Genomic DNA, 144,179 nt, shown 5'->3' with positions numbered 1-144,179 from the left:
TAGATTTTCCATACCAGCAATCATTAATAAAAAAAAAACTGACACCAAATATAAAAAGCACACACTTACGCGCTGTTACGCCATCATTAATGCCTGAATCACAGAGGAATATCCACAAGATAGATGAAAAACATTGGCAAATTGGAGCTCTGACAGGGACATGACATATTTTGACTGATTCGGGTGGAACGGAAACTGAAACGGATTCGGGTGCAGTATATGGATCGCAAGTGGCACAATTTACAGTTTGTGATCTCGGTTCTGTTCTGTTGATATGTCATCCAAATATTCACAGCTTGTATCATATGGAAATATGACCGGTTTGTGCTGCGTTTTTGTGGAGATCCCAATGTAGCTGGATTATTATCACGATATATGGTTTATAATCATGATTATTTTGGTCATAATTGTAATCACAATTATGATGTGAGAATATCAAAGTTTTTGAACTAATATATATATATATATATATAAAGTTTTTCCCCTTGTAAATAAGGTAGTACACCTATACATTTCAAAGATTATTAAATTTTACAATTCTTAATACTGAAGCAGAATTGGGCAAAATGACAAAAGGTTCTCACAATTATGCAAAGGAAATAAATACAATGGAGTACAATATATACTAATAAAATGCTCTGCTTTTAGCATCTTTGCTGTAAGAAATAAACTTGATTTGTTTCTTATTAAAGCTGCAAAAATCCTTATAAAAAGTCCTGATCATACTTCCAGATCTGTTCATACTTTCACTTTCACATGCCGTTACATTCTAAACCCTTTATGTTCAGTTATTTCTTCATAACAAATAGGGGTTAATGTGAGTGATCACTAAGTGCCACGTTTTGACACATGTATTTGACAATTTAGGCGCTCACCTTAAGATGACAACATGGTGTGTGTGAGGCTGTGCATCCTTTTACTAAATGTCATGTTAAACTGAGTTTTGCGGTGAAAACGAATGCGTACTGCTGGAAAGGGGGCGGGATATAACGCAATAATCATTTTATCTCGATTAATGTTTTTTCATCGTCGTTGGAAGCCAAAATCGAAGTCGAAACCAAATTGCGATTAATTGCACAGGCTTAGCTGCCTTTAAGGGCCATTGGTTTTTTGCCCAGCAGGTCTCCACACAGGACACGTGACTGAAAACTATCAATTAATGCCATCCCATCACACTCAATTTTTATTGTCATGTGATTTGTGAAATTAAAATCACATTTTTGATGCGCATGCTGAAGTTTATTCAGTAAATGTATTCATCGTAGTTTATCCAAATATTCTCTTATTGGTCAAAAAGGTTATCCTACTAATAACTTATACGCATATGTTTTTTTTGTGTGTGTGTGTGCGCATTTATAAAATTTGTGAGCATCTTGGCATTTCCATTTAGCATTTTTTATGCGTGTATTCAAAATACACATAAAAATAGGTGGATGGAAATTGATTAGTTTGTTTTGTGTTTAAGCACAATGACAATGGAAGAGTTGTTGAAGTCGCTGCAGAAGAAATGTCGTGTGGAGTGTGAAGAAGCGCACAGGCAGCTGGTCTGTGCTCTTAACGGTCTGGCTGGAATCCACATCATTAGAAGTAATCCATTTCTGAACATCTACAGTGTTTATTTGCATCTCCCTTTGCTGCTGTGGACATTAATGAACTGTTTTCTGTTCTCACCCAGGTGAGTTTGTAGATGCAGCAGAGATGTACAGGGAAGTGTTGCGATCATCTGAAGAACACAAAGCAAGACTGAAAACTGATTCCCTTCAGGTAAATAATACCAATTCATTTTTATACCAATTGATAATTCATTTTAATACCAATTAATTTTTTTTGAGGCATGCATGCGAAACCATTGTTTTTTTTTCCTGACACTGATTGAGTTAGTGAGGAATTGGGAGGCTACACAGCATACACATTTATGGGAAATGATTCACATTTCGGGCATCACGGTGGCTCAGTGGTTAGTACTCACATTAAGAAGGTCACTGGTTCGAGTCCCAGTTGGATCAGTTGGCATTTCTGTGTGGAGTTTGCATTTTCTCCCCGAAATGGTGTGGGTTTCTTCCGGGTGCTCCGGTTTCCCTCGCAGTCCAAGCATGCGCTACAGGTGAATCGAATAAAATAAACCGGCAGTAGTGTATGTGTGCATGTGAGTGCGTATGGGTGTTTCCCAGTACTGGGTTGCGGCTGGAAGGGCATCCACTGTGTAAAACATATGCTGGTTGAGTTGGTGGTTCATCCCGCCGTGGCTACCGCTGATGAATAAAGGGACTAAGCCGAAGGAAAATTATAGGATGAATAATTCAAATTTCAAATTACTCTTTCATTTAAGGCTATTTAGGTTATTTAAGAGCATATTTAGGCTAAAACATAGCATACACATTTATGTGTTTATTCTATTATACAGCATCTATTTGCATCCATAGATTTCAATTACAAAACTTCTAAATCAGAAAACGCTTCTTCAAGACTGCGGCAAACATCAGATTTTTCCGTTTTTTGGGATCTAATTTGTAACTTTTTTTCAGAACAGTTTGTTCGAATAGGAAGTGCCTAATTTCTATAATCTTTTGTTCCTAAAAATGTGTTTTTTAATAAGATTATCTAATAATAAAATTGGATATGCCTTTAACTTTAAGATGTCCTAAAAATAAACAAATAAAAATAAATGTATAATTATTTAGTCAAATTTTCAAGTTCATATATAATTTTTATATTATTTTACTTTATTCATTCATTCATTCATTCATTCATTTTCTTTTCGGCTTAGTCCCTTTATTAATCTGGGGTCGCCACAGTGGAATGAACCGCCAACTTATCCAGCACGCTTTTACGCAGCAGATGCCTTTCCAGCCGCAACCCATCTCTGGGAAACATCCACACACCCATTATTCACTCTCATACACTCAGGACAATTTAGCCCACCTATAGCTCATGTCTTTGGACTGTGGGGGAAACCGGAGCACCCAGAGGAAACCTATGCAAACGCAGGGAGAACATGCAAACTCCACACAGAAACGCCAACTGACCCAGCCGAGGCTCGAACCAGCAACCTTCTTGCTGTGAGGCGACAGCACTACCTACTGTGCCACTGCGTCGCCCCATTTCACTTTAATATATATTTTAAAAAATTATTTTAGTTTCAATTAAAATATTTCTGTTAATATGGAACAAAATTGTTTTACATCCTGAGAAAATATATTGTCTATACAGCGCTTTTATTTTGTTGCACTTTTTTTTATTGTGCACAGAGACTTCATGCAACCCACAATCTAATGGAACTTCTAAGTGCAAACCACCCTGGGATTCCTCCAACCCTGAGAGATGACAGTCTCAAAGAAGAGGTTAATCAATCACTTGCAGGTTTAAATATGTTATTTGTGATACATTTGCTCAGTTTTCTCATCATTCATCCCAGGCAGAGCAGCTGAAGCAGCATTACATGGCTAAAGTGAACTCTGAGGTTTCTGAAGCACATCAAAATCTGCAGCCTGTTCTTCAGCACATTAAAGAACAAAGACGCAAGGTAGATGATCAGTTATTACATTTTTAGCTGTGTGGTTTTTATTATGTAAAATAATTAGGGAATATATCTGCAGCTAAATATCCAACACGATCTTACGGCAATTTATAACTTTTTGATTTAGTTGCTAATTTTTATGAAATCGTACGATCTCATTCGTTCAGTTTAGTACGATTTGCTCATCACCCAATGATGTTTGGGTTTAGGGGTGGGGTTTAGTGCCACACCTCCTTTTTAAAAATGTACATTTTCGTACGACAGAACTTGTATCAATTTGTACAAATTAGCCACTAAACTGAAAAAATGTAAAATATTTACATTTCCTCGTGAGATCAGGCAGAAATATCAGATAAATCCTATTGTTAATGTTTTCATTATTGGCCCATTAAAAAAATGAGGCTGATTAATGTATTTTTAATTTATGTCGATTAATTATTTATGTATTATTTATGCTGGTTGATTCACTTAACATGCTTGCTGCACGCCACTTTCTTTTATTATTTTACTCTTATTTGGATTTTGGGTACTTTTCAGTGACTTTATTTGCTTTATTTATTCTCTTTTTGTCAGACAAAAGATTTTATTTATATAAAATAGGAAGTACAAAAAAAACAGAAGAAAAAAAATTATATAAATGTGGCAACACCAATGTTCCAAAATGTGTTGAATTTATAAATTAAACGTTTATCACAAAGTATATCATAATATGTGATAGCCTTTTAATGAATACATTTGATGAAATTTGCCTTTATATTTGTATTCTTGTACTTCTTTTTTTTTGGCTGAGCATAGATTTTCAATTTATGTGCATGCTTTTGTGCATGTTTTTATAGGAGAGATTTGGTCATAGAAAAGAATAGTTGATTAGTAAAGTTCAGAGATTAGTTCAGACTTTTCTGAAGTTAAGATTTTCAATTGTTCACTATCTGTTTGGCTGTTGTTGTAATCATGCAGAAAAAATTTGAGAAAAAATGTATATTTATTGGATAATACATTGGATATCAGTAGGCTCACACAGAATCTACAGATCGTGCAGATTTCCACAGATTTTTAGCCCATCATTGAGCATTTATTTACTGTAAATGTGTGTAAATTTATGTTTATTCACTTTAAGTTTAAATTAATTTCAGTCATATTGTTGACAAATATGAAAATGTTCATTTTATTTATTTACAATACAGTTTGTAAAGTAATATTATCTTTTAGTAGATATATTTACATTTATTCATTTAGCAGACGCTTTTATCCAAAGCGACTTACAAATGAGGACAAGGAAGCAATTTACACAACTATAAGAGCAGCAGTGAACAAGTGCTATAGACAAGTTTCAGGCGTGTAAAGTCTAAGAAGCAAAACATTAGTAATGTAAGGTTTTTTTTTTTTTGAGAGAGAGAGTAAAGTTAGTGGCATAGCCAGAGAGGCAGTTACAGATTAGGAAGGAAAGTGGAGACTAAACAGTTGAGTTTTTAGTCGTTTCTTGAAGACAGCAAGTGACTCTGCTGTTCTGATGTAGTTAGGGAGTTCATTCCACCAACTGGGCAGATTGAATGCGAGAGTTCGGGAAAGTGATTTCTTCCCTCTTAGGGATGGAACCATGAGGCGACGTTCATTCACAGAACGCAAGTTTCTGGAGGGCACATATATCTGCAGAAGTGAGAGCAGATAAGAAGGAGCAAAGCCAGAGGTCGCTTTGTAAGCAAACATCAGAGCTTTGAATTTGATGCGGGCAGCAACTGGCAGCCAGTGCAAACGGGTGAGTAGCGGAGTGACATGTGCTCTTTTGGGTTCATCAAAGACCACTCGTGCTGCTGCGTTCTGAAACAGCTGAAGAGGTTTGATAGAATTAGCTGGAAGCCCGGCTAGTAGAGAGTTGCAATAGTCCAGTTTGGAGAGAACAAGAGCTTGAACAATGAGTTGAGCTGTATGTTCAGATAGGAAGGGTCGGACCTTTCTGATGTTGTAGAGTGCGAATCTGCAAGATCGAGCAGTTCTAGAATTGTGGTCAGAGAAGTTTAGTTGGTCATCAATCGTTACTCCAAGGCTTTTTACCATTTTGGATGCAGTAATGGTTGCCCCATCCATCTGGATTGAAAAGTTATGGTGTAGAGTCGGGTTGGCAGAAACTTCAAGCATTTCCGTTTTCGCGAGGTTAAGCTGAAGATGATCATATATATGACTTACTTTGTTTACCAAATAAGTGGATCTAATTGGATTTGCATTGTAAACATTAAAGTAAATTAAAGGTATTATTTTTTATTTCATATATTAAGTTTTTAGTTATTATACTGCCAAAATCATTCCACATAAATCCAAAGATTTTTTACAAAATTCTGTGCAGAAATAACAAAAAATATCCGCTGATTCTGTCTGACCATATATATATATCGGTCTGGTTATTGGTAGGGCCAGACGAAATCTGCGGACATTTTTTGCAATTTCTGCGCAGAATTTTGTTAGAAATCTGCAGATTTTTGCGGAATGATTTTGGGAGTATCATAACTAAAACCTTAATATACTAAAATGTAATACCTTTTTAACGTGTATTTAATGTTTACCATGCAAATCCAATTAAATCCACTTTATTTGGTAAACAAATCAGTTTTTTTTATATAATATCTCTACTAAAAGACAGAAAATATTACTGCACAAACTGTATTGTAAATAAATTAATTGAACATTTTCATATTAGTCAATATTATTACTGAAATAATAAAAAAACTGAATAAATATAAATTTACACACATTTACACAAGTAAATAAACAATCAATGATGGGCTAAAAATCTGCGAAATTCTGCGTGCGTAGATTTTGTGAGGGCCTAGTTATCAATATTGGTCAAAAATTCCATATCGATGCATCCCCAAGTATAATAACTGCAAACTGTATCCTAGGTGAACCTTCGCTCCCCGTGGTGGCTAGATGTCATCCAGCAGGCCATTCAGTACTCCATGGATGACGAGCTTGTCAGTCGCATTCAAAATGAGCTCACATGCAGTTATAAACAACAAGCCAACAAGCTGTCATTGGCAGACAAGTAATCCAGCATCCCATAAATACATCACCCTTTCATACTAAAGAAATCCCATGTGACAGAACGTCTCATTCGTAGGTTTCGAGACGCTCGGGGTCTTCAGTTTCTGCTCAGCACTCAAATGGACGATTTGGTGAAATCACAGAAAACAGTTCAGGATGCTGTGAAGAAGCTGGAAGGGCCGCCATCTCAGCAGGTCATCGAGGAGGCAACACTTTGCCACCTGCGGCCTGTTCGCCTGCCACTGAACAAGTAAAAGCTTTTAAATATTTATAGGTGAAATGCATCATTTCTAACAGTGTGACCAAACTAATAAGCAATAACAAGTATCAAACATATACTTCTTAAAAGTGGCCATGTATTATTATTGTTATTTTAAGGGGACAAATTATAAGATGTCTCTAGAGTGTGTATGTGAAGTTTCAGCACAAAATACCACTCAGATAATGTTTTATAACTCTTTTAAACTGACCCTTTTAGGCTTTCAAATTGTACTGTTTTGGTGACTGTCACATTAAATTCAAATGAGATAGTGCTCTTTTCAAAAGAGGGCGGAGCTACTAATGCCTGTGCAGCATAGTGGCGGATTCAATACAGGACTAATGTTTTCTCTGACAAACTGAAAATGTCAACAGAAGTGTCTGATGCAGGGGTGTCCAAACTACAGCCCGAGGGCCATCTGCGGCCCGCAATCAATTTTGTGGCGGCCCGCGAGGCTTTTTATAAATATAAATAGAATCTGGCCTGCTATTCAAAAATTAACGCAATTCAATAAATAACCACCGGGTGTCGCTATCGGTTCCTGTTATGAAACTAAACGAAACGACCAAACTGAAGGAAACATAATTGATAACCACGTTTTGGCGAGCCATGGCGCAACCAAGAAAAAGGAAAATCAGTAAAGTGCAGGAAATTTCAGTCACGTTGGAGCAAAGAATATTTCTTCACAGGTCAGTGGGAAATGTGTCTGTTTAATTTGTCAGGAATCAGTTGCAGTAATGAAGGAATATAATATTAAAAGACATTATGAAACAAAACATCAGGCCTTCAGCTCTTACACTGGTGCTGAACGAGATAAAAAAGTAAAACAATTAGCAGCTGCCCTATCAGCTCAACAACAGCAGTTTTTTTTCGTGCTAATAAAGTGCAAGAAAACTCTATGCTGGCTAGTTATGAGGTAGCTCAGCTTATCGCACAGCACAGGAAACCCTTTACTGAAGGAGAATTTATAAAGGAGTGTCTGATGAGTGTTGCAACTGTATTTGCCCAGAGGAGATTCAAGATTTTAAAAACGGAAGTCTTTCTATATATATATATATATATATATATATATATATATATATATATATATATAAATGCGTGTCTGGTTTTTTTTGCATCTGGCCCAAAAAGTTTGGACACCCCTGGTCTGATGGTACGTTCACACCAGACGTGGATGAAGCGTCAAGCATGAGTGATTTACATGTTAAGTCAATGCAAAGACGTAATTAAAGATCCTGTGGCACTATTTGCACAAATGAGGTGCCCCAAATGACGGGATTTGAGAGAACTGAGCGCTTCGGCAGTTTGACGCACTTAACACGTGATTCACACAAATTGCTCGAGTTGAAAAATCTGAACACTGGCAGGCGTTCGTGCTGCTTTAACCAATCAGGAGCTTGCTGGAGTAGGGGCGTGATTGTTGATGTCCCTAAGGGAAATCCTCCTGCCGACATGGGACAATAGCTCATCAAACTGGGACCGGCTCAGTTGGAAGCACCGCCGAATGAGCTTATGGAGGAGTTTATGAACTTACCAAGCTGGGTGCACCTCTGAAGGACCCAGACATGGTGCCGAATGTATCAGCCTTTCTAAGCTACTCTCTCGATAAAACCCATGTTAGCCATTAGCAATGAAATGTCCTTTTTACATTTTAGAATGGGGTTATATTCACAGACTGTCACCACACAACTGTGTTTAAACCCCTTATAAAAATGATTTTTGCTTAATAGGTCCCCTTTGAGGGTGCCATATAGTGCATTGGTTCAATTAGTTAAATTGTTCACTGTTATCTACATAGTAGGTATGTAGCTTTGGTAAGCTCAAAAAGAAATGGTAATTCTTCAGAAATTGTGTTATATGCTTATTTCTTACTTAATAATAGCAATCAGAAGGTCTTTATTGACCATATTTGGAATGGTCGTGAATATTAATGAGCTCAGCTCTGACGCAGCTTTCAGTGCTTTTTCTCTCTCTTTCTTTCAACACACACACACACACACACACACACACACACACACACACACACACACACACACACACACAACATGATGTACTCTGAAATATACATGGGCAAAATAATCATACTTCATTTGTCAAAAAAAATTTGAACAAACAGAGTAGATGCCCTGTTAAATATTTTTTCCTTAAGTGCTGGAGAGGTTTATTTTAGCATGGAGGGAGTGGGCTATCTAATTTAAACCGCCAGACAGAGAAACTGAAGATTTAAACTAGAATTAAACTCGACTAAAGAGACTGATAGAGATGTGATGTGGTGTATTTTGAAGCAATAATGTTCATAATTTTTTCACCAATGCTTTTGAAAAAAATCTTCATTTTATTTTTTAATACTTTTTTTTTTTACTGTCTAATGTATTCACATTAAATAATAATAATACATGGCTCTTTTGCAAAGCGTATGTTTGGTAACTGTTATAATTGCTTTTTGGTTTGGACTTTCCTGTGTTTAATAAATTGCACAGTAAATGACTATTTTAATTATGTATTTTTTACTACTTCGCTATTGCAACAGTTCATTTTGATTATAAAATGTTGTTTTTTTTTTATATTGTTCCACAGCTGTGTGTTTTGCAAAGCAGATGAACTTTTCACAGACTACGAGTCAAAGCTTTTCTCACACACGTAAGTTATAAAACACATTAGATTGTTACAAATTAAAGCCCTTTTACCATTTTGTTCCCACTATAATCTTTTATACTTTGACCTTTTGTAGATCACATAAGGTTTAACAGAACTGTCTAATTTTATCAATGCATTTTTGAGTATGGTAGAATCCAACGATGAAATTTAATTTAAATAACATATTTTATAGAAGTTGATAAAGTAATTAGGCAGAGATATTGCTTCAAAATAAATACAGTTGAAATTAAAATGAATAGCCTTCCTGTGACATTTTTATTATTTAAAAAATGTAAATATATTTAAAATATAAATATTTTTATCAAGTGCTGTTAAATGAAGAGATTCCATTAACATATTGTTAAACATGAGAGATTAAAGAATTAATTTCTTTTGTCTTTGCATTGATAACAGTAACAAACAGTAGACATAACATTTTACTAATTATTTTGCAAGGTACTAGTATTTAAAGGCTTAACTAGGTTAATTAAGTTAAGTGGGCAAGTCAGGTTAATTAGGTAAATCATTGGACAACAGTTGTTTGTTCTGTAGCCAATAAAAAAGGGGGGCTAATATTAACTTAAATGTTGTTTAAAACATTTAAAAACTGCTTTTATTCCAGCCAAACTAAAAGAAAGACTTTCTCAAAAAGAAATAAAATAATATTAAATTACAAGTTCCTTCCACCAATATACACTACCTGACTAAAGTCTTGTCGTTGATCACAGTCGTAAGAGCAACAAATAATAACTTGACTTCTAGTTGATCATTTGGAAAAGTGGCAGAAGGTAGAATTTTTTTTTTTTATGATAAATCATCTGTTGAACTGCATCCCAATCATCACAAATACTGCAGAAGACCTACTGGAACCCACATGAACCCAAGAATCTCACATAATCTGTCAAGTTTGGTGAAGAAAAATCATGGTTTGGGGTTACATTCAGTATGGGGGCGTGCGAGAGATCTGCAGAGTGGATGGCAACATCAACAGCCTGAGGTATCAAGACATTTGTGCTGCCCATTACATTACAAACCACAGGAGAGGGCAAATTCTTCAGCAGGATAGCGCTCCTCATACTTCAGCCTCCACATCAAAGTTCCTGAAAGCAAAAAAGGTCAAGGTGCTCCAGCATTGGCCAGCCCAGTCACCAGACATGAACATTATTGAGCATGTATGGGGTAAGATGAAAGAGGAGGCATAGAAGATGAATCCAGAGAATCCTGATGATCATACACTATTCATTCTTTTTCCACTCCAGCATGACTTTATATTCTATACTGTACATTATTTCTGTTAAGTGACAAGACTTTTGTCTAAGCAAAGTCAGACGTTACTGTCCTAATTAAATAATTAAAATTCTATGATTATATATTTTTTGTAAAATAAGCGTAATCTAGAGCAGTGTTTCCCAACCCTGTTCCTGAAGGCACACCAACAGTCCACATTTTCAACCTCTCCCTAATCAAACACACCTGAATCAACTCATCAGAACATTAGAAGAGGCTACAAAACCTGAAGTTAATGGGTCAGATAAGAGAAACACTGAAAATATGTACTGTTAGTGTGCCTCCAGGAACAGGGTTGGGAAACGCTGATCTAGAGGCCTTTGCCTTTCTCATAAGCCACTTCTGATACCAATTGATCAACTAGAAGTCAAGTTAATATTTGCTGTTTCTAAAACTTGGATAGTCTTTTGTCACAATATTTTTTATTAACAGAACAAAAATTTCATAAGAGGGTTAATGATTTTGCCTTTAACAGGATGATTTTTTTCTTTAATGTGTTCTGGGCAGAGTAAAAGGGCAGACGGCCATCTTTGAGGAGATGATTGAAGACGAGGAAGGGCTGGTAGACGACAGGCTTCCCACCACCAGCAGAGGATTATGGGCCGCCAGTGAGACCGAACGAGCCCTTAAAGCCATCCTGTCCTTTGCTAAAGTCCGCCGCTTGGAGTCTGGCCTCATCGAGGAGGGAAACTCCTTTATGGAGCTGTTCGAGTCCTGGAAGAAAGAATACAAGGTTTGTCATTATGGTTTGCATGATGGATGATGGACTGGTTTGAACATCCTCATAGAGATGTTTGTTCTCTTTCAGCTTCTGCATGAGTACTGGATGTCTCTGCGGGACCATGTATCTGCTATAGATGAGCTGGGAATGGCCACCGAGAGGCTTCGTGTGCGCTTACCTGATGAGCCCAAACCCAAAGTCCTGCATATAATTGAGCCTCACGAGGTGATCAAGGATACAATGTGTTCAGTCTGTCATGCTATTAGTTATTTTTAGATTAAGAGAAGTATGTTGTTTTTCTCTTTCTTACATGTGAATAGGTGGAGCAGAACAGGATAAAGCTGCTCAATGACAGGGCAGTGGCCAAATCACAGCTGCAAAAAAAGCTTGGGCAGTTTCTCTATCTCACAAACCTGGAGAAGGTAAAACCTTATGGGCTCTATTTTAACAATCTAGGCGCAAAGTCTAAAGGGCATGGCATAAAAGCATTAAGAGCATGTCCGAATCCACTTTTGCTATTTTAATGACAGAAAAATACGCTTTGCGCAGCGGTGCATGGTCTAACAAGGTTGAGCTTATTCTCTTAATGAGTTATAGGTGTGTTTTGAGCATAAAGTGCATTAAAACAATCAGAGACTTATCTTCCATTCCCTTAAAGAGGCAGTGGCGTCACTTCATTGAGCATTTGCTATTTACATGGTGGACTTTGTAAGTGGAAAAACTGGACGCTTCACTAGCGAGAAAACAGTTAAACAGACCATCTGCAGCGCGAGGATAAAGAATGAGCCTCCTCCATTCAGCATCTTTACTTTCGCTTTACTTTACTTTTACTCTGTACTCCTTTACGAAGATAAAGAAACAGTGTTGTACGCACTCCACTGAAGACATCCATTAGCCTACATATTTAATTTCACTTATTAAGCGCAAAGATTTGTTTCAAAACTATTTCTAAATTAAATTTTAATTTCCAGCAAATGAATAAATGAACAATAATAATGAAGTGTGGTAAAAAAAAAACATACTTATCCAAACACACGTTCTATTCTTATGCCCCATATGGTGATACATTTGTCTCCAAAACCCAACAGGTGGACAAAATCTAAACTTGTTTTTATTAAAACAAATATACCTATACATATAATAAATAATACTGCTCATAACAATAACATTATAATAAAAATGCTAATTGTCATGAATAAACTAAAAAAAGCCCGGACATGAAGAAGGCATGGAGGTTTTTATACTTATATTTATGTAGAAAATCATAATTTTTGTAACATTTTAATCCTTTATTATTTTCATATGTAAAAATATTTGTGTATTGCTGTACATCCTGTGTGTATTAAGCAATGTGTAAGCGTTTGGACCTGCATAGGCACATAACTAACGTGCTCTGTTCTGGAATTTAGACCAGCTTTCACTTGGTCAATGGCGCCGTCTATTTCAGTTTCTCAAAATAGCAACGCACCAACAATGCGCCTTAATACACCTCCTTTATAGACCAGCAAACCCATGAGTCAACAAAGTGACACGAATGGATTTGCTATTTAAAGGACGTGGTGCAAAACGGAAAAATTAGGGTTGCGCTGGACTGAAAATAGCAACAAATCACGCCATACACGTCTTGCATCTTATTGCGCCGGGTGTATGATAGGGCCGTATATATATTTTTCAACTTTTTAGTAGCAGTTTACCCAGAGTCCAGTTTTCACACACTTTCTGATGTCTGAAAATAGACTGTTTAATATTACTAAGTGTTTAAGATGCTATAAACAAAACACTCGCAAAGAAAAGATTAAAATATACATTTTAAATGCATTATCACTATAAAAATAATTTTAAGAAAATGGATTTTATATGTATTATAATCAAAATCTACAGATGGAAATTGCTAAAAATAAGCACTAACTGTAATGCATATAAAATCCATTTTCTCACAATTATTTTGTTCAAATCCGGTTCAGAAGCACTGACTTACACCTAGCTTTTTTTCTTGCTTACTCTCATTTACATTTTGAAGGTTTTTAGACCGTTCTTGTATAATTTGACTGATTTATTTAACATTTTATTACAGTTTATTTTGTTGTGTCTACAGACTTCAATCACCATACATTCATTTATAGGTTGTTTTCTCAAAATTACTTTCCTTCTCCTTCACTGTCTGAAATAATCACATTTGCAGTACTTGCATAGTTCAGACCTTCTTGTTTTTTTTGCTCATCTATATTCAGAAATTCGTGCATATATTATTAGTCTGATTTATATAGCATTTAATACACAAGAAAATCATATTTTTCTGGCATGTTCTGTTGACACGATTTCCTGGACTGATAAAAATAGATATTAAAATCAGAGAGGATTTTACATTTAATAATGAATTTGTATTGAATCCTAAAGGGTTCACATATTGATAAATAACTTTACGACAGCTGTTTTAACATTGAGATATGATTAAACTGCCTCTTGTTACAGTTATTAAAATAGTTTGATAATAAGTAGGAAATGTTCATGGGCCAATGGCATCACCACATTGAAATGGTCTATAGATTTTGTGTCGTAAATATTAAAGAAATCCGCTGACGTGCCGCTATTACAGGCACACACACAGCATGATGTACGCTGAACACGGACAAATATAAACCCATCAGAGTAACGTTAACCTATTTTGCTCACCAGATCTGATGTGGATAAAGGTTAAAATATAATTAAACTTGACAAAAGAGACAGATAGAGATGTATTTTGAAGCTACAGTCAAGGAAAACACAGCCAGGAATTATTATGAACCTCTGCATAAACTTGACAGTAGAGCTGAGTGATTTGACTCGATTCAGCACACGTGTTTGTTGAAACATACTCATCAAATTTCAAAGTAAACACAATAAATTAACAAAAGATGTAACTAAGCACACCTTATGCCTCTTCAGAGTGCAGATGAATAAATGCGTAATCTGTAAATCTTGCATTTTGCGTCCTGAGGTAAGTTTGAAACATGTCTCGTGCTGTGGTTGCCTAGTAACGCACAGTAACCGATTTGGGGCTCACGTTTTGGGGCTCTGCAACTCCCACATACACAATAAGTGAAATATACGCTTAAAATAACTAAGGGAGAAAAATTATCGCTGTTGTATCACTAGAAAACGTTTGACTCATCAAACGCAGCCTGAGGCGTGCATATTAATGATTTCAGAGCTTTTTTTTATGATCTCGGAGCAGGATAAAAGTCGGTATGCTCTTGATGACGTAGCTGCTCATCAGGTCCGGATGAATGACCTAAAGTAGGCGCTCATGCAAATGTGGTGGGCATGGCTCGTGAGTCTCGTCACAGCTTGTTTTGTCCTCTGATTGGCCCATTGTCCACCCCGGTTTTACACTCATGGAATTTACACATTTACACTTGGTATACCTTTAAACATCACATTTAAAATGTCAATTTGGGGGAACTTTATCTGTGATATTTATAATTTTAAAATGTGCGTGCGTGCGTACGTGCGTGCATGTATATATTATTATCTGTATAGCATTTTATTCACAAGAAGGAATGATAAAAAACCAAAGGGTATTTTAAAAAAATGATTGAAACTAAAAAAAGTGTTTTGATCCTGGCCTGATCCAATGATCAAATGTTCAGACTTATCTTCTGGATGTACTTAAAATATTGGAATTAAAAAAATTTGTTGTATATTTTAACATCACATTTAAAAGGTCAATTCAGGTCAGCTTTATCTTGTAAAGGTCTAGTGATATGTTTGATTCGAAAGTTTGTGTGTATAATATTATGCAATAGTAAACCAATCTCTGTTGTGACTTTGTGCATATGAAGTAACAGCATTTTAGCTATTTTACTTTTAAGGTGATGTTTACTTTGTTTCAGTCTCAGGATAAGTCCACTGGTGGTCTGAATCCAGAACCATGTCCAATCTGTGCTCGTCCGCTGGGTCAGGAGGTAAAATAGAAACAAAATGAATTTGCCAAGTGTATACATGTGTATATACCTACTCCTAAACATATGCATGTGTTTGTATTCCTAGTGGGCCGTACTGACCTGTGGACACTGTTTCTGTAACGAGTGCATCGCCATCATTGTGGAGCAATACAGCATCGGCAATCGACGGAGAGCTATAAAGTGTGCCATATGCCGACAAACCACTTCACACGCAGAGATCTCGTATGTGTTCACCACTCAAAACACCCACCAGGGGCAGGACATCCCTGTGAAGGTCAGAAGCAGTTCCTGCTCATTTAGAGGCTCTTTACGAAATATTTTCAGCCAAAAAAACGGGACACTTGTTATGTGTTTTGCCTGTTGTTTTACATCACAACTGCATTTTTGTGATGGAAATGCATTAATCTGAAAATGATCTTTCAATCTTTCTAAGGGTGCTTTCACACCTAGATGTTTGTTTCATAAACTAGTGGGTTTGCCCCGGTTATCTCGGGTCATTTGGGTACATGTGAATACCACATTTGCACTCTGATCCACACCAAAACTACTGGTCCGAGATCGCCTGAATGAGGTGGTCTCGGCTCGGTTGAAACGAACTCTAGAGCGGTTTGATTGTAGTGAGAAAGCAATACAATGCAACAAACTAACAAACCATCCTATATCACAGTGTATCATGGATATGTAATATATATATATATATATCAGATATGCATAAATGTGGTTATAAGAAGAGAGAATGAAGAGCAGAGTTATCATTCTTACTGGTAAAAATGTGTTTTATGTCGAATATGAAAGTGAAAGCATGCTCTGAACTATTAGAAATATATAATATCATTAACTTTTTGGCTACTTCAATTTCTGATACAGAATCGATATATATTTCACAACCCTTGACAATTGAAATGAGGCTATGTATGAGAACGTCTTACCACTCTGATTTATATTTGATGATGACTATGTCTATTCAAAATGAATGTGCACCTTTTCGTTATTTCTCATCCTCATAAATTAAAATAACAACATATCACAGCTGAGTGGAGTCCCTGAAAATAAACCAAACGCTGACCAATGTGAGGGGAGTTTACTTGCACGTGTCTTGTTTTAACTATTTGGCTCGTTAAGAAAGTTTGCTGTGTCAAAGCGAACCGCACCAAGAGCAAAAAGCAACACTGTAACCATTTTAATCCCCGTTTCAGAATAAAACAGTCTATCTATAGGCGTGAAAGCGCACTAAGTGGACGTTTTTGAAAACGCCACCATTGTTTTGTTCATGTAAACACCAGAAAACGAAAGCCTTTGAAAAGGATGACGTTATGTATGTGTTTAGAAAGTTGTAAATTAAAAGCTAGCACAAACAAACACACAACAATGGTGGAGTAGGTGGTAGTGTTGCTGTTGCAAGTGTTTGTATATTGGATTTGCTTTTTGCAGTAACAGTTGCAGGCAATTCAAAATAACTTCTTTGTTTTGAGAGACAATAACTTCAATAAGACAATCACTAACAACTATACCGTGAAAAGCGATTAGTTGAGTTTACTTTAGATAAATGACTAGACCCCGTTTTTATAAAGCGATTAGTTGACTTTACTTTAAAAAGTGAGTAACCCAGATGCTTTTAAAGCGATAAGTTGACTTTACTTTAAAAAGTGAGTAAACCCGGTGCTTTTAAAGCACCGAGTTGACTTCACTTAAAGTAACCCAGATACTTTTAAAGCGATTAGTTGACTTTACTTTAAAAAGTGAGTAAACCTGGTGCTTTTAAAGCAATTAGTTGACTTCACTTAAAGTGAGTAAACCTGTTGCTTTTAAAGCGATTAGTTGACTTTACTTTAAAAAAAGTGAGTAAACCTGTTGCTTTTAAAGTGACTAGTTGACTTTACTTTAAAAAAGTGAGTTAACCTGTTGCTTTTAAAGTGACTAGTTGACTTTACTTTAAAAAAGTGAGTTAACCTGTTGCTTTTAAAGTGACTAGTTGACTTTACTTTAAAAAAGTCAGTTAACCTGTTGCTTTTAATGTGATAAGTTGACTTTACTTAAAATAAGTGAGTAAATCTGTTGCTTTTAAAGTGATTAGTTGACTTTACTTTAAAAAGTGAGTTACCCCATTGCTTTTAAAGCGATTAGTTGACTACACTTAAAGTTAGTAAACCTGTTGCTTTTAAAGTGATTAGTTGATTTTACTTTAAAAAAGTGAGTAAACCTGTTGCTTTTAAAGTGATTAGTTGACTTTACTTTAAAAAAGTGAGTAAACCTGTTGCTTTTAAAGTGATTAGTTGACTTTACTTTAAAAAAGTGAGTAAACCTGTTGCTTTTAAAGTGACTAGTTGACTTTACTTTAAAAAGTGAGTTACCCCATTGCTTTTAAAGCGATTAGTTGACTACACTTAAAGTTAGTAAACCTGTTGCTTTTAAAGCGATTAGTTGACTTTACTTTAAAAAAGTGAGTAAACCTATTGCTTTTAAAGTGATTAGTTGACTTTACTTTAAAAAAGTCAGTTAACCTGTTGCTTTTAATGTGATAAGTTGACTTTACTTAAAATAAGTGAGTAAATCTGTTGCTTTTAAAGTGATTAGTTGACTTTACTTTAAAAAAGTGAGTAAACCTGATGCTTTTAAAGTGATTAGTTGACTTTACTTATAAAAAGTGAGTAAACCTGTTGCTTTTAAAGTGATTAGTTGACTTTACTTTAAAAAAGTCAGTTAACCTGTTGCTTTTAATGTGATAAGTTGACTTTACTTAAAATAAGTGAGTAAACCTGTTGCTTTTAAAGTGATTAGTTGACTTTACTTTAAAAAAGTGAGTAAACCTGTTGCTTTTAAAGTGACTAGTTGACTTTACTTTAAAAAGTGAGTAAACCTGTTGCTTTTAAAGTGACTAGTTGACTTTACTTTAAAAAGTGAGTTACCCCATTGCTTTTAAAGCGATTAGTTGACTACACTTAAAGTTAGTAAACCTGTTGCTTTTAAAGCAATTAGTTGACTTAACTTAAAGTGAGTAAACCTGTTGCTTTTAATGTGATAAGTTGACTTTACTTAAAATAAGTGAGTAAACCCATTGCCTTAAATTGATTAAGTAAATTAACTGTGCATAATTATTAAAATTAAGTTAATTCAACTTAAACTTTCCAAATTAAAACATGATTAATCACTTTTTTAAGTTAAGTCAGCATGTTGCTTTTAACCAATTGCTTTTTACAGTGGACATCACACACAACATGAAAAGTAATAGCCCAAAAAAATAATAAGCTTCTTAATACACACTGTAATATATATTTTTCAGTGGAAGTAGATAAATCACTGATGTGACATTTTGTCAGATATGATTTTATATGGCATCTCTATAATCTCTTTGCCCTGTAGGGTAGCCACTCCACGAAGGTTGAGGCTGTGGTTCGAGTCCTAAAAAAAGTCCAGATGACCGACCCAGGAGCCAAGTCTCTTGTGTTCTCCACGGTAACGCTCCCATTAAATGAGTTACTACATCAACCGGCAGACTACAGCTCTTGACCTCTGACCTCACATTTACACCTTTTCTCTCAGTGGCAGGGCGTCCTGGACATCATTGCCAAAGCCCTATTCGACAACAACATGGAGTTTGCACAGATCAACGGAATTCACAAGTTTCAGGTTTGTGTAGATTATGATAGGAACAAAATTAACATTGATATTTTAAGATTTATTTGTCCACTTTGCTTTCTGTAATTATTGAATTGTCTCATTTCTGAAGTTTAAAGATAAAAATAGGTCAGCAGGAATTTTATTTTTTATAATATTTATCATAAAAATTTAATCTAATTTATGTATTGACTTGTTTGTGGTTTTTAATTGTATATTTATTAATTAAATATTTTTGCTATGAAAATGGCCATTGTTGCTGACATGGCATTAAATAAAAATAAATGATAGAATGATAAAAAGAGCCATTTTTTAGAGCTATGTAATCATTAATTTAGCATCAAAAACACAATAATTTATGTGTATATACTATGTACTTATCATTTTACATAAACTGGGTAATAACTAGGAACTATTGCTAAACTCACCCCTAAAGCGTGTATTAACCTAGTAAACCCCAGTATAGTTTTAGGCTAGTACACTGTAAAATAAAGTGTAATAAATATTTAATCTAATATTAATTCAAATTTTCAAGCAAAACCCTGTTATTTGTTTTTGTTTGTTTTTAAATAAACACAAAATGGTTTCATGTATGTATAATTTTTTTGGTCACACTTTATTTTAAGGTACAGTTCTTACTGTTAAACTGCTTAGAACTATGTCTTTTGCCCCAATAAACTCCTAATTTGCTGCTCATTAAAAGTAATTAAGGTTATTAATAGTTATTTGTGTTTATGTATTGGGTAGGATTTGGGATGTAGAATAGGATCATGCAGAATATGTACTTTTTATAAGTACAAATAAATAGATAATGTTTTAATATTATGCAGGTAATTAGCTACTAGTTAATAGTGAGAATTGGTTCCTAACTAAAGTGTTACCAATTTTTGTTTTTAATAATTATTTTAAATGGAGAAACACAAAACTGGAACTTGATCATTTTTTTGAAGGTGTTTATTTGGAATAAAACAATTCAATTCAATTCACCTTTATTTGTATAGCGCTTTTACAATGTAAATTGTGTCAAAGCAGCTTCACATAAAGGGTCACAGTAAATAGGAACAGTGTAGTTCAGTTTGTAGTGTTTAAGTTCAGTTCAGTTTAGCTCAGTTCAGTGTGGTTTAATAAACACTACTGAGAGTCCAAATACTGAAGAGCAAATCCAACGATGCGCAGCTCTACAGATCCCGAACCATGCAAGCTAGAGGCGACAGCAGAGAGGGAAAAAAACTTTACTAAAAGGCGAAAGTGAAGAAAAAAAACCTTGAGAGAAACCAGGCTCAGTTGGGCACGACCATTTTAATTTCTCCGCTGGCCAAACGTCTTGTGCAGAGCTGCAGTCTCAGTGGCGGAGGCTGGAAGCTGGCCTCAGCGAAGACTCGTCTGTCTCTGGAGCGTCACAGGAATCAGTCTCATGTTCTCCACTCCTCCATGACCATCACAGTAGCTGCTCAGGATTCGGCCAGGTCCAGGATATAAAAAACCTTGGGATCATCTCGTCGTTGGTCTTGGATCGAATCAGTGACTCTGCATAGTCTGAGGGCCTCGGGAAGAGTATCCCCAGGTGGAAATGGAGAATAAAGTAAATAATAAGCGTAGCTGATGTTCACAGTGTATATCAACAAGATGCAGAACCTGTGTGGAAGCCCCCTAAGTGATGCACTGAGTGTATGCTTTAATAAACAGATAGGTCTTTAATCTAGTTTTGAATTGGGAGAGTGTGTTTGAGCCTCGGACGTTATCAGGAAGGCTATTCCAGAGTTTAGGAGCTATAAATGAGAAGGCTCGACCTCCTTTACTCGACTTTGCTATTCTAGCTACTACCAGAAGCCCTAAGTTTTGAGATCTTAAAGAGCGAGTTGGATTGTAGCGAGACAGAAGATTGGTTAGATAAACAGGAGCTAGATTATTTAAAGCTTTATATGTAAGAAGCAATATTTTAAATTCAATACGAAACTTAACAGGCAGCCAGTGTAAGGATAACAATACATTGACAAAAATCTACCCTCTCTGTTATTATATTTAACCGACTGAGCATAGTTATTATTATTAGAAAATCTAATTTTTAAATCATCTCGACTCATAAAACATAAAACTTTTTTTTTTTAGGAGAACCTGAGTGCTTTCAAATATGAGGAGAAGATCAACATCTTGCTGCTGCCGCTGCACACAGGCTCCAATGGACTGAACATCATCGAGGCGACACATGTGCTATTGGTGGAGCCCATCCTAAACCCCGCCCATGAGCTGCAGGCCATAGGAAGAGTGCATCGGATTGGCCAGACCAAGTAGGAAACAACCCAATCAGATTCGCAATCATATGATCGCTTAAATTCATATTGATGAGTTTGAAGCTGGCTAGCAGCATTTCTCTAGCATTAGTAAAATGGCAATGTTTTTGCATATAAAAAAATATAGGGCCATATTCACAAACGGAGCTTAGCTTAAACCAGTACTAGGCCTTCTATGAATTTGTTTAATTAAGCAGCTTTTATAAAAATGACTTAGAAAAACACGTTTCTGGTGTATGTTTCAAAACTATTCAATGGGGTATTTTGACCGTTCAAGCAAGCAATTTAGCCTTAAAGGGACAGTTCACCCAAAACTGAAAATGATGTCATCATTTACTCTTTACTTTAGGTTTCAAACCTTTATGAGTTTCTTTCATCTGTTGAACACAAAATAAGTTATTTTGAAGAATGTTGGAAACCGGTAACCATTGACTTCAATAGATTTCCTTTTGCTGAAGTCAGTGGTTACAGCAGGGGTCTCATACTGCCCCCTTCTCCTCCCTCCTGCCCGAAACTGATGTGAAACTAATTTCGGCCGGCCCAAAACATATTTTTAAATCACTATCATTGTTGTGCCCTCGCATATAGCCACTTGTGGTTTTGACCCCCACCTGCTGGACATTTAAAGTACTGTACTATAAGTTCGAGTTACTTTCAGTTTCTCTCAGCGAGAGGTCGAGAGTAACGCACATGCAGATTATTTCTGGGGCTGGTTTAAACGTTGAAATATATGTACGCAAGTGCTCTATTTTTACTAAAGCTGTATTTTTGTACATATTCAAGGTTCGTTTGATTATTATCAGTTTTATACATACCTGCCAACACTCCCGTTTTTCCTGTGAGTCTCCCGTATTTCAGACCCATCTTCCATTTTGTTCTGTTCTTAGTAGTACTGACCAGGGACCATGCTCTTCAGTACCCCCCACATACATTCAAGCCCCTTCCCCACTCTTCAATTCGCGAACATGCATCCACCCAACGCCGCCCCCAACCCCCCAACCCCAGGTATGGTTTTATACCACCTGCATTGTGTTGTACAAACACATCTTCAAGGCTTCAAAGTCCCTGGTGGTGTAACTATGATTATTTTACGAAGATTCGATTCAAATGGTCTCATTTAATAGATTTTTCCTCAGATTCATATTAAGATTTGGATAATGCTGGCTGAATTGAACATGTTAAAGTAAAAGGGAATATATACATATATATTTTCTCCCCTCTTTGTTGTTGTTTTACAAAAAAAGAAAGATATTGAGAAGAACAATTGCCAGTAAAGTCACTAAAGTTAACCAATCTGCTTTCTCCTCTTCTTGCTGTTACACTTTTGGTTAAGCAACAATTAATTGGAACAGAATATTAATAGTACTTATTTTTTATGCCTATTATTAAATTGTAGTATTTTCATAGCAATTTAAACTACCCCTTCTATATGTACAAGAAACAAAAAGAAGGAGCTTTGACTGCATGTACTCTGTGGAAAAATTTGTAAGTGCATCAGTTACATCAGGTTTCCAATTTTTTTGTTGTGCTTGAATGTTAAAGCGGCCCTCCTATGAATTGTCAGTCACTGATATGGCCCCCGCCAATTTGATATTGAGACCCCTGAGTTACAGGTTTTCAGCTTTCTTCAAAATATCTTATTTTGTGTTGGCACAAAAGAAAGAAATTCATAAAGGTTTGGAACCACTTGAGGGTGAATAAACGGTGAATAAATGATCATTTTTTGTGTAAACTATCTCTTTAAGCCTCGTCTCTGAAACTGGGCGATAATGTTTAATGTTGTTAGTAGACTAAATGGTTCTTATCCATTTTGCAGACCCACATTTGTTCATCGGTTTCTGATTAAGTCCACCATCGAGGAACGGATGCAAGCCATGCTGAAAACAGTAGAAAAGAGGTGAGCCCCTGATAAATGAGGAGGGTATTTTAAATGGTCAATGATATCAAAATCAAGGTCAGCATGAAATCATAAGTATTGCACTGTTTATTTTAAATGATTTATTTGTGCACATTATTATTTTTAAAGATTTTTTTATCATTTTATTATTATTTTTTTAAGTTAATATTTAACCAAAATAACTGAATCCCACCTCTTCAACGACATATCATTCTGATTGGTGTTTACTGGTATGGGGGCGGGGTCAACCTAGGGCTGGGCGATCTGGCCTAAATTCAAAATCTCGATTAATTGGACATTTAACTTGATTATGATTAATGAATGATTATTTAATTTGTTTATTTTATTTTTTTACCCTCACAGTTCACTGACTTTGTACAGTAAATATGCTCACATATTACAAGTGAGAGATTTTTGAATGAAGGGTACATTACTTGATTTTAAAATAATTGAAGGAAACACACTAAGCATGGGCAGGTTTATGATTCTGATGGTATGATAACCTTGGATAAAAATATTACGGTTTCACGGTGGTGTGATCACTGCTCTAAAATAATTCTTTTTATGCCTAAAACAAACACACTATCTTTATCTATGATTATTTATTGAACATCAACATTGAACAACTGAAATTAAAACACACATTGCCTGAAAAAAATAATTTCTAATATTAAAAATTAAATAATACAAAAATAAAAAAATTCTAATAAAAAAGTGAAAATAAATAACTTGCACTTTTTGGACACAAAATGAATTATTTTCAATGTTTTCAAACTTAGAAAGTAAACAGTATCTCTTCTAATAAAAATAACACTTGTATATCCTGTAAATAATATTTTAAACAGTGCATTTCTTGAATCCTCTGTAAACACATATTTTAATGTAACTAATAATTTTATTGTAATAGAAAATATGCCGTCTCAAGGCATATCTGGCGCAGCTTCCAATCATCACCAATATAATGTAAACGTGCGACGCGTAGTTACATTTTTTGAGAGGTTTGAAAGGCTTCCCAGCAGCATACCGTGTGTTCGACGCAGAAGTAAAAATCAGCCTTAACAGAGCGGGGTCAGGTGACTCCACATACAGTAGGGAAAGTAATTGAAAAAATGGACCTGGAAAAGTCTTACTTTTCGATTAATCGCCTAGCCCTAGGTCAGCCTGTCAATCACATTTGATTTGACCATAGACAAACAATAAGCAATGAATAATGAACTATGAATAAATTTTTTTAATGAGCTATTTCACTTTGATATGCATATATCACAATAGGAAGTAAAAGATAATGTTTTGCAGGCTTTAAATGATTACTTTTCATCCATGTATATTCTTATACTAGTATAGTCCTAAAAGTTTACCTTAATTTTCCCCCCATTGTCTAGTTCAAACCTAAATTTGTCTTGAGCTTAGAAAGAAACCTTTGTTTGTCATGAAAACTGAGATCTTTAAATCTACACTAGACAAAAGCCGATATTCAATAATTCTATACATATATAATGAACATGCACAATATTGATATTGTGGATGCTTCAAAATACTGTGAATAATTGTTTATTTAAATGTTTTTTAGGAATATTCATATTGCAGTAGTAGTGCTTGAAAATTTATAGGCAATATATTTTCACGCATAAACATTTTCAAGTTGTCACCGTCAGTAGCCTAGTGGTACTGTGCACTCACATATAGCACCAACGTGCTCACGGCGACCAGAGTTCGATTCCCGGCTCGAGGTCCTTTGCCGATCTTTCCCCTCTCTCTGGCCCCAATGCTTTCCTGTCTGAATTCTCTACTGTTCTGTCATAATAAAGGTGAAAAACCCCTAAAAAAATAATTGTATATATAAAAAAAAAACATTTTCAAGTTAATCTGGCTGATTTATACAGTATGTTATATCTGCCCTTTTGTTCATGAAGTTTGTAAAGTTAGGGCTCCATTTTTTTTAACGTCATAAAAATTATTTAAAGTCAATGTAATGACAACTACAGTAGAAAAACATTTATTACTGTTAGGTAATGTTAGTTTTTGAGTTGATCCCTAATAACGCATTTAAAAAGGTGTAATCATTTCATTAAATGGATTTAATAACTAATACAATTTTAAAATGTAATTACCTTTAACATAACTATAATATAGCTTTTTCTAGTTGTTGATTGTAATGCATTCACTAATGTTTACCAACAAGACTTTATTGTAAAGCCTACTTTAGGGATAAAGTACATCCTGGTGGTTGTTATCACAAAATAAAGTCAGACAGGTTTATCAGCAGCCCGAAGTCTGAAGGGCTTTATTCTGTGAAAACAACCATCCAGGATGTACTTTATCCCACTTTTTACATGCCACAAAACAAAAAAATTTGACACAAAACATTATTCTGAGCCATAATTCTTTAAATAAACCCAAAGCTGCCAGAAACGAAAACGGCCAATGGAGTATAAACTAACTTGCACATTATTCAGTCACATGATGGCACCAAATAAAAGCTGTCAGAAACTAAACTGGCTGGATAAAGCATATAGTAACCTACGCAATATTCATTCAGAAGACAACTCCAAACAGTCAAAAATGTAATTTATATACATATGAACATAAATGTAGGTATATGTATTTGAACATATTCACTGAAGGCGATTCAAAGTGCCCAGATGAGACTGTGTTATTTAGCGGTTGTTATCTCAGAATAACATACTTTGGAATGTCACAACTGAACAATCAGAATCGAATATTCCTGACAGCCATGTAATAGCATCCTTTATCATCCATTACACCTTTTTTTCCCAGTTTAGGTCAATACCGTATATCGTGATTAAAGCTTCAGCCATTAATTGCAACAATAATTTTTAAGACCAACAGAAACCTAAATTACTCTAAAGTATAAGTAGTTAAGTCTTTGGTTTTATTTATTTTTTGTTTGTTTTTTGCTTGATTTACTGAACATGACCTTGACTAATCTGTCTCAAACCACCATCTTTTTCAGTCATGGTTCCACGTCTATGAAGCATTCGGAGGCCTCTGTGTTTACAGTGGCAGACTTGGCGGATCTGTTCACCGAGGACAGCGAGACTCTTGAGTAAACGCGTCTCCAGACCTGCCAGCCCAAAGGCCAGTAATGCGAACACCACACTAACACCAGCCAGGAGATCCTGTATGTTTGCTTTGCACATTCCCCTTTCTATATGGTCTGTCCAATAGTCTAATTTATCTATTCGGCTCGGTGTGTAAAAGAAAAAGAAAATGAATTGACGTACTGTATATTAGCAGTCCTGTATCTCTGTTTATAGTGTCATTTTTTTATTAATGCCTTGCTGTGCATAAAGGATTTTATTATGGTTTTAATAAATTGTATTGAAATTAGAAAACCTTTCTAATGTTATCCATTCTGTGCAGTGGATGGTTTTTAACATTAGCACACATGTATTTGTGACTCTGATGAAGCAAGTGTTTTATAACCCACAGTAATCACTGTCAATCTGTACTGTAAAGCTGATAAAAACACAGTATGTGGTAATTATTGGAATTATGTTGTTGCTCTGTTTTATTTTTAATCTAAATGTAACCCTGGTCGACAAAACCACTCGTAAGTGTCATGGGTATATTTGTAGCAATAGGCAAAAATACAGGGGTTGGACAATGAAACTGAAATTCAATTCAATTCATTTCACCTTTATTTCTATAGCACTTTTACAATGTAGATTGTGTCAAATCAGCTTCACATACAACATTATAGTAAATTGAAACAGTGTCATTTCAGTTTGCAGTGTTTACATTCAGTTCAGTTTAGCTCAGTTCAGTGTGGTTTAATAATCACTACTGAGAGTCCAAACACTGAAGAGTAATCCATTGATGCGCAGCTCTACAGGACCCGAACCATGCAAGCCAGTGGCGACAGCAGCGAGGAAAAAACTTTACCAATTGGTGAAAGTGAAGAATAAAAAAAACCTTGAGAGAGCCAGACTCAGTTGGGCACGACCATTTCTCCTTTGGCCAAACGTCTTGTGCAGAGCTGCAGTCTAGGTGCCGGAGGCATGAGACACTGGCCAAATTATTGTTGGAGGTTTCATGGCAAAATTCGAGCAGTCTGGTGGACAATCTTCATTGATTACACATTCCACCATTTAGAGCAAAGAGTGTGAAGGTTGATTAGCAGAGTTATAACACAGTTTTGCTTAAAATATTGCAATGCACACAACAATATGCGTGACATATCAGGGTTCAAAAGAGGATGCATTTTTGGTGCACTTCTCACTGGCGCATCTGTCACCAAGACAGCAAGTCTTTAGGATGTATCAAGAACATGCACTCCCGATTTTTCCTAGGAGTCTATTTTAGACCCATCTCACGCCACCCTCCCATTTTGTTATTTCTCTGGAAAAACTCCTGTAATTTCACCCTCCATCCACCCCTAGCCCGAAACCCGCTCCATAGTTACTAACACTGCAGCATAGTAACTAGCCCACTTCTCAACAGTGTTATTCAGACATCACCCCCCCCCACCCCCCATACACCAGGTCTCCAGGTCTTTCGGAGACAAATGTTGGCATGTATGTGTAATGTCAACAAACCACCAAGAAGGATGAGCCACATCTAGCAGGAGTAACAGTGGGCGCAAGAGGTAGCTGTCTGAAAGGGATGTCCAGTTGCTAACCTAGATTGTATCCAAAAAACATGAAACCACAGCAGCCCAATTCACTGCAGAATTAAATGTGCACCTCAACTCTCTTGTTTCCACAGGGTAAACATAGCCAGGTTGCTGTATCTAAACCTTTGGTCACTTATGCCAATGCCAAACGTCAGTTTCAATGGTGCCAGCAACGAAAATCTTAGGCTGTGGACACTGTGAAATATGTATTGTTCTCTGATGAGTCTACCTTGACTGTCTTTCCTACATCTGGGAGACTTAGGAGATGCCCTGAAGAAGTGTACCACCCAGACTGTTGCATGCCCAGAGTCAAGCATGCGAATGAATCAGTGATGGTTTGGACTGCAATATCATGGCATTCCCATGTCTAACACTTGTGCTAGTTGTGCAATACCTGTGGGCGTGACATTGCCAAGGACTACCGAACCATTCTGGAGGACTATGTGCACCGAATAGTTAAAACATTGCATCCTGAAGATGGTGCTGTGTATCGGGTCGATAATGCTCCACAACACACAGCAAGACGTGATGAACATAAAAGTGAAGTTGAACAACTCTCATGGCCTGCCCAGTCACCAGAATTAAATATTATTGAGCCACTGTTTGTGATTTGGAGGACAGAGTCAGGAACCATTTTGCCCACCAGCGTCACATAGTGACCTGGACACTGTACACACGTTTTATACAAGAAGAACAGCTCAGAATCCCTCTGGCCACTGTGCAGGACTTATATCTGTCATTCCTAGGAGGACTTGATGCTGTACTGGCTGCAAAAGGAGGCCCTACACCATACTAATGAAGTATTGTGGTCTAAAACCAGGCATTTGTCCAACCCCTGTACATTTTATGGGTCAAAATCAAATCAGAGTTTTCTTTAATGCCAATAATCATTAGAATATTAAGTAAAGATCATGTTTTGTGAAGATATTTTGTACGTTTCCTACTGTAATTACATTAAAACTTTACATTAAAACATTTTTAATTAGTAATGTGCATTGCTAAGCACTTCATTTGTTCATATTTGAAGGTGATTTTCGCAATATTTAGATTCTTTACACCCTCAGATTCCAGTTGTATCTCAGTCAAATGTTATCCAATCCTAATAAACCATACATTAATGGCAAGCTTATTAGATATCAGATAATGTATAAATCTCAATTTCATAAAACAGACATTAAGGGCTTGGTTTTGTGGTCCAGGGTCACAAATCCATTATTTTTAATGATATTTAGGAAGGCATTGATTGTTGAATGCAGAGTGTCTTCTGTTTAGACATGTTGTCTCTGGGATGTCATAGCAAAGCATTTCGAGCATTTATCTGGTGCTATTTGCAAAACAAAGGACACGTGATTTCAGTGTCCGTTAAACTCGTCCAATAAAGAGCACTTGTAAAAAAGCAAAAACAGAAAGGAAATTAAAGAGACTTTCTTTGGCCAAGAATTACAACATACAAGGACACTCAGAGGAACTGAACTCGTGTTCAGCTGTACTAAAAACGTCATGATACCTTTCACATCAATTTGGGATAACATAAATAGTCTCAATTGAAAGAAAAAAATATCTGAATAAACTTTCTGTTTACAAAAACTTTTCATTGTATTTTCCATTGATTACTGTAATGTTGCAATGTCAAAATGCTGGTAAAAGAGAGAGTTCATCATAAAATGAAGATGGTTTATTAATCCTCCGCTTGTTCCAAACCAGTTGACCACCTGTTGAACACAAAAGAAGATATTTTGAAGTTTGTTGGAAACCTGTAACCATTAGCTTTGTTTCAATCCAAAGATGTGATTTAGACTTGTGCAAAACTGGAAAATAGCGTAAAACTTTTATGAATATAGCAGTTTCCATCCAATGACTCAATGAGAACAAAATCATCACTTCTTTTTTTCATAATTCTAAACAAAATGAATTGTACAGTAGTAGGAGAAGCTACCGTGAGCCTTTTTCCTAATAAAATAAATTAGTTCAGAAGTTGAAATGCAATGAACAAATCAACATTTCAGATGATGTATTCGATATGCATACTGGAATTTGTTTGGTAAATGTGTTTCTATCAATATTCCAAAATGTGCATAAAAATAGGTGCATGGAAAGTTTTTGTTTTTCCTATTATGTATGTCATTGGTTAGTGTTTATCAACATTCTTCAAAATATCTACTTTATGTTGAGCACTCAAACTGGTTTGGAACAAGTCAAGGGTAAACAAGGAGGGCAGAATATAAATTTTTAGAGTGAACATATCCTTTAAATGCTTCTCTGACTAATAATTTCATTATTTAACTATCCAAGCATTAATTTCAATGGGAACCCACTGCAAAAAATCCAACTACACTACCTGACAAAAGCCTTGTCGCCTATCCAAGTTTTAAGAACAACAAATAATAACTTGACTTCTAGTTGATCATTTGGTATCAGAAGTGGCTTATATGAAAGGTAAAGGCCGCTAGATTACGCTTATTTTACCAAAATAAAATATGATCATGCCTTGATTTTTAATGATTTCATTAGGACAGTAAGGTCTGACTAGGCTTAGAAAAAGTCTTGTCACTTAACAAAATAATGTCCAGTATAGAAGATAAAGTCATGCTGCAGTGGAAAAAAAAAAGAATATTGTGTCTGACTCCATCATGAGCTTGGAGGACTGCATCCATACATCTCTGCAATGACTCAAATCATTTATTAATAAAGTTATCTGGAATGGCAAAGAAAGCGTTTTTGCTGGATTCCCAGAGTTCATCAAGATTCTTTGGATTTATCTTCAATGCTGTTCATGTCTGGTGACTGGACTGGCCAATCCTGGAGCACCTTGACCTTCTTTGCTTTCAGGAACTTTGATGTGGAGGCTGAAGTATGAGAAGGAGCGCTATCCTGCTGGAGAATTTGCCCTCTCCTGTGGTTTGTAATGTAATGGGCAGCACAAATGTCTTGATACCTCAGGCTGTTGATGTTGCCATCCACTCTGCAGTTCTCTTAATGCCCCCATACTGAATGTAATCCCAAACCATGCTTTTTCCTTCACCAAACTTGACTGATTTTTGTGAGAATCTTGGGTCCATGTGGGTTCCAATAGGTCTTCTGCAGTATTTGTGATGATTGGGATGCAGTTCAACAGATGATTCATGGGAAAAATCAACCTTCTGCCACTTTTCCAAATGATCAACTAGAAGTTAAGTTATTATTTATTGCTTTTACGACTAGGATCAACGACAAGACTTTTTTCAGGTAGTGTAGTTTGAACAATGTGCAAAAAAATAGGTGGATGGAAACATTGCTATTGACTTCCGTAGTATTGTTTTTCCTACTATGTATTCCAACAGTTTTCCAACATTCTTATAAATATCTTCTTCCATGTTCAACTCAAGCCGTTTTTGGAACATGTCAACGGTGAGTAAATGATGGCAGAATATTCAGTTTTGCATGAACATTCCCTTTAAATGCTTATCTGACTAATAATTTCATTGAAATTATTCATTTATTCAAGCATTGATTTCAATGGGAGCCCACTGTAAAACATTCAGGGTTCCACACAATTTATTTAAGTTAACTCAATTGTTTTATGTTCAATCCACTTAAATTTGTTAAGTTGTCCCCCCAAAAATCAAAAGTAGTTTGAACAAATGGCAAAAATCATCAGTGCATCTGAGTGCACACAGACAACTTTCCCTGTCCAAACAGTCCTAAAGGCATCAACTCCTTGGCGAAGGTGTCAGTGAACTGCCCTTGACTCAGTGTGACGGGATTTCTTTTCAAGCAAGTCGTCGGGGTTCCCGAAACTGTAAAGCGCTCGCCATGCCCTTTAAAAACCTACACAGACAAAAGAGTGAGATAAAACAAGACACCACCCCTGTACCTCCATTCCCTTTGCATGACAAACAAACTCCTTGTCGACCAACGCACTGAGACATACAGTGCGGTGTCTGCTAAGTGGGTTGTCAATTTTTTTTTTTTCACTCAGTTTAGCTTTTGCCTGAAATCTAGTTGGTCGGTGTTACCTTGGACTCCCCCCAGCTTGTCCTATTCATGTGTGGAATCTCATTGTTGGCGTGGACATCATTCAAGCTGGTGCTCCAAAGCAACTGGAGGTTCCCACTTCATTAGAGCTGTGTTTCGGAGGGCTGGAGAGAGCGCAAGCACTACGTCTGGCTCTGACAGCTAGTCGAGGTGATAAGCGAGAAGATTTGGTGGAAAGGGCCGAAGACGGGGACTACATTTCAGAAAGCAATCAGTTTCAAGGATGACACCTGTTACTCTGGCGCTGACGTGGGTTTTGTTCTCGATGTGGACGGAAAGCTTTGCTGTGCAGATCGGAGAAGAAGGTAAGTTGATTTCAAATCTGTAGAGATAAATATTTAAATGCCACATTACATTTTTAGGTGCACATTATTCAGAATTTGGAATGTTCATGTTGGAAATATGGAATAAATCAAGAGCTTATAGCATCTGCCATTGCATTGTGCAGTTAATCTAGTGAAAGTTTTATTTTGAATGTTATTTTTATTTCGGGACACAGAATTTTGAGCCAATTCTGAAATGTTTGTAATTAAAGGGATAGTTCACCCAAAAATAAATATTTACTCACTATTTACCCTCAAGTAGTTTCTGAGTTTCTTTCCTCTGTTGAACACACAATAATATATTTTACTGAAAGCTGGAAACCAGTAACCATTGACTTCCGTAGAAAGAAAGACAAATACTATGGAAGTCAATGGTTACAGGTTTCGCGCTTTCTTCAAAATATCTGTTTTGTGTGTTTAAAAGCAGAATGAAAATCATTAAGGTTTGAAACACGTAGAGTGAGTAAATGATGACAGAATTTTCAGTTTACAATGTATTCTTTAATAAATATAGATTTTAAATGAATAAATATTGCAGTAATTTATCATTAAAAATTGTGTATTTTTATAACAGTCATATTTAAACTTGTTTTCTGTCTCTTTTCATCTAGAACTCAACGAGACCGTCATTTGCACCAATGATCAGATTCGAGTTATCATCCCAAGTGTGTTTTTCCTCAACAAGGAACCACCTGTTTATGTACGTACATCCCATTTATTTGACACATAATTCAATCGGTTGCTGTAAATCAGAGCTTAAACTCATAATAATCCACCATCCTCTACTCAGGTTTGGGATTTGCACTTGAATGATCCTGAATGTCGAGGTGTTGAGGTGGAGAATGACTACGTCTTCAGCATCAAGACCAACCTCACGGACTGCGGCACCATTATGGTAATCAACAGTAGGGTTGCCAAGGCATTTTGCATAATCATAAAACCACTTCAGACAATCACAAGGACTGGGGAAACGTCCTCAGCCAATTACAAATTGGTGTCAGAACATTAAAGACTCTTAAAAAGGTTGTAAACACTTGTTGCATTGAGCCAAACTACAAAGCGGGCCTCTTTTTGCGGTTAGACTTAAAAATACAAACGATAAATTTTCGTATTTTACAATCCCTTCTTAGGTTGAAAGGTGACCACGCGCTTCGATAATAGCGTAAGCCATAGCATGAGTAAGTCTTTAGCGTGATTATAATAATGTGTGTTAAAAATTAGGCAACAATTCTTTAGTTTTTATTTATTTTTTTAGAAATGCTAGTATTTATTTCATTATTTTCTCAATATTTAAATGCGCAGTGTTGTTCCTTTCCCTCCAAATTGTCTGGCTAGTCCTTTCAGCACTCGGAGGGGAGGGCAAACGACCATGCAGCTCTAAATTATCCTGATTTATATGGAAATGATTACTGTGTTTTCAAGCGTGGTGAATAGGCCGGCTATAATTCAGTGTCGTATTTTATAGTCCTTCTTTTATTCTGCCCTACAGCCAGCCTCAAACAGCGCTACCAACAAACCCAGAGGACAAGCTTCACTCTGGCATGGCATAAATCTGTACTTGAGACCACGAGTATCGTTGAGAGCCTCTCTCACGATTCACCAGAGTATTTCTTGTAAAGCCAGTAAAAGGTTAACGCAACTTTGAGAGGGGGCAACTTTCCTCCTTTTCCCTTTTTAGTGTTTTTACAAGCTTTTTTTTCATAATTGCTTGTCAAAAGTAGGATGTCTTTTGGATTTGAAAAAGAAAGCATGTTGAAATCAACTGCTTTGGAGAATTAGGTCTGGATTTCTGCTTCTTGTGCATCCAGGATTGATTTAAACTGAAAAATGTCAAACACTAATAACACTAATGTTTGGTGCCAGACACCATTGAGAAGGTGATTGTTCACAGAATCAGGAGGTGTGGTTGTAATGGCAAGGCTGTAAAGTTTGTTTCACCGGATGTGGTTGGGGGGCAGTTTGACTTTCAATAGCACTTTGTTTCCCCATGTCGGCTTTAAACATTTTACGTTTATTGGCCTGTGAAGGTCACTCAGATCATGTGATTCAATTTAAGAGTTGTTATGAAACTTGAAGGAAGACCTATCCAAATGCAACGTTACCTGAAAATATATATATTTTAATGTTTGTTTGCTTGTCTGTATGTTTGATACAGTTTGAAGGTTATTTAATGTCTGAATGTTATTTAAGTTTTGTAAGTTTACGTTTAAGTCGTGATTTTGGCCAAGTGGTGACCCATACTCGGAATTAAACCTTATATAGTTTGAACAGTTGTATAGTTTGAAGAAAGTTTAATTCATGGATGCATATTCAGATGGATAGATAGCTAGATAAATCCTTTGATAGACGTTCATTCTTTTCATATAGAGATGGATGAATTCAGAGATGGATATATATATATATATAGATATATATTAATGGACATGTGGGTAGATATTTGATAGATGGGTATTTAAATGGATAGATGAAAGTTTAAATAGATTTTTGGATGAATCAATGGATAGATATTTTAATGAATTGATTTGTGTTTGGGTGGATGGATTGATGGATAGAAGCATGGGTGGATGGATGAATGGATGGATGGAAGTTTGATGGGTGTTTGGGTAGATATTTGGATAGATGGATGGATGGATATGTGGATATATAAATGATAGATAGATTTGGATCAGTTGATGGATGTTTGGATAGATATTTGAATAGATGAATGGTTGGACAAAAGGATGGATGGAAGTTTGGATGGATATTTGGATGCATGCATGGATAGAGGGATAGATGTTTAAATGGACTGATAGGTGTTTGGATGGATGAATGGATAGATATTTGGATAAATAAATGATAGATAGATTTGAATCAATTGATGGATGTTTGGATAAATTGGATGAATTTTGTATGGATGAATGGATGTACTAAAAGGATGGATGGAAGTTTGAATGGATATTTGGATGGATTGATGGATGGAAGCATGGGTGGATGGATGAATGGATGGAAGTTTGAATAGATATTTGGGTGAATGAATGATGCATAGATAGATTTGAATGGACTGATGTGTATTTGGGTAGATATTTGGATAGATGGATGGATGGATATGTGGATATATAAATGATAGATAGATTTGAATCAATTGATGGATGTTTGGATAGATATTTGTATAAATGAATGGTTGGACAAAAGGATGGATGGAAGTTTGGATGGATATTTGGATGCATGAATGGATAGAGGGATAGATGTTTAAATGGACTGATAGGTGTTTGGATGGATGAATGGATAGATATTTGGATAAATAAATGATAGATAGATTTGAATCAATTGATGGATGTTTGGATAGATTGGATGAATTTTGTATGGATGAATGGATGTACTAAAAGGATGGATGGAAGTTTGAATGGATATTTGGATGTATGAATATATAGAGGATAGATGTTTCAATTGACTGATTTGTGTTTAGAATTTATGTATAGATGGACTAATGGACGTTTTTACATATGTTTTTATGAATGATAGATGGATTGATGGGTGTTTGGATAGATATTTGGTTGGATGGATGGATGAATAAAAAGATGGATGGATGTTTGAATAGATTTTTGGATGAATCAATGGATAAATATTTAAATTAATTGACTGGTGTATGGATGGATGGATAGATGGATAGATGGATGGAAGTTTGAATAGATATTTGGGTGATAGATAGATAGATAGATAGATAGATAGATAGATAGATAGATAGATAGATAGATAGATAGATAGATAGATAGATAGATAGATAGATAGATAGATAGATAGATAGATAGATAGATAGATAGATGTTTGAATGGACTGATGGGGTTTGGATGGATGTATGGATAGACTAATGGACGTTTTAATATATGTTTGGATGAATGATAGATGGATAGATTTGAATGGATTGATGGGTGTATGGATAGATATTTGGATAGATATATGGATGGATGGATGGATGGATGGATGGATGGATGGATGGATGGATGGATGGATGGATGGATGAATTGATAACTAAAAAGATGGATGGAAGTTTGAATAGATTTTTGGATGAATCAATGGATTGATATTTGAATAAATTAATTGGTGTTTGGATGGATGGATGGTGGATGGATGGATGGATGGAAGTTTGAATAGATATTTAGGAGATAGATAGATTGATGGATGGATGGATATATAGATAAATAAATTATAGAAATATTTAAATAGATTGATGGATGTTTGGATAGATATTTGGATGGATGGAAGTTTGAATAGACATTTGGATGTATGAATGGATAGAGGGATAGATATTTGAATGAACTGATAGGTGTTTGGGTGGATGAATGAAGGATTAGATGGATGAACAGAAGTTTTAATATATTTTTGGATGAATGATAGATGGATAGATTTGAATGGATGGATGGATGGATGGATGGATGGATAGATTTGAATGGATTGATGGGTGGTTGGATAGATTTTTGGATGGATGGATATTTGGATAAATAAATGATAGATATATTTAAATAGATTGATGGATGTTTGGATAGATATTTGGATGGATGGATGGATGGAAGTTTAAATAGACATTTGGATGTATAAATGGATAGAGGGATAGATATTTGAATTGACTGATAGGTGTTTGGATGGATGTATGAAGGATTAGATGTAATCTAGACAGAAGTTTTAATAAATTTTTGGATGAATGATAGATGGATAGATTTGAATAGATAGATAGATAGATAGATAGATAGATAGATAGATAGATAGATAGATAGATAGATAGATAGATAGATAGATAGATAGATAGATAGATAGATAGATAGATAGATAGATAGATAGATAGATAGATAGATAGATAGATAGATAGATAGATAGATAGATTTGAATGGGTTGGTGGAAGTTTGAATAGATATTTGGATGGATGAATGGATAGAGGGATTGTATTTAAATGAGTGTTGGATGTATGAAGGAATGGATGGATGAATGGTTGGTTGAGTTGGTTGGTTGTTTTTTTTGTTTGGTTTGTTTGTTGGTTGCTTGATTGGTTGGTTGTTTGGTCGGTTGGTTGATTGGTTGGTTGGTTTGTTGGTCGGTCGGTTGGTTGATTGGTTGGTTGGTTTGTTGGTCGGTCGGTCGGTTGTTGGTTGATTTGTTGGTTGGTTGGTTGGTCGGTCGGTCGGTTGTTGGTTGGTTGGTTGGTTGGTTGGTTGGTCGGTCGGTCGGTTGTTGGTTGATTTGTTGGTTGGTTGGTTTGTTGGCTTGTTGTTTCATTCATTCATAAATGCTCCTAAAAATCATGTTCTTTCTCATTTGTTTTCCCCCAGGCGTCAGATGACACTCACATCATGTTCACCAACTCGATTCGTAACAATGAAACAGATGTCATCACAAGAAGTTACATCAACATCACATTTGGCTGTCGGTATCCCATAAACTACATGGTGCAGCAGGAAAACGGGGAGAATCTGATCCGCGTGGATGTCAGGTAAGCTTCTGCCAGTCATGACATCATCAGTTAATTAAATCTGCGGCTCCTCCTGGTTCAAAGCTCAGTCTGGGACTCCAGCGCTCCATATGTAGCAAATGGCTTTAATTATCACTATTTGCCCAAGCTTTAAAAAGGCCGAGCCCCTCACTAATTGTTTGTTTGTATGTAAACACAATAAAGGAAGGTAATCGTAACAAAAGGCTGCTCTGAGGTCCAACTCGAGAGTTTCATTCAATATTCATCGAGCAAACCTTTCAGTCTCTTCAATGAGCCTTTTAACATTCTCTGCCCCGCAGGACAATCACACTGAACACAGAGGAGGGAAATTTCTCCGTCTCCATGCTGCTCTACAAAGATGAAGAGTTTCAGGATAAATGGACCACTGTTCCTTCTCTCACACTTGAGGACAACATCTATGTCAAAGTTTACATGGTGTGTGTCGCGCTGAATGGGTGACATTACACTCTACAAACTGCTCAGAGCTTTCGTGAAAGCAGCTATGCATTTCTTTATGCTGAGAACCGTTTGCTGCTTTGTTGTCAAGTGAACACAGCTTTGCTTTCATTGGTCACAATGGTTTCTATCCGTCCATCTGTCTGTCTGTCTGTATATCTAGCTACCTGTCTGTCTATCTATCTGTCTGTCTGTCTGTCTGTCTGTCTGTCTGTCTGTCTATCTGTCTGTCTGTCCGTCCTCTTTCTCTCTCTCTCTCTCTCTCTCTCTCTCTCTCTCTCTCTCTCTCTCTCTCTCTTGTTTTATCCATCATTCTTTTTTATTGTTCTGTGTGTCATTATATCTTTCTAGTGTGCTCTATTGTTCTATCATTCTATATATTGTTCTGTAACTTTTGTTCTATCTATTGTTTATCATTCTTTTTATCATCCTTTTTTATCCATCCATCTATCCACCCATCCAATTTATTGTTCTATTATGTCTGATGCTATCCATCCATCCATCCATCCATCCATCCATCCATCTATCCGTCTGTCTGTCTGTCATTTTTTTATCATTCTATCTATCATTCTGTCATTCTATTGTTCTATCATTCTATTGCTATGTCTACCATTCTGTCTATTTTCTTTCATTCTATCTATTGTTCTACCGCTTTGTCCATCATTCCATCATTCTGTTGTTCCATCCATCCATCCATCCATCCACCCACCCATCCATCCATATACCTACCCATCCATCCATCCATATACCCACCGACCCGTCCATCCATCCATCCATCCATCCATCCTTCCATCCATCCATCCATCCACCCACCCATCTATCATTTGTCTGTCATTATTTTATTTTAACTTTCATTCTGTCTATTGTTCTATGTTATTCTGTCATTCTGTATATTGTTCTACCACTTTCTGTCCATCATTCTGTTATTCCTTCCATCCAACCATCATTCTTCTATCCATCTATCCATCCAACAATCCGTCCATCTATCTATCAATCTACCATTCTGCAAATGGCTTCGCATTACAATGAACACATGCCAGTCAGAGTATCCTCATTAAAACACTACTGCTAAGCTCAATCTATGCACCATCTTTGTTCTTGGAGACACTTCTTCAAATGTGTTGATGAAACTTTCTGGACTTTATCTTCAAGATTCCAGCGAATATGTTTCTGCGAGTGGAGAGATGTTGGGCCACACCAAACAATGACCCTTACAGCAACATCCAATACACCTTCATCAAGGACAGGTCTGTGACATAATGCACATTATCAATAGAGCCAGGATGATAGTGTATATATATATATATATATATATATATATATATATATATATATATATATATATATATATATATATATATATATATATATGTATATGTGTGTGTCCATAAATACATAGACAGAGATCCTCCACCAGAAGAAAAGCTAAGAAAAGAAAATCTTTTATAATACAACACCTGCGACACAAAAGACTTAAACAAAACGCAGTGGCTTTTGGAGAGATAAGACTCTCACTGGACAATATAATATAATATAATATAATATAATATAATATAATATAATATAATATAATATAATATAATATAATATAATATAATATAATATAATATAATATAATATAATATAATATAATATAATATAATATAATATAATATAATATAATATAATATAATATAATATAATATAGAACCATTGTGGCTGAGGGGTTTTAGGAATGGCCAAAACAACATTTCAGATGTTTCACAATGTGGTTGCTCCACTGATTTGTCCATTAGGCAAGACGGGGCAAGGCAAGTTTATTTATATAGCACATTTCATACACAATGGCAATTCAAAGTTCTTCACATGAAAAAGAATAAAAGAAACAAGTATAAGAAAAAATAAAAACAACAAAGAATAAAAATGATTAAAAACCGATAAAAATGTTTTAAAACAGGTTTTAAAGGAATGAAAAGAAAAGAAAGACATAATAGTGCATTAGTGCCTTCCTATCACATTCATTTTTATCATCACATGATCTGTTAAATCAAAATCCCATGACTTTTTTAAATTCGTTTAGTTGATGTCTTTGCATTGTAGTTAAAAAAAAAAAAGTTTATCCAAATAAGTTCTGAATATGTTTTTTTTTTTTGGCATTTTTAAAATGTGCATCTTGGCATTTCTATTAAGCATTTTTATTTGATTATTCCAAAATGCACATAACTATAGATGGATGGAAGTCAAAATTATACACCCTTCTGTGCATTTTTGTTTTTTTTTTTCTCATTTTTCAAATATTTCCCAAACGATGAATAACAGAGCAAGGAATTTTTCACAGCATTTCCTATAATATTTTTTCTTCAAGAAGAAATATTATAGGAAATACTAAGAAAGTCTTATTTGTTTTATTTCAGCAAGAATAAAAAAACATTTTTAATTTAAAAAAAAAAACATTTTAGGATCAAAATTATTAGACCAAATGAACTTGAGTTGATTCTCTCAGAGGAAATTTGGCAAGATATTATAAATAAGATTCACTCAACTTCAATTTGTTTGCGACATACAATTATTCAGTTTAAAGTGGTCCATCGCCTTCATTGGACAAAAGCAAAATTAGTGATATTTTCACCAACTATAAATCCCTTATGTAATAGATGTGACGTAGAGATAGCTAATCACACACACATGTTTTGGTCATGTTCTAAAATTACCAAAGTCTGGCAATTATTATTTAGTTTTTTTTTTTTTCAAATGTTTTGCATGTAACAATTGACCCTTGACCTATTTTAGGAATATTTGGTTTAATCACAGATCCCAGTTTAGACAATAATACCAAAAATATGATTTCCTTTTTAACATTAATTGCTAGACGTCTTATTCTGCTTAAATGGAAGGACAAATTTCCTCCAACTTGTAATCAATATATTAGGGACCTTACGTACCATCTTACAATGGAGAAGATTCGGTACTCCACCAAAGGTTGCAGTCAAACATTTTATCTTATTTGGCAGCCAGTGCTGACATATATAAAACAAATGGATCCAAACTTAATATTTTCAGTTTGACCTTTGTTTCTCACATTTTTTTTCTTTCCCATCATCTTATTTTATATCCAAGTTATTTTATTTCTTTAGTTTACATTTGCTAAGCCTATTGTGATTCGATGTGTGTGTATATATGTACAATAGAGTGAACATATAATGTAACTTTTATCTGCTTGTATGTATGCATGTATGTATGCATGTATATATCATAACATGATGTAAAACATCTAAAATAGTGGGGCGGGGGGCTCTGTTAGAGCAAAGATAATTTCTCTCTGTTTTTCAAATACTTTTTAAATTGATGTTTTATTGACCAAAATGTTAATAAAAAAAGATTTGAACAAAAAAAAAAAATTATTAGACCCCTTAAGCAATATATTTTTCGATTGTTTACAGAACAAACCACTTTTAAATTATACAATGATTTGCCTAATTACCCTAACCTGCCTAATTAACCTAGTTAAGCCTTTAAATTGCACTTTAAGCTGATTATACTATTAATATGTAAAATATTCTGTACTGTCATCATGGCAAAGATAAAATAAATTAGTTATTAAATCTATTATGTTTAAAATTGTGTGAAAAAAAACTCTTCTTTCTGTTAACAGAAATTGAGAAAAGAAATAAACAGAGGGGGCTAATAATTCAGGGGGGCTAATAATTCAGGAGGGCTAATAATTCTGACCTCAACTGTAGCTAATGACAAACATTTCTCTCTGCATCAGCTGTCCAGTGTTGTGGAATGACCAGACACTGGCCGTAATGAAGAACGGGCAAGGACCAGAAGCTCTGTTCAGGATACAAATGTTCAAGTTTGTTGGAAGCTCCTACACGGATGTGTTCTTGCACTGCAACGTCCAGATTTGTCACAATACAGGAGGAGCGTGTCAACCTGTAAGTCACTAATCACACCTACAATATATTCATTCATCCATTCATTTTCCTTCAACTTAGTCCCTTATTTATCAGGGGTCACCACAGCGGGATGAACCGCCAACTATTCTGGCATATGTTTTATGCAGCGGATGCTCGTCCAGCCACAACCCAGTACTGGGAAACACCCATAAACTCACTCATTCACAATTGGCCAATTTAGTTTCTTCAATTCACCTATACTGCATGTCTTTGGACTGTGGGGGAAACCGCAGCACCCACGGGAAACCCACGCCAACACAGGGAGAACATGCAAACTCCACACAGACTCTCCAACTAGTTAAGCTGCGACTAGAACCAGTGACCTTCTTGCTGTGAGGCGACAGTGCTAACCAGTGAGCCACCATGTCACCCACTTTGAATCACCAACCTAAAAATCTGATTTCACACTAAAACATTGCATCAGTATGAATAAATTATGATTTTTTTGTTTGTTTGTTTTTGTAAACAGCTAAATAGTAAGGTTTGCATCATAACTGTGAACTCTTGGTACTTCACAGAACTGCTCTGCTGAAGACACATCGGTACGCACACGCAGAGATGTCGGATCATCTCATACAGTCTCTTATGGACCAATCAGAAGGCTCAAATCTAACATGGAGAATAATGGTCTGAGTAAGTGTTATAAAGTCTCACCATAGTGCTCTCTAACCTAATTTAAATGAACAATCCACGTTTTTGCAAATAGGTTCATTTTAAAAGTCACCTAGAGTTATACAGTTGTGTTTTAAAGTACAAATGAAATCAAAACTAACCGTATTGATTTTGTTAGCTTACATTGCTAGTTTTGTGGTGAACAGTTTATCTGCGCATGTCATTAAGAAAGAAAATAGTTCGGCCTTGTAATATAAAATTAAAATCTGAAAATGCAACTCCTGTTTGTTTGAGTTAAATTGTCAGATTACGTCTGTCTGAGGTATTGGGCGGGGCTAACATACTTAACCACGCCCCCTCCAACTGTCATTTCTGACAACAAACAGAAATGGTGAGGAGGAGGAGTCTGTTAGGTTGTAATAACTCTGACAAAACCCTTTTCCAGATCTTTCTGAATGAAATGCCAACTTCACTACATCCAATCAGCTCGCAGTAGATAAACAAGCCACACCCACTGTTTTCTTATTTAATGTTTCGTTTCCCTAGAAGCTGCGTCACGATACCAAAAAAAGTGGTCGCAACCTCTGCTTCATGCAGACTTTAACATTTTTAAATGTATTTAGTCAATCTCTGTGTCTAGCAGTAGCACTTTTAGCTAAGCTTAAAGCTAAAAGAAATTTACTGCAGTACAATAGTTGCTGCAGATGCAATATTATTACACAGCACCTGAAAATAAACCAACTAGGTAACATTGCTGCATAATATTACTGTGCAGCCATGATACGACAGCAAAGTTCCTTGATTATTACGCCAGAATGAGAGTATAGTTCCTAGCCATATCTGCCTAAGCATATTTTTATTTTCTGTCGGTTAAAGTTCATTCATTCATTTTTCTTCAGCTTCGTCTCTATTTAAGAGGTCGCCACAGCGTAATGAACCACTAACTATTCCGGCATATGTTATACACAGCGGATGCCCTTTCAGCTGCAACCCAGTACTGGGATACTCCCATACACACACAACGGGCAATTTTGTTTTACCCAATTCACCTATAGCGCATGACTTTGGACTGTGGGGGAACCCGGAGGAAACTTACGCCAACACGGGGAGACCATGCAAACTCCACTTATAAATGCCAACTGACCCAGCAGGGACTCAAACCAGCAACCTTCTTGCTGTGAGGCGACAGTGCTAACCCTGTCGGTTATAGTACAAGAAGTACTATAAAGTAAAGACCGTAGTCTCAAGCTTTAAATAGGAAAATGATCAGAACTCTTTTTTGAATAATTTTAGCGAGATGCTAATGATCTAATTCGATTCAATGATGCTAAGCTAAAAGTGCTAAAGAATTTGGAGTGTTTGTAAATAATTTCTTAATAATCTCTTCCAGATACAGTAATCCCACCGGTGGAAACCTTTGTGTTGGGTGGTTTGCTGTTCATCCTGATTGTTATAACAGGAGTTTTTGGTAAACTGTGGCTGCAGAGCAGAAACTCGTATCCGGCTCAGGAGGCTCAGCTCACCCTCTCCAACATCCACCATCTCTCAGAGGTGGCCAGCTAACCTGTCATTGCATATAAACATCAAAGATGTTCAGTCTGAAAGATTTGTCTGCTAATCTGTAGTGCATTTTATGGTAGATTTGGTCTTTTATTGTAAAATAAATAAGTAAATAAAAATGTTTTTTGAATTTCTAACAACCCACTTGCTACAAATGAAGTGCTTGTCTGGCTTTGAAATGTGATTGAAGAGAAAATCTCAAGATTGTATGCATTTTTTAAAGTGAACAAATATTTATTTTAAAGTTAAGTGTCGTTTCTGGATGTACTGAAACAAGCGCTGCTCACTAAATTGGACAGGTTTTTTTTTACATCTACTGACACAACGGGTTTTTGTATGAGAATGTAAAAGTGTTAGGAGAAATTTAAATATTGATATTTGAAATGTTTATGAAAACCAGAAGTAGGCATAAGTGTGTGGATTGTAAAATAAAACTTTAAAAGCAGAAGGACATTGCTATGGTTTCTTGGTAAAAGTGGCACCATATGATGGTAAATATAAAAAACAAAAACACTTTGTTGGTACCTACACTCACCGGCCACTTTATTAGGTACTGCATTGGACCCCTTTTACCTTCAGAACTGCCTTAATCCTTCGTGGCATAGATTTAACAAGGTACTGGAAATATTCCTCTGAGATTTTGGTCCATATTGACATAATAGCATCACACAGTTGCTGCAGATATGTCAGCTGCACATCCACGATGTGAATCTCCCGTTCCACCTCATCCCAAAGGTGCTCTAGTTGATTGAGATCTGGTGACTGTGGAGACCATTTGAGTACAGTGAACTCATTGTCATGGTTAAGAAACCAGTCTGAGATGATTCACGCTTTATGACATGGCGCGTTATCCTCATGGAAGTAGCCATCAGAAGATGTGTACACTGTGGTCATAAAGGGATGGACATGGTCAGTAACAATACTCTGGTAGTCTGTGGCGTTGACACGATATTCAATTGGTACTAATGGGCCCAAAGTGAGCCAAGAAAATATCCCCCACACCACTACACCACTACCAGCAGCTTGAACCGTTGATACAAGGCAGGATGGATCCATGCTTTCATGTTGTTGACGCCAAATTCTGACCCTAACATCTGAGTGTTGCAGCAGAAATCGAGACTCATCAGACCAGGCAACATTTCTTCAATCTTCTATTGTCTAGTTTTGGTGAATCTGTGTGAATTGTAGCCTCAGTTTCTTGTTCTTAGCGGACAGGAGTGGCACCCGGTGTGGTCTTCTGCTGCTGTAGCCCATCAGCCCCAAGGTTGGACGTGTTGTGTGTTCAGAGATGCGCTTCTGCATACCTCAGTTGTAACGGGTAGTTATTTGAGTTACTGTTGTCTTTCTATCAGCTGGAACCAGTATGGCCATTCTCCTCTGATCTCTGGCATCAACAAGGCATTTGCGCCCACAGAACTGCCCCTCACTGGATATTTTCTCTTTTTCTGACCCTTCTCTGTAAAACCTAGAGATGGTTGTAACTTGTGCGTGAAAATATCAGTAGATCGGCAGTTTCTGAAATACTCAGACCAGCTCATCTGGCACCAACAATGCCACGTTCAAAGTCACTTAAATCACCTATCTTCCCCATTCTCTTCACCGCGTATACATGTCTAAGTGCACTGATTTGCTATTATGTGATTGGCTGATTAGAATTTTGCGTTAACGAGCAGTTCGACAGGTGTACCTTATAAAGTGGCCAGTGAGTGTAAACAGCATGGTGTGTGTCTGACTCTTTAGTCTCCGCCCATGAATGGGCCTCAGTTCAGTGTATCAGTACGGTGACACACAGATTTCAAGCAAAACACAGACAGCATTGAAAACATAATCACTGTCATCATTGTACTAGATTAAATATTAAAAACTCGCTTACAGACGTCACTGTCCACATTTAAATACTGAAGACTCGTCACAGATCGACGGTAAGATACTTTTATGTGTGTTTTGGCTAGTTTTATCACCGGTTCTTACCAAAAACACCCGGTATTTGATAAAATGTCAAAGTACTTATTTTTTTCTTTCACCAACATGATATGTTTGTCAGACTAAGGGGTTTATTTAATGCGTATATGAGTCGTTTATCATTTTATCCTGCAGTTCGCAGCTAACTAGCTAATGCTAAATGCTTTGTGTTTGTGCATATAACGAATTAAAACACTGACCTGTCACACTATAAACATAAATACGTTTGAGGATGGTTACTTGGGGTTAAATTATTGATTATCTGCCGTTATGTGATCGTAATACGGTAAGGTTCATGCTGTCAATCGATTTACTCCAGTTAGGAAGAACAACAAAAGCTGCATCAGGTTTCATTATCAGGAGTTTGACTGGATTGAGTGTACCGGTGAAATGCGTTGGCATCATGTCATATTTAGGAAACATTTTACGTGTAATACATGGTTTACATGGTTAGGGTTGTTAGGATCATCGTAGGACCTTTACGAGCATGTTATGCTTTGGATGATAGGAGTCGTGCCATATTAGGGATCATGTTGTTTTATGATCATTAGGATCCACGGGTTGTAGACCCTTGACGATTAAACCAGCTGTCAGACATCAATTTTGGCAAAATGGCAAAATTAGTAATTGCCGTTAAAATAAATGCTTAAAATTATAAGATTTAATAACTATTTAATTACATGTTTTATCCACGTCATTGACAGTATAAGCTTAATGCACACCACATACACTTTAAACAGAAATGGCATAGAATGGTGTGAATAATAAATGTGTTATAAAAGTAGTGTTATAATAAATTCATACTTAAAAAATATTTCTCCTTTTTACACTTTGGTTGTGTTAAGGTCTCCTTTGTTATATTTTTTTACTCATATTTGTTTCTGGTTTTTCATGAAATTAATTCTATGTCAATTTCATATATAGAGAATAAAATATGACAAGAAATGTGGGAAAAATATATATAATACCAGTCAAAAGTTTGGAATCTGCATGATTTTTTAAAATGTTTTATAATAAACTCACAAAGACTTGTTTTGTTTAATAGAAAACACAGTAAAAACTGTCAGATTGGGAAATGATTTTGCAATATTTAATAAAAAAAATGTATTCATTGTAGTTTAAAATTGTAAACATTCTTGTGGTTTAAAGCTGAATTTTAAGTATGATTAATATTCAGTGTCACATAATCATTCAAATATTCAAGCATTTATTATTGTTGTTGTCATTGTCAGTATGGAAAACTGATATTATAGCACAAAACAAAATCATTAAAATCATGTAAATCATTTAAATCATGTATTTACCATTCTTCACCACAATACATAGTTTAAGAGGGAAAGTAAATACATTTATAATGTAAAAAGAAAATTAATAATTAAAAAAGTAAAAGTATCAGAGTTTCCACAATACTATGAAGCAAATAAAAAAAGCACTTGTAAGAATCATTATTAATAATTTTGTACCAATAATAACATCACAGTAGAACAAGAAGTCATCATATTTTAATGATTTCTAAAGAATCGCTCAAGTCTGGAAAAATGATGATTATCGCAGTAATACATTTTAAACTACATTCAAATTCAAAACATTTTTTTATTTAATGTGGTAAATGTTATTAATTTAAATGTTAAGAGGTATTAAAGTACATTTATTAATCATTGTTTATTATTACCCTTTTAATTTTTTGGTTGTTGTTGTAAATAGGTTAATCTATTACATTCCATACCGGACTGAGTTGCATTTCATGATTTCTCTTTATAGAGCAAGGCTAAATATCATTAGCTAAATATCATCTGCTCAACTTTGAAACCCACACTAATCCTTGGGTTCTTACAGACATGCCTGACTGTCCTGTTTTGGTTCTTACTGACTTGCCATATACATGCTGCCTGTTGTAAGCACGTATGAGTGACTGCTTGTGCAACTATGCCATATTGCATATGAACCTTAGATCCCAAACACCTTCATGTTCAGAAACCATCCTCAGATGTGTTCTGCTGTTTCAAAAGAATCAATCACAAGACATGTAGAAGGCAGACACTCTGACATTGTACACAAACATTTCGCAATGTTTATGCCCGGCTGGTATTACTAGGGTTATGTTGAAAGTCAGCTTGATAATTCGAAGCTTACACCACAGCATGACAGACCCCCCACCTTTGCCCAACTGACTCAGACAGTTTGCATTTAGGTCATGCCGGCTGGATCTAACTGCACATGTCCAGCCAAGCCCTGTCATGTTGGAGAGAAGCTTCTTGAATGACTCTGCAAGATCCATATGCTAGTGTTTCTTTTGAGTGGAAGCCATAATTGATTTCTGTAACATACCGTTCAGAAACAAGAGATCATGTTCCATCTTAGTCTTCGAAGAACCAGCGTGACCGTGCAACTCAAGTAGAGTTGTGAAATGGCAATGCAACAGCTTAGTAATTTGGTAAACATACTGCGAGATGGCAGTGGGTCTGATTTATACCTGTTCCTTTTTAGGGAATGGGGGACTCTCCAAATGAATGGAATAAATTTAAGCCATGCAATATTGTAGACAAAGACACCCCACATGTGTGTCCACACTAGAAAATATAGGTTTAATGATCTGTTTTCTTTTTTTTTTTTTTCCACAGCGGGAAACATCTTTTAGTTAATTACAATGGAGGAGCTTCATATCCATTGTCTGAAATGTGTCAACCGGCGATGTATGATAAGACCAGAAGCTAGCATTTCCTGTGACCTCATGGGTTGTCCTCTGGTATGTGGGGCAGTTTTCCACTCATGCAAACTGGATGAACACCGCTTACTGTGTCAGTACGAAAGAGTCCCGTGTCTGAATCGTGGATTTGGATGTCCGTTTACCCTTGCCAGGGTCAAAATGGCACAGCATCTTGAGACATGCCCAGCCAGCGTTGTGTGTTGCACAATGGAATGGAACCGATGGCCAGTGAGTTACGCAGATCGCAAATCCTATGAGAACCTGAGTAAGGAAGTTTGTGATGTGGAGCAGCTCGATATGGCTTTGGCCCTTCAGGATCAGCGCATGTTGCTGGAGTCACTTAAAGTGGCGACCACTGTGACAAAAGCATTGGAAGAACAAAATCTGAACAATTCCAGCCCGCAGGAGTCAGATCCTGAAAATGCTTTAGTGATTGATGATTTGAATGAAGTGGGTGAGGGAACATATAATGAACCTTACCAGGATTCAGTGGAAAATAGAAGCTTCAATGCTAATTTAGACATTCTCAATAGTCCAAATAATATTGACTTGATTGTGGACCGTATCAGTGGTGAGGAACAGAATGGAGCTTGCAGTAGTGTCACAGATGTGAATGGAGACTTAAGGAACGACACAAAGGAAAGTGACACTGATTCGGATTCTGATCTGGGAGCAGTAGGTGGAGCTGACTGTGCTTTTCCAGTGGACCTTGAGGATGAAGGAGATGATTGGTTGGAGACCAGCGGATGCAGTGAATCTTCTGAAGAGGAAGGTGAACTGACTGACGGGATAGAACTCAATGGACTTCATAATGAAGTGAATGGTGACAACCACCAGGTCAGACTTGAAAGCGTCAATCGTTCTTCAAACATTAGCCAGGTTTTACCTGATCATTCCATACCTGTTCCAGAAGTGGCACAGTTGCCCCGACGATCTCTTCCATTGCCTATCCCACTGCCTAACCTGATGGACAACAATCTTCTGCCCCCTTTGCCTTTTAGATATGAGGACCGATGGCTGGAGCGCAAGTTGGAGAATCTCCAGCTACTTCGAAGCATGGGCTTGTTTACAATCAATGGGCGAAGGACTCTGTTTTCAGATCCTTATTTATTTAAATCCAAAATGGAGGACAAAGCAGTGGACACGTCAGACCTTGATGTGGCAGATGATCCAATGGGGCTTCACGGCATTGACCTGATCACTGCTGCCTTGCTCTTCTGTTTGGGGGACTCACCGGGAGGTAGGGGCATCTCGGACAGTCGCTTTGTAGATGGATATCGCATAGACTTTGGTACACAGACCTTCTCCCTCCCTTCTGCCATATTGGCTACCAGCACCATGGTAGGCGACATCGCCTCAGCATCAGCCTGTGACCATGCAAGTCCGCAGCTGTCCAACCCAAGTCCATTTCACACACTCAGGTTAGACCTCGTTCTGGAGTGTGTAGCTCGCTATCAAACTAAACAGCGCTCCATGTTCACTTTCGTGTGTGGACAGCTGTTTCGGAGAGATGAATTCTCCTCCCATTTTAAGAACGTCCATGGGGACATCCATGCTGGTCTTAATGGGTGGATGGAGCAAAGGTGCCCGTTGGCGTATTACGGCTGCACCTACTCACAAAGAAGGTTCTGTCCTTCAGTACAAGGTTTCAAAATTATTCATGACAGACACTTAGGCTCTTTTGGAGTACAACCTGGGTTAGCAGAAGGTGAACCTTTATCCAAAACCAACATTTATCAATCTAAGTCCCACTGTGACCACCTTAGCGACTTACCCTTTGAGTTACTTCAGCACACAGCAAGCTTCTTGGATGGCTTCAGCCTTTGTCAACTCTCCCGAGTTTCTCGCACTATGAGGGACGTGTGTGCCAGTCTACTTAAATCCCGTGGCATGGTGGTCCTGCTCTGGGAAAAAATAAAGCAAGCTGATGGAAACTCATCCTGGCAGATACAAGACAAGGTAAAGCAGAGAGCATTCATCTTTGCTGTATACAGAATCAGCCTCTAGTCCCTACATTAGTCCACTAATATAGTTCACTTAAAGGAGTGAATGAATACAAGCAAGTGAGTGATTTGGAGCACCAGAAGGGATGCCGTTTTGTTTGTGCATTGCTGGTTGATAAATTTTCAACAACTTTGTCAGACCCTGTGACAGTTATTTAATACATAGCTTGCTATCTATTAGTAACAAAACAAAGTATTTTGATTTCTGTCATCTATACAAGCATTACTTTTTATATTGAAACCTACACTGATAGGATTCTGCTCTGTATGCCATCTTGTGGTCAGGCACAGAAATTAATTCGGCATGCGAACTCTCACAGTGTATTTTGGGTATTCTCTAGCTTTTAAATGTACAGTAGTCCCTCGCTATAATGCGGTTCACCTTTCGCGTTCTCGCAGTTTCGCAGATTTTTTTTTTTGTCCAATTTGACATTCATTTTTTTTTTTACAGCGCATTGTGTTCTGCGTCCTGATTGGCTGCAGACCATTGTCAATCAATCATCCTTGTCACCTGTACAGTACAGAATACGTTTAGCTTGCCAAATTAACATAAATCTTCGATAGCTAGCAGTGTGAGTCTCGACAAAGATGCAAAAAGGGTTGTAACTGTCTGCAGCAAGACCATAATAAAGGGGGTCACACACCGGATGCGGCGCGCCATGCATTTTAGAATTGTAAACCGGTTTCTATCAGGGTACACACACCGGCGCCGCAAGTCGACAGCTGTCTGCAGTGCCCAGCTACGACTCAGTACACTGTTCATATTACTGCCGCACCACAGAGCGCCATCTGAATAGTTTCATTTTAAATAACATGCGAATGTGCATGTCCAGTGTGTTACTTCGAACTGTCAGCTAAAAAGCTTTATGAACCTTTTGCTGACAGGGATAAATGTTTGCGCCTGACAACAGGTTTTAATCTTTAGTTTCATTCTATAATAGTGGACTTATTTTTCTATGTAAGTTTGAACTTTGAGAGTGTTTAAACACGAGAGAAAAGTGTGAAAATGTTCATGCCTGTCTGAGAAAAGTGTATAAAGTGTAGTGAGGGGTTTTACAGCCTTAAAACATCAATAATATTTGTAAAAAAATAAGCTAACGACTTTGCAGATTTCGCCTATTGCAGGTTAATTGCTTGCCAGCATAAAAAGGGGATTTTTCTCATTCAGTTCATGATGTTTTTTTGTTGTTGTTTGCTTTAGGTGTGGAGGTTCAGTACAGCGTTTGACACTGTGAACGAGTGGAAGTTTGCCAACATTTCCAGCATGGCCGACCACCTCAAGACATGCAAGTTTAACACAATAGCGCCTCGGGAAGAGGCAGTCCCGCTCCCATGCATGAGTTTCACAAGAGAACTTACGAAAGAGGGACGCTCACTACGTTCAGTTCTTAAACCAGTGATATAGACTATAGTCGGATACAGAAGTGGAGTTTGTTTTCTAATACAACATGCCTTATGTGTTTGAGTGAGTGGTAGGATTTTTTTATTTGTTGTTTTAACCGTCATTAACACAAGCCTCAACTTAATAAACTACTTTTGGAAGATGTTTTTTTATGAACAATATCAACCTGTTGACCTGTTATCTACCTATACTTGTTGATGACGGTTGTGCTGTCCTAAGTTTTTTGATACAGTAACTTCAGTTATATTCATGTATTGCGATATGTAGCTTCAAAATTGAAACATTGACTTGTTAAATGGCGATGACCAAATGGAAAACCATTGTCTATTTTGGTAATGCACGAAGACACGATGGATGTGTTTCTTGTAGATCAGTGGTTCTCAACTAGATTTACATTTGGACCTTAATTTACATGAAATCATGACCATACACAATACTGGGTTTAACCCATATTTACTGTTGCCTTGTTCATGTTTTTTATATATACCTTGCATGGTTTTCAAGCAAACTCTCTATTTTGGCGTTTAATTTGATAGATAGATTTACTTCAAAGTATAGAGTTGGATATATGACAATATAAGATGCTTTTATAACTCTATTCATTCACTATCCCACCAATGCCTAACTATATAGTTTATTAGATTTGTTTATTCACATTCAGCAAAGTTTTTTCCCTGCTGTCACAGAATGGACATGTAATCCACCAGTTAAGCACCACTGATGTAGACACTTTTCTGATTTTGCACAGATTTAAAAGTATATAAATAACAGTCTTATACACTTTCTTTTTTACCAGTCTGTCAACACAGAACAGATGTATTTATGATTTTCTGTTGTTAGCTAAATACAACATTGTTCATGAACACTTCCAGTGGTTATTCTGTCATTAAAGTAAAATACACATTTATGTAAATGTACTGTATTTGTGTTAATGGCTTCGTTGCGTTTTACAATCTTCCCAATCATAAGTCACTGCACAAAACCTGCAGGACAGGTACAAACTGCAGCTGTAGGGTTCACTCAATGCACATGGTGCATGTGCAAATCTACATCTCTGTTTCTCAGGGGTTTAGCGTAAAGCGCATGCCATTATAGATGGTTTATGTGTGAGAATCTTGATTTGAACTGGTGATTCTCTTCAACTTTTAAAGGTTAAACAGTTTACACTCCCTAAAGGGTTCGATTTTACTGTATATTTACAGGTGTGCAATTCCAGTGTTTGAGTTTGCTGACGTTCTGAAGGCTTGCAATGTTTTCACCTGCCAAGAAAGCAGATCTCTCATTTATGATTAGACCCAGCAAGTTAGATTTTTTTTTTTCCAGAGATAGATGTCTTGGCATGGATAAATTTGGGCTGTCAGTGAAAATCTAATAGAGGTCTAACAATAATCTTAAAATAGACTAGTCATGAAATAGACATGAATGAATTGGACTATTGTTAGATGTCTGACAGCTCAAAGTTAGTCTAGTTTTAACCAAGAGATTTATATTTGGACGTCTTTTAAAATTGCTTGGCAGGAATTAGCTGTGATATTTTACTCCGTGTGCAAAGTACGACAGTTTTGACATTTGTTGAGTGATGAAACTAGAGCAATATTCAGAAACATTTGAGTTTCTGAATAATCTATTTCTAGCATCTTTGAAAAACCAGCTTATTTTTAAAGACTTCAGAGATTACATCAGTCGATGCCTTTTTCTGCAGTGAGGTTTTTTCCCTAAGGATCAAAATGCATCTATATGTTGGCGTGAACTATGTGGGAGCCATATTCTGCATTTGAATTTATTTAAATCTATTTACTCTAGGTTTTCCAGCTATATATGCATTAATGTATGAGGGGACTCAGGGTTTTCAACGAAGAGCTGAGAAAAAGTTTAGATTGGTTTGTGTTTACTATGTGGTTGCCATTTTATTTCCATTTTACCAATTCACTGTCATCTCCATTTGTAATATGCATGTTAATGCCCCCTTTTTGTTGTAAATAATTAAAACGTTTGTCAATCTTTTTTATATTATTTAATAAAGTGTGAAGAAACCAACATTGCCTGTGTACTGTTTTTATGCAGACAACCAAGTGTCAAAATTGTTAGATTCATTACGCAAATTCACCATTGTGACGTCAATAATGTAATGAGCGGATAATGCTTTGCTTAACTAAGTACTTTAAAGCGTTGAAATATTAAAAGCACTGTCTAATGTGTAACGAATCCACATTTATTACTAAATTACATGACAGGGCTTGATTTTACATGGCCAGCCTAAAATTAAGATTACTGTTTATTAGCACTTAGTATGATCTTATTTTACATCCCTACACAAAACCTACCCCACTGAAAAAAATAGCTTAAACCTGACTGGTTGGCTGGTTTTAGCTGGTCGACCAGCCTGGTTTTAGAGGGGTCTTAGCCGTTCTGTTCTTAGATGGTCAGGCTGGGAGATGACCAGCTAAAACCAGCTTAACCAGCCAAGCCAGGGTGGGAGCCAAAACCAGCGATGTCCATCTTAAACCAGGCTGGTCAAGCTGATTTTACTTTGTTTTAGCTGGTCATTTTCCAGCCTGACCAGCCAGGCTGGAAATAGCTGGAAACCCGTTTGAAAATGGCCAAAACCCCTCCAAAACCAGGCTGGTCGACCAGCTAAAACCAGCCAACCAGCCTAGGCTGGTTTAAACTGTTTTTTTCAGCAGGGTAACGAAGCAGCTAATTAGTAGTTTGTTGAGGTAAATAAGTCTAGCTGGTTGATAAATCAAGTGTCAAAATGTGAAAATCATTACGCAAATTTGTCATTGTGAAGTCAATCATGCAGTGGGTGGATAATGCTTTGCTTAACTAATTACATTTGAGTATTGAAATATTACAGATTATTTTACAATAAAAGCCATCGATAACAAATAACAATTCACGGTTTCCGAAGGGTTGGTGTCCTGCAGATTTTAGCTGTAACCCTAATCAGACACACCTGAACAACCTAATCAAGGTCTTGGTATACTTGAAACATCCAGGCAGGTGTGTTAAGGCAAGTTGGAGCTAAACCCTGCAGGGACCCCTGCTATACTGGCTTATGTCCAGCCTTTGAAGTGTTTATTGAACTGTTTATTAGCAGTTATAATCAGTGGTGTAATCGGGGCTATACGCACGTATACTCCGTATGCCTACTTGTTTCCACGAGCTGTTTGGGTATTACGACTTCTGAGGATCAATAATTGCTTATACCCTCGGTATACTCACTTGTTTTGCTGATTAGACTTCCCTAATTTACATGTATTTGCGTCCCCTTTAACTGTATACCAAATGTTTTTTAACTCGCATCTTAATTTGTTAGAATTGGCGCCATTCTCGGCCCCCTGACGAGCGCAGCAGCTGTGAGAAAGTTTCCTGAAGATCACAAGTCAACTAAGTGATGATGTCTCGCTGAAACGCTCAGGTAAAATTATAAAACAGCATGGGCGTCGCTTTAGCCCTCCTATATTTCTATTCAGCCCCCTAAAAGTTTTGCGATTAGCTCATGAACTGTACACCACTATATTATCCCATCAGTCCCCTTTAATTTTGATATGAAATCGCCGACAGACTTCCGCCGCTCCGTTTTCAGCTAGTTTTACATTTAATCAGCAAACCACAGCTGTGCAGTGCGAGAGCACAAGGTGTGTGTGTGTTTATCGAAAGTTTGTTATAATATCTGCATATACAGAAACACTTGTATCACTTGTACCCCAATGGGTCATGGAGGAGCACTCGGGTTTCCCCATCTACTGTTTCCTCGGCGCTCCCCTCATCATGACCGCAGTTTCCTCCAGCGAAAATGCAGCTCTTAACGAACATTTCGCTATGTTTATTTCAAAATTAACTATGAAAATAAAACACATTACAGTGCATGTGGCATTAACCATAGCATACATTCATGCACAGGATTAAACAGTGACAGAACCGCTCAGTGAATGTTCTCATTTCAACTGCATATCAGAGTGAAACATCACATGTTGTATTATATTATTTATTTTTCCTATTATGATAGTGAAATATGTAAAATAGCCTGTACATTTTTATATGTTCATATTTATGCTATTTTGAATTTATAAAGTGGCCATTTTATTTATTTAATATATGGAAAATTTAATTGAATATAGAAAATGATTTGTACAGTAAACAGGTATGTTGAGCATATTTGGCACATTCAGAATTTAAATGGCTTTGCCTGTCTGTGAAATAAAGTGGAATACTGCTAGTTTAGTATACAACCCTACCATATTACTCAAACATTTTTAAGTGTATTGTTTTAAATTCTTACTTAAACGCGTAACAATATGGAATTTAAAAGGGGAACTACTAGTATACAATAGCGACAGCAGAAGACAGACTCCTAATAGCTTGGTTTAAAACAACAAGCATGCACAAATGTGACAATCAATCACAATGGCTGATTGATGTTTAAAGGAACCTATTAAATGTAAAGTAATAAGCCAGTAAAGAAAGTAAGTAAAGAAAGTACGTTTCAATATTAAAATGATTAAATAAGCTACATGCAATAACTTATTTTAATTTTTAAAGTAGTGCGCTTTGCTTTTGTTTTTTTTTTTTAATTTACAGTTTATATTAACAACATACAGCACTTGATATAGCTGTCTTAAAACATGATTTTTTTTGTACAGCATTTAATTTTTTTTACAAGTCTCTTTAGAGTTAAACAGTAGGGTTTTACCACAGTATAATCTATTCAGCCAATCTCATGGGTCTGCTGGGGGCACTATTAGCCAAACATAAATCATTGAATAGGATTAGTTTATTAGCATCTCCTTTTAAAACAAACAATTTTCTTCTTTTTTTTAAATGGATAGTTTTCCCAAAAAAATGAAAATTTCCATCATTTACTTAGCGTTTACCTGCTCCAAAACAGAAAGCTGGAAACCTGTAACCATTGACTCACATTGACATAGTGTTTGCTTTTCCTTGGAAGTTCGTGGAAGTTAATAGTTACAGGTAACTGATGTTAAATTATATATATATATATATATATATATATATATATATATATATATATATATATATATATATATATATATATATATATATGAATCAAAAAAGCATTGACTTTCATCGTTTATTTGCCTACTTTTATTGGGTGCAATAGTACACCACCTTTTTTTTAGGACTAAACCACTGCTTATATTGTATTACACCCCTGCACAATACCTAAACCCAACTACTAGGTTTGCTAAAGCGTGAACTGTACACTACAAAATGTTATCAACCTATACTTTCACCACCAGATGGCCCTGTTGCAATTCAAAAATCCAAAAAAGACTTTTATTTACTCTAATGATCTTACATCCGAAGGCTTTTAAAGATAACGTTCATTAAAGTTGTTTTGATTCTGTATAGACAATATATCCCTATTCATGAGCCGGTACACGGAAAACACGATGAGTCGGCTATTTTCAGCCTCTATCTCAGTATAATTTCACTTCTGCACAGAAATACACGCAGAAAAACCATGACAAATGTCCTGAAGGGATACAGGGCTGATGGGGGCTCATCTGCTTCAGTAACCCTAATAGAAATTGGCTTCTCAGGAGATGTTTCGACAGACAGGTAATATAACCACAACATCACCCGAATCCTTTAGCAAAACAAAGAAAAATTGCATTTTAGGAGCAACAGTGTTCTTCAATTATTGATGCGTGATCTATTTTTGAAGCTGTTACCCCACGAAAGAGTTTACACATCTGTTGTCTGCTCTGCATTATAGTTTGGCTATTACATAATACCATAATTGGCAATTATATAATGAATGGAGAGGATTCCTTAAACCATTACTTCATTAAACAGGCATTAAAGAAAAGTTTTCATCATCTAAAACAAAACGAGACAAATGAATGTAGTCTTTTTTTGTATGGGCAGATTTAATGGCGTCAGGGTTTTAGTTGTAGCATTATGTGGGAAAAACAGCAGTGTAGCTGAGACAAAAAATTACATCCTGTTCAATTATTTAATCAGGTCTTGTTGTTTGAGAGAGTTTATAAGTAATCTTTTAATTAAATAATGAAAGGATTCAGATATAAATATATATACAGCAGGAACATTTGACAAAATGAGACAAAATTGGCAAGTTAAATGGTGACATGTTTTTCACACAGCAGTATGAGCAAACTAGTAAAGTGACAATATATTGGTGAAGAAAAACATTGTTATGTGTAAATAAGTGTTAAATGGACTAAATTTACATACACTTACCGGCCACTTTATTAGGTATACCTTGCTAGTACCAGGTTGGACCCCCTTTTGACTTCAGAACTGCCTTAATCCTTTGTGTTATTTGTTTATATTTTTGTTTAGTTCAGAAGAGATAAGAAATTAATATCTGGAAGATTATACTTGGTTGTTTCAACCCGACATTCACTGTAAAAAAAAAAATGCTGAGTTCCACACAACTCCTTCATGTCCCAACACAAATGAAGGTAACTTAATTGTTTTTACAAATTTAAGTGGATTCAATATAAAACAATTAGGTTGTCCCAAAAACAACTTAAAAATTGTGTAGTTTCAAATCATTTTAAATAAGTAGTTTAAACAAACAAAAATGTCATTTTTTGAGTGTTGGAGCCAAATATGGACAAAGCAAATCATTGGGTTAAAAAGTATAATTTAAATTGAATTTACAAAATTGTTGGATTTGTCCATATTGACCCAACATTGGATTACAACAACCCAGCATTTAGACTGTGAAATCTATTAAAGCATGAGTTATTTTTACTAGTTGTAGTTTTCTGAATGAAGTATAAATAAATAAATTAATGACAAAAAAATGTGTATTAAATAATAAGAAAAAAACTAAACTAAAAAACTTTCAATGACAATTTTTTATTTTAAACTTGAATCAAATGTTCTCAGAAATAAATATGTGTCCAAATGTGACCAAAAATGTGTTGACACTGAGAACACCTTTTTCGGCTTTGACCAAATTCCCACAATACTCAGGATCTCTATTATTAAGTGTAATCAAATTGGCCTTTACATTTTAATCAAACCCACACCTAATAAATCCAGAGGAACTGAGAATTTTCATTTTCACCATACAGTAGCTGCAGTGCCTATTAGTAATCATGTTATGAATAACAAAATATAGGAAACATCCACCATTTTAAAGTAATTTCCAAGTTCCTCTCTAATTGTTTCATGCCAACTCTTGTTGCTTTTGCCTTAGATGTAAAACAGTGCAAAATCAAAAACATCAATAAAGGAAAAAAAGGACGCACACATTACAGCAGACTCTGCATGGCTCTGAACTGATTGTCATGGTGAGTTCAGGTTTGTGTAGATTCCTATCAGCAGCATTATTAAAGCATGACGACAGTGGCGTGGGGGGTTTGATCGGCGAGCGATCTGTCTTTATGGTCATCCTCGAGCGAACAAACACATCCGCACTGGGCTCTTATCAGCTTGAGGAGCAGAAGACGGAGATGATGAAAGTCCTGTCACACTAAAACTACATCAGTCATCTTGGTGTGGGGTCTGAGATGGACTCTGTAAAAGTAAATATTATGCAAAAACTTCCCAAGCCTCCGCTGTCTTGTCTGACTGAAGAAGAGTATCATGTGAAGTCGGCAAAAACATTCTCAGACCTAAAAGAGAAAGATACTAGATTAAATCTTACAGTACTGAAAGTTTTCAGTAAAATTCATAAGATTGGCTTGTATGTATTTGTAACTTGCAGATGACTGAGGTATTTTTAGCTCTACAAATAAGTCTTATAAAAGTGGTTTATATTGAGACTGTATGATTTCTGATGGTATGATAACCTTGGATAAAAATACCACGGTTTACTGTATTGTTTTCCCCATTGAACTCAATTTCAAGAGTTCACAATTAGCTTATGATTAATTATAAGCTTGTTTGGCATGCTGTCCCGGGAGAGAGCCCTGAGCTCATAAGATCCTCGAGCCTGGGGCTGCCTCCCGTTGCAAGGCGAGAGGGGAGTTTGAGCTCAGGTAGATCTCGAGAACTCCCCTGCTGTAATAACCAATGAACAGCCAGTGATTGCTCTTGAGAGATAACCATTTACTAGGAGCATGTCTATAGTGCCGGTTTGGATTCGTCCATTAACTTATGTTGCATGTTTTTTGGACGGTGGGAGGAAACCGGGGAACCTGGGGGAAACCCACGTGAGCACGGGGAGAAAGTGCAAACTCCGCACAGAAATGTCTGCTGGTTTGGTAAAGCCTGGAACCAGAGACATTCTTGCTGTGAGGCAACAGTGCTAAGCACTGGGCCACCATGTCACCCTTCTAGGAATAAGGAGGAGTAGGGGTGGATGGGGGGATTCTTCAAAACGAAGATAGCGGTGGTACGTAACCCAGGGTATTTGTAGTAGCTTAGGAGTTGTCTGATTGGTGCATTGAGAATTGGATAATGCGGATCCAGCCACTAGCAATCATAAGCACGTGATCGTCTTGAAATTAGTTTATAAATAAACTTCACTTATTTTATTACAATAAACATTTATAATATTTTAGAGCCTTAAACCTGTCAGGCTAAATAGTTTAAATAAATCATTGACTTCTGCTTTCTTCATTAGTTTTAAAAACACAGATTTATTTACAACACATAAAAAATACATTAAAAAAAACCTTACATATACCTTGGGAACGGTATAACAGAACATTTTAGCGCTATTAAAACCTTGACTTTTCCAAACCGCAGTTAAAACTTTAAACCGGTTATCGTCCCATGCCTAATTGAGACTGAAGTCAAATAAGAGTTATTTATATGGAAAACTTTAAATCCTAACATTCAAGTATGTCTCAAATGTGATGCTTGACCAAAAAAGTAGTTATAAGACTCAACTTTGTGTTTTTTGGCTTTCTGTGGAGGTTTAGAAAGCTCCAGGATTTCATCTAAAACATCATAATTTGTGTTCTGAAGATAACTGAAGGCATCAGGGGATTGTAATGACATGAGGGTGAGTAGCCTAATTAATAACAGAATTTTAATTTCTCTGTAGAGGTGGGCGGACCGATCCTAAAGTATTGGTATTTTCGATACTGTCAATTAAAAAGATCGATTCTTAAATATAAGTATTGATCTTTTCTTTGCTTTTTTTTCTTAATGAGTAAACACTGGGGCAGCACGGAGGCTCAGTGGTTAGCACTGTCACCTCACAGCAAGAAGGTCGCTGGTTCGAGTCCCGGCTGGGCCAGTTGGCATTTCTGTGTGGAGTTTGTGTTCTCTTCGTGTTGGCATGGGTTTCCTCCAGGTGCTCTGGTTGCCCCCACAGTCCAAAGACATGCACTATAAGTGAATTGGGTCAACAAAATTGGCCATAGTGCGTGTGAATGTGAGAGTGTATGGGTGTTTCACAGTGCTGGGTTGCAGCTGGAAGGGCATTCGCTAGGTAAAACATATGCTGGAATAGTTGGCAGTTCATTCCGCTGTGGTGACCCCTGATAAATAAGAGACTAAGCCAAAGGAAAATGAATAAATTAATAAAATGTAGATTTTTTTTTTGTTGCTAATTAAAGGATTTTGCAATGTGTTGTTTTTGTTATATATGGTGCACTGTTAACAGTTTCCTGTAGAATCTACAGTAACTTACTGGCAGCAGTTTGGCCAGTAACTTACTGTAAATCAATTACAGCAAAAATATGGTTTTTACATTCACGGCACCATTTATCTTGCTTTATATGTATTTACGGTATTGTATAATTCCACTGTAAAATATGCAGCAATTTTTGCAATGCAACCTTAAAATACAGTAACATACTGCATAACTGTTCTACAATAAAATAAAGTTCATATTACAGTTAAATACTGTGTAACTTTAATAAAAAATCGTTATATAGCCAATTTTTGTTTAATAATGTTCTGTAATTTTAGTAAATGTAAAAAGGAATTATGTCTTTCGTATTTAATTTAATAATAATAATAATACTGAAGGTAATTAAAAAAAAACATTATAAAATTAGTATAAAATATTTAATTATAAAATATCGATATAGACGATACTTGTCTTGAAATACCTATTGAATCAGAAAGAAAATTATTGAAAATAATCCCTATTTTTTGGTGAACTAACTCTACAGTTTAGCAGTTTTCATTGCACCTGATTCCTTCTTAGGGGCATTTAATCACTTTATACCTTCCAGTGTAAGTTCATTAACTTATTTTGGGGACAATTTGCCTGTTAGAGAAAACCTGAATATAAGAAAATCAGAATATAAGACAGAATATTTTCACTTACAGCCCTCGTTAAAAATTATACATCACTTTTAAAGACTATAAATAAACTTATTATTATTATATCTGTAATATGTTAGGTATAAAGTACATCCAGGAGGTTGTTATTGCAGAATATAGCCTAACAGGTTTATCAGCAGCCGGATGCAAAATGGATCTCTGTTGTATAACACTGAAGAGCTTTATTCTGTAAAAACAACCATCCTGGATGTACTTTATCTTGCTTATTACATCGCTACTTGCCGCAGAATATACAAATTAGACACAAAACATTTGTAGCTGTAATTGTTTAGTAATTTAACTGCAAAGCTGATGGAAATGGAAACAGCTGATGGAGTATACACTAACCTGCGCATTCAAATACAGTCAAAAGTGATGCCGTATCCCCTGATGCCTTCAGTTATCTTCAGAACATAAATTATTATATTTTAGATGAAATCCTGGAGCTCTCTGAACCTCCATAGAACTCTCTAAACCCCAAAAGTGACCCTTTTAACTGGTTTTGTGGTCAGTGATCACATTTGAGCCATACTTGAATGACAGAATTTAAAGTTTGAATGTGGTATTTAGCGGTTGTTATCTCAGAATAACATACCTTGAATAGTCGCGACTGACCAATCAGAATCGAGTATTCCAGACAGCAGTGTAATAATAATGAATACAAGTGTGTTCATTGTTTTGACAATTCGTCATTGAGCAAGTTCCTCTGATAATTCTCAGGATCTCTATGATTAAGTGTGATCATATTGGTGTTATGTGCCTGCACTGAATTACTTCAGATGGATGAAGCAGGTTTGTTTTGTGAGGTCAAATATGAAGCGATCACTCATCTGTCTGTTAGTTCATGTGTCGGCCAGTGACAGGATGATAAACTGTAATGCACATCAGTGAAACCAATCAGCTGCGACTCACATTTGTAATGTTGACAGGTGTGATTCTGGGACAGGTGAGATGGCGCTCGATTCTCCGTCTCTTTGTGTTGGTCTGAAAAAAAAAACGGATGGATGTGTGAAAGTTCAGTGTGATGCAGGAATCCAACTGTACAATAAAGCACTGTTGGGTAAGTTACTTTAAAAAGTGATTAACCTCATTCATTCATTCATTTTTCTTCAGCTTAGTGTTTGATTTATCAAGGGTCGCCATAGAGGAATGAACCGCAAACTAATCTGTCCTATATTTACGCAGTGGATGCCCTTCCAGCCACTACCCAGCGCTGGGAATGTGATTAATTTCTAATTACATAATTAAAATTGTATTAAAATTACTTTTCAAATTACTTTTTTTATTTACTCAATAATTTAATTGACTAAATACAAAAAAAAATCTCCATTTTAACACAGACAATAGAAACGTTTGTTAAATTTTTAATTCTTTACATTTAAGTCAAACAGGACTTTCTAGTTTTGTATATAAAAAAATATTTTTTTAATATATTTTAAACAATATATGTAACAAATATATGCATTTTATAAACAATATACACCCACCGGCCATTTTATTAGGTACACCTTACTAGTACCGGGTTTTCCCCCTTTTGCCTTCAGAACTGCCTTAATCATTCATGGCATAGATTCAACAAGGTACTGGACATATTCCTTAGAGATTTTGCTCCATATTGACATGATAGCATCACGCAGTTGCTGTAGATTTGTCAGCTGCACATCCATGATGCAAATCTCCCGTTCACCACATCCCAAAGGTGCTCTACTGGGTTGAGATCTGGTGACTGTGGAGGCCATTTGAATACAGTGAACTCATTGTCATGTTCAAGAAACAAATCTGAGATGATTCGCGCTTTATGATATGGCGTGCTATCCTGCTGGAAGCAGCCATCAGAAGATGTGTACACTGTGGTCATAAAGGGATGGATATGGTCAGCAACAATACTTAGGTAGGCTGTGGCTTTGACACAATGCTCAGTTGGTACTAATGGGCCCAAAGTCACCACCACCAGCCTGAACTTTTGACACAAGGCAGGATGGATCCGTGCTTTCATATTGTTGACACCAAATTCTGACCCTACGAATGCCGCAGCAGAAATCGAGACTCTTCAGACCAGTCAATGTTTTTCCAATCTTCTATTGTCCGATTTTGGTGAGCCTGTGCACATTCCTAAATGCACTGAGTTACTGCCATGTGAATGGCTGATTAGAAATTTGCGTCAATGAGCAGTTGGACAGGTGTAACTAATAAAGTGGCCGGTTAGTGTATGTACCAATATATGCATATTTTAAACTATATATGTACAAAACACAAAAAGTCAATGACACTATATTTAATACATATTGATATTCATTTTTAAAACTTGTGCAATTGTCAGCAAAATGTAATTACTATATGCAAAATATATGTGCAAATATCTATTACTCTGCTCCTCTGAATTTATACCTTGTATTGGCGTGAATTAATTTCACTATTATTATTATTATTATTCTTTGTTTGTTAATACCTTTTATCGCATCACACAGGCTATTGTTAGGATCTCACATAATATTCTTACTTCAGGTTCACTGTCAGAATACTTTATGGATTGAATTTCAACTTTTATTTTACGGTAATAAATGAATAAATAGATCATTGTATAAACATGACGTGTGATTTACCAATAGATGGCTGTAATATTATAATATGTGATCTTGTCTGTATAAAGCTACTCCTCTACTTTTTGGAAAAAGTAATTAGTCTCTTATTTATCAGATGTTGCCACACACAGCAGAATGAACCACCAACTATTCCGGCATATGTTTTTATGATGCGCTTCCAGCCGCAACTCAGTACTGGCAAACACCCATACACACTTATTCACACACACACTCATACACTACAGCCAGTTTACTTTATTCAATTCACCTATAGTGCATGTGTTTGGACTGTGAAACCAGAACACCCGGAGGAAACCCACACCAACACTCGGAGAACATGCAAACTCCACACAAAAATGCCAACTGGCCTAGCCAAGACTCGAACCAGCAACCTTCTTGCTGTGAGGTGACAGTGCTAACCACTGAGCCACCGTGCCACCCTTACATTGCATAATAAGAGCTAAAAACATAACTAAGCTACTAGCTGAGGTGCTTGTAGCTAGCAACTCCCGAACGCTGTCAAAGTCTGAAATAATCAACTCTGTAAAACAGCTTGTTAAAGGAAACGGCCAAAACATTTCAGTTTAAAACAAAACACTTTAAGCCTTCTTTAGACACTCGCAATAGTGAGAGAAAAACAGACGCTTTATATTATTAAAATCCTGCTCATTAGTGAAAGCAGACAGCAATGGAAACCTTTTCAATGTTGCCAATTAAGAAAACCTTTCCACCGTTTCGGCATCTATAGTGAGTCACTATATAAGTCGCCATTAAAAATGCCACTGCATTAGTTCAAATATCACAGCGTGTGGCATTTATTTAAAAGTAAGTTAGTATAAGCACACCTCTCACAGCTTGAAAAGGAGAGCTGACATTATGCATCCACTAAAATGGCAAAAGCTTTTTGAGTGTTTCTGCTATATTATCAGCACAGCGTTTGAGTAAAGCTGCTAATTGGTTTGATATTTTGTATGCAATCTAAAAACATTCGTGCTTTTTTTTATTGTGCCACTGGATTCTGGATACAGCTTGATTTCCCTGAGGTCGTTTAAAGGCTCTGAAGGAGAAAAGAGATTCGTGGAGATGCCGGAGATACTCACTCATAATCCTCTGGACACATGCTTACAAAGGCAACTGGGCTGGAAAACAAAAGACAAAAAATATCATAATGTCGACAGAAGGAGGGAAGGACATTTTATCAGTTATTAGCACTTTAAAAATAATCTTTCTGTTAAAAATGCTGGGTTCCACACATTTTCTAGATGTTGTCCCAACATGAATCGATAAAGTTAACTTAATCATTTAAAAAAAATGTAAGTGGATTAAACATCAAATGATTATGTTGTCCCAAAAAAAACTTAAAGGGCCATGGAACCCTCCTCTTTCGGTTCAAGTCTACCTCAGAATTTAAAAAAAAAAATGCTCCAAGATGGGCGTGGAGCTCTGCGACCGAGCAGAGGGAGGAGTGGGCGTGGCCAGCAGAGCAGTGAAAAAAGAGGGGAGCGAACAACTGTCAGTTGGCTCACAAAATGAGATACATGAACCTATAGACCCATAATTTTATAGTTTACAAAGTTAAAATGCAAATAAATAAACAGTAAGTATTTTAATGCCCTGCTGCACATAACCACAATTTGTTATATAAAGATACTCGTGTTTATATAAACACTATAAATAAGGAGGACTTCTCTCCTCTTCAATCCCTGGGTCTGAATGCAGACACAGTGGATAGCAGTGCAGCAGGCCCCTTGCCCTGTCTATTTCAACCATTAGCCCTGCTGGTAATCTGGAGGATTTTAAACATAGGTGAACACAGCAGCACGGATGTGTCTGAATGGTAACGAACTCAACCGATAAAAGATAAAGTCCGCCATTCTCCAATTCTCATACAGCTCTCTCGACAAAAATTCTTGCTGCACACCAACAGCTTTGCTGTATCGGCCCTGACAGCATCACGGGGAAAAACATGCAACAAACTCTGTAGATCATCGAAACTAACACATCGGGAAGCCTGTGCTTCTCATAGGATAAGAAAACTCAGATATGAATAATAATCACTCCACTAGCAGATTTGCACTACGTCACTGATTTTGATCCTGCCCCAAAAATTTTTTTAAACCCGGAAGATGAAATTAGCGGACAAAAGTCATATCGTATGGCTTAGAGAACGTTCGTCTTATGTTCCTGTTGAAAGAATAATGTTTAATCTTTAAAAAAAAAAGTCATCAATGTTTTTGGGGCACATTTAATAAATACATGAATAATTTGGACGTTACATTGACTGAAAATGCTGATGCGATAATGTGATTCTCCTTTGCTTTAATCTTTTATTTGTCATCATTCATTCATTCATTCGGCTTAGTTCCTTATTTATCATGGGTCACCACAGCGTAATGAACTGCCTATTCCAGCATATGTTTTATGCAGTGGATATGTTTTCCCAGCATATGTTTTCCAGCCTCATCCCGGTACTAGGAAACACCCATACACTCTCACACACACACTCATACACTACGGACAATTTAGTTTACCCAAGTGCATGTCTTTGGACTGGTGGGGGGAAACCGGAGCACCCGGAGGAAACCCACACCAACACGGGGAGAACATGCAAACTCCACACAGAAATGCCAACTGACCCAGCCAGGATTCGAACCAGCGATCTTTATTTTTATTTATTTATTTATTGCTATTCCCAGTGCTGGGTTGCAGCATCCACTGCGTAAAACATATGCCAGAATAGATGGCGGTTCATTCCGCTGTGTTGACCCCTGATAAATAAGGGACTAAGCTGGAAAATGAATTTATCACTAGTTGCTGAGGAAATAATTCTCATTTTCATTCAGCTTAACTTTCTATACTAAGATAAGAAAAACAAGAGAAATGTACACACACATTAACTGATAAACAAAATGACAAGCAATTAATGAAATGAAAACTTGAGATATTATTATAAGATCACTCAGTGATGTGCACTGGTTGATAAAACCCCCAAAACATCATATTCAAAACGTAATTCGAGCTGTACATTGATGAGATATAATGAATCAGGACACCTAATAATGACTATGAACACAAAAACTGCTCTCATTCTCCTTGTTGTGACATTACGGCAGCCAGCAACAACAGCTGCTTTATTTCAATATTAAAGACTGCCGTGAACATGATAAATGTCCCGTCCCTTCATTTCCCCCACGATCCCGCTAAACAGAGACATGATTGCTTTTGTAATTAAATTCACATCTACGAGAGGAAAGCAGCATTTGTGTGTTGATTTTAGAGCGGCAGATTCGGATTTAAATGAATGAATTTGTTCTGGCACAAAAACGACACATGAATAGACTGTCGATAATGCAGGAGCTCAGAGAAACAGAAGTAGGTTTCCCATGAGGCGGGATGTCATTATTATAATGCAATATTTTAGTCACAATTATCCAGACGTGAAGTATACATCTACATCCAGTGTATTACTGTGTATGCATTGTTTAAACCAGAGGTGCCCAAACTTTTTCTTATGAAGGGCCAAAACCAAACTTAAATACTGTTGCCATAGGTAATTTGCTAATTTTCATTTATTCATTTTCCTTTGGCTTAGTCTCTTATTTATTATGGGTCGCCACAGAGGAATGAACCGCCAACTTATCCAGCATATGTTTTACACAGCAGATGCCCTTCCAGCCGCAACCCAGTACTGGGAAACACCCATACAAATTCATTCACACTTATACACTTTGGCCAATTTAGATCCAATTCGCCTATAGTGCATGTCTTTGGACTGTGGGTGAAACTGGAGCACCTGGAGGAAACCCACGCCAACACGGCCCAGCCGGGACTTGAACTGGCAGCGAACTTCTTGCTGTGAGGCGACAGTGCTAACCATTGAGCCAACGTCAAATTGAAATCATTCATAATAGAGATCTGATCTGTGTCTCAAGCAGAAAGAAGCATGTGGAGTTCGGGAACTCACGTGTCTGAGTGCTCTTCCTCCAGGATGGTCTGCACGGGCAGGTAACCCAGTCGCGGGTGTTTGGTGAAATATTTCTTTGAGCGAAACTTGTTTTTCAGCACCTTGGTGAAGTCACGCACATCTTCTCCAGAGGTCGTCTGGAACAGAGAGGATGCTGGGAAACGTTCTGATGTGCATTGAGAATTACAGTGGCACGGACTGAAGTGATTACGTTTAAAAAAAAATTTTAATTAAAGGTGCAGTAGGTGATCGTCTTCAGAAATATTTTTTGTTGTGCTGGTTGAAAATCGCTTCACATTCCAATAGTAATGATTAAAGTGAATGATCTAAATGCATTTATATATGTTTTTATATTCTGGGTGAGGCATAAATCTAAAAAACATTCATACAATTAAGTATTGTCAGGCCGATAATTCTAATAATTCTGAAACGTAGCCCAAACTGTCTGTCAGCAAATGCAGATTTGTACATCTTAAGCCGTTCACGCAGATCTGCCGTTAAAGTGTGTATGTGCGCCGCGCGTTCATATGCACACGAGACAGTAGCAGTGGTAAAATCAAATGCTGAATCAAAACTTTTTAAAATCCTGAATCAATATTGGAGTTAGTTTTGCACACTGGAGAAAGGATGACACCATGGCTGAAGTATTTCTTTTAGAGACTATTTTACACAAAGCTGATGTAGATTGTGTTGTTATGAATGGGTTATATGCACAGAAGTGTTGTTTAGCCACTGAAATCTTCCAGTGAAAGATTGATGTGACTATTTTCAGTTCCATAAGGAACCTTTTACAGCATCGATAATGTAGATTTTATTTAGTTTAACAACAAAACATCAGTAAATAGCGCTATTCCTCCTAGCCTGCGTTACTGAGGTGAAGATGGTTTTATATTCACACTGGTTTATTTTTGAACAATGACAACCTGTAACGCGCTTCCCTATATTGTTTGCCTTGCTACTCTGAATATTCGCTCTGAAATAGCATGTAGGTATGGCTTAGTAATAAGTAATTCCTGCAATCCGCCGGTCAACCAGTAAGCATACATGCTTTAGGACAGCGTTTGAGAGAGTGAGACCAGCTATCCTTGCATGCATGAAATATTGCACATTATGACAAGTTTTGCTTGCTTCAACTGAAAACGTGCTAGATATAATACAGTTTATTGTTTGGAATTGTAGTATTATAAAGTACTATAAAGTTTTCTAACTGGCGAATGACATGAACTGGGTTATCTGCTATCTTTACTGTGCTCGCTCGGGATTTCAGGAGGCATGGCTTTGGACGGCAGGGGAGCGACTGTGTTTCAAAGATTTTATGCTAACCGGTTAGCATTTTGGCAGATCACCTACTGCACCTTTAATTAAAAGAAATAAATTAAAATATGCATAAATACAGTTAAAAGAAAAATTATTAGCCTTCCTGTGAAAATTTGTTTTCAGATATTTTTCTAGCGATTTTTAACAGACTTCCTTTTTTTGTTTGCTGGAATAAAAGCAGTTTAACATTTTAGCTCAATATTATTATCCGCCTTGATTTTTTTTTCTTTCTGATGTTCTACAGCAGTGTTTCCCAACCCTGTTCCTGAAGACACAACAACAGTACATATTTTGGATGTCTCCCTTTTCTGACCCATTAACTTCAGGTGTTGGAGTCTCTTCTGATGTTATGATAAGTTGATTCAGGTGTGTTTGATTATTGAGAGGTTGAAAATGTGTACTGTTGGTGTGCCTTCAGGAACACGGTTGGGAAACACTGGTCTACAGAACAAACTACTGTTGTCCAATGACTTGCCTTATTAACCTGACTTCCTTAGTTAACCTAATTAACCTGTCCTATTTTACAATAAGGTTTCATTAATTCATATATTTACTAACATGAACTAATAATGAACAATACTTGTACAGCATTTCTTAATCATTGTAGAACATTTACTAATGCATTATTAACATCCATATTCATGCTTGTTAACCAGTGTTTGGGGTAACGCATTACAAGTAACGTGAGTTACGTAATAATAGGACTTTTCTAAGTAACGAGTAATGCATTACTTTTAAAAATTAAGTAATAATATTTGAGTTTCTTCTTAGTTTAGTTAATTCGATTTTAAAAAATAAAGTGCTGAAGTAAAATGATCGTAGTCACGTTGAACTTCGCACACAATGAGAGAATGCTGGAATAGACAGAAATGAAGACGGCAGAGCCTGAAATTTCTGCGATGGAAATATTCTCTTTATTTTGAACACATAGAAGAAAATGAAAAGAGGATTATCTAAATGGACGGTGATTTTACTTTTTAATAAGACAAAAAGTACAAAAGTAGCAAACGCATTGCTTTAAACTTCCATTAATCTGTATATACGGCATCTATAGGTCTGGGGTCAGGAAGTTCTCTGGAGATAACATTATCCTACATACATTTTTTTAATGTGATTTTTTTTTTTAAAGGTAAATAAAGGTTATACAGTGTAGTGTTAATTGCAGAGCTCCTCTATTTAAAAAGAAGAAGAAAAAAACCTGCAAATTCTGAAAGAGTTGAAGCCTCAGCCAAAAAAAGCAATGCAAAAGTAACGTAGCACAGTACTTTAAAAGGAAGTACTTTTTAAGTAATGTAACTAGTTACTTTTTTGGGAAGTAACTCAATATCGTAATGCATTACTTTCTAAAGTAATTTTCCCCGACACTGTTGTTACAATATTATTTAATGTACCGTGAGTTAACATGAACTAACAATGGACAGCTTTATTTCCGTTAAGCCTCTACCGCATGATGTTGCCATATGGCAACATGATATTTACGTTCATTTCCACTGTTTCTTTAAGACCAACGTTCAATTTTTTTTGGTTGGAAAGAGAAGACCTTAGTTTAGCCAATGATGTGCTTTGGTTAAGTCACATGTTATAGTTAAAGTGCTTCAGACTTCGATACCTAAAACATAAACAGATTACAACAGTGTAGCCCGCTCATTTTGTCTGTGATAAGTGTTGTCTGTTACTGAATTATACAGTGTCCTAACTACACATGACGTGGTGCTGTGATACGGTAAAAGGTACTTTTTTCATGTATTTTTAAAACAAGTTTTTGTCCTAATCATCAGCGACAGAGACGCACAAAATTTCTATTTTAGAGAGAGTTTCTAATTTCACAACGTTGCAGCAAAACAACAGCTTAAACTTTTATGGCAATTATTTCCTCAGGTACTGATTATGGGCTGAATTCAGTATTAAATGGCGTGCAGTGGCTTGACTTCTGACAGACTGGCGTTTATTGTGAGTAGTTGCTGAATGCAAATGAAAACGTCAGTAAAAACAAAGGATCAACACATGTCAGATCCACAAAAAAATCTGAGACATCACCTCTAGTAAGTTATGATGTTCACAGCTCAAAAAAGTTTTTATCAAATTAGTTTTTCGTAAATCGATCAAATGTATGTGTTGCCAAATGGCAAAACTGTGCAATAGTGGAATGTACAATATTGCAACAGGTAAGCTAGATAGCAAGGTCAGCTGGGATCTTTTAAGTTGTAACAATAACAACATGAATGCTAGTAATATAATGTTGATTAGTCATATGTTAATGGTATTTTCATTATGGATTATGCATTATTTAGATTACATATAAATACATGGAACAGTGTATTAGCGAGGACCACCATGTTCTATGGTAAGTGAAAGAAGAAAAGGACAGAACTGGCTCTTCCTGCAGATGAAAGTGAGGATGAGAATGATGCAGAATGATGAGAATGATGCAGATTGTACATTTGATAAGAGCAGTGATGGAGACGATGGATTGAAGTAAATTAGCTCAGAGGCAAATAAGACAGGCTTAGTATAGTAAATAGTATATTATATAAACATTGTTAGCTAGTAGCTACATTATTCTGATGCATCTGGATATATTAGACTTATTTATTTATTTGTTATATTATTTACTGGAGGAAATATTTATACCTACTGTATGTTGCAATTAAGGCTCATTCTGAAAACGTACCTCTATATACATTTCTTCAGTTTTTGTTTGCTCGAATCCCCCAGTGGCCACTGTGTATGCTTTTTCAGATCTCGAATTTCTCTCGCGAGTGCCATTCACGCTTGCTGTTCTCGCGTAAATCCACCAGAGGCCGCTCTCAACTGACTGAATGACTGACCGATCGACTGACCCAACCTCCCCCTTCCCTAAACCCAACCAATAGTATTTTAAAAAGCCCCTATTGACCCAAACACCCACTTCCCTAAACCCAACCGTCAAATTTAAAAAGCAATTCAGAAAAAGAAAAGCCCTCATCTGATTTTTACCAAATTCTCACCCTGTTATTTACTTATTTATTTTATTTGTTGGCTTTTGTTTTTGTCTTACCAGCTTTCTGGAACCGTTCTTCACCGGTCTCGAACCCCGTCATCATGGTCATCTCCTCTCTGCGTCTCAAGTCCACTGACATACATGGTGAGCTGACTGGACAAACTGGTAACAGCCGGAAAGCCATCCATATGGAGGTAAGCGGTCAGATGGTAAACCCAAAAAGCAATGGCACCATACCGCCCCGTATCGTTAATTTTAAAAATAAATTGCAGCCATACGTACTTCCGGCTGCATAATTCACGATCTCCAGAAATGTATATAGAGGTATGTTTTCAGAATGAACCTGTTGGTATGTTGCATACATGATAATACAATATTATGTTTGTTTTCAATAACATTCAGCAAAAAGAATGGAATAAATGAAACCTGTTGGAATATCAATTGTTGGAAAGTATGTATAAGGTGTCATTTATAAGTTCTGTGTTAAAGCTTATAATACTGCAACACCAATTAAATCATTTCAAGCAACAAAATTATTACATTTAAGTTCTAAATTTGAAAATTCTAAGTTAGATCCACTATTGCACATTGTTAAAAAAAATCCCCATTTTTTTACAACACTTCAGGTTAAGCCATTTTAAGAAAAGAAAACAGTCAATTATTTTTATATAGATCCATCATAATACGTGCAGTGCGTTAACTAATATGAATAAACACTGTAACTAATGTACTTTGTTGTTTGTCCATGTTAGTAAATGACTTAATATACATTAACTAATACAACCTTATTGTAAAGTGTTACCAATTAACCTATTTAAGACTTTAAATTGCGCTAAAATTGTAGAAATTAGCTATTAAAATTATTGTTTACAAATTGCGTTGAAAATAATCTTCTCTCCATTAAACAGCACTTGGGAAAGATTTGAAAAAGAATAACATCAGGAGGGTTGATCATTTTTACTTCATCTGTATATTATGTAAGATCATTTGCTGTAAGATTATTATGCATTATATAAAATAATGTTTATATCTGTAAATATTGTACTACAATACATTTTTTAAAATGTACTCAGGGTGAAGCAACCCTTTCTTTTTTCACCCAAATTTTTCTGTGGACATTGAACAATACAAAAGCAAAACCATTTTTGTTGTTGTTGAAATAAAAGCAGATGCTCACGGGTGTGCAGTACTCCACCATGGGGTCACTGAGATGATGGTCTTTGCTGATTCGTCCAGAGAAAAAACACATCTGGCACACGTTATAGTTGAAGTGCTTCAGACTTCGATATCTAAAACAAACAGATTACAACAGTGTAGTCGCTCATTTTGTCTGTAATTGCAATGTTTTCTTAATTAGTGCCTTTTGACTGATAATGGACGAAGTGTTTTCTGTTACTGAATTATACAGTGTCATAACTAGATTTGATTTGTCCTAGTCATCAGCGCCAGAGATGCACAAAATTTCTATTTTTAAAACAGTTTTTTAATTTCATTTCATAATTAAACAACAGCTTAAACTTTTATGGCAATTATATCCTCAGGTACTGATTATGGGCGTTATTCAGTATTAAATGCTACTAATGTGAGTTTGAACGCCATTTTACATTTCATTTATTGTCATACTATACCCTGAAAGCAGCAGCAGATTGTTTACCTCAGATCTTGAAAATAAAATAACTATCAAACGATTTGAAAAGGAAAGTCAGATCTGTGACTCCAACAACAACAACAACAACGTCAGTCACTCAGCCTACTTTTAATCATGTTAAATAGGTAAAATGTATTGTTTAGATTATAACCAGTGTTGGTGAAAGTTACTTTAGAAAGTAATGCATTACAATATTGAGTTACTTCCCAAAAAATAACTAGATGCATTACTTAGTTACTTTTTATGGTAAGTAATGCGCTACGTTACTTTTTGTGATACTTTTTATATTACGTTGCCTGATCTCTTTCAGAACTTTTTTTCTTTCTTTTTTAAATAGAGGAGCTCTGCAATTAACAACATACTATATAGCCTACACCTACATTTACCTTTTAAAAACACAAAAAATATATATGTTTTAGGATAATGTTCTCTGAGAACTTCCTGACCCCAGACCCCAGAGATACAGATTATTGACAAGTTTAAATCAATGTGTTTGTTACCTCTGTATTATTTGTCTTAAGTAAAATCACTGTCCATTGAGACAATCCCCTTTTTCCTTTTCTTCGATGCGTTGGAAGTAATTAACACATTCTCTCATTGACTGCGTGATTCATTGTGACTACTTTCATTTTAATTCAGCAGTTTATTTTTTAAAAGCTAATTAATTAAATTAAAAAGTAACTCGCATTACATTTTCAAAAAAAGTAACTCAAATATTATTACTTATTTTTTTAAAGTAATGCATTACTCATTACTTATATTATTGCGTAACTCACATAACTTGTAATGCATTACCCCCAACACTTATTATAACCCTTATCAATTAATTGGGATTGCAGTGGCTGATATTTAAATGAATGGCTGCTATGTAAATGTTTCTATCATGTTGCATCGCATTTGGTGCAAAAGTAACTTAAAAGTAACATAACGATACCATAAAAAGTAACTAAGTAACGTAACTAGTTACTTTTTTAGAGAGTAACAAGATATTGCAACGCATTACTTTCAAAAGTAACTTTCCACAAAACTTATGTTATTAAAACTATTATGTTTAGAAATGCGTTTCTCTACACTCAAATATTACAAAAAATAAAAATCACAGCTAACAATTTTACCTTCATCTGTAGATAAGATTAGCAAACTGACAATTCTAAATGCAATTAAATAAAATTATACATTAATATAATATAATATAATATAACAATATAATATAATATAATATAATATAATATAATATAATATAATATAATATAATATAATATAATATAATATAATATAATATAATTCATTTTCCTTCAGCTCAGTCCCTTTATTCATTAGGTGTCGTCACAGCGGAATGAACCGCCAAGTTATCCAGCATATGTTTTACACAGTGGATGCCCTTCCAGCTGCAACCCAGTACTGGGAAACACCCACACACTCTCACATTCATGCACATACACTACGGCCAATTTAGTTTATTAGCATGTCTTTGGACTGTGGGGGAAACCAGAGCACCCAGAAGAAACCCAAGCCAACATGCGAACTCCACACAGAAATGCCAACTGGTCCAGCCGGGACTCAAACCAGCGTGTCACATAATATAATATAATACAATATAATATAATAAAATAAACGTCAATAATTTATTTTTTCCCTTAACCACTTTGGCCTAAATGTCTGCTATTATTTATTTGATATTTTGTTACCTTGTGAGGCTTTGTTTTTAAAATAATGAAATTTGTTTGGCTGTACTGCCTAGACAACTTGCCCGACAACAGTAAAACCAAAATCACAAAGAATCGTCCTCGAATCACAAGGAATTATGATTTTCTTGAGAAAAAAAATATGATATGATATTTTTTAACATGATAAAAAAACATGATATTAAATCTTTATGAAATCACCCACACCTAATAAGAATAATATAATATAATTCCCCTCCTGGACAAACAACTACCAAAAGTGTCATAACCGCACATTCTAAAACAAACCTCCCCATTATTTACTCGTGTTTTACCTGAAGCCCACCATGGGACACTCTTTACAGATGTTACATTTGGCCTGATGCTTGGCTGTTTCTGCAGCGGTGACTCTGTGAAGCACAGGCAACCACACCATAGACTGCGGCTCCAGATGCATCCAGTCCACAAACTGCTGCAGCTCAATGACATCCTTACGGCCCACCTGAAACACACACACACACAAACCCTCATTACACACACAAACCTTCATTACAGCAATGCACTGCACGAAATGCCATAATGGAGCCGTCTGAGTCTGAAAGCACTCCGATGATCCATTTATCATTTCAGAGGCATATATACAACCTTAAAACTATAATATCCCATCACAACCTTATTAGTCCGAGGGTGAGGGTTCCATTAGTAATTTTGGATGGAACTAAACAGGGCCAATTGTGGCCATTTGTGTCTCCCCCGTGGCATTAAAAGTGCTACTACTGTTATGAATCAATTACAGCGGGCCAGTTAAGCAGGACTATCAAGAGTCTTTCATTACATGCAACATTAAAGGAAAAGAGCTCCACTGTGACACGAGTAAAACACTGAGGTATTGTTGGAGGCTTCATCCAGGACTGATAAATACTTTATACTTCATTTTAAGAGTGGATGTGGGATGAAATGTGGGATAGAATGCGGGATGGAATGTGAGATAGAATGCAGGCTGGAACGTGGGATAGACTGTGTGATAGAATGCGGGATGGAATGTGGGATAGAATGATGGATGGAATGTGGGATAGAATGAGGGATGGAATGTGGGACAGAATGTGGGATAGAATGCGGGATGGAATGTTGAATAGAATGCGGGATGGACTGTGGGATATACAGTAATGTGGGATGGAATTTGAGCTGGACTGTGGGATATACAGTAATGTGGGACAGAATGTGAGATGGACTGTGGGATATACAGTAATGTGGGATAGAATGCGAGATGGACTGTGGGATATACAGTAATGTGAGACAGAATGTGAGATGGACTGTGGGATATATAGTAATGAGGGATAGAATGCGAGATGGACTGTGGGATATACAGTAATGTGGGATGAAATGTGGGATAGACTGTGTGATAAATGCAGGATGGAATGTGGGATACAATGCGGTATGGAATGTGGGACAGAATGTGGAATAGAATGCAAGACGGAATGTGGAATAGAATGCAAGATAGAATGTAGAATAGAATGCAGGGATGGAATGTGAGAGAATGCAGAATGGAACGCGGGATAGAATGCAGGATGGAAAGCAGGATGGAATGTGTGATAGAATGTGGTATAGAATGTGGGATATAGTGTGGGGTAGAATGCGGGATGGAATGTGTTATGGAATGTTTGATAGAATGTGTGATGAATGCAGGATAGAATTTGGGATAGAATGTGGGGTTTAAAATGTGGCATCGACTGTGATAAAATGCAGTATGGAATGTGGTATAGAATGTGGGATAGAATGCGGGATGGAATGTTGAATAGAATGTGGGATATAGTGTGGGGTAGAATGCGGGATGGAATGTGTTATGGAATGTTTGATAGAATGTGTGATGAATGCAGGATAGAATTTGGGATAGAATGTGGTGTTTAAAATGTGGCATCGACTGTGATAAAATGCAGTATGGAATGTGGTATAGAATGTGGGATAGAATGCGGGATGGAATGTTGAATAGAATGTGGGATGGACTGTGGGATATATAGTAATGAGGGATAGAATGCGAGATGGACTGTGGGATATACAGTAATGTGAGACAGAATGTGAGATGGACTGTGGGATATGCAGTAATGTGGGATAGAATGCGAGATGGACTGTGGGATATACAGTAATGTGAGACAGAATGTGAGATGGACTGTGGGATATGCAGTAATGTGGGATAGAATGCGAGATGGACTGTGGGATATACAGTAATGTGGGATGAAATGTGGGATAGACTGTGTGATAAAATGCAGGATGGAATGTGGGATAGAATCCGGTATGGAATGTGGGACAGAATGTGGAATAGAATGCAGGACGGAATGTGGGATAGAATGCAAGATAGAATGTAGAATAGATTGCAGGAAGGAATGTGGGATAGATTGCGGGATGGAATGTGAGAGAATGCAGAATGGAAAGCGGGATAGATTGCGGGATAGAATGCAGGATGGAAAGCAGGATGGAATGTGTGATAGAATGCGGGATGAAATGGGGAATAGAATGTGGGATAGAGTGTGGGATAGAATGCAGGTTGGAATGTGGGATGTAATGTGTTATGGAATGTTTGATAGAATGTGTGATGAATGCAGGATAGAATTTGGGATAGAATATGGGGTTTAAAATGTGGCATCGACTGTGATAAAATGCAGTATGGAATGTGGGATAGAATGCGGGATGGAATGTGGGATAGAATGCAGTATGGAATGTGGGATAGAATGCGGGATGGAATGTGGGATAGAATGCGGGATGGAATGTGAGATAAAATGCGGGCAGGAATATGGGATAGAATGCAGGATGGAATGTGGGATAGAATGCAGTATGGAATGTGGGATAGAATGCGGGATGGAATGTGGGATAGAATGCGGAATGGAATGTGGGATAGAATGCAGGCAGAAATGTGGGATAGAATGCAGGATGGAATGTGGGATAGAATGCGGGATGGAATGTGGGATAGAATGCAGTATGGAATGTGGGATGGAATGCGGGCAGGAATGTGGGATAGAATGTGGGATAGAATGTGGGATACAATGCAGGATAGAATGTGGGATGGAATGCGGAATGGAATGTGGGATAGAATGTGTAATAGCACACAGAATGGAATATGGGATGGAATGTGGGATATAATGGCAAAATGTTGGAAAGTCCCAGGAAAACAGGAGAGTTGACAAGTTTGTAATAAATTCACACAAATCAGTTGTATATCTCTGATATCTGGCTAGCTGTCAAACCGTCCGACCACTAATCATCTGAAACTGGCGATGTAAATCCCCCGGCAGGCCTGTCACTCTTACAACTGAGCTCATCATTTATTTATATGTCAAAACTCACTGATGTGTAATGATGAGCTCATGTCCACAGATAAACAAGTTCAGCAGATCCCTTTAGGAATTCCTAATGTCTTTTACACCTGAATTATGGATCATACAAACTTGTGCATGCCAGAATTTCTGTTAAAGATTGTCATTTATGCATGAGTTTGATTGCGGCTTCAGTAAAAAAAAATGTTTATATCTTGTTACGGTCATATGATTGGTCTAGAGTAATAAATTTGGGAAAAGAATAATATTTTGTAGGTTTGTATTGAAAACATGCTAAAATATATAGACTTTTTTTTCAACTTATTCACTGATTATTATGGTTTATACTGTTTATAAGGTAATTTTTCTACCTAAACATAGATGTAAATAAGTACAGACCTTTAAATGAATGTAACTTAATACTAATTTTTAAAAACATTCTTTGATATTTTGCCAAATCTGAACACGTTTTGAAAAACTGGTGATATCTCATACACACAAATGTGAGGTTTTTTTCCTTAGAGATCTTGATTTTTTAAATTTTGAACTGGAAACTGAAATAAAACAGCATTAAATAAAAAAGTTTAAAGAAGAAATAATTTTTTATTATATTTTTCTACTTTTTTTGTATAGTCATGAACATAACATTTTCTGCTGTTTATTATTTCTAGTCATTTCACCCATAGGAAACGGAATTGGAAGTTTTACACTACCTGACTAAAATCTTGCTGTGGATCTCAGTTGTAAGAGCAACAAATAATAACTTGACTTCTAGTTGATCATTTGGAAAAGTTGCAGAAGGTAGATTTTTACGATTAATCATCTGTTGAACTGCATCCCAATCATCACAAATACTGCAGAAGACCTACTGGAACCCGCATGGACCCAAGATTCTCATAGAAATCTGTCAAGTTTGGTGAAGGAAAAATCATAGTATGGGGTTACATTCTGTATGGGGGTGTGAGAGAAATCTGCAGAGTGGATGACAACATCAACAGCCTGAGGTATCAAGACATTTGTGCTGCCCATTACATTACAAACCACAGGAGAGGGCAAATTAGTCAGCAGGATAGCGCTCCTTCTCATACTTCAGCCTTCACATCAAAGTTCCTGAAAGCAAAGAAGGTCAAGGTGCTGCAGGATTGGCCAGTCCAGTCACCAGACATGAACATTATTGAGCATGTCTGGGTTAAGATGGAGGAGAAGGCATTGAAGATGAATCCAAACACTCTTGATGAACTCTGCTAGAACGCTTTCTTTGCCTCCAGATGACTTTATTAATAAGTGATTTGAGTCATTGCAGAGATGTATGGATGCAGTCCTCCAAGCTCATGATGGAGTCAGACACAATATTCATTCTTTTTCCACTGCAGCATGACTTTATATTCTATACTGTACATTGTTTCTGTTAAGTGACAAGACTTTTGTCTAAAAGTCAGACCTTACTGCCCTAATTAAATAATTAAAAATCAAGGCATGATTATATTTCATTTTGGTAAAATAAGCGTAATGTAGAGGCCTTTGCCTTTCATATTAGCCAAATTATCCCAAATGATCAATTAGAAGTCAAGTTATTATTTGTTGTTCTTAAAACTTAGATAGACGACAAGACTTCTGTCAGGTAGTGTAAAACATTCGCAAAAACAAACACACTTCCGTATTGCAATATATATAGACAATATATCATTTTAAACTATTAAAAATGTTAATAAAAGTAATTTTTTCCAACTTTTCAAGGATAAAAGTTGTTTTTTAGAATGATCAAGGTCTCATAATACAATTCAAAAGCATAAATAAGCAGAGTTTAATAAATAATAAATAAAAACTTTGATCACAAAATACAGAAAACTGCTAATTTACAGATTTTTTTAGTGTGCATGTTTGGTGTAAACTCACATATTGAAAGCAGCTGCGGACACTGGGCTCCATGTTGCTCCCTCCGAACGCGGCGGCCTCCCCAAGCTGGTGTGGGATTTGGATGCTGTTGTGTAGCAGTAACTCCAGCTGCCTCTGGGTACAAACTCCTGCAGCGCTGGCCACCTGAGCGAACAGATCTGAGCACCACAGCGGGCACATGTTCAGAGCAGGAGGGCTAAAGATTTGGACTTAAGATCCAATTTATAAATGCCCTTGCAGAGGGCCCAGAGCAAGGACAAAGTTGCATTACACACACAGTACAGCTGAGACTTTCAAAAACACTGAAATGAAAGTTTGAGAAATGGCACACACACACATATATATATATATATGGCATTTTTTGTGTGGAGACATTCTAAAAAGCTTAACATGAGAAACATTTAACGTGGCTTAATGTACCTAAACATCAGCCAGAAAAACCCCAATTTCAGTCAAATTTTACTAGTGATTAACACTAACTACTGTAAAAAAAATGATTCCCAATTTTATAGATGAAGTGAACAATATCACATTAAGCGTTTTCTCCCCATTGAAGATTATTGAGGAATATGCAAATGATCACATAACAATGCAGTTTGTAAAGTAATATTTTATGTCTTTTAGTACATAGAGAAAGATGAGAGACTTTTGCTTTGAATTTGCATTGCAAACCATTGCATTGCTTTATGCATAAATCTACAGATTTTGTACAAAATTCAGTGCAGAAAAAGCCAAAAAACTGTCAGCAGATTCTGTTTGGCCAAACTAGCCAAAACTAGCCTAATAATATCAAGACTCAAAATATGCCACAGGCCATTGGTAAATCGCATGAAAATTACTGTTTAATTGTCATTACAAAGAGTCTTATCATAGAAAAATCATCTTAGCTTAGGATTGACTGCACAGCTACAGTGTAAAAAATCTAAATTTTACAGAAGATATTAATTTTTCCTGAAGAATGTTGAAACCGGTAACCATTGACCTCCATATGTTTTTCTACTATGGAAGTCGATGGTTACAGGTTTTCAGCTTTCTTCAAAATATCTTCTTTTGTGTTCAACAGAAGAAAAAATCTCAAACTAGTTCAGAACAAGTGAAGGGTGAGTAAATGATGACAGATTTTTCATTTTTGGGTAAACTGTTCCTTTAAATCATAATGAAAATTAACAAATATATATATATATATATATATATATATATATATATATATATATATATATATATATATATATATATATATATATATATATATATATATATATATGTATATATATATATGTATATATATATATATATATATATATATTAGCATGAAAATACTTGCATTTGTACTTGTCCTTTATGGGTCCTTTTGAAAGAGAAAACAAGCCAATCTTCATGGACAGCACTTGAACTTTTCCACTTCTGCCACTGTTAAAAGAAATCAAAAGAGGAAACATGGGGCTACTTCAATCTAAATGTCTTTCATTTGAACAATATTTTCTATCAGTGTTTCTTGGATAAGGCAACATGGTGGCTCAGTGGTTATTACTGTCACTTCACAGCAAGAAAGTCGCTGGTTCGAGTCCCAGCTAGGTCAGTTGGCATTTCTGTGTGGAGTTTGCATGTTCTCCCCGTGTTGGTGTGGGTTTCCAAAGTTCAAAGTCCAAAGACATGCGCTATAGGTGAATTGAATTAACTAAATTGGCTGTGTGTATGTGTGTGTGTTCATTCTGCTGTGGCGACACCTCATGAATAAAGGGACTAAGATTAAGGAAGTTAAGCTCTTAAGACAAGAAACTACTAGGTGAAATGGTAAGAAGTCAGACATGACCATGTGTTCCACAATCATATTAATCATATTATGAAAAAAAGTTTTTAAAGTTCTCTGAGGTGTTATTTTTGTTTAAATATGCAAATGGAGTTGTTATATAGGCTATTTTATTATTAAATATTCACACATTTGCAAAAATAGCCAAGCTGAGTTGCATTTTACTGACATATTAGAGTGGAAAGATCTGAAATAGAAAACAGCCAAAAATCTTAATAGATACACCTGTCCAACTGCTCATTAGCGCAAATTTCTAATCAGCCAATCACATGGCAGCAACTCAATGCATTTAGGCATGTAGACATGGTCAAGACGATCTGCCGCAGTTCAAACCAAGCATCAAAATGGGGAAGAAAGGTGATTTAAGTGACTTTGAGTCTGGCATGGTTGTTGGTGCCAGACGGGCTGGTCTGAGCATTTCAGAAACTGCTGATCTACTGGGATTTTCACGCACAACCATCTCTAGGGTTTACAGAGAATGGTCTGAAAAACAGTAAATATCCAGTGAGCGGCAGTTCTGTGGGCACAAATGCCTTGTTGATGCCAAAGGTCAGAGGAGAATTGCCAGACTGGTTCCAGCTGATAGAAAGGCTGATAGAACAGTAACTCAAATAACCACTCGTTACAACCGAGGTCTGCAGAAGAGCATCTCTGAACGCACAGCATGTCCAACCTAAAGGCGGATGGGCTACAGTAGCAGAAGTCCACAGCGAGTGCCACTCCTGTCAGCCAAGAACAGGAAACTGAAGCTACAATTTACACAGGCTCACCAAAACTGGACAATAGAAGATTGGAAAAACATTTTCTGATCTGATGAGATGATTTCTGCTGTGACATTCAGATGTTAGGGTCAGAATTTGGCATCAACAACATGAAAGCATGGATCCATCCTGCCTTGTATCAACGGTTCAGGCTGGTAGTGGTGGTGTAATGGTGTGGGGGATATTTTCTTCACACACTTTGAGCCCATTAGTACCAACTGAGCATTGTGTCAGTGCCACAGCCTATGTTGCTGACCATGTCCATCCCTTTATGACCACAGTGTACACATCTTCTAATGGATACTTCCAGCAGGATAGCACGTCATGTCATAAAGTGCAAATCATCTCAGACTGGTTTCTTGAACATGACAATAAGTTCACTGTACTCAAATGGCCTCTACAGTCACCAGACTTAATCCAATAGAGCACCTTTGGGATGCCTATTTTGCCTATTGTGTCTTCCCTCAAAAATGAACAGCGCTGTTAGTTTGTGCTAACAATTTAAGGTTAAAACTGTTTTAGGCTAGACATACACATAAATTCTTTTTAGTTTTAAAAGCCTATTATCATGGTGAATAGCATCTAAATATAGTAATAATAGTGTCGGCTTGTCCTCATGGCAAAAACAAGAAATATTACTGTAGGACTGCAAAAGAAATTAACATAAAGCATGACATCAAATATGCATGAGAGCAACCATTAAAGAGAGAATCGCCTGCAATAGTTTAGAGGTCATGAGATTTGTATTTTATTCTTATGAGAACATTAACAATGGCAATAGAAAGTACTAGGACGACTTAGTCAGAATTAATAATATATAAATGCCATTGCGTTATTAAATAAAGCATTTTGAACCAAAGGAAAACTTTTATTCAGAACTATTGGAGATGTTTTGTTGTAGCTTTTTTTTTATATTTAGATAAATACCACTTGTTTATTTATTTACATGTTTGTTTGTTCATTCATTCATTCATTCATTTATTTATATACAGTATTTATGCATGTATTTATTTATTTGCTTGTTTATTTATTTATTTCCAAATATATTACTTTATGCATTATTATTATTATTATTATCATCGTTATTATTGTTGTTATTAATATTATTATTATTATTATTATTATTGTTGTTGTTGTTATTATTGTTATTATTATTATTATTATTATTATTGTTGTTGTTATTATTATTATTATTATTATTGTTATTATTATTATTATTATTATTATTATTATTATTATTATTATTATTATTATTATTATTATTAACAGTTTATTTTTATTTTTATTAAAAAATTACTAAGCTTGTCACCTTATTTCCTCAGTTGTTGATTACATTAAGACTTGGAAACAATTTGTTATCACAAGCTTTCTGAAAAGATGTTTAAATATGCAAATAATACATGATTATTTATTTATATATGCAGTGAATTGCATACATTTTCAGAACAGAACAAACAGCTAAGGATCTGATAGCCAGACTCAAAATTCATGTTTTATTTTGCTCACAAATTAGTTAATTTAGAATACTTTTGCATCACTCTGTACATGAGTAAATACATAAAAATATATAAATCAGAATGATACTTATTAATAAGCACGTATATAAAAACTTTCAGGTAATACATAAAACTGGAATCTTTAGTGCATATATGTAAGTGAAAATGAGTGGAGATTTTTGGCTTCTGAGTGCATAAAAAAGTCCTGAATGGGTTTATTGGCATATACAGTCTTATACATATGTGAAGAAATTATGTAGGACACCCTGTTGAATCTCATAGTTTTTTTATATTACGACATAATTTAAAAAACACGATCTGGTCCTTGGCAGGTTAAATCTCAGATGAACAACATCTTATGGCACCTCACATGGTGTCAATATTTATTTTAAGATAGAAAATGAATTGTTGAGAACATTTTTTTATTCAGACGCCTGTAGATGTTTAGCAGTAATAATTAAAGTCCTGATTTTCTGGATGAGCTTTTCAATCTCTCCGATTGTTCTGGAGGAGTTTTGGAGATGCATTTCAGTCAGGACGTGCTCTAGACATTGACTTAGTAATGAGCACCTTGATGTTTAGAGTTTTCTTATTCTTCGGCTGTTGTGTTATAGATTTGCTGCTGTGTTTGAGATCATTGCCAATTTTGGCTCTGCTTTATCTAAGCAACAAAGACTGTGTTCACACACATTTGAAGTTCCAGACCAACTGTAATGATTGGGTTGGTATCAAAAGATCCAAATGCCGAGGCAAAATTCAGGCAAGGTTAATATGGCAATCCAAATAAGTAGTCATTGTAACGTGCGAATATGTCAAGACAGGTGGCAAAACCACATAAAATAGTAAACAAACAAGGGGTCAAAAACACGGCAAAATACTTAGTAATGCTCATTATGGAAACAAGACTCAGCACTGGATGTGTGAGTGTGTGATGTATATATAGTCCCAGTAATCAGTCATGATGAGCTTCAGCTTTGTGATGTAATGAAGGGATGACCTGGAACTGGTGTGTGATTGCAGTACATGATTGGATATGTAGTTCAGTTCAGTGGGAGATGTGATGTGTAGAGTGCCCTCTAGCGTGTCTTGGTGACTATGACACCAACACACTGGTCGAACATCTGCTCATCCTCAGTTCAGGCATTTGATTAACACCGCCTGAATTATTTTTGCTAAATAATCGTTCAGCTTTTAATTTAATTGTAATTGTTCATTTTAATTTAGCTTTAATCGTCTAGCAAAATTTGCTGCAGAACTATTTTTATTGCTGCAGAACTATAAACATGTAAAGCTTGCAGTTCGTCACTTCAGCCTAAATGAACAAATGATTTTTTTTTTCGGTCACCTCATACTTCAGACTCGCTTCAGTTGCACATTGTTGTAGTAGTATTAGTTGTAGTAGACGTTGTTGTAGTAGTAGTCACTGTTGTAGTAGTATCAGTAGTAGTAGTCGTTATAGTAGTAGTCGTTGTTATAGTAGTATCAGTAGTAGTAGTCATAGTTGTTGTAGTAGATGTTGTTGTAGTTATTGTTGTAGTAGTATCAGTAGTAGTAGTCGTTGTTGTAGTAGTATCAGTAGTAGTAGTCGTTGTTGTGGTAGTATCAGTAGTAGTAGTCATTGTTATAGTAGTATCAGTAGTAGTAGTCATTGTTATAGTAGTAGTAGTTGTTGTTATAGTAGTATCAGTAGTAGTAGTCGTCGTTGTTATAGTAGTATCAGTAGTAGTAGTCGTTGTTATAGTAGTAGTCATTGTTATAGTAGTATCAGTAGTAGTAGTCGTTGTTGTAGTAGTATTAGTAGTAGTAGTCGTTGTTATAGTAGTATCAGTTGTAGTAGTCATTGTTGTAGTAGTATCAGTAGTAGTAGACGTTGTTGTAGTAGTATCAGTAGTAGTAGTCGTTGTTGTAGTAGTATCAGAAGTAGTAGTCGTTGTTTTAGTAGTATCAGTAGTAGTAGTCATTGTTATAGTAGTAGTCATTGTTATAGTAGTATCAGTAGTAGTAGTCGTTGCTGTAGTAGTATCAGTAGTAGTAGACGTTGTTGTAGTACTATCAGTAGTAGTAGTCGTTGTTATAGTAGTATCAGTAGTAGTAGTCGTTGTTGTAGTAGTATCAGTAGTAGTAGTCGTTGTTATAGTAGTATCAGTAGTAGTAGTCATTGTTGTAGTAGTATCAGTAGTAGTAGTCATTGTTGTAGTAGTATCAGTAGTAGTAGTCGTTGTTATAGTAGTAGTCGTTGTTATAGTAGTATCAGTATTAGTAGTCATTGTTGTAGTAGTATCAGTAGTAGTAGTCGTTGTTGTAGTAGTATCAGTAGTAGTAGTCGTTGTTGTAGTAGTATCAGTAGTAGTAGTCATAGTTGTAGTAGTATCAGTAGTAGTAGTCGTTGTTGTAGTAGTATCAGTAGTAGTAGTCATAGTTGTAGTAGTATCAGTAGTAGTAGTCGTTGTTATAGTAGTATCAGTAGTAGTAGCCGTTGTTGTAGTAGTATCAGAAGTAGTAGTCGTTGTTGTAGTAGTATCAGTAGTAGTAGTCGTTGTTGTAGTAGTATCAGAAGTAGTAGTCGTTGTTGTAGTAGTATCAGTAGTAGTAGTCGTTGTTGTAGTAGTATCAGTAGTAGTAGTCATTGTTGTAGTAGTATCAGTAGTAGTAGTCGTTGTTGTAGTAGTATCAGTAGTAGTAGTCGTTGTTGTAGTAGTATCAGTAGAAGTAGTCGTTGTTATAGTAGTATCAGTAGTAGTAGTCGTTGTTATAGTAGTATCAGTAGTAGTAGTCATTGTTGTAGTAGTATCAGTAGTAGTAGTCATTGTTGTAGTAGTATCAGTAGTAGTAGTCGTTGTTGTAGTAGTATCAGAAGTAGTAGTCGTTGTTGTAGTAGTATCAGTAGTAGTAGTCGTTGTTGTAGTAGTATCAGTAGTAGTAGTCGTTGTTGTAGTAGTATCAGTAGTAGTAGTCGTTGTTGTGGTAGTATCAGTAGTAGTAGTCATTGTTATAGTAGTATCAGTAGTAGTAGTCGTTGTTATAGTAGTATCAGTAGTAGTAGTCATTGTTATAGTAGTAGTAGTTGTTGTTATAGTAGTATCAGTAGTAGTAGTCGTCGTTGTTATAGTAGTATCAGTAGTAGTAGTCGTCGTTGTTATAGTAGTATCAGTAGTAGTAGTCGTTGTTATAGTAGTAGTCATTGTTATAGTAGTATCAGTAGTAGTAGTCGTTGTTGTAGTAGTATTAGTAGTAGTAGTCGTTGTTATAGTAGTATCAGTTGTAGTAGTCATTGTTGTAGTAGTATCAGTAGTAGTAGACGTTGTTGTAGTAGTATCAGTAGTAGTAGTCGTTGTTGTAGTAGTATCAGAAGTAGTAGTCGTTGTTTTAGTAGTATCAGTAGTAGTAGTCATTGTTATAGTAGTAGTCATTGTTATAGTAGTATCAGTAGTAGTAGTCGTTGCTGTAGTAGTATCAGTAGTAGTAGACGTTGTTGTAGTACTATCAGTAGTAGTAGTCGTTGTTATAGTAGTATCAGTAGTAGTAGTCGTTGTTGTAGTAGTATCAGTAGTAGTAGTCGTTGTTATAGTAGTATCAGTAGTAGTAGTCATTGTTGTAGTAGTATCAGTAGTAGTAGTCATTGTTGTAGTAGTATCAGTAGTAGTAGTCGTTGTTATAGTAGTAGTCGTTGTTATAGTAGTATCAGTATTAGTAGTCATTGTTGTAGTAGTATCAGTAGTAGTAGTCGTTGTTGTAGTAGTATCAGTAGTAGTAGTCGTTGTTGTAGTAGTATCAGTAGTAGTAGTCATAGTTGTAGTAGTATCAGTAGTAGTAGTCGTTGTTGTAGTAGTATCAGTAGTAGTAGTCATAGTTGTAGTAGTATCAGTAGTAGTAGTCGTTGTTATAGTAGTATCAGTAGTAGTAGTCGTTGTTGTAGTAGTATCAGAAGTAGTAGTCGTTGTTGTAGTAGTATCAGTAGTAGTAGTCGTTGTTGTAGTAGTATCAGAAGTAGTAGTCGTTGTTGTAGTAGTATCAGTAGTAGTAGTCGTTGTTGTAGTAGTATCAGTAGTAGTAGTCGTTGTTGTAGTAGTATCAGTAGTAGTAGTCGTTGTTGTAGTAGTATCAGTAGTAGTAGTCGTTGTTGTAGTAGTATCAGTAGAAGTAGTCGTTGTTATAGTAGTATCAGTAGTAGTAGTCGTTGTTATAGTAGTATCAGTAGTAGTAGTCGTTGTTGTAGTAGTATCAGTAGTAGTAGTCGTTGTTGTAGTAGTATCAGTAGTAGTAGTCGTTGTTGTAGTAGTATCAGAAGTAGTAGTCGTTGTTGTAGTAGTATCAGTAGTAGTAGTCGTTGTTGTAGTAGTATCAGTAGTAGTAGTCGTTGTTGTAGTAGTATCAGTAGTAGTAGTCGTTGTTGTAGTAGTATCAGTAGTAGTAGTCGTTGTTGTAGTAGTATCAGTAGAAGTAGTCGTTGTTATAGTAGTATCAGTAGTAGTAGTCGTTGTTATAGTAGTATCAGTAGTAGTAGTCGTTGTTGTAGTAGTATCAGAAGTAGTAGTCGTTGTTGTAGTAGTATCAGTAGTAGTAGTCGTTGTTGTAGTAGTATCAGTAGTAGTAGTCGTTGTTGTAGTAGTATCAGTAGTAGTAGTCGTTGTTGTAGTAGTAGTCGTTGTTGTAGTATTATCAGTAGTAGTAGACGTTGTTGTAGTAGTATCAGTAGTAGTAGACATTGTAGTAGTAGTAGTCGTCATTGTTGTTGTGGCTCTAGCAGGACGTGGATCGCTTTCGTTCTAAAATACCATTTTAAAACTAAGATCATTTAGTGTAAATGGGGCCTAAGTGTGTATTACTCACGAGCGGGTCGTGCTGCGACAGGGACGGGATAGAGGAACGCGATGCCAGCTCAGCATCGTGATGTCTATCGGCCATCGGCTGTAGTAACCTAGGCTGTAGTAGCAGCTGTAGTAGCATTAGTAATTTCTGTAGTAGTAGTAGTTGGTGTAGTACTTGTAATTATTATTAGAATTATTATTATTGTTGTTGTCAGTTATTATTACTGTTTACTTTTTTTACTGTCATTATTACTATTATTGCATTACTATCATTGTTGTCACTTCTTACCACTGATTGGTTTCTTTCTATCTATGTTTTATTTATATCTATGTGATTTGCGTTATTTATTAACTGTTATGCATGTTGTTTATACAGTATGTATCTAATTTATATGTATTCTAATTTAAATAAATACTCCAGTCTCTCATCAAATCTTGACCAATCAAATGCTCTCTAGTATCTGACATGCTCCGCCCAAAAATTTATTTTTTATTTAATGCGCTTGGGCTCAACCACTTTCACTGGCAGAGCTGTGATAAACTAAACCTATTGGCTGTTTTTTAAAAAGGGAGGAGCTACTCTATGTCCCGCCCCCTCTTCGTGTTTCACTTGAAATTATGTCAAACATCGAATAAAAAATGCACTTCACGAGAGCTTTGAGTGTCTAAATGAATTTTATCAAGGCCGTATATTCAAGATAAGACCCTTATACAGACCTGTCATAGACTTTCAGCAGCCAGTTGAGACACATATCCACACACAGAGGGACATTGACCAGATCCGGGTGCACCTGCTGGAGCTCACAGTAGATGGTGCACAGGCAGTTTATGATGCCTGGGATCTCCAGCAACTGCCCATTATGTGTGAGTTTGTGTTGATCAAAGACACTCTGAGCGATGCTGAGCTCCAAAAGGTCCACTGAAACAGATAAAAAAACGCTTTTCACATACCATTTCATCTCCACTCATTTCTGGCTCCACAATGAACTCCATTCAGTGCATTTTAATGAAAGTCGCCAGAGCGTAACTCATCCGTTGGTGTCTAATGAAAATCCCCTACTGAAAAGGCAGCAGAATAAAATTATATTTCTTATCAGCATTCATCGGATTTGCAACCAATTATACATTTCAACAACTAACATTACCCACCATGCGAAGATACGAAGCAAAAAGCAGCTGTCGTCTATTAGCAAAAACACCATCTACAGTAAGTAACCTGACCGAAGGCTTATTTCTGCACAGCTCGTACTGTACTAATGATGTCAGCGGGTGGCTCGCTGGCTCTAATGCTTTCAAAACTCCTACTGCAATTTCCAAGATCAAAGACTCATTGTTAGTCCCAAACGCGCCTCCACAAAATTAGCCGAGAGCTCTAGATTGCTTTGTTGGAATTGTCTTTGTCTTCTGCAGTAATTTGTTTATTCCCTTTACATTTGAGTTCCACTCGTCCATGTTCACACTTAATGATTGGCAATGATGTCCAACAAAGATTCTACTGCATATGCTAGAGCAACAGTGGAAAATCTCTCAGAAAAGTAGCATGGAAATTCAGAGTTGGGTCATGAAACTGTAATCCAACCTGCTTCCATATGCATTTTGCAATTGGTTATTGTCGCCTCAGCAGTTAATGAGTAGCTCTTTAACTTTTAAATTAAAATTAGATTAAAACTTTTAAAATTTAAATGAACTTTAAAATACTTTTAAGAGTTCACACTTAGATATTGTTTGACAACTGTTAGCAGGTTTGGCATGCTGTCCCGGGAGAGAACCCTGAGCTCGGAGATAGTTGAGCCCAGGGCTCCCGCCTGGTCCATAGAGCATATGAGGGGAGTACGAGATCGGTGGTTCTCGAGAGCTCCCCGTGGTAAAGGAAGAAAGGAGGAGAAGGGGTGGATGGGGGGTTTCTTCGGAAAACGAAGATAAAAGAGTAGTTCTAGCTAGGCTACTTACAGTGAGTTGGGGTTAATCTGATTGGCTAACTAGTGAATGTAGATGAGTGGCCAGCTGCAGTCAATCATATCACGTGCTCCTCTCGAAATTAGTTTGTGAAACTTCACTTAATGTGATTTTTGTTAGCAATCTGTAGCATGCTTTTGGAGACTCTCCTCCACCACCTGTGTACAAATCTTTTTCAGTCATCATACAGTAGGCATCCTTCATCTTCTCATTAGTAACATGCAGTCTACACAGTCTTTCAGTCGTTGTGTGTGAATTTATAATATAGCACAACATGACATGTGACATGACATCCGGTTACGCACCAGCCGACTGAAGGAAAGTTTCTTCCCACAGACTATCAGGCTGATGAACACTTAACACACCCCACACACACTCTTCCATACACCTTACTGCATACCATCAAAATGTAGCATGCACTGCACTTTAACCAATTCATACTTAAAACAATACTACCTACAACTATGTGTACACCTATTCATTGTCTTCTACGTATTGCTGTCAACATTGCCAATTGCACATTGTCTTGTTTTTTTGGGAGTATGCGGTTGTATTTTGCACTGTCTGTATTTTGTATCTGGAGCCAGGACCTAAGCTTTTCACTCATCATAGTACACGTGTTGCTGCTGATGTGACAATAAACGTGATTTGATTGATTTGAAATATATAGTATAATCTGCTGGTTTTAAACATACAGAATAATGGAATATAATTATGTAAACAACCATAACATTACTCTTATCCCAGCCTAAATTGATCGCACAAACAGAACCCAGCAGGACATCAATATGACGTCAGATTGACGTTGTACCCCAATGTCTTGGGACAATGCATTTTGTTTGCAAATGAAAATCAGACGTCAGAACCCAGCGTCACGCCAATGTCGATGTTCGACAGACATTGCACTTTGGTTACTTTCCAAAGCAGCCTAAAAACAACTAAATATCAACGTCTAATGATGTTACAGCTTGACCTTGTATGGATGTTACCATTATGACGTCTATCAGACGCTGGATTTTGGTTGCCATACCGAACGAATAAATTATTTTCATCAGTATTTGACATCAGTATGACGTTGGTTTAAGATGTTGGCTCGATGTTGAATTTTGGTCACTTTCCAACACAACCTAAAATCCACCAAATATGATCATCATTTCACGTCGTTATTTAGATGTCAAAATAACATTGTCCTCAGATGCTGGTGATCTAAATCTAACCTAATAATAACGTCTTATGACACTGTGCCTGCTGGGAAAATAAGAAAAAAGTATGATGATTAATGAAGGAATTAAAAAAAAGGGGGGACGGAGTGGTGGTGGTGGGGGGGGGGGTTCCAGCTACAAAGCAGGTCTTGGACACTTAATAATCAGAGCTGTGTAGCAAAAGACCAAACGCTTAAACATTGTCATTTGCATATTCATTACTATACTAAATCTCTTTGTAGAGTTTTACAGACAGAACTACTGTTTTAAGTTATATTAGTAAAAAGTAGTGGTCACTCACAGCAGAGGGCTTTCTGCAAGCGGCGGCTCTTCATAGCAGTTCGGTATGCGGAGAATCGCACATGGCTCAGATCAGCTACTCATTGAGCACAAAACATAAAGCATGGATGTTAATGTTACAAAGCAGCCTTAGTCATTACATTTTGCCATTTAAACAACACATAAAGGTATAGTTCACCCAGCCTGATCTCACAAAGAAACTTAATCAATGTACATTTTTGTCAGTTTAGTGGCTAATTTGTACAAATTCATACATACGAGTTCAGTCGTATGAAAATGTACGACTTTTGAAAGGAGGCACCAAACCCCGCCCCTAAAACCAACCTTCATTGAGGAATGAGCAAATGTGTGAAAGAGATTGTTCAAATTTCGCCAACCTGATTTCACCAATAGGACATGTTCCTGGATTAACATATATGTTGATCCTGGAACAACATTTCAATTATCCAATCAGAGTTAAGCTTAGGCTTACAGTCAGGGTTATGCACTTCTACATGATTGTTATCCAACTATTATTCCCCTCTGATTTTGGGAATAATTTACAGTTATGGTTGGGTTTAGGGGTAGGGAATAGGTATGGATTACATTTTTGAGCAAAAATTATGTTCCAAGATCAGCATAGATGTTAATCCAGGATGGCGTCGTACTTGGCAAAATCATGACGTGCGCTACAAATTCATAGCAATTAGCCACTAAATCAAAAAGTTACGAATTGGCGTGAGATAGTGTTGAGTTCACCTGAAATTTAAGTTGAAATTTACTCAACCACAAGTGGTTCCAAACGTGTTGCTGAACAAAAAGAAGATAATTTGAAGAATGTGGAAAATTGTAGCAATTAACAGCAAGGTTAATATAGTTCTGCATTCTTAAATTATTTTTTCGAAATTTGCTGTACATTTCAGTTTAGTTTCAGTTCATTTCATTAAGGGTTTTGTTAGTTTTAGTTTAGTTTTTATTTAGCGAACGCATTAGTTTTTTAGTTTTAGTTTTAGTAATTCTAGTTTATCAGAGTTAACAGAATATATCCAGTGTTGACAAACGCAAAGTTTAGTGTTTGCAGAGCTTACATTTACTCCTGTGCAAAACTCTTAGTAATAAAAATAAAATAATTGTTTGAACAATGAACCCAAACCACAAAAGCAATGAATAAAAGTGAAAATGATGAAGAATTCCGACTTCTTCACATTCAATTAAATTCCATTTTTATTTATAAATAACATTTAAAAACAACCGTCTTCACAGAGTCAGTAAAAATTTATTTAATAGAAAAATACAGTATTTACAGTACAGCATGCTGTATTCTGTTTGTTTGTTTTATTTGACACAATTTAAAGCAATATACAAACAAGTCCAATAAGACTGATTCATACACATTTCAAAAACTGTCAAAAATAAAATACATAAAAATAAAACACTGACTTATTTCCTTTGTTCTTATTGATATATAGTTGAACTATACCCAACTGAGCCTGGTTTCTCTCTAGGTGTTTTTTCCTTCACTTTTGTCAATTGCTTTTGGACTTTCAACAGTGAAAATTAAACCACACTGAACTAAACTGAACTGAACTTTAACTCTGAAAACTGAACTTACACAGTTTCAATTTTAGTTTCAATGGTAACCTGCTTTGACACAAGTGCTATAGAAATAAAAATGAATTGAATTGAATTAAACTACAAGACCTACTTTTCGGAAAATTAATAAAAGTTAGAATATGTCTTATAGGATGGTTTTTGTACATAATCTTGCTCTTGGTGGGCGACGCAGTGGTGCAGTGGGTAGCGCTGTCGCCTCACAGCAAGAAGGTCACTGATTCGAATCTCGGCTGGGTCAGTTGGCATTTCTGTGTTGAGTTTGCATGTTCTCCCCGTGTCTGCGTGGGTTTCCTCCGGATGCTCCAGTTTCCCCCAAAATTCCAAAAACATGCACTATAGGGGAATTGGGTTCAAGTTGTTCATAGTGTATGAGTGAATGAGTGTGTATGGATGTTTCCCAGTGACGGGTTGCAGCTGCAAGCTGCGTAAAAAATATGCTGGATAAGTTGGCGGTTCATTCTGCTTATGGCGACCCCAGATTAATAAAGGGACTAAGCCGAAAAGAAAATTAATGGATGAATGAAGTTGGCAGTTCATTCCGCTGTGGCCATCCCAGATTAATAAAGAGACTAAGCCAAAAAGAAAATGAATGAATGAATCAATCTTGCTCTTGACTGATGTGTTTGTCTGTAAAATCACCATCAACAGATATTAGATACAGTGCTTATTAATTCCCATTCATTCATTCATTCATTCATTTTCCTTCTGCTTAGTCTCTTTATTCAACAGGGGTCACCACAGCAGAATGACCCGCCAACTTATCCAGCATATTTTTTCACAGCGAATGCCCTTCCAGCTGCAGCCCAGTACTGGGAAACATCCATACACTCTCACATTCACACTACAGCCAATTTTAGTTTTTTTTTAGAACGACCTTCTTGCTGTGAGGTGACAGTGCTAACCACTGAGCCACCGTGCCGCCCCTCTTATTAATTCTTAAAATGATTATTTATGTTTGTAAGTATTGTATCATTTCCATTTCAGCTTTTCAGTGAAAGTTGTTAGGTTCCTTTAGTTGTATTTTTTTTTACATTTAATTTCAGTTAATGAAAATGTTTTAGTTTTATAACCAATAGTTATACAATCGTTTATAAACTACTCTTAGTTTGCATTTACTAAAATAACCCTGGTAGTCAATAGCTTAAAGTTTCCAACATTCTTCAAAATATCTTCTTTTGTGTTGAAACTCAAACACACCTGGAAAAAATGGGTGAGTAAACGAAGACATAATTTTCGTATTTTGGGTGAACTATGCCTTTAAGACAGAATGCATACTAAACAGTTTGTGCATTTAAGGAGTTGTGAACTACACAGAGAGAATGACAGAACACTTGACACTGACTGACAGGTTAAATTACAGACCCATTGACTGAAATAGTTGTGTCATCTCTGGATGATCCCAGGAGGTGCTCTGCTGCTCATGACTGAAAGGTAATTAATAATAATCTGCATTAATTCTCTTGCAGAAGTCTACCATGGCAACTTCATTTTTGTCTTGCGGAATTCTGAAAATGACAGATAGGTTAGGAATGTTTTGCATACTTAATTTGTTAATCAACAAAATTAACTGCTATTCAAATTGTCGAGGTCAGCAAGACCTGTTTTAATGAAAGAAACTAATGCTTTTGTGCAAGGATGCATTAAATTGTTTTAAAAATGACGCATCTAAACTGAGAATAGAGACATTTATAGTGTTACAAAAGATTTGTTTAAAATAAATGGTATTCACCAAAGAATGCTGGAAAATCATGCGTCAGGTTTTACGTAAACAGGAAGTAATGTTTTTAACATTAATAAATAAATGCCTGAGCTACAATTCTGCATATTAGAATTATTTCTGAACAATCCTTTTATACTGAAAACTGAAGTTATGATTTTTAACAAACAATCTCAGAAATAAAGGTACAAAAGCGGTCACTGGAAACCGTTTCAAATGTTATACACTTTTGTATGCATTTCCTTAAAGTTAGATTAGTACCACAAGGGTCCGTATCAGTAGCTTAAAATTATATATTTGTACATACAGCAGGGAAAATAAGTATTGAATATGTCACCATTTTTCTCTGAAAACATATTTCTAGAGGTGCGGTTGACTTGACATTTTCCCAGGATGTTGGTAACAATCAAAGAAATCCATATATGCAAAGAAAACTGAAGTAATTCATTTACAAATGAAGTTATGTGTAATAACATGAAATGATGCGGGGAAAAAGTATTGAACACATGAAGAAAGGGAGGTGTAGAAAGGCAGTGAAAGCCCAGACAGCAGCTGAAATCTCTCAGTAGTTCTTCAGCAACCCTCTGCCTTTCCTCAGTGTAAATGAATATCAGCTGCTTTAGTCCAACATCTACATTAGCAGAAGGATGAAGATGAACCCAGGGTGGACATTTCAGCAAGACAATGATCCAAAACATAGCCAAGGAACCTCTCAAATGCTTTCAGAGAAAGAAAATAAAGCCGCAGAATGGCTCAGCCAATCACCTGACTTAAATCCAGTAGAAAATACAAAATAAAGCTCAGATTTGATAGACGTGTGTGATTGTCATAAGGTCCTAAGAACAGGACTGCGGGTGTTCATCCTTCCCTCTTCAGCCTTGGAGTTTTTTGTTTTCTTTTCTTTTTATTTATGTATTATTTCACTTAATTTTTGATTAAATATATTTAAGTTGATTTGATTTTCTGGTTTGGATCTTTTTGATTCTAATTCGATTCTGGATTTGGTTTTGTTGCTACTTTCTTGAGCCAGGAGGTTGTAACATGTGTGACTTCATCCTCCACATGAGAGGCCTCTTTAAGCTGCCATCAACAATAAAAGCCTTTTATATAAAGTAATAAATACGTTTCAGTAGTTCAGTAATTTCTCCTTGTGTCATTTCATTCTTAATAAACATAACTCATTTATCAAATTTTTTTTTTGTATTGTTTGGGAAATCTGGTTCAATTCCATGTCAACAGCTGCTTTAGAAATATTATTCTTATGAAAAAACATGACAAGTTCAATACTTATTTCCACCTCTGTAAATAGTTCATATTGTATCTTGTACAAAACTTTGTCTTTTAAAAGGGCACCTACTCAGTGACAGCTTTAGCTTTACCTTTATTTCTGAGAGGGTATGTTAAAAATACAAATTTTAATATTATTTTTAAACAGTACTGTCTGATTAATTGATTTAATTGAATGTATCTTTTTTGAGTATTCAAGACTTTCAAAAAACAATCCCAAACTTTTGAATGACAAGCATTGGGCAGACTGTAAGCATGATACATTTTACTAAGGGTGATTTTGCAACTAGATTTAAATTTGAATAACTTCATTCTGATGCAAAATTAAACTCATGGGAAATCACACAAGTGAACGATGTGTCACAGAAGAGATGAGGAACGCATGAAACAAAACTCACTTGATATAATAAGGGACGCCGTTATGAAAAACAGCTCTCTGCCATGGGAACTGAACAGAATCTGGTTTGGAGATAGAAGGTTTCACAGACGGAAGAAACGGGGGGAGGGGGGTCAGAAAATGTATATTTGTATGTGTATATATATATAGTTAGTTTTGCCATTTTTAATGATCATTTCAGCTTTTTCAACTAGATAAAGATTTTTTTTTAAGTAAATTAAAATAAAATTGTATATTATAGGAAATGTGTCCTGAAAGACCAATTACTGGTCAATGAAATATTTCAAAGTAGAATATAACTCAAATGTTTGGGGTTGGTAAGTGGTTTCAACCGATGGGTTCATTGGTTTTGAAAGTAGTCTCTGATGTTTACCAGGGCTATATACACTACCTGACAAAAGTCTTGTCGTCTATCCAAGTTTTAGGAACAACAAGTAATAACTTGACTTCTGGTTGATCATTTGGTATCAGAAGTGGCTTATATGAAAGGCAAAGGCCTCTAGATTACACTTATTTTACCAAAATTAAATATGATCATGCCTTTGATTGCCTTGAAAGTCTTATCATTTAACATAAATAATGAATATTGTGTGACTCCCATGAGCTTGGAGGACTGCATCCATACATCTCTGCAATGACTCAAATCACTTATTAATAAAGTCATCTGGAATGGCAAAGAAAGCCTTCTTGCAGGACTCCCAGAGTTCATCAAGATTCTTTGGATTCATCTTCAATGCCTCCTCCTTCATCTTACCCCAGACATGCTCAATAATGTTCATGTCTAGTGACTGGGCTGGCCAATCCTGGAGCACCTTGACCTTCTTTGCTTTCAGGAACTTTGATGTGAAGGCTGAAGTATGAGAAAGAGAGCTATCCTGCTAGAATTTGCCCTCTCCTGTGGTTTGTAATGTAATGGGCAGCACAAATGTCTTGATACCTCAGGCTGTTGATGTTGCCATCCACTCTGCAGATCTCTCGCATGCCCCCATACTGAATGTAACCCCAAACCATGATTTTTCTTCACCAAACTTGACTGATTCTGTGAGAATCTTGGGTCCATGCGGGTTCCAGTAGGTCTTCTGCAGTATTTGTGATGATTGGGATGCAGTTCAACAGATGATTCATGGGAAAAATTTACCTTCTGCTACTTTTCCAAATGATCAACTAGAAGTTATTATTGTTGCTCTTACAGCTGAGATCAACGACAAGAGTTTTTTTCAGGTAGTGTTCATTGAATAAAAAAAAAAACAGTAATATTATTACAGTTTTTTTTTTTAAGAAAAACATATATACATATTGTTTTCAGGACCCTTTGAAAAACAGTAAGTTTAAAAAAAGCATTAGCTTGACAAACATTTATGGGTGTGTGTGTGTAAAAGTGCAAAAAACTTTCCTGTCAGCAGTATAATGATGTAATGCATCCTTCACACTGCATTAAAATATTAATTTCTTACCATCTAACTGACCCCAAACTTCCTCACAGTAGTGCTTATTCATTACAGAAATGATTTTAATAGTATTTTATTCATTAACAAAAGTTTTCCAACACTATAAGAGTGATTCAATAAAGTTTCGCCACGCTTACCTGACAAGAAGTCATGCGACAAAAGTCTCCTATTCGTCTGAGAGCATTGTGGATGCTGACTCTCCAAGATGCCCTGGAAAAGATTTGGAAAAAGAAAGAAAATGTTCCCAAACAATCAAGATTGCAGGATTATGCCTACAACAGATGGCAACATCAAAAATGATGCCTAACATCTTACTGTACCATCAAACCTTAATGCGCAGATCGAAATAGACCTCCCCAGCCGCGACATAATGGCGGCTCAGATCAGATGCAAATTACAGTGCTTTAAAGGCTTTTTCATCCAAAGACACAACTAAGCAGGGGGCAGTCTGGGGAAAAATAAAGACATTGTTCGGAGAAAGAAGTCTGGTACTTCAGTTCTGAAATGACCAGACGCTCATTATCCAGCACGCCTGTCTTCAAGAGTCTGTGGAGACACATCTCTGCCAAAACATAATGAGCGGCCTTTTCATCTTGTGTGATAGACAAGGCCATGTCCCAAAAGCACAAACGCCACAACTCCTTCAGTTACATTAATATAACTAGTACATGAATTCCCAAGACGCCCACTTGGGGTGAAAAATATCATTGTTTGAGCTCTGAAAATGAGTTAGCGGCTGCAGGAGTGTGCTTTGATGGCGAAATAAGGCCCGAGAGTGTCATTGGGTTGGTGGAAGCTTAATTATCTATGAGCTCCAGCTGCCCAGATCGATACTGAAGGTCAATATTTCTGCCCACAGGATCCTCAAAACAACACGACAGTCACACACACGTCAAGCAGTGCCGGCGGGATAAAGAAGCAATCAGAATCAAACTGGACTTCCTGTGGGCTGAGTGATACTAATGAGAGATTAAAAATATAATCGATGCTTCAAGGTTAAAAATGGGGTCTGAATGCACATGAATGGATCAGGCATGCTCAATTTATCATTACAACTAGTTAGATTCTGATCTGAAGTTTGCATTTTGATCTTTAAATTCAATTTAGTAAAGTTCAAGTTTATTTGTTTAGCCCTTTTCACCATAATTTTCGTTCCAAAGTGCTTTACAAAAATGTGCAGATTATTACTACATACATCACAGTCATTTGTGCCCACAGAACTGCCGCTCACTGGATATTTTTCTGACCATTCACTGTAAACCCTAGAGACGGTTGTGCATGAAAATCTCAGTAGATCAGCAGTTTCTGAAATGCTCAGACCAGCTCATCTGGCACCAACAACCATGCCCTTTGTTCCCCATTCTGATGCTCGGTTTGAACTGCAGCAGATCATCTTGACCATGTCTACATGCCTAAAGCTACGGTCACACTAGGCTTTGTGTGTGCGAAATTCTGTCGTGCGGCGCTGCGAAAAGGGGCGGGATTAAACAAGATTATTAGACGTTAAAAAAAGCGAGCGATCGCTCCACGTTTTAAATTTCTGTCCAGAAAGGTCATGTTTTGATCCTCAATTGGTCTCACGCAGTCAAGTGATGCGATTTCGCAGGTCAGAGTTCACCAAGCTTGATCCAAGCTTAAATGTATTGAGTTTCTGCCATGTGATTGGCTGATTAGAAATTTATGTTAACAAGCAGTTGGGCAGGTGTACCTAATAAAGAGGCCGAAGAGAGTGTATATACACACATGCATGCAAATTCCTTGATTATTATGCCAAAATGAGAATATAGTTCCTAGCATTTTCTGTCAGTCTTAGTAATTACAAAAGAGTCAAGCTTCATATAGGAACTCATATTTGAGCCAGATGCTAATGGTCTAATCCAATTCAACGATGTATGCTAAGCTAAGCTAAAATTGCTCCCGCTACATCCAGAGATCAGTTCAATGAATTTAAAAATGGTAGAACTCAACTGTTTAACTGTGGAGAAGTTGTAAAAAGAGTCTGTTTCCAAAAAAGTGGAGTGTTCCTTAAAGACTTCAACGCAGCACAAGTTTTTATTCTTTGGAAATGCAGGCAAAGAGGATTTGCCTTCACTGCGCAGTAAACAGCGTCTGTTTTACATATCAACAACATAAATAAACTCTTCCAGTCTCAAATGCAACTATAGTGTCTGACTCTATTTCTCGTACACTTTGATCTTTGAAACTTTGAAGACCTTTTACATTCACAGCCTGCTATATTAGTGAATGCCTGGAAGGCAATATCCAAAAAAACATAACAAAAGCACTTTAATGTGCAAATGAATGACATTTATCTAGCATGCTGATGGATTCATACAGCTTAAAACGTTGGCAATGTGTTTCCAAAAGATGACCAAAGGTGCATTCGCAGTACAAAGTTTCATCAAACTGATGCATTTTATCTCTCCAAAGATCTTGTAATCAAATTTTTGAAATGGCAAAAATTGTAAATATTTCATATCCGGTCATTCGTTCATTCAATTTCTTTTTGGCTTTGTCCCTTTATTAATCTGGGGTTGCCACAGTGGAATGAACCGCCAACTTATCCAGCATATGTTTTATGCAGCGGATGCCCTTCCAGCTGCAACCCATCACTGGGAAACATTCATACACTCTCATTCACACACATACACTACAGTTTACCCAATTCACCTGTACCGCATGTCTTTGGACTTGTGGGGGAAACCAGAGCACCCAGAGGAAACCCACACGAACATGGGGAGAACATGCAAACTCCACACAGAAATGCCAACTGACCCAGCCGAGGCTTGAACCAGCAACCTTCTAGGATATGTATTCTTGATATCAGCAATTTAATTCTTCATATCAACAATCAACATTGTTTATGTCAAAAACTGAATTGTTGATATCAACGATTACACTTATGATATCAAGAATTGAATTTTCACTAGTTAAATGACACCATAGGCTGCCATTCAAATTTAATTGTTGATATTAAGAATACATATCCTGAGAATGAATAGTCAAAACGGCTTGCCATACCTGTTTACAACTAACCCCGCTGTGTCGTGTTTTCCTCAAAACTGGCTAGCAGTCACTGTGTGTTTCTTACACCTTTCAAAATGGTTTCATCTTTTAGCCTAGAAGACGGTTATCAAAACAGTATGAGATTTTACTTACATACTTTCACAGATTTTTTTTAAATAAAAAAATATTGACTATAATAAAAAAATACTTTTATGCTGCAAAAATGGTTTCTCCTGTGTTTCTCATTAAAATTCGCAGAACTTTTTCAATAATGGCAGGAAGACGTCTGCCGACACTGTGGTAAAAGCCACGGAAGCATGCCATGGTTAACCCTAAGCAAATACCTTAAAACTCTCTGTTACATTTTACCTCTTTACTTTGTGCCCTGCGCTCCCCTAAGTCTGATAATATGTTTTCTTCTGCAGAAAGTCTTATTTGTTTTATTTCAGCTAGAATAAAAGCAGTTTTACATTTTTTAAAAACCATTTTAAGGACAATATTATAAGCCCCTTTAAGCTACATATTTTCGATAGTCTACAGAACAAACCATCATGATACAATAACTTGCCTAACTACCCTAACCTGTCTAGTTAAACTAGTTAAGCCTTTAAATGTCACTTTAAGCTGAATACTTGTATCTTGAAAACTTTCTAGTAAAATATTATTTACCGTCATCATGACAAAGATCAAATAAATCAGTCATTAGAAATATAAAATATAATTTTATATTGTGGTGGCAATGCTAACCACTGAGCCACCGTGTCACTGAATCATCTGAAAACTTAATTTTCATATAGTTATAAATAAAAAATATATAGTAAAAATATATATAATACAAATGCATTTAGCAATTTGAGCAACTTTAAATGTGTTTTTCTGAATCTTTCGATTTTTTGGCGCACTCAGATTAAAGATTTTCCAATACTTTATTTTCGGGGAAATAATATAAATATAAAGATTATTTATTCGTCTCTCAAATGATGTATGAATCTCAATTTTGAAAAACTCTCACTATCCTACAACTTAGTCCCTGAATTTTAAAGAACTGCCCTTTCAAGAGTTCGCCCTTAGCTGATGATTGATTATGAAGCGTGTTTGGCATGCTGTCCCAGGAGAGAGCCCTGAGCTTGTGAGATCCTCGAGCCCGGGGCACCCCCCCCCCCCCCCCCCATTGCAGGGCAAGAGGGGAGTCCGAGTTCAGGTAGGTCTCGAGAAGTCCCCCTGCTTGATAATGTTGAAAGTAGAATATGAATGCTATGGAGTGTCTATGCTGTCAATTTAGTTTTGTCAATTTATTTATGTTACATGTTTTTGGGTCTGTGGGAGGAAACCGGAGAGCCCGAGGAAAACCCACGCAAACATGGGGAGAACATGCAAACTCCGCACAGAAATGCCGACTTGGCCAGGTAGTGTCTGAGCCAGTGACATTCTTGCTGTGAGGCAATGATGCTAACCATTATGCCTCCGTGTTGCCCTGACTAGGAAATGGAGGAGTAGGGGTGGAAGGGGGGATTCTTCATGACGAAGATGGCTGAGGTAAGATACTCTGGTTGTTTATAGTGGTTAAGGAGTCGTCTGATTGGTGAATCAGTGTTAGCTAATGTGGACCAGATGCTATCAATCATAAGCGTGTGCTCCTGTCGAAATTAGTTTATAAATAAACTTCACTTATAGATGGTTTACAGTCCAAGTTACTGCATTAATGTTAAAGAGTCTTTAGTGTGAGGAATAGTCACCTCTCTATTGAACACTCACCATATTTTCCACACTGTCCAGCACACAGCTGACCATGCCCTGTTCCTCAGAGGGCCAGTTTTCATTCTCCATCTCCATCAGTCCAAGCTCCAGCTGGTTCATGGCATCCTGGAGGTCCTGAAGTTTGCCCAGAGCCCAGTCGACCTGCTGCTGAAAGCTGACGGTCTGAACGCTGAACAGTTCCCAGATCTGCTTTACCTCACAGACCTGATCCTGAACCGCTTCGGCCAGACGCCGGATCTTCTCTTCCTGGACAGTCTCTGATGAAAGGTGGAAAAATGTGGAGCTTCACGTAAATGACCTCACACATTTAAAAACACAGGTAACACTTTAGTTTAAGTCACGATTTATGCTGTTAACTACCGGCTTATTACCTGCTTACTATTGCAATTTTACCTGTTTTTATTTCATTTATTTTTTTTATTGCTGACACTCATTTGAGGACAATCATACAATATTTCAAGTTTCATTTGGACCTCAGTATGTAACCTTAAATGACATACAATTGACATCCATTATTTATTATCAAAAGAAAAATGTAAAGTGATAAAAAAAGAAATAAATCAAATAAAAATTAGATGAGCAAATAATTAAAATAAAAAAGTGAGTGGAAGAAAGAAAAAAGCAGCAACTACAGTTGCAATCAGAATTATTCAACCCCCTGAATTATTAGCCCCCTGTTTATTTTTTCCCCAATTTCTGTTTAACAGAAAGAAGATTTTTCAACACATTTCTAAACATAATACTTTCATTAACTCATCTATAATAACTGATTTATTTTATCTTTGTCATGATGACAGTAAATAATATTTGACTAGATACTTTTCAAGACACTTCTATACATCTTAAAGTGACATTTAAAGGCTTAACTAGGTTAATTAGGTTAACTAGGTAGGTTAGGGTAATTAGGCAAGTCATTGTATAATGATGCTTTGTTCTGTAGACTATCGAAAAAAATATAGGGGCTAATAATTTTGAACTTAAAATGGTTAATAAAAAATTAATAACTGCTTTTATTCTAGCCTAAATAAAACAAATAAGACTTTCTCTCTCTGTTAAACATTGTTTGGGAAATATTTAAAAAAGAAATAAAAAATTAAAAGGTGGTTGAGTATTTCTGATTGCAACTGTATTTACATCCAGGGTGAGAAGATGTGTCCTAATATAAATCCTTCCAGAATAATCTCAAATGACCACCTTCATTAAACACATACATTAAACAGAATAGATTTCCATATACACACATTAGCATATATTTATCCATCAGCATCTTCTATTTATTTATTGCAACAAAATCAGGTCTTCCTTCTAAAATACTGTTTATTCAACCAATTTCCTCTTTTTCCCCCGGAATGTATCCTTCTTTAAGTTGACTACAGAAGTGATTTTTTCCATTGTATAAATCTCAGTAGTCACATCTATTTAATTATTTAAGGTTGGTCGCACTTGTTTTAGCCATTTGACAACACGGTGGCTCAGTGGTTAGCACTGTCGTCTCACAGCAAGAAGGTTGCTGGTTCGAGTCCTGGCTGGGTCAGTTGGCATTTCTGTGTGGAGTTTGCATGTTCTCCCCGTGTTGGTGTGTGTTTCCTCCGGGTGCTCCGGTTTCCCCTACAGTCCAAAGACTTGCGCTATAGGTGAATTGAATAAACTAAATTGGCCGTAGTGTATGTGTGTGAATGAGTGTGTATGGATGTTTTCCAGTACTAGGTTGCAATTGTAAGGGCATCTGCTGTGTAAAAGATATGCTGGATGAGTTGACGGTTCATTCTGCTGTGGCGAGCCCTGATGAATAAAGGGACTAAGCTGAAGGAAAATGAATGAGTGAATGTTAACACTCATTTGAGTACAATCATACAATATTTTAAGTTACATATGAACCTTCGTATGTGACCTTAAATGACATACATTATTGCCAGGTGTACTATTATCAAATGAAAAATCTAAAGTGATAAAACAATAAATAAATAAAATAAAAATTAGATGAGCAAATAATTAAAATAAGAAGTGGATGAAAGAAAGAAAAAAGCAGCAACTGTATTTACATCCAGGGTGAGAAGATGTGTCCTAAAATAAATCCTTCCAGAATAATCTCAAATGACCACCTTCATTAAACACATGTATTAGACAGAATAGATTTCCATATACACACATTAGCATATATTTATCCATCAGCATCTTCTATTTATTTATTGCAACAAAATCAGGTCTTCCATCTGAAATACTGTTCATTTAACCAATTTCCTCTATTTCCCAGGAATGTATCCTTCTTTAACTTGACTACAGAAGTGATATTTTTTGTTGCATAAATCTCAGTAGTCGCATCTATCCAATTATTTAAGGTTGGTCACTCTTGTTGTAGCCGTTTGCATGCAATATTAGCTGTTTTTAGTAGTTATAAAGTATGATTTTATCCTACATCCCTAATCCTATCCAAAACCTAATCCCAACTACCAGTTTATTAAACGAATAGCCTTAGTTAATAGTTTGTTAACAGTGTGAACTGTGACTCAAAATAAAGTGTTATGAAAACACCATATGGAACTGAAAGTCGTGCACATTCATATACAATAAAATACATGTTTTTTATAAAAATGTTGGATAAAGTAGAATTGTTTCACAATTTAAAATTAAGTATTTACAACCCAGGCTCATTTTGAAAACGTACCCCTATATACATATCTGGAGAGCGCCAAATACGTTCCAGGAGCTATGTTATTTGCAGTTTTTGTTTTTGCTTTTTCAGATCTCAAATTTCTCTCGTTCATGCCATTCACGTCTGCTGTTCTCGCGTAAACCCACCAGAGGCCGCTGTCAACTGACTGACTGACTAAATAGCTGACCCACCCTCCTGCTTCTCTAAACCCAAGCAATAGTGTTTTCAAAAGCACCGACTGACCCGCCCACCCACTTCCCTAAATCAAACTGACAGTTTTCAAAAGCAATCCAGAAAAAGAAAAGCCCTCGCCTGATTTTTACCACATTCTCACCCTGTTATTTACCTGTTTATTTCATTTTTTATCTGCTTTTTGGAAATGTTCTTCACCAGACTCAAACCCCGTCATCGAGGTCATCTCCTCTCTGCGTCTCAAGTCTGCCAACGTACATGGCGAGCTAACTGGACAAACTGGTTACAACGGGAAAGCGGTCCATACGGAGGTAAGCGATCAGCTGGTAAGCGCGAAAAGGAACGGCATCACATCGCCCCGTAGGGTTCATTTTAAAGATGAAATGCAGACATACCTACTTCTGGATACATAATTCGCAATCTCCAGAAATGTATATAGGGCTACGTTTTCACAATGAGCCTATGTATTTGGCAGTTTAAATTCCCATATGGGTGGCACGGTGGCTCAGTGGTTAGCACTGTCACCTCACAGCAAGAAGGTTGCTGGTTTGAGTCCCTGCTGGGCAAGTTGGCATTTCTGAGTGGAGTTTGCATGTTCTCCACGTGTTGGTTTCCTCAAGGTGCTCCAGTTTCCCCCACAAGTCCAAAGACATGCGCTATAGGTTAATTGGGTAAACTCAATTGGCCATAGTGTATGAGTGTGTAAATGAGTGTGTATGGATGTTTCCCAGTACTGGGTTGCAGCTGGATAGGCGTCTGCTGCGTTAAACACATGCTGGAATAGTTGGCGGTTCATTCCGCTGTAGAATGAATGATGAACATTTAAAAGATATGGAATAAGTAATAAAACTATGTTACTGGCAGTAAACTATTCATTCTCAGGATATGTATTCATTTAGGTATTATGTACTACAGTTTTGTAAGTCAGAGACATATACAGTATATTTAGCTTTCCAGGATTGAATTGTTTAGTTTATAAGACAGAGACAAAGATTAATCCTAGCATTATAACTGTGGACCAGCACTTGAGAAATCTCATTTTTCCGTCATAAATCCAGCTCAGATTTACTTCCGTCCTTTTCCACACTCTCTCACTTCTTACTTTTTGTCCTATAAGGTTTATTGTGTCCGCCGAAGCATCACACAGACACATAAATCAAGCAGCAATGACGCTATAGAGTGAAACTGTGACCTCCAGAAATGAAAGGTGCAATAAAAATTAGTGTTTGAATCCCAGAAACGACCATTCACATCAGAAAGACAATACACATAAAATGTGACACTTGCTGGCCTCTTTAATAGTGACAGACAACTGAGGACAAAATAAGACTGATGGGTGAATTCTGTCAATGCAGCAAAGTGTGTTTAAAAATAGTTATAGAGATTTTTCATTCATTCGTTTATCTTCAGCTCAGTCCCTTATTTATCAGGGGTCGCCACAGCAGAATGAACCGCCAACTATTCCAACGCAGAGAATGCCCTTCCAGCCACAATCCAGTACTAGGAAACACCCATACACTCCCGCATTCATACACACACTCATACACTATGGCTAGTTTAGTTAATTCAATTCACCTATAGCTCATGTGTTTGGATGTGGGGGAAACTGGAATACCTGGAGGAAACCCACGTTAACTCAGGGAGTACATGCAAACTCCACAGAGAAATGCAAGGTTAACGCTAAAAGTTATCAAGCTGATCAATAGTGAAAGTAATTACTATGCATATAGATCATGAAAATATACAGTATATCATGGTTTCACAATATTAAACCACACAAGAATTTGCTGCATTATTAACAATAAGAATGTTTTTTGAGCAGCAAATTAGACTATTAATTAGACTCAGAAGACTGAAGTAATGATGCTCAAAATGCAGTAGTTCATCACAGAAATAAATGATCTCTTAGAAATTACTATTACAGTCATTTTAAATTATATTAATGACATTTTTCACATGCGTACTGCTGAATGCAAAATTATTTTATTATTATTTTTTTATAGTCAAGTAAAGGAGGTCGAGCCTTCTCATTTATAGCTCCTAAACTCTGGAATAGCCTTCCTGATAACGTCCGAGGCTCAAACACACTTTCCCAATTCAAAACTAGATTAAAGACCTATCTGTTCAGTAAAGCATACACTCAGTGCACCACTTAGCGGGCTTCCACACAGTTTTCTGCAACTTGTTTATATACACTATGAACAGCAGCTACACTAATTATTTTCCTTATTCTCCATTTCCACCTGGGGATACTCTTCCCGAGGCCCTCAGACTATGCAGAGTCAATGATCCGATCCAAGACCAACGACGAGATGATCCCAAGGTTTCCATATCCTTCCCAGGCCGTATCCTAAGCAGCTACTGTGGTGGTCATGGAGGAGTGGAGAACATGAGACTGATTCCTGTGACACTCCAGAGACAGACGAATCTTCGCTGAGGCCAGCTTCCAGCCTCCGCCGCTGAGACTGCAGCTCTGCACAAGACGTTTGGCCAGCGGAGAAATTAAAATGATCGTGCCCAACTGAGTCTGGTTTCTCTCAAGGTTTTTTTTCTTCACTTTCACCATTTAGTGAAGTTTTTTTTCCCTCTCTGCTGTCGCCACTAGCTTGCATGGTTCGGGATCTGTAGAGCTGCGCATCGTTGGATTTGCTCTTTAGTGATTATTAAACCACACTGAACTGAGCTAAACTGAACTGAACTTAAACACTACAAACTGAACTACACTGTTCCAATTTACTGTGACTTTTTATGTGAAGCTGCTTTGACACAATCTACTTTGTATAAGCGCTATACAAATAAAGGTGAATTGAATTGAATATTTTAAAACTGTATTTTATATTTCAACACATTTTCCTATTGTTTTTGCCTTTTCCATGATGATTTGAATTATTTTTCAGAATAGTATTCAGCTTAGGTGCAATTTAAAGGCTTAACTAAATTAATAGGTTAACTAGATACGTTTGGTTAATTAGACAAGTCATTGGATAGCAGCGGTTTATTCTGTAGCCAATGAGAAAAGTATTTTCTTAAGAAAGCTAATAATACTAACCTTAAAATAGTGACCTGCGTTTATTCCCCTTGAACGAAAAGAAATAAGTCTTTCTTCAGAATGGAAATATAATGGTAAATACTTTTGAAATTCATTTGCTCTGTTAAACATCACTTGGGAAATATTTCACAGGATAATACTTTTGCCTTCAACTGTATATACAGTAAATACTCTGCTTTTCATGTTGTAATTTGTAAAAACTCCTGTACATGAGAGTAAAATATTGTTGTTGAAGTCTCCTGCTTCTCAGAAGTTTCTCCTGAGAAAAATACCAACAAATCTTACATCTCCGCTCCAGAGTTGCATATAGTATCTCAGCGATGTTTCAAAATACAGTACAATGCTTGCATTTGCAATGACATAGACGCCATCATTTATAAGATTTCTGTATGAACTCTGATGTTTCATATCAAATTATTCTGAAACTGAAATGATCTATGCTTTGCTATTCCCAATAAAGTGTTGATATTTACAACTCAAGACAAAATTATTAACCCTTCTAGAAATGTTATTTCTTTTTCAAATATTTCCTAGGCGACACGGTGGCTCAGTGGTTAACACTGTCGCCTCACAGCAAGAAGGTCGCTGGTTCGAGTCCCAGCTGGACCAGTTGGCATGTCTGTGTGGAGTTTGCATGTTCTCCCCGTGTTGGCGTGGGTTTCCTCCGGGTGCTCCGGTTTCCTCCATAGTCCAAAGACATGCACTATATGTGAATTGGAGAAACAAAATTGACTGTAGTGTATGAGTGTGTGTGTGTGTGTGTGTGAATGAGTGTGTATGGGTGTTATTCATATGCTGGAATAGATGGCGGTTCATTCCACTGTGGTGACCTCTGATAAATAAGGAACTAAGCCGAAGGAAAATGAATGAATTAATGAATATTTCCCAAGTGCTGTTTAACAGAGCAAGGACATTTTCAGACTATTTCCTCATATATTTTTCCTTTCACTTCCGGAGAAAGTCTTATTAAAAATATTGAAACAAATAATTGAGATATTGAATATATTATTTATACAATTTATTATTTTTAATAACTAAAAATATGGAATATATGTTTTTAAACTAAGGTCGATATTATTATCCCCCTTAAAGGGGACTTAGTATGCCTCTATTTACAAGATGTAAAATAAGTCTCTGATGTCTCTAGAGTGTGTATGTGAAGTTTCAGCTCAAAATATCCCACAAATAATGTAAGATTATTTTCAAATAATCAAATAATTTTCAAAGCTTCCCTTTTAGGCTTTGATCCTAATTGTGCCGTTTTGTTGACTGTCGCTTTAAATTCAAATGAGATTGTGTTTTTTTCAAAAGAGGGTGGAGCTACAAATGCCTGTGTGCCAGCATAGTGGCAGATTCAAAACAAGACTTATGTCCTATGCCAATTAGGGCGAGATGGTCACTTATGGGTGGGGCTTTCCCCCTCTGATGACACGTACAAAGAGGGAATGTCAATCAAAGTGTTTCTGCAGTCTGGTTTTATCAAGATTGATTATAAAAATTAAATTAATACATTTGTAAGATTAATTTACCAATAAAGACTGGTTATATTCACAGACTACTGCCACACAACTGTGTTTAAACCTCTTATGAAAGTGTTTTTTGCATAACAGGTCCCCTTTAAGAATTTATATTTTTTTCGATTGACTACAGAACAAACCATTGTTGTCTAATGAGTTGCCTAACTAACCTAGTTAAGCCTTTAAAATGCACTTTAAGCTGAAAACTAGTATCTTGCTAAACAACTAGTAAAAATACTGTCATCAAGGCATAGACAAAAGAAATGTGCTATTAGAAATGAGTTATTAAAACTAGTATGTTTCTAATATTATTCCCACCTGCGGTTGTCTCTATACTGCTCGGGACCTCCATTGTTGTAGGTTGAACAGCCAGAGACAAACACATCTGATTTAAAGTGGCATCTACATCATGTCTCCATCCAATCAGCTCCCTGCGCAAGCCCTATGTCAAAAAAAAAAACATAATAAAGACCCAGAGATGTGACATTTAAACAACATAGCAAAGATAAACATTCATTACATTTAATTCCAGAGATATAATGACTTGAAAAGCAATCAGAGAACAATCATTAAAGCCAAACACTAGCTGAGCTGAAAGTGACAAATTGAGGAGCGAAATCGATAGCAGAAGGAAAACTTTTGATTAATTCGATGTGGTTTCTGCCGATAACGCAAGACAACATCACATGTAATAACGAGCCACCAGCATTAATAATGGAGATAAAAATGGGTATGGGAGAAAAAATAAAATGAGATGCAGGCTATAGCAGATATTTTCCCTGTAAAATATTGATGAATTCAATCACCATTATACACTACCTGACAAAAGTCTTGTCATTGAGCCCAGTTGTAAGAGCAACAAATAATAACTTGACTTCTAGTTGATCATTTGGAAAAATGGCAGAAGGTAGATTTTTCTGATGAATCACCTGTTGAACTGCATCCCAATCATCACAAATACTGCAGAAGACCTACTGGAACCCACATGGACCCAAGATTCTCACAATATCAGTCAAGTTTGGTGAAGGAAAAATCATGGTTTGTGGTTACATTCAGTATGGGGGCATGCGAGAGATCTGCAGAGTGGATGGCAACATCAACAGCCTGAGGTATCAAGACATTTGTGCTGCCCATTACATTACAAACCACAGGAGAGGGCAAATTCTCCAGCAGGATATCGCTCCTTCTCATACTTCAGCCTCCACGTCAAAGTTCCTGAAAGCAAAGAAGGTCATGTTGCTCTAGGATTAGCCAGCCCAGTCACCAGAGATGAACATTATTAAGCATGTCTGGGGTAAGATGAAGGAGCTCATGATGGAGTCAAACACAATATTCATTCTTTCTCCACTGAACCATGACTTTATATTCTATACTGTACATTATTTCTGTTAAGTGACAAGACTTTTGTCTAAGCATAGTCAGACCTTACTGTCCTAATTAAATAATTAAAAATCAAGGCATGATCATGTTTTATTTTGGTTAAATAAGTGTAATCTAGAGGCCTTTGCCTTTCATATAAGCCACTTCTGATACCAAATGATCAACTAGAAGTCAACTTATTATTTGCTGTTCCTAAAACTTGGATAGACGACAAGACTTTTGTCAGGTAGTGTATATAAAAGAATATTTCATAATGTTGTTTATGAGTATAGTTATATGAGTTTATATTCATTATTCATGCAGCCTTGCTCCAAATGATGACAAAATTGCAATGTTTAAATGCAGTAAATTTAATAAACTGCACTGATAAAACAATGCTGCGCATCCATATATAGAACATCAATAATTCAGCAGAGCAATAACAAACACAATCATATCACAGTTTCTGCTTGAGGAATAGTAATCAAGGGGATTAATTATTTTGTATTGTATCCTTTTTTATTAAACTAATGATGTCTATATTATCTAAGGACCTCAAGACGGCTGTTTAAAAAGCCAATAATCAGTGAACAAGGGTAGGAGGTGTTGAATGCAAAGGGGTAAATTATAAAACATTATGCGTGAAAAAAATTACAACATAAGGGTGGCATGGTTGCTCAGTGGTTAGCACTGTCACATCACAGCAAGAAGGTCGCTGGTTCAAGTCCTGGCTGGGTCAGTTGGCATTTCTGTGTGGAGTTTGCATGTTCTCCCCGTGTTGGCGTGGGTTTCCTTCGGGTGCTCTGGTTTCCCCCACAGTCCAAAGACATGTGCCATTTGAATTGGGTAAGCTAAATTGGCCGTGCGTGAATGTGGGAGTGTATGGGTGTTTCCCAGTACTAGGTTGCAGCTGAAAGGGCATACGCGTTAAACATTTGCATAAAACATTTGCTGGAATAGTAGTTCATTCCGCTGTGGAGACCTCTTATAAATCAGACAATAAGCCGAAGAAAAATGAATGAATGAGTGAAAATAACACCATCCCTCAAACTTAACTGTATCTAACTGTCCTCCTACTGAAATTTAATGATCCTTACAATCAGAAACGCTTGTTTTATTTCGTTTTTCCTGTGAACAGGTGTTTGTGGTATTTACTGCTTGCAATAATATTGTGTTGTTCAATGTTCAAGCTGATATTACCATGTTTGTCACTTTGCAAACAGCTAATAAAATTGAATATTGAAAGTCCAAATGCATTCACTGTGAAATGAAGTCTACTCAAATGAAGTTAGAATTACCCTATAATTAGAGTTAGGGTAGATACATTTTAAAAAGAAAAAATAATTCAGACTTCTGCGACACAGTGGCGCAGTAGGTAGTAGCCTCACAGCAAGAAGGTCGCTGGTTCAATCCTTGGCTGGGTCAGTTGGCGTTTCTGTGTGGAGTTTGCATGTTCTCCCTGCGTTAGGTGAATTGGGTAAGCTAAATTGTCCTTAGTGAATGAGGGAGTATGGATGTTTCCCAGAGATGGGTTGCAGCTGGAAGGGCATCCGCTGCGTAAAACATGTGCTGGATAAGTTGGCGGTTCATTCCGCTGTGGCGAACCCAGATTAATAAAGGGACTAAGCAGAAAAGAAAATGAATTATTCAGACTTTAACTGTATATATTTTTATCTGACAGACCTAAACCAGCCGAACCACGCACTCAGCAAATATTTTTTTGAAATACGCTATAGAAAAAAGCTAACAAAAACAGAATTGTCAAGTTTTTACTTGTTGTTTTCAATATTGCACACCTCTTACCTGTGAGTTGACGGTCCGGTAGCCTCGTTTTTGCAGTACACTATGTACATCTTCTCCTATTGGCCTTTGCCGTGTCAGTTCCTCATCTTTCAGCTTTACCCAAAACCAAAGCTCTTGAAGGACGGCTACGAGTCCAGTCCATTTTTCCACTCCAGCCTCCAAACGCTCCCTGAGAAAACAAGTCAATTTGAAGGAAAGCTCTGGCCGTTGTGTTCTGGTGGTTGAGATATTTATTTGTTTATCTTGCTGGATTTATTGCACAGACCTTCTCGAGGCTATGTGGTTCATTTCGGCAAACTTATCAAGCTCTTGTGTTTTGGTATTCAGGATCTGACCCCCCAGAGCCCTTTTCGAAAGATCAGTCTGGGTGTCAACATCTGTCTGAATGTCCTGAGGAGAAATAACAGCAGGAGGGAGCCAAAATTTGAAGCAAATATCTCAAATCTCAATGGACTCTGATTAAGTGATCTTCTGCTTGTTCTGTGTGGCCTATAAATAGCGTCGATTGCACCATTTTAATAGCTGTTTAAATGCAGGAGGACAAAATCTGGAAAATTATGTGACAAGCCATCCAAAAAGTTATCCAAAAACACACTTAACTATAAAGCATCACCGCAAACAGCAGATTTCTCGACAGGCTGCTGCAATTCGTGCCTATAAAACGTTCATTTATGGTGGCAGTCCTCCACAGACATAATGACTTGTTAGTTTATACCAGAGGAATTGAATCTCGCTCTCATTTAGGGCCGCAGTGATGATATACAGCTGAAAGAACGACATCAAACAGAGACAGAACAGGCAGACTTTGCTTATTATTATGTGGGGATTCATTAAAATACCTATACATTGTTATCTAATCAGCTAGAGCTGTGGAATATGAAGCAAAATGACATTTGACGTCGTTATTACTGCATAAGATGTTTGGTAACACTTGGGTTTAAGTATCAATTCTCACTATTAATTAGTGGCTTATATATATACACCTGCCTATTATTAAGATATTGTTGTTGTTTTTTTAATACTTATATATTCTGCATGATCTTACTAACTTAATAACTATTAATAAGAAGCAAATTATGAGTTTATTAATACAAAAGTCACAGTTAATGATTTGTCAATAGCGAGAATGGCAATATAACGTGTGACCAGATATTTAAATATGAGAACTTTCTTTGTAATCTAAGTAAATTTGCACTTTGCATTCATTATAACAAAGGTTGCTGATGAAGTGTTTAAAACTATATTTCCACATCACATTTTTACAAGTCGCTTAAATCAAACACTGAAAAACATTATTCATTGTATTTACTACATGTTTTAAGGCAACAGGTTGCAAACAATGGGTGAATTCAATCAAATTAAATAGAGTAATTTTAACTTAATTAGTTTGTTTAAATTCAGATATAAACTGTTTGCAACCAGTTACATTAAAAAAATTGTAATTCCAATTTTTTACAGTAAAGGGTTTCTTTGATGCCAAATAAAAATTATTTTAGTTCAAGAATCAATCAGTAAAGCATCTAGAACCATTTGGTTACTTTTGAAAACACTGATGCCGATAACTTTATTGAACATTAAAATATTAGCCATCTTTGTTAGAAGTGTTAACTTTATTGAACATTAAAATATTAGCCATCTTTGTAAGAAGTATAGTGACGTATACTAAATAAAGGATTGATGTGCAATCTAATGATTGAGAATCTGAGAAATACAATAAATGTCACGATTCTTTGATTAGGTTAGCATCGCTCATAGCATGGAGCAAAACAAAACCGATCTCTTCCGGGTGTTGGTGGAATAATCCAAACAACTCATAACACATTGTATGTTAATATACAGTTAACCTTCTTGTTTTAACGGTCAATCATTTGTTAATTTTTGACAGATAGGTTAATCTTTGTTTATACGGAAGATAACGCAGTCGGGTTGATAGTTCCTGTTACGGCGCAAACGACTCTTATGAGCCGAATCTTTTAGTGGATCATTCAAAAAGAATAAGTGGAGTACCAGTTTGAAGAATCATTTAATGGAGCGGCCTAGTGGGCTACACACATCAGTGCACTGTATAATTAACTTACATTAATGTCTCACATCAGAATAAATAACAGCTGTTTTTGGACAAACAAAACAGCAAAACGCCTCAAATTCAGAGTTATTCTCAGGAAATCTTTACAATTAGAATGGAAATGCAACTAGCGTGCTAAGAGCCTCTGAAACGTACAGATGTTAATGAGATTTTAGGAATATGTTTATTTTTGTATTAATTAGAAATTACAATTACAAATTCTTTACTCTGTAAAAAATGCTGAGATCCACAAAATCCTTCACGTTATCTCAACACAAATTAAGTTAACCTAATTGTTTTTAATAATTTAAGTAGATTGAACATAAAACAATTGAGTTGTTCCCAAAAAACTCAAGAATTGTGTCAATTCAGCTCATTTTAAATAAGTAGTTTGAACAAGAATCCAAAAAAATTAAGCATGGTCAATTGTAGCCCTAAAAATGTGTGTAATTAATTCAATTTTGAATCAAAACAGTTGTTTTTAAATCAACATTTTGGGATTGTCTATTTATTGCTTTTCACGTTTAATCAAATAATGTCTGTTTAAATGAAATATCTTATATTGAAGGTCTGTTTAAATTTAATTTATGCTAGAAATTTAATATCTGATTACTTTGTGATGAATTAGATTAACTTTAAACACATTTGAGCCTACCAGTATGTGACTTGGACATGCCATTCAATGCATTTTGAGGCAAAACATAATCATTTTTTGAGTGTAATGTCAAATGTGTTACTTACTGTATCATTCGAAGCAGTATCTTATCCATGAGATAAAAATATAGGTCTGCTTGCTATTTATGAACCTTATGGTGTAACCAGGATGGCCGAGTGGTTAAGGCGTTGGACTTAAGATCCAATGGACTGATGTCCTCGTGGGTTCGAACCCCACTCCTGGTACACTTATCCAAGTTTTCAGTGGAACTGATAGAGACTAGACTGTGTTGCTTTCACAAGCAGCATCTCCGAACAAAGATTGCATATTGCTGATATAACAATTTCTTTGTAATTAAATAGATTGATTAGATTGCATGGCAAATCTTCAGGACTACCTACATGAAAGTCAATGCTGAAATGCATATTGAAAGCATATAAATAAATGAAATGTATTAAAAATGGCTTGTGCTGAAACAATGATAGTACACTATGCTCTTTTGATTTGTTAATACTTATGTTTTGGTGCAAAGTGCATTGCCTACTCCTCTTGGATTTAACATTATCTCAAAGCTAAGGTAATAAACCATAATAATAAACCATAATATAATATAATATACCATTAACTATGACTTTTGCATCAATAAACTTTTAATTTGCTATACTTATTTATGGTTATTAAGGTAGTGGTAGGTTTTGATATTAGGTAGGACTGGGGATGCAGAATTAGATCATTCAGAATATATACTTTATAAGTTCTAACAAATAGCCAATATCTTAATAACAGGCAGGTAATGAGCCACTATACACAATAGTGAAAACTGGTACTTAAACGTAAGTGTTACCATAATATCATAATAATAATACTGTTAATACCAATCTAGTGAGAGCCTAGGGGTTTGGCATTGGATTTAAGATCCACTGGATTAATAACTGTGTATTTTCAATGCAACAGCTCATGGTTGCAATGATAAGTAGTTGCTTTAAAGTGGATTTAAAGTGTCCATTTCTTTAAAAAATGTCAATCACATAGTAAACAATGCAGCAATGTCTAAGAGTTTGAATGGTTCAGAATTTCCTGCACAAGAAACATTTCTAAACCTTTTTATATCTTGTATGACCATATTTCTGAAAGCAATCCAGGAACTCGGCTTGCAGCATCTTTGAGATAAGCAGTAAAGTCTGTTTGCTTTTTAGCCTGGATCAGAGATTGGCACGTTGTTTTAAGACATTAAGAAGTTCATAAATGTCTAATGTTTTTGGCATCTCACAGAAAAGGTGGCAAGTGCATCCCTGTATAAAGCACTTAATATTGTTGGGAAAAACACATGCCATCAGAGTGGGTGAGTGGAAAAAACACTGTACAGATCTAATGGACAGTATTTTTGGGGGGTCAATTCCCACTCCTGTTGGTTTTAAAAAGGATATTGCACAAAGTATACAGTCCCTTTCATGAGGTTAATGTGCAAATTCATGTATATTTCATGAGAAATGATTTGGGATTATACCAGGGGAATGTTCTCTATAAACCAATGCCGTTCTTATTAAGATACCAGTCCATGAACTGCTGCTTCATTGTTTGGCTGTAAATGAATCATGCATCTTTTTGTTTTTTTGTTTTTTTTGCAGTATCCTTTCATATTAAAACTGAATTTCATCTCATTCTCCCCAAAACAATCAAATGGTTTAATATTTTTGTCTTGCTTCCCAGTACAAGCATTCATAAATCAAGATATAAACCAAATGACAAGAGATATTACTGTAAGTCTTGTTTTCTGAAAAATGAATTTAGTTAATATATTTCAGTGAGTACTCAAAAATCAGGAAAACAAATTTATATGCCATATCCCAATTACAGATTTATGTTTTATTTTAAAAGGGATAGTTCACCCTAAAATGTATTCTGTCATTGTTTATTTAAATCATAAATGGGTTTCTATCTATCTTCTGATAAACAAAACAAATGAACAAAACTGATGAACAAAACGAAGATATGAAAAAATACTGGTACACTGAAAACAATGACTCATTGGATTTACTACATTTTTTAAGCTAAGTGGTTGCAAACCAACCCAGGCTCATTCTGAAAACGCACCCCAATACACATTTCTAGAGAGCACCAAATACATCCCAGGAGCTACGTTATTTTTGCAGCTTTTGTTTTTGTGAATCCACCAGAGGCCGCTGTGTACATATTTTCAGATCTCAAATTTCTCTCACAAGAGCCATTCACTCCTGCTCTTCTCATGTAAATCCACCAAAGACAGCTGTCGACTGACTGACTGACCGATCGACTGACCCACCCTCCTCCTTCCCTAAATCCAACCAATAGTGTTTTCAAAAGCACAGATTGACCCGCCCACCCACTTCTCTAAACCCAACCCACAGTGTTTTCAAAAGCAATCCAGAAAAAGAAAAGCCCTCGCGACCGCCTGATTTTTATCATGTTTTTAGATTTGGCCACATTCTCATCCTGTTATTTACTTGTTTATTTTATTTTTTGGCTTTTGTTTTTGTCTTACCTGTTTTCAGGAACCGTTCTTCGCCAGACTAAAACCCCGTCATCATGGCTCAACATGACGAGCAACTGGACAAACTGGTGACAGCTAGTAAAAGCCGTCCACACGGAGGAAAGCGGTCAACTGGTAAGCTCGAAAACGGTGTCATGTCATTCGTTTTAAAGACGAAATGCAGCCATACGTAGCTCTGGCTACATAATTAGCGATCTCCATAAATGTATATAGGGGTACATTTTCAGAATGAGCCTATGTTGCAACATTCATCCCATATGAATTGTTTGCAACCACTTACCTTAAAAAACATGAGTAAATCCAATGAATCATTTGTTCTGTATCGCCATTGACTTCCATCTATTTCTCTTCATGGATGTAAGAAAAAAAAATGCAACATTTTTCAAAATATCTTCTTTTGTGCTTAGCGTTAAAAAAAAAAACACTCAAAGGAAACCGCAAGACTTTTTTTTTCCATGAACTGATGAATTATCCCTTTAAAATCACTCAGAAAACAACCATCTTACCTTCTATTATAAATATTTTACTGTAGCCTAAATGTGTCTTGATTTTAGATATTTGAGCTAGAAACAAAGCAAAATATCTGCATATCTGCATTCAAAATCTGAATGCAATGCCATAATTCAGTGTAGCATGCTCTTTTACCTTGCACAGTTTCTGATAGCGTGGTGAGGTGACAGCCATTCTTTGGATGTGCTGTAGAAAAAGCATGACTTTCTGCAGTGAAGATCTCACCATAGCCATTATCTTCAGACTGCTGGGCTTGTTTAGGATTCTCATGGTAAAGAATCTCCACTCCTGAGGTTTTCGCAGTTCATCTAGGCTCAGAAAGTGCATCCAAATACTCAAACAGCATGTCCAGCAACTTATTTGCAAGAGTGAAGTAGGGAAAATGCCTTTCCAAAGCAGCAAACAACGATCAGACCCAAGAGACGTCCTGTCTTTAGACCCGTACTGTAATTCTCAAAGCCATATTGAATGATGAAGAGAGAGGATTGATTCAGAAGCATGGAAATTGTAAGTTGAGCTACAGTGAAAAAGCTTGTTTCCTTGTCAGCAAAAACTCCCCGTGTGGACGAGATGATGCTGAGCGAGAGAACGAGAGTCTGAGTGAGTGGCAGAGAGAAGGAGAGAGAGATTTGAGGAGAGCACACAGTATCCACACTACTAGACTGCATTATACAGTCTTATATAACCAAACTGCAACCTTTGCAAATTATACTAAATAAATACTGGAAGCATTCCAAATGTCAGCTTTGATTTTTTTTAACATGAGAATGACAAAAGGGGATGTGTTTCTTTTTATTCAATCAATGGCCAACCCTTGTTTACTGTTCAAATTGACTTCCCTTTAGTTATGTTTGTGGCTATTTTTGTCCCATTGACTTTCATTATAATCACATTTTTTGATTGCAACCCTATAACAGCATATAATTATGCATTCTTAGCTGTTTGCAAGAGGTAAAATGTGTATTTTTTACTGTTGATCATCAGTGGGAACATAAACCCTTTAGATAGGCCTGGGCAAAACAGTTTCTGGCTTTTATAGGGAGTTCTGTGGAATAAAACAGCAGATTATATTGTATATTATTATACACTCTCAGAAATAAAGGTACAGGAGCTGTCACTGGGGCAGTACCTTTTTAAAAGGTAAGTATTTGTACCTGAAGGGATTATAATGGTACCTCAAAGGTACTTTTTAGGTACATTTGGACACTGATATGCACCTTCGAGGTACCACTGTGGACCCTTTGGGTACAAATATGTATCTTTTGAAAAGGTACTGCCCCAGTGACAGCTCCTGTACCATTATTTCTAAGAGTGTATAGTCTCTCTCTCTCTCTCACACACACACACACACACACACACACACACTATACTCCATATAGAGAGCAGAAACTTCGCAGGTAGCAAATAATTTTGGCCCAGATTTGGCATAAATCTGGCATAGCAGGCATGCATCCAGCATTGGCATACAGCATGCGGGCCAAACATGGCCCTGGTTTGGCAGAGGTGGCACCGTCTTTAAAGCAGCACACAATGCTTGGCCCAGATGTTAATAATTGATATGTGGGCCATGTTGCACAGTGGCGTAGCACAATCGCCTCACAGCAAGAAGGTTGCTGGTTCGAGCCTCAGCTGGGTCAGTTGGCATTTCTGTGTGGAGTTTGCATGTTCTCCCCATGTTGGGGTGAGTTTCCTCTGGCTGCTCCGGCTTCCCCCATGAGTCCAAAAGCATGTGGTATAAGTGAATTGGGTGAGCTAAATTGTCTGTAGTGTTTGTGTGTGAATGAGTGTGTATGGATGTTTCCCAGTGATGGGTTGCAGCTGGAAGGGCATCTGCAGTGTAAAACATATGCTGGATGAGTTGGTGGTTCATTCTGCTGTGGTGACTGCAGATTAATAAAAGGACTAAGCTGAAAAGACAATGAATGAATGTGGGCCATTTAAGTTTGGCCTATCTTGACCCACATTTAAAATACATTTTTATTGTTTTCAAATAAAGAAAAACAATTCTGCCAATCAGGTTGCTTCAAGAAAAACGCCCATTGCATTTCAAGAGTTCACACTTAGATATTGTTTGACAACTATTAGCAGGTTTGGCATGCTGTCCCGGGAGAGAACCCTGAGCTCGGAGGTAGTTGAGCCCAGGGCTCCCACCAGATCCTCAGAGCATGTAAGGGGAGTAACGAGATCAGGTGGTTCTCGAGAGCTCCCCGTGGTAAAGGAAGAAAGGAGGAGAAGGGGTGGATGGGGGGTTTCTTCGGAAAAACGAAGATACTGAAGTAGTTCTAGCTAGGCTACTTATAGTGAGTTGGGATTAATCTGATTGGCTAACTAATGCATGTAGATGAGTGGCCAGCTGCAGTCAATCATATTACGTGCTCCTCTCTAAATTAGTTTGTGAAACTTCACTTATGGGTTTATTAATTTCCTTGCAGTCGTGACACACCAACATAAATAGCCCAGTTCAGGCTCAGTTATGGGTTATTAACTTAGCCCAGGTATTTTCCATGTTTGGCCCTTGTCTGGAAGCCAGACTTGGTCCAGTCATGTACTGGAATTCACTGCGGCATGTGGGCCAAGCAAAAGCTGACTGCGTGGGCCAGAGCTGGGCCAGAGATATTTGAGCCTGATCTCACGAGAAAACGTAAGTATTTTACGTTTTGTCAGTTTAGTGGCTAATTCGTACGAGTTCAGTCGTACGAAATTGTACGATTTTATAAAGGAGGCGTGGCACCTAACCCCACCCCTAAACCCAACCGTCATTGGCGGATGAGCAAATCGTACTAAATTGTACGGATTAGATCGTACAAATTCGTACGAATTAGCCACTAAATCAAAAAGTTACGAATTGCCGTGAGATTGTGTTGGATATTTTGCTATGTATGTTGTCACGGGTAAAAAAAAGAGTGAACTCAAATCCAGAAAAACTAAGTTTTTATTGAGGAATGAGTTCTGGAATAAACAAAAATCAACGTAAACACCCAGTCAGGTGAGTGCTGAGGAAGTGCCATGGAAGAAGTCCACAACAACGGGACAGTCGCATGGCAGTCCTGGACACAAATACAGGGTGAGTAACAGAATACAATGCACACAATCAATCAATAACATACTGACAAATATGTGAAAGGGAAAAGAGTGACAGATGGAACGAATGAGCTCAAATGAGCTGTGCTACTGTAACTGCAAATAAAAGCAGATCACAAGAGGCGAACAGTAACACGGAGAACAGGAGGAGAGGGCAAAAACGCGAGGTACAGTGACAGAACCTAAGGTTTGCAGCTCATGATCAACAGTAAAAATGTCAAATTTTACCTTCCCAACAGGAAAAACCAGCAACAATCCATGATTATATGCTGTCACGGCTTGGCAATGAAAAAACGTAATCATAATAGAAGTCAATGAGACAAAAACAGAGCGAGATGATATTGTTGAATTTTTGAAAAATTTCAAAACATTTTCCCAAAATGTGTCAAAATAAGATTTGTCAACAAAATCATTGAATTTGCTGAAATGCAGAGAGAGTTGTGGCCCAATTAAGCCTCAAAGTCACCCCAGAGTGGATGAAAACATCCCCAACAGCACACAAGGGTTAAGATCTATGGAACCATTTAATTACACATTGAAATAAAAACACTTAAATGTTTGGTTAAAAAATGTAGTTTCAAATGCAGCATTGGGAATGTAAAAGTTATTTCTACATTTTATGGAAAATTACCACCATTAATAGATTCCAGGATGACTGAGTGGTTAATGTGTTGCACTTAAGTTCCAATGGACAGATTTTGTGGGTTCAAACCCCATTCCTGGTAGAGCCTAACCTTTATATATAAAGCAGTGTGTGTGAATTACACAATTTATAAGAAAAAGGTAACGCATCCAACACAAAAAAGGGAGAAAATGAGTTTCATTGTGATTTGCAGATGAATATGAGGGACAAAGTAACAGTTTTCAACAAAAAAAGCTTAGTTTAGGCAGCTTATGAAGTGTACCATAAATGATTTGCTGTATCAGTACTCTTTCAGTCATGATATAACAGCGAATCTTCTTTCTTTTTAAAGTACTTTTCTTCAAACAAGCTCATCATGAAGTGTTTCTTTCAGATTTCTTACAGTGATGCATTTGGTTTCAAGTTTTACACTTTTGCTTGAGGCTCTTCTGTAAATCTGAAGAGCACATTCAAGATGCTTTAAATGTACAAATTTAAGGCCAAAAAATTAGTTGAATCATTTTAGTTAAAATAAACAAAAACAATGAAAAAAAAACATCATAGTTTATGCATCGAATAAAGAGGTTACTTATCCTGGGAATTTGCTAATAATATTTTGATATGGAGAAACTTCTGACAACGCACTGTGAGTATTAAATGAGCATGTTTTTATTTGCTTGGCTATTTAAAGCAACTGTTCTCTTACTTTCCTTTATATATAAAGGTTAGGAGTGGGGTTTGAACCCATGAGGACATCGGACCAGGGGATCTTAAATCCAACTCCTTAACCACTTGGCCATCCTATAGTTGCAACATAATGGTCAATGACGCGGTGGTGCAGTGAGTAGCGCTGTTGCCTCACAGCAAGAAGGTCGCTGGTTCATTTTAGTTAATATATATATATATATATATATATATATATATATATATATATATATATATATATATATATATATATATATATATATATATATATATATATATATATATATATATTAGCATAAAACTTATTTTTTAGCATTATTAGCTTAAAAATTAGTAGTAAAAAAAAAAGATTGTTGATGTTATTGTTTGCAGTCATCAGCAAACCACAACTAAGCATGTCGGTGCTAGAGCCTAGTGGTTAGCGGGTTGGCATATGGTGAGGTAGCACTCCCGGCTCGAGGACATTTCCCATCCATCCCCCTTTCTCTCTCCCTCTTCATTTCCTGTCTATAACACTGTCCTCTTTACCTAATAAAGGCAGAAATAAATCCTTAAAAAAATCACAATGAAGCATATTTGACCAAATTATTTAGTGTTTTATCACTGTGATGGCTGAGTGGTTAAAGAGTTGGACTTAAGATCCAATGGACAGATGACCTCGTGGGTTCAAATCCCACTCCTGGTAAAGTTGACTTCCAATGTGCTTACAGGCATGTTTTTAAGAGCGCAGCTGTCTGTGTTGATTTTTTTAAAGTGGTCCTGAGACAGGCAAGCTGAAATAATGTCTGTTAATTGTCTTAAGCTTCACCCAAAAGAACATACAATTTACTCACCCTTGTTTCAAACCTTTATACGTTTCTTTCTTCTGTTAAACTCAAAAAGAAGATAATTAGAAGAATGCTAAAAACATTGACACAATTGTTTTCCTACTGTGGAAGTCAATGGTTACAGGATTTCAGCTTTCTTTAAAACATCATCTATCGTGTCCAACGGAAGAAAGAAACTCCTAAGGCTTTGGAAAGATTTAATGTTGAGTAAATAGTCAGTGCATTTTAATTTTGGGGTGATTAATCCCTTTAATTAATTGCTCTAAGTACTCGCCAGTCACTTATTCTGCTAAATTGAAAGTATCTATTTAATACAAAGGTAATTTTACAATATTTATTGCAACATTTTTAAACATTAATTTATTCAGTTGATCAATATTTATAGTGCAGCAGTTTAGGTCTCATTGTAACACATGGATTGAGAGCTAAAAAGTACTATGAGGACATCTAGTGGTGTAACAGCAAAACTTCCCATTTTTCCAACTGAAATGATAATATAAGTTTGACTATAATATTGACTATATATATATCCAGAAATAGTGCAGTCAGTGTACTAATGTCTCCCTTTTTTCATATATACAGTATAAGATGATAGCATGCTCTTGATTTAACACGTCTGTGCCCAAATCTAACATAATAGAGGGGGAGCATTTAGAAAAAATCATCAGGAGAGGCAGTGAGTCAATTCTCTCTGAAGAAGACATCACAAACACATTCATAAATGCCAGCGCAATAATGTTGTTGGCCCTCATATACAGATGCAGCGCCAACTGCAGTTACAAAGTGAATTACAACATCAAATCGTCTGTAGGCCTTGTTTCATCAAAATTCAAGGAAAAAAGACCAGAGATTACACAAATGCGATATAGCTGACTATGACTGATAATAGTCTGAAGATTTACTGTCATGTCATGACTGAAAGTGTACTGATATGCCAAATCTGAAAGTATTAGCAATATCACTGGATAGGCATTCTCTTTATTAGCTGGATGATTTTCCTAAAGATTTTCGTTGTTATCGTTTGCGGTCATCAGCAAATCACAATGAAACATATTTTATCACTACATATCACTATCTAGCATGTCGTGACCAGGATGGCCAAGAGGTTAAGACATTGGACTTAAAATCCAACGGATTGATGCCCTTGTAGGTTCAAACCCCACTCCTGGTAAAACTTAAGCTTTATATATAAAGCAAAGTGAGACAACAAACAGCTGCTTTAAATACAATGTAAAATATAAATCAGTAAAATTTACGGTAAAACGGCAGCTGTGGTTGCCAGTTTTTCACCATTAAAAATACAGAAAAAACCGTAAAGGTAATTTCTCATTTTTACAGTAAACTACCGTATTTTATTAATTTATAGATGTAATGTCTGTATTTTGAATGACCAACATCTACACATCTTTTGTTACACAGTTAGACACGTTAACACAGCCATGTGCAGGTGGTGATGAGAAAGTTACATAATGAACCAATGCTCATCACAAACAACTTTACCCACAAGCAGAAAAGTGTCAGTATAGAAGGTGCTCAGTGTCATTCACACAGCTACTAAACATTGCTTATCAACATTAGATGTGACATAAATCTCTAATGTACATAACTGATGGAGAAACAACTAAAAAGATCCATAGTAATGTCATTAAAAAGCATAAAAAGTGATGTGCCATGCAGCGAATTCTGGGAAAGTCAATTTACGGTTATTCGCCGTATATATTAAGGAAACATATTGTTAACCAGATTACAGATTTTTACTGTAGCATTTTTACAGTTTTTTACTGTTGAAATCACGGCCATTTTTTACAGTGTAGCCATGAACATAAAAACATGCTCGCTTAATACACTGACAGTGCTTTTTCAGAAGTCTCTCTTCACACCAAAATATTCTTAGCAAATTAACTATGATGTCTTTGTTTATTTTAACTAAAATGATGCAACACAAATTTTTTGACCCCAAATTTGTACATTTGAAACATCATGAATGTGCTTTTCAGATCTACAAAAAAGCCTCAAGGCAAACTGTAAAACTGACACCAAATGCATCACTGTACACTTTTAGACACTCGTGTGAGCTGTCACTGGGGTGGGACCTTTTCAAAAGGTACACATTTGTACTTGAATGGTCTATGCTGGTACCTCAAAAGTATATATTAGTACCTTAAAACTTTAAGAGGAACACTTTTGTACTTTTTAGGTACTAATATGTACCCTTGAGGTATTAATATGGATGAAGAAAAGTTCTTTCATAGGAAAGAAGATTTGCTGTTATTTCAAGACTGAAAGTGTACTGAAATAGCAAAAGTGAAATTATTATCAAATTCGCTGGAAATCTCTTCATTAGCTGCCTAAACTAAGAATGTATTTTGTTGAAAACTGTCTCCGGTACGTTCATCTGCAAATCTCAATGAAACTCATTTTTACAGAATTCAGAAGTTTTCAGACTTTCATTTTGCAAACTGGTTGGCCGATTTGTTAAGGCGTTTGACTTAAGATCCAATGGACAGATGTCCTCATGGGTTCAAACCCCACTCCTGGTAGAGCCTAACCTTTATATATAAAGCAAGGTAAGCAAACAGTTGTTTTAAATAGCCAAGGAAATAAAAACATGCTCACATAATACACTGACAGTGCTTTTTCAGAAGTTTCTCCACATCAAAATATTATTATTAATTCACTGCCTCTTTATAGATGCATAAATAATTTTTTTTTCATTTTAACTAAAATGATGCAACACAAGTTTTTTGACCCCAAATTTGTTCATTTGAAGCATCATGAATGTGCTTTTCAGATCTACAGAAAAGCCTCAATGCAAAAACTGTTACTTTGTCCCCCACATTCATCTGCAAATCACAATGAAACACATTTTTTACAGAAATCTCAAGTTATTTATTTGACAAACAAAGGGTTATTTAGAAAGTAATAACCAGGATGGCAGAGTGGTTAAGGTGTTGGTCTTAAGATCCAATTGACAGATGTCCTCGTGGTTTCAAACCCCACTCCTGGTAGAGCTTAATTTTATATATAAAGCAGAGTGTGTGAACGACACAATTTATGATTAAAAAGTAAAATGCATCTAACAGAACAAAAAGAGAAAAATTAAACAGTGCATCTCCAGAAAAGCCACTTCAAAAGCATGAGCATATAACTATAGCATCGTGCAAATGGCAAATTAAGTAAAGTTTGTACATTTGAAACATCATGAGTGAGCTTTTCAGATCTCCAGAAAGCCTCAAAGCAAAAGTGTAAAATTGACACCAAATGCATCACTGTAAGAAATCTGACAGAAACACTTCATGATGAGCTTGTGTGAAGAAAATATACTTTTTAAAAGAAGGAAGATTCACTGTTGTGTCATGACTGAAAGAGTACTAATATATCAACTCTGACATTATTAGCAAATTCATTCTTCATTAGCTGCATAAGATTTGATGCATACAGACAAATATCTAACCTGACAACCAGGGTGGCCGAGTGGTTAAGGCGTTGGACTTAAGATCCAATGGACAGATGTCCTCGTGGGTTCAAACCCCACTCCTGGTAGAGCTTAACTTTATATATATATATATTGTATAAATATAAATATATATAGCAGAGTGTGTGAACGACAAATCTTATAAAAGAAAGTAAACGCATCTAACAGACCACAAAAATAGTAAAACAAGTGCTTTATAGAGCCTAGAAATAATTCATGTGCATATTACTGCAAGCATTTTGCATATGCAAAATAAAATTGTGATGACAAATACTTAGTAGGTAAGTAAGCAAATAAGCAGGAAAGCAAGTAAGCAATCAGGTAAGTAAGCAAATAGGTAAGCAGGTAAGTAAGTAATTAAGTAAGTAAGCAGGTAAGTAAGTAAGTAGGTATGCAAGTAAGGAGATAAGCAAGTAGGTAAGTAAGTAAGTAGGTAAGTATGTAAACAGGAAAGTAAGCAAGAAGCGGGTAAGTATGTAAACAGGAAAGTAAGCAGGAAGTAAGCAGGTAAGCAAGTATGCAGGAAAGCAAGTAAGCAGGTAAGTAAGCAATCAGGTAAGTAAGCAAGCAAGTAGGTAAGCAGGTAAGTAAGTAATTAAGTAAGCAAGCAGGTAAGTAAGTAAGTAGGTATGTAAGTAAGTAGGTAAGTAAATAAGTAAGTAGGTAAGGAGTAGGTAAGCAGGTAAGTATGTAAACAGGAAAGTAAGCAGGAAGTAGGTGGGTAAGTATGTAAACAGGAAAGTAAGCAGGTAAGCAAGTATGCAGGAAAGCAAGTAAGCAGGTAAGTAAGCAATCAGGTAAGTAAGCAAGCAAGTAGGTAAGCAGGTAAGTAATTAAGTAAGTAAGCAGGTAAGTAAGTAAGTAAGTAGGTATGTAAGTAAGTAGGTAAGTAAGTAAATAAGTAAGTAGGTAAGGAGTAGGTAAGTAAGCAGGTAAGTATGTAAACAAGAAAGTAAGCAGCAAGTAAGCGGGTAAGTATGTAAACAGGAAAGTAAGCAGGAAGTAAGCAGGTAAGCAAGTAAGCAGGAAAGCAAGTAAGCAGGTAAGTAAGCAATCAGGTAAGTAAGCAAGCAAATAGGTAAGCAGGTAAGCAAGTAATTAAGTAAGCAAGCAGGTAATGAAGTAAGTAGGTATGTAAGTAAGGAGATAAGTAAGTAGGTAAGTAAATAAATAAGTAAGTAAGTAGGTAAGGAGTAGGTAAGTAAGCAGGTAAGTATGTAAACAGGAAAGTAAGCAGGAAGTAAGCGGGTAAGTATATAAACAGGAAAGTAAGCAGGAAGTAAGCAGGTAAGTAAGTAAGCAGGTAAGTAGTTAGGTAAGTAAGTAGGAAGATAGGTGGGTAAGTGCATAGATAGATTGATGGAAGGATATACTGTATAATATAGATAAAATAGAATTAATTAAATTAAAGATAAAAACAGAACGACAAAGTGGTTATGGCATTGGCCTTAAGATCCAACTGATGCATTTTTTGTGGGTTTAGACCTACTTCTGGTAAATAACGATGTGTTTTAATGTAAAATAATGTTGGTTCTCAAAGAAACAGCTGAAAGACTTCTAAAATTGATTCATATGTAAATACAACAATGTAAAATAAGAATAAGTTGATTGGAGATTGTTCTCAGTAAACTGTTCATATAGAGGAGCTTTTCAACCTTTATTTCCAAACCACCAAGTACTTTTGCACAATACCTTTTGCAAGTGATATTGCAGAAGTAACTCTCATGCTTGGGAAACCTACACTGATGCAATACATCGCATTGCCTAAATGTTCTAATGATAAACCCCAGAGCAATTTGCTAATAAAACAAACATCAAAAGGGTTTCAAAGATAAAAATATTTATTAAATTAATACAAATATACACAAACCCAAAATGTACCTTAAAACAAAGCAGTGGATTCAACATTAAAACACGTTTCTGTGTCGTGTTCTGCATGTGCACTGTACATGGGCGTAAAAACACTTGTGGTTACCTTTTTAATATCTTCAACACATCATCTAGATGTCCTGTGATACTCACAGAAGAGTAGCAGTGAAAAAAGCACGATCACTTCACCTCATTTGCATTGCAGCTCCTGTGGTTTTTCACAATGACAGCCATGAAGCGCAGGCAATGGGCAATGGTTGGTGTCTTGAGTGTAAATCACATGGTTAACATGGTTAACGCTAGCATGCAAGACAGCTGTTTGTCTGCTATGCGAAATGCAAAAGGTTATTTATTGCAACATGGAAAACAGCAGCAGAAGATCTGCCGACAGGGGTTTTTCTTCTTGTATTTGACAGCCTTCTTTATCTGAGTTGTAGCTTTGGCCACGTAGTCTTGGGTGGCGTATACATTGGCCTCAATGTTGTCCACCATGGGCCCTTGTTCCTCCACCAACAAAGCCAGTTGAAAAAACAGCTCGCGGATGTCCCGTATGCGACTCTCCAACTCCAAAAGCTCCTTGTGGCGATTCTCGATCTCAGTGAGCGCTGAGCGAGCCGTTCGCCCGTCCGTGAGCAAGTCATCGGAGAAAACGTTCCACTTGCCGGTCTCAATCATTTCTTCGATTTGATCCCCAGTCACTTCTTTACCCATGATCTCCGCTTGCCTTTGGATGCGAGTCATGCAGTTGTCTCTCTGTGCCATTTCTGCAGCATTGTACTCATTCATAGCCTCGTGAAAAGCGCCGGTTATAGAGACGAACTGGCCGCGTATCATGCGCACCAAAGCCGAATGAGCTCCGTGTTTCTCCTCCAACTCTTTGCAAAGTCCATCCAGCTTCTGTATCCGTGCATACAGGCTCTCACCTTTGGTTTTGATGCTGCGCGCAATGGTATTAGAGTCGCGCTTGATGCTGCTAATGCGTCTGACGGAGGTGAGAAAGCGCGTGTTCTGCTTACCCAGCCTCTTCACCTCCATCCTGAGCTGAGCGATTTCTTTCTGGATGGATTGAGCTTCCTTGAAGGTGTCCTCCATGATGTCCTCGCCCTCGAACACCACCGCATGCTGCTCAAATTCATCATTGTCCACATCATCTCCATTTTCCACTTGGTCTTCTTCTTCTTCTTTGATGATTTTGGTGGCGACACCTCCCAGTTCAACCAGCCTGTCTCTCATCTTTCCTGGGAATTAAAGATTAAAACAGTGGGTAAATGATGAGGTTGTTATGGCCTACAAAATTTGCCTCTACACACACACACACATGTACAGTATAAAAAGTTTATTGCATCATATAAAATGCACTGTTGTTCATAATGAAAACTTGAGGGCGTGTTCACACTTGAAGTTTGGTTCTTTTAGTCCAGACCTAAAGAAATAACTATATATAATTAAAAAGTTATGTCGCAATGACATGACAATGATTGTTTTTGCCGATGCCAATATTAACAAAACAAATGTTCAAGTTCTGACTCCTATATTGATCAATTGCATGAAGTACTATCTAGTATCTTTTTTCTCCATCAAATAAATTGTACTTAACATGGATTGGATGGATTTCACATTCAACTATCCAACATTTTAAGAGTTAAGATAAAAAAGATAAGTTGATCTTGAAAAAAGTACAATATGACAATCTACAAAGGTGATTTTTGACATTCAGAATTTGGGCCCTATCATACACCCGGCGCAATAAGACGCAAGACATGTATGGCGTGATTTGTTGCTATTTTAAGACCAGCGCAACCCTAATTTTACTGTTTTGCGCCACGTTGTTTAAACAGCAAGTCCATTTGGATAACTTTATGGACTCATGGGTGTGCTGGTCTAAAAAGGAGGTATGTTAAGGCGCATTGTTGGTGCGTTGCGATTTTGAGAAACTGAAATAGACTGTGCCATTGACCAACTACAAGCTGGTCTATAGTCCAGCGCAGAGCACATTATTTATGTGCCTACGCAGGTCCAAACACTTACACATTGCTTAATACACACAGGATGTACAGAATTGCATAAATATCTTTACATATGAAAACAATTTAAGTATTAAAATGTAAAAAAATTATTATTTTCTAGGGGTGTCAAAATTAATTGTTTCTTCTGTGCACCGCAATGTTTTTTCCACCGTGTCTATCATGGATCAGCATTCATCACCGCTGTGTCACTCATCTGTGAAGAGCGCAGCGCGCAAGAGCCAATCGCAGCCCTTTTTGTTGAGCGTGTGACCAATCAAAGGGGTGTAAGAGAACTTGGTAGACAAGGATCAGAAAGCGAGCGGGATATTTATATTTGTTTATATTATTTGCTATAAATGCTCATGTTGTTTAAAGGTACAGTTTATATATCTGATTCTTTGTATTAAATAACAAAATTGTATTACATATAGTACATAAATATATTTAAACATTTTAATACAAGAATTGCTGCTGTGAAGAAAATATAAAATTGTTTATGGAAATAATCGTCATTGCACCGTGATGCACAGAGATATCGAATTGAACCGAATCGATGGCATGATAATCGTAACCGAACCGTGAGACCAGTGTAGGTTCACAGCTCTATTATTTTCTACATAAATTTAAAAACCACTGCCTCCATGCCTTCGTAATGTCTGGGGGGCTTTTTTCAGTTTATTCATGACAATTTGCTTTTGTATATTGTTATTATTAGTAGCATTATTATTTATTATTTGCATATTTATATTTGGTTTAATAAAAAAAAGTTTAGATTTGTCCACATCACTAAATGGGTCATAAGAATAGGACGTGTGTTTGGATATAATTCAGTTTTTTGACCACACTTTATTATTGTTGTTTATTTATTAATTTGCTGGAAATTAGAACTGAATTCATAAATAGTATTGAAACAAATCTTTCCACTTGACAATCTAAATTAAATATGTAGGCTAATGGATGCCTTCAGTGGAGTGCATACAACATCGCTTACTTATTCCACGAAATAAAGGAGTAAAGAGTAAAAGTAAAGTAAAGAGAAAGTAAAGAGGCCGAATGGAGGAGGCTCGTTCTTTATCCTCATGCTGCAGATGGTCTGCTTAACTGTTTTCTCACTAGTAAAGCATCCAGTTTTTCCACTTACACTACAAAGTCCGCCGTGTAAATAGCAAATGTGCCATGGCACAACGCGACTGACTCTAAACGTGAATGGGAGATGAAACTCTGATTGGTTCAATGCATGTTCTGCTAAAAGCACACTTATAACTCATTAAAAGAATAAGCACAACCCTGTTAGACCATGCACCAAGGCGCAGAGCGTATTTTTCCGTCCCGAAAAAGTGGATTCGGACATGCCCTTAATGCTGTTGCGCAATGCACTTTAGACTTTGTGCCTAGATCGTTAAAATAGAGCCCTAAGGCTTTCATTTGAATATGTTGATGTGCTTCCAAGCGAAATAGAATATAAAGTACATCATTCTCTTTTATTAAACTAACCGTAAGCAGGGTGTGGTTAAGGATATTAATATTCAGTTGTTATGGAAGCCCTCACTTTGACATCAACAGAAGAAATGCCACTTCAAATGCAGAAGCAAATGGTCAGAATTTATTTGAAGATTACCAAAACACACATTGTTTTTTAGTGGATTACCTTGCATGGATTAATTATTCACCTTAAGCATAACTATGTGAGCTAGCAAAATAAACATTGTAAATTTTGATTTCACATGGACTTTAACAACAGCAACTTTTATTTGACATATAATAGAACACATTTATTTAATAAACTTAACCAATAAAGCCAGTGTTTTTGTTGTAAGGAATATATAAATCTTGCTGCTCCAAAAAAAATACTGACTCACTAAAGTGTGGTTGATTTCTTTTATTGCCAAAGACGTTTTACCCCCAAAATAACTAATAATTTTGTCCCAGTGTATATGCATGGTACACATCAGCTGATTTCCCAATGCACACCTGGCATTTAGTACAAATTCTGATATTTTTAATCAGATTATATTTAGTTCTTTGCAAGTATTTAATAATTTTACTCTGAGAAAACATTGGATTACTCAGAAAAAGATGTCTAAATTAATAAAGCTATATACAATATCGGCCTGTTCCAAATTATAGCAATAGCCTAAAATATAAATATCAGCAGCCGATAGTCAGTGCATCCTTAATAAAAAAAAAAACACTTCATATTTAAATAGGTATTAACATTGTCATTATTAAGATAGAATCAAAATTTATAAAATAAAATCAAACAAATAAGCTTTTATGGCATATTTTGTGACTAAACTTTCCAAACATCCAAAATAAATGCTATGTGCTGCGTATTTATGACTCATTGTATGTCTATTTATACAATATTAATAATTCTACTCTTGCAAACAAATTAACATCTTCTGGCCAGCCATTATTTTTTCAAATCCATATTGGAGTTTTTTCAAATTGCATATACTGTATGTATTGTCTTCCTGTGATGAGAATAAATGCATGCCTCCTGTCATTCTTCAAATCATGTCCAGTTTTAGGTTTGTTTGGATGTCTTCGGTATGTTTTAAACTCATATTTTAATTGAACAGCCCCTTTGTTCATCTGGAAGACACCAAGACTCATCGTTTCAATAGTCTTGGTCCTTGTTGAATACCATGGTTCAAATGGCAGTGTTTACATTTGCTCAGCACCAACAGAGCAATCACACTAGTGTTTATTTTAATCCCAGCAAACCTGTCAAGTGTGAACACAATCTAAAAGTGTACTTCTGGCTTCTTATAAATAGTTTTAATACAGCAAAAACCTTTTACCATAAAGCCAAGACCAAATGTGTGTCATCTAGTTGTTAGTCATCGCAATGACAGCTATGATGCTGCATATTTCCCACCAGAAATGATCACCACCACCAACATAGAAAAAAATTAAAGGGTGGGGACTTCCCTATAGAGAACACTATGAGGCAATATGAGTAAATAAGGGATTACGTACTTAAATCTTAAATCCCAGACTGAACTTGTAATTGTTTTACTGTGAACATGCAAACATCAAGCAGCAGATAAACAGGTGGAAAAGAACAATAGTCTTTTATGAGACTATCCATTCAGGCTATTCCCGGATGTAAAGTCAACAGTGGACACCAAATAAATACTTCAAGGAACATTATTGAGTCTCACAAGAAAATTCAGCCATGATAAAATCCACTGACTGGACACCATTTTACTTTAAAAACACTGATAGTTCAGTCTCTTAATAATTAACGTTAGCATCCTCATTTTGACTTCCTTAAAAAATCCCAGGAGGCTAGATCTCTTAAAGGATATCATTAAAACCACATTTCAATACAGTAGAAGCAAAATCATACCGCATACATGCTGTAATTTGCAAGTTCCTTGTTTAATTCAAATTAAACGCTCGATTTGAGGTTCCGCTAACAACTTTGCGACGAACTTTTTATGTAAATCGTACTGAAATCAGTTGAAAAGATTTATAAAACGTTACTTTACCTTATTTCATGTCCCTCCCTTCAATCCAAACGCTATAAACGTGAGCTTTTATCGTTTCCCTATGCGCATCACCTCATGTCACACACATCGCTGCAGGAAATAACGTTGCACTTGAATGACTGACTTGTGGGAGTTTCCGACAAGTCAAAGCACGAAAGTACCCGTGTTTACCCAAGTTTAGTATAAGGAGTTCACGCAGAATCATTTACCAGTATTGTACAGTTTACACAACGCACTTGTGGTGTCACTTGTGGTAAAAACGTCCATATTTATTTGCAAGGGTTAAACATGTCAATTTTTTTTGGTTTTATTTGGGTCAATATCACTACCTTAGATGTCCCACAACATTGAATCAGTCCTATATGAACATAATGCGAAATAAGGACATTCTGGTGTTTTTATATAATTGGTTAAACCTTTACACACATGCAGGTAGAATTATGTGTTGTTGTCAATGTTTGCCATAGTCTTTCATTGAATGGATGTGATTTTGCCATGTGCCTGCTCAGCCAAGTTCAGTGAGTCTAAAAAGTAGGTAAATTAGATCAAATTAAAAATATTTTTAAATAATTCTTATTGTCTTTAACAAGTTATTTGACAAAAAAAAGTCATTTTAATAATTTTTATTTTGTTTTCATAATATTATGAATAATTTTGCATGTGAAATTGCTGTCCAACCTGTCATGATGTGGTACATCAACCTATAAGAAACCTTCTGACGTACTCATTGGCCTCCCTATACCCATTTTACCTTTCTTCAGAGGAGGTTTAAACATCTAATGTGCACACAGTAAGTAGCTACACCTATGTTTCCTATTTTTCCTCATGTTGTGTTTAAAACTGAATGTTGTCTAACACGCCCACCCGTCATAGTAAAATATTAATTTATATAAACAAATTTCAGAAATAATATATAGCTTTTAAATTGTATACAAAGAGCTTAAATAGGGAAACACAGCTGCAGGTACAACATGTGTTGAATAAATGCTATCTTTAGCCAAAAATGTTCTCCCTGTCACAAATCCTTCCTTGACAGGGTGGACATATACATTGTCATTGACACTTTATATATTTATTTAATATTTTATTGTTAATTAGTTAATGTTTTTTTATGTTACAACACTTATACACACACACCAGTTGCAATACACGAGTGGACAATACAAACCTTTTGGTAATAATCTGTCTCAATCTATATAAAGGATATCCTTTTAAAATCCATATAATAGAGCTCATTGATTATTTGAAATAAAAATACAGCCATAAGTATTTGTACATTTATGTGAACATCTGTAATCTAATTATTTACCTTATTCTGGAAAAATAAAAAACTGTATTATTAAGGTGTTTAACTTGAGTTGCTTCCAACATTCCCTTCTCTCCATGTAAAGATTCATTAGCAAATTTAGTTTAATTTGAAGGACAAAAGTTGTTTATTCTCCCATTAATTTGCATATTGATAACACCTAATTGATTACAGAAGTGGTGGCATGGTGGCTCAGTGGTTTGCAGTAGTTAGTGAAAACAGAAGTTGAATTCTTGAAAACTTTTACAACCCTTTTATATTAACCCTTTAATATTTCTTGTTGTACCTGTTGTTTTTCAAATGTTCCTCCATATTTAGTTCGCTAAATAAAGCCTTTGTCCACCTTGTCATGCCAATGTCCACCCTGTCATCTTGTTTTCCACTGTCATGTTCAACTTTTATATATAAAAATAATAATATTTATAACCTCAGCAAAACATTTTGTGTGATTCCTTAATTAACCAATAAGCACCAGTTAATATTGTTTGAAAGTTTGACAATATTTTAGATCTTGGGTTTTATTTTGCAAAAATTGCAATGCATAATATATTGGGAAATAAAGATTTTGTTCATCATTTCATTTACATAAATAGACTTTTTGCATAATCTAAAAAGTTGTGTTAGTTAAGGAATGCATTACATTCGGAAAATATACATTTTATAATCACACTGCAATGAAAATATACTTATACTACTTTGAATTTGTCCATGACAGGGTTGACAATTTGAGGTTTGTTTACTGTTTTTCCACTTGCAGATTAATTGTAAAAAGCGCTGAAGCTTGACCAGCAGTAATTTCTTACAGCCTAAGGTCTAATTAATACAACAACTATGTGGTTATGCGAAAATCTCAAACTTTCTTTTAAAAATTTTGATGTCTCAAAGGCACTTTATAGTGATAATGACCCATTTGCTGAAGATTTCCAGTCAAATGCATATCAGATCCTACGATATTCACATTGTAGCATAAAATATGTAAATAAATCTGGTCATTCCTACTATTTGGTGTCATTTGTGTCCAAAGTGTACAAAGCATCTAATTCTTGCAATGTTTTTGAGATGATAGTATGCTGATTTAGTTTCTGCTTTGACATGACTATTAAAAGTTACATCTGACTCCAGAGTCACACCAAGATTCTTGACCTTATATTTTGTTGTTTGATCCTTAGTGCCAAGGTACGCATTCACTTTGAGAACCTCATCTCTGTTCCCAAACGCAACGACTTCAGTTTTCTCTTTGTTTAACTGAAGAAAGTTTTGGCACATCCAACTGTTGGGCACAAATTACTTCTTTTCATATCAAGGTATTGGTCAAAGACTATTAACTTATCAATTCTGCAGTGCTGGAGCCTAACCTGTGTATTGATTGTCCTTTTAGAGAGAATCTATAGGTCTGGTTAAATCCTAACTTAATCAAACACACACACACATACACGCACACACATGTATACACACACACTTTTAATTTAAATGACAGAGGATTAAAATACAAGCAGATCAATTCAGCAAATAGCTAAAGCAATAAATATATTAAATTAAATAATAAATAACATTAAATATTAAATAACAAATAAAATGTGTTGATGCTTAAAGCAAAGTATGGTGTTCTTACTGTATTGAGTTACTTACTTTAACTCGGACACTACTTTTTTCTGCATTTGAGTCAGTATCAGGTGGAAAATATAAAAGCAGAAGTGAAACAAGCAAGAACATTTTTGCACAACATGATGATTAAGCAACAAAAGCAAAGGTTGTGTGCATACTGTGTAGGATAAAATACTTAAAATGAAAATGTGTATTGTAGTTTATTTTCTTTTTTCCCCCTCAGTAATATGAGCACATTTCAGAATATACAGTGCTCAGCGTAATTGAATACAGCCCATTTTGAAAATGAATATTTTTATCCATTTCTCAGTGAATATAGGCAATGTATTTTGGTGCATTTAAACAAAACAGATTTATTAAACAGATATATTTATTAAAATAATATTTTAGTCACTAAACATATTCAGAAATTGAAAGATAAAAAAATTAAATTAAAATTAAATTAAAGATACAATTAAATTCAAGCAATGCAAAAATGCAAAAAAAAATACAACTCAAAATTTCAACAAAATTTTTAAATTTTTTTGCTTCTTTTGATTTTTCCTCTTTTTAAATTTGTATTTTATATATTTTTTTAACATATAAATTTGGGTGTACTTGGTTTTAGACCGTTATCGTAAGTTATTTTGTTAGATAAGCTCCAGATTTGGCTTCGGTACTGACTAATCTAATGTACATGCAAAAAAAATATTATTGCATAGCTTCCAATTAGAAATATAAATTTATAAGAGATTTATGAGAGGTGTACTGATATGTGCTTAGCACTGTATAAAGTAGTTTTGTTCTGTGCACACACCACATGATGGCAGTAGAGCTTTAAAAAGATGATCAGAATCTTGACCTTGTGACTAAAGCTGATGCTGAAATGTTTGTACTAGGTCAAAGTTTGTTGCTGTTTTTGGAATTTGGGCCTATGTATTTTTGTGAATTCATGTTTGAGCATTACTGTTTACTTCTGTTTCCTGTGGCTTTCAAATCTAGGTTAACCAGAAGAGTTTTGGTTTCCTCTTTACCATGGTTCCTTACTCTACTCTGTATCTGTATCTTTATTTTTTTCATTTTATTTCATTTTCCTTCGGCTTAGTCCCTTTATTCATCAGGGGTCTCTACAGCGCAATGAACCGCCAACTTATCCAGCATATGTTTTTATGGAAGGATGCCCTTCCAGCTGCAACCCAGTACTGGGGAAAACACCTAAGCTACACAATCTCACATTCACACACTCATACACTATGGCCAATTTACTTTATTCAATTCACCTATAAGCCTACCACATGTGTTTGGACTGTGGGGGAAACTGGAGCATGCGGAAGCCACGCCAACACGAGGAGAACATGCAAACTCCACACAGATGACAACTGGCCCATCCAGGACTCGAACCAGCGACCTTCTTGCTGTGAGGCGACAGTGCTAACCAACTTAACTTGTTTCTCTAAATCTTTGCAATTTTTTATGCTATTTTTATGCTTTGTGTGCAAATATATATATATATATATATATATATATATATATATATATATATATATATATATATATATATATATATATATAAATATAAGCATGCTATTAATTACCAAAATACTTAAACAAACAAACAAACAAACAAATAAATAAATAGCTAATAAAGACTCTCAACATATTTAATTCTGATAGTAGAAGCATCTAAATACCTTTTTACAGTCTATCATAAATACTAAATATATTCAAATCGTGCATTTTGACCTAAACTGGACAGAACCGGACGGACCTACTAACTCACCCAACGTAGAGCATACGCATGCGGGGATATGTTTTATGCAAGGAAAATATTTACTAAACTAATTAAAATAAATAATTAAATTAATTTTCTGACGTTGATAAATATGCCAAAGTCAAGCAATGTTAATGATACCGATTAATAAAACAGATTCAAAATAAAATTAGTTGTTTCGGCCCTCCCCCGTGAGGTTGGTATCGTCTGAATGAACCCTCAGGTATAAAATCTCCACAGCGCACGGTGAACAGTCATTTGCCAGTCGACATCAGATAGGTAAGTTCAGTTCTGCCCTCCTCTTCGTATCTCCTCAGAGAAACATTTAAAATAAACAGAAATTGTTCTTCAAAGGTATTAAGTGTGTGCTTCCAACTAACAAACGAAGTACTAAAAACTTATAGCTGGTGATTCCCACTATAAAACTGGGAAAATAAGCATTAAGAGTATCAAACAAATGTTGTTTCATTAGCCTGACGTTACATATGTATGTAAACCTCAGATAAATCCAAATTAAGAGGTGGATAGAGTAAGATTTTGAACTGCTTTTAGCATGTATCCGAATGTGCAACTACAAAGCACACTTTACCCAGCTGATAAACTCAGTTTAGTACATGATTACAGTGTACTTGAATAAATTTATACAGCAAGGTGTGGAAATAAAAAAGTTATTCGAAGTTAGCAGGTTTAGTTTGATACCTTCACTTTTGTAAAGCTTGAATAGTTATTTTTGAATCATTATTAGTATTTTAACACTTAAATTGACTTCTCAAAAAACATTCCTTTTTTTTTTTTTTTGTTTAGTACAAACGTTTTGAAGAATGTTGGAAACTGCATTTGTTTCCGTAGTTAATTTTTTTTTCCTGTCCCAACATTATTTGCAATATCATCTTCTGTATTTAAATTGTAATTAAACGTGTGAAATACTGACAATGACTGAAACATTTAAAACTTGATTGATTAAAGATTTAATTATTGTTTTTATTTTCATTTTAAAATGTAAAGTTTACTTTGACCATAAAAAAAGAAATTGTGTAATTAAAATGCAATATAATATAAAACAACAACAATATTTGTATTTAAAATAAATTTAATATACTGTAATACGGTCTCTGTGTTCAGCTTATTGCAGGTTTCTCCACACCATGTCTATGGGAATGACCTGTGGCGTCAGGTGGGGTGACCATCTTGCTCAGCTCAGTCAGTCTAACCATGGCGAATCCCTGCCTGAGTTTCTCACTCTTCAGTGAAGTTAAGTGGTGATGCTTCAATTGGTGGGTGACTGTGGGCTTGGGGTCCAGTTCAGCTTCTCTGGCTCTCACTGTCCCACAGTTTTCCTTATTAGTAATGACTTTATTAAAAACAGATATTCTGTATAATGTGGATGAAACTGCCACATACTCAGTCCATTGAGGTAAAGTTGGTTTTATATTCACATATTCGGACTTTCTTAAAATAATTTCAGAAAATTATTACTTGCAAGTTCTAAATGGGAAATTCATAATGCAGCTAATGATTATTGTCAAAGTACAATATTGTTCACAGTCAATTAAATAGTGCAAATGTTGTTTTCAAATCATTTAAATGCTTTTTTACACCCAATATTTAAATTAGCGTGGTGAACAATACAAGGACCATTGAATGAATGTGTGAATATAATAAAAAAATTACCTCAAAGAATTTGTTGCATAAATAAAATG

At 36.1% G+C, this 144,179-nt stretch overlaps 5 protein-coding genes, 2 long non-coding RNA genes and 2 other non-coding genes across 10 annotated transcripts in view; 5 read left to right on the top strand and 4 right to left on the bottom strand.

Moving 5' to 3' along the window:
- The window catches only part of shprh (SNF2 histone linker PHD RING helicase), a 54,899-nt gene extending 25,472 nt beyond the window's left edge, over positions 1-29,427 (top strand). For both annotated transcript variants that reach the window (XM_056476669.1, XM_056476668.1), the window contains exons 14-30: positions 1,466-1,587; positions 1,676-1,764; positions 3,249-3,341; positions 3,416-3,523; positions 6,412-6,554; positions 6,630-6,803; positions 9,390-9,452; positions 11,244-11,469; positions 11,545-11,682; positions 11,778-11,879; positions 15,330-15,401; positions 15,487-15,675; positions 18,762-18,854; positions 18,942-19,028; positions 21,126-21,304; positions 23,124-23,204; positions 26,179-29,427. In XM_056476669.1, the coding sequence (XP_056332644.1) occupies positions 1,466-1,587; positions 1,676-1,764; positions 3,249-3,341; positions 3,416-3,523; positions 6,412-6,554; positions 6,630-6,803; positions 9,390-9,452; positions 11,244-11,469; positions 11,545-11,682; positions 11,778-11,879; positions 15,330-15,401; positions 15,487-15,675; positions 18,762-18,854; positions 18,942-19,028; positions 21,126-21,304; positions 23,124-23,204; positions 26,179-26,275 (2,056 nt within the window). In that variant the 3' untranslated portion in view covers positions 26,276-29,427. The remainder of the gene's footprint in view (positions 1-1,465; positions 1,588-1,675; positions 1,765-3,248; positions 3,342-3,415; positions 3,524-6,411; positions 6,555-6,629; positions 6,804-9,389; positions 9,453-11,243; positions 11,470-11,544; positions 11,683-11,777; positions 11,880-15,329; positions 15,402-15,486; positions 15,676-18,761; positions 18,855-18,941; positions 19,029-21,125; positions 21,305-23,123; positions 23,205-26,178) is intronic.
- A 2,083-nt stretch (positions 29,428-31,510) lies between these two features.
- On the top strand, positions 31,511-44,344 carry si:dkeyp-110a12.4 (alpha-tectorin). The gene is made up of 9 exons (XM_056477252.1): positions 31,511-32,159; positions 32,789-32,877; positions 32,968-33,072; positions 37,478-37,638; positions 37,938-38,073; positions 39,247-39,341; positions 41,843-42,011; positions 42,551-42,665; positions 44,035-44,344. The coding sequence occupies exons 1-9, from the start codon at positions 32,078-32,080 to the stop codon at positions 44,205-44,207; spliced, it is 1,125 nt and encodes a 374-aa protein (XP_056333227.1). The 5' UTR covers positions 31,511-32,077; the 3' UTR covers positions 44,208-44,344.
- Positions 44,345-45,973: 1,629 nt separating this feature from the next.
- Positions 45,974-54,317, top strand: fbxo30a (F-box protein 30a). Its single transcript, XM_056477276.1, has 3 exons — positions 45,974-46,126; positions 48,788-50,832; positions 52,078-54,317. The coding sequence occupies exons 2-3, from the start codon at positions 48,814-48,816 to the stop codon at positions 52,279-52,281; spliced, it is 2,223 nt and encodes a 740-aa protein (XP_056333251.1). The 5' UTR covers positions 45,974-46,126; positions 48,788-48,813; the 3' UTR covers positions 52,282-54,317.
- Positions 54,318-58,283: 3,966 nt separating this feature from the next.
- LOC130244069 (utrophin-like) lies at positions 58,284-82,064 on the bottom strand. Its single transcript, XM_056476355.1, has 7 exons — positions 81,865-82,064; positions 76,996-77,162; positions 74,526-74,637; positions 69,052-69,188; positions 66,188-66,226; positions 63,418-63,489; positions 58,284-59,894 (listed from the first exon to the last, which is right to left on the bottom strand). Exons 1-7 carry the CDS (start codon positions 82,042-82,044, stop codon positions 59,864-59,866), a joined length of 738 nt encoding a protein of 245 aa, XP_056332330.1. The 5' UTR covers positions 82,045-82,064; the 3' UTR covers positions 58,284-59,863.
- A 1,124-nt stretch (positions 82,065-83,188) lies between these two features.
- LOC130244070 (uncharacterized) lies at positions 83,189-91,977 on the bottom strand. Its single transcript, XR_008839196.1, has 3 exons — positions 91,889-91,977; positions 91,457-91,658; positions 83,189-83,274 (listed from the first exon to the last, which is right to left on the bottom strand). It is a non-coding gene; the product is annotated as an uncharacterized LOC130244070 (long non-coding RNA).
- Positions 91,978-97,155: 5,178 nt separating this feature from the next.
- On the bottom strand, positions 97,156-100,850 carry LOC130244071 (uncharacterized). The gene is made up of 3 exons (XR_008839197.1): positions 100,777-100,850; positions 99,193-99,253; positions 97,156-97,214 (listed from the first exon to the last, which is right to left on the bottom strand). It is a non-coding gene; the product is annotated as an uncharacterized LOC130244071 (long non-coding RNA).
- An 18,008-nt stretch (positions 100,851-118,858) lies between these two features.
- On the top strand, positions 118,859-118,941 carry trnal-uaa (transfer RNA leucine (anticodon UAA)). The gene has a single exon. It is a non-coding gene; the product is annotated as a tRNA-Leu (tRNA).
- Positions 118,942-130,431: 11,490 nt separating this feature from the next.
- Positions 130,432-130,514, top strand: trnal-uaa (transfer RNA leucine (anticodon UAA)). Its single transcript has one exon. It is a non-coding gene; the product is annotated as a tRNA-Leu (tRNA).
- A 1,755-nt stretch (positions 130,515-132,269) lies between these two features.
- stx11a (syntaxin 11a) lies at positions 132,270-137,931 on the bottom strand. The gene is made up of 2 exons (XM_056476918.1): positions 137,819-137,931; positions 132,270-133,553 (listed from the first exon to the last, which is right to left on the bottom strand). The coding sequence occupies exon 2, from the start codon at positions 133,546-133,548 to the stop codon at positions 132,661-132,663; it is 888 nt and encodes a 295-aa protein (XP_056332893.1). The 5' UTR covers positions 133,549-133,553; positions 137,819-137,931; the 3' UTR covers positions 132,270-132,660.
- Between the last annotated feature and the right edge of the window lie 6,248 nt (positions 137,932-144,179).

Source organism: Danio aesculapii, chromosome 17 (genome assembly GCF_903798145.1).
Source record: "Danio aesculapii chromosome 17, fDanAes4.1, whole genome shotgun sequence".
Classification (NCBI taxonomy): Eukaryota; Metazoa; Chordata; class Actinopteri; order Cypriniformes; family Danionidae; genus Danio; species Danio aesculapii.
This window is presented reverse-complemented; position numbering and strand designations above follow the sequence as displayed.

Bases quoted from the DNA above. Each gene is read 5' to 3' on its own strand.
- stx11a (XM_056476918.1), bottom strand. From the start codon at position 133,548: ATGAGAGACAGGCTGGTTGAACTGGGAGGTGTCGCCACCAAAATCATC.
- si:dkeyp-110a12.4 (XM_056477252.1), top strand. From the start codon at position 32,078: ATGACACCTGTTACTCTGGCGCTGACGTGGGTTTTGTTCTCGATGTGG. The intron at 32,878-32,967 runs GTACGTACATCC...TCCTCTACTCAG, and splicing joins ACAAGGAACCACCTGTTTAT to GTTTGGGATTTGCACTTGAA. The intron at 38,074-39,246 runs GTGTGTGTCGCG...TTTATCTTCAAG, and splicing joins TCTATGTCAAAGTTTACATG to ATTCCAGCGAATATGTTTCT.
- fbxo30a (XM_056477276.1), top strand. From the start codon at position 48,814: ATGGAGGAGCTTCATATCCATTGTCTGAAATGTGTCAACCGGCGATGT. The intron at 50,833-52,077 runs GTAAAGCAGAGA...TGTTTGCTTTAG, and splicing joins CCTGGCAGATACAAGACAAG to GTGTGGAGGTTCAGTACAGC.
- LOC130244069 (XM_056476355.1), bottom strand. From the start codon at position 82,044: ATGTGCCCGCTGTGGTGCTCAGATCTGTTCGCTCAGGTGGCCAGCGCT. The intron at 77,163-81,864 runs GTGAGTTTACAC...TGTGTGTTTCAG, and splicing joins TCCGCAGCTGCTTTCAATAT to GTGGGCCGTAAGGATGTCAT. The intron at 59,895-63,417 runs GTGAGTCGCAGC...TTTCTCTTTTAG, and splicing joins CACCTGTCAACATTACAAAT to GTCTGAGAATGTTTTTGCCG.